Source organism: Neomonachus schauinslandi, chromosome 6, assembly GCF_002201575.2.
Source record: "Neomonachus schauinslandi chromosome 6, ASM220157v2, whole genome shotgun sequence".
Classification (NCBI taxonomy): domain Eukaryota; kingdom Metazoa; phylum Chordata; class Mammalia; order Carnivora; family Phocidae; genus Neomonachus; species Neomonachus schauinslandi.
This window is the reverse complement of record NC_058408.1, coordinates 54,694,591-54,838,769: the sequence shown is the minus strand read 5'-3', so window position 1 is coordinate 54,838,769 and position 144,179 is coordinate 54,694,591. Positions and strand designations below refer to the sequence as shown.

At 40.1% G+C, this 144,179-nt stretch overlaps 2 protein-coding genes and 1 pseudogene across 2 annotated transcripts; 2 read left to right on the top strand and 1 right to left on the bottom strand.

Annotated features, from left to right (window-relative positions):
* The first annotated feature begins 35,871 nt into the window (after positions 1-35,871).
* On the top strand, positions 35,872-125,451 carry PRRC2C (proline rich coiled-coil 2C). The gene is made up of 35 exons (XM_044915955.1): positions 35,872-36,041; positions 54,037-54,198; positions 55,207-55,384; positions 57,033-57,142; positions 58,282-58,407; positions 60,676-60,899; positions 64,605-64,687; positions 65,305-65,438; positions 65,519-65,606; positions 66,874-67,018; positions 69,069-69,122; positions 73,608-74,229; positions 80,461-80,630; positions 81,066-81,315; positions 83,301-83,511; positions 84,723-86,972; positions 88,943-89,151; positions 93,052-93,206; positions 94,266-95,028; positions 95,425-95,510; positions 100,753-100,938; positions 101,088-101,339; positions 102,569-102,661; positions 105,698-105,799; positions 109,218-109,419; positions 112,399-112,605; positions 114,189-114,301; positions 114,691-114,827; positions 117,152-117,383; positions 117,614-117,721; positions 118,769-118,987; positions 119,714-119,817; positions 120,194-120,320; positions 121,246-121,482; positions 123,527-125,451. The coding sequence occupies exons 2-35, from the start codon at positions 54,087-54,089 to the stop codon at positions 123,782-123,784; spliced, it is 8,547 nt and encodes a 2,848-aa protein (XP_044771890.1). The 5' UTR covers positions 35,872-36,041; positions 54,037-54,086; the 3' UTR covers positions 123,785-125,451.
* Positions 72,717-72,806, bottom strand: LOC123325122 (annotated as a pseudogene).
* A 13,931-nt stretch (positions 125,452-139,382) lies between the features above and the next one.
* MYOCOS (myocilin opposite strand) lies at positions 139,383-142,124 on the top strand. Its single transcript, XM_044916192.1, has 2 exons — positions 139,383-139,477; positions 141,983-142,124. The coding sequence occupies exons 1-2, from the start codon at positions 139,383-139,385 to the stop codon at positions 142,122-142,124; spliced, it is 237 nt and encodes a 78-aa protein (XP_044772127.1).
* Positions 142,125-144,179: the final 2,055 nt, after the last annotated feature.

Genomic DNA, 144,179 nt, shown 5'->3' with positions numbered 1-144,179 from the left:
CTGAATGAATAAAAATGTGCTTACAGCCAACAAAATGGATTTTTTTTTTAAGTTTATTTATTTAAAGGGCTCCTGGGTGGCTCAGCCGGTTGGGCATCTGCCTTCAGCTCAGGGTCCTGGGATCAAGCCCTGCATTGGGCTCCCTGCTCAGCAGGGAGTCTGCTTCTCTCTCTCCCTCTGCCTGCCACTCCCCCTGCTTGTGCTCTCTCTCTGTCAAATAAATAAATAAAATCTTTTTTTAAAAAAAGTTTCTTTATTTAAGTAATCTCTACACTTAATGTGGGGCTCAAATTCACAACCCCCAGATCAAGAGTGGCATAGTCTCCCGACTGAGCCAGCCGGGTGCCCCATAAAATGTTTTTCTCCCTCTAGAAAGCTACCTGAGTGTCTCTTTGCTGGCAATAAAATCCTAAACTCTTTTACCTGAGTCACTATATCATTGTTTTATGGCATCTGAACAACAGTTCACTAACAAACAGCCTTAAAGATATTCCCATGACCAAGGTTATCCCTCAAGGTACTCACATTATTCCCTTGATGCAAATCTAAGACATGCACAAGAGGTGAGTTTAGACCAGCCAATAGCTCTTGGAAACCTTTACAAGTTTCTTAATTATAATGTTAAAACCAGGAGCCAACAATTACTCTAACATGGTTTGGGTTACCCCCAGTCCAAAATATGAGCATCAGCAGATGCACAGGGGAAGTGCTGAGCTAAGCTTGGCATTCTTGAAAACAGAGCCAAACAAGGATTTTCCATAGGTACAATCAGCCCAGAAGTTGAATTAGGCCATTTTAACCACATAGTGCAATCTGGAGCCGCTTACACGGAGCTCAGCCCCCTGGCAAGGGAGGCACATTTCTACAAGTACAGAGGGACCTGAGCATCAGCACAACACACCCCTCCCCGAGACCAGCAGGAACAACTGGCTAGCACCAAGTTTACTGCAACTTCAGCTCTAGGGGAGAGAGTATATAGCATTTGTGGTTGGGTTGTTTTTCTTTTTTTTAATTCTTTAATCTTTGTTTTCTTTTTTTTCAGCTGTTTTCTTATTTTTTTCCATTCTTTTTTAATTTGTATTTATATATATATATGTTTGTTTGTTTTTTTAATTTTTCGTTTCCATTCATTGTATTTTATTTTATTTTACTTTATTTTTGTATATATATAAGTTCTTCTTTCTTTCCTATTTTGGGATTTAGTTTCTTTTAACAAGCAGACCAAAATATAGTCAGGACCTCATATTTTGTTTTGTTCTGTTTTGTTTCTGGTTTGATTTTTTTTCTTCTTTTGTTTCTGTTTTCTTCTGGTTTGTTTTTGTTATTTTTTTCTGTTGTTGTTGTTGGTATTGTTGTCTTTTCGCTCTCTTTCTTCTTTTCTTTTCTGGACATAATGACGAGATGGAGAACTTCACCACAAAAGAAAGAACAGGAGGCAGTACTCACTGCCAGGGATTTAATCAATATGGATACAAGTAAGATATCTGAACTAGAATTTAAAACAACAATTATAAAGATACTAACTAGGCTCTAAAAAAGCATAGAAGACACTAGAGACTCCCTTTCTGGAGAAATAAAAGAACTAAAATCTAACCAGGCTGAAATTTAAAATGCTATTACTGAGATGCAGTCAAAAATGGAGACTCTAAAAAAAAAATGGAGGCTCTAAACAGCAAGGATAAAGAAGGCAGAAGAGAGTCAGTGATATAGAAGTCAAAATGATGGAAAATAAGGAAGCTGAAAAGAAGAAAGACAACTACTGGATCACCAAGGGAGATTTCAAGAAATCAGTGATCCCATAAAGCAAAATAATATCCATACAATAGGGGTCTCAGAAGATGAAAGGGGGGCCAGGGCAGAAGGTTTACTTGAACAAATTATTGCTAAGAATTTCCCTAATCTGGGGAAGGAAACAGGCATTCAAATCCAGGAGGCACAGAGAACCTCCCTCAAAATCAATAAAAATAGGTCAGCACCTTGACATATAATAGTGAAACTTGCAAATTTCAGATATAAAGAGAAAATCCTGAAAGCAGCTCAGAACAAGAGGTCTTTAACCTACAAGGATAGAAACATAAGGCTGGCAGCAAATCTGTCCACAGACACCTGGCAGGCCAGAAAGGACTGACATGATATATTCAATGTGCTAAATGGGGAAAATATGCAGCCAAAAATACTTTATCCAGCAAGGCTGTCATTCAGAATAGGAGAGGTAAAGAGTTTCCAGGATAAACAAAAACTAAAGGAATTTCTGAACACTAAACCAGACCTGCAAGAAATATTAAAGGGGATCCTTTAAGCAAAAAGAGAGCCCAAAAGTAACAAAGACCAGAAAGGAACAGAAACAATCTACAGAAACAGTGACTTTACAGGGGCACCTGGGTGGCTCAGTTGGTTAGGCATCTGCCTTCGGCTCAGGTCATGATCCCAGAGTCCTGGGATGGAGCCCCAAGTTGGACGCCCTGCTCGGCGGGAGCCTGCTTCTCCTCTCCCTGCCGCTCCCCCTGCTTGTATTCTCTCTCTCTCTCTGTCAAATAAATAAATAATTTTTTAAAAACTTTAAGAAAAAAACAGTGACTTCACAGATAATACAATGGCACTAAACTTATATCTTTCAATAATTATTCTGAATGTACTTTTTTTAAGATTTCATTTATTTGACAGAGAAAGACACAGCAAGAGAGGGAACACAAGCAGGGGGAGTGGGAGAGTACTCTGAATGTACATTAAAAGTATTATTCACCATGATCAAATGAGATTTATTCCTGGGCTGCAGGGGTGGTTCAATATCTACAAATCAATCAGTGTGATACATCACATTAATAAAAGAAAGGATAAGGATAAGGACCTTATGATCCTGTCAATAGATGTAGAAAAGGCATTTGACAAAATAGAGCATCCTTTCTTGATAAAAACTCTCTGCAGTGTAGGGACAGAAGGAACATACCTCAATATCATAAAAGCCATATACGAAAAAACCAGAGCGAATATCCTCAACAGCAAAAAACCGAGAGCTTTTCCCCTAAGGTCAGGAACACAACAGGCATGTCCATTCTCGCCACTGTTGTTCAAGATAGTACTAGAAGTCCTAGCCTCAGCAACCAGACAACAAAAAGAAATAAAAGGCATCCAAACTGGTAGAAAGAAGTCAAATTTTCATTCTTCACAGACAACATGATACCCTATGTAGAAAACCCAAAAGATTCCAGCAAAAAAATTGTTAGAACTGATACAGGAATTCAGCAAAGTCGCAAGATATTAAATCAATGCACAGAAGTCAATTGCATTTCTATACACAAACAATGAGGCAGAAGAAAGAGAAATCAAGGAATCAATCCCATTTACAATTGCACCAAAACCCATAAGATACCTAGGAATAAACTTAACCAAAAACATAAAGGATCTGTACTCAGAAAACTATAGAACACTTATAAAAGAAATTGAGGAAGATACAAAGAAATGGAAAAACATTCCATGCTCATGGATTGGAAGAAAAAATACTGTTAAAACGTCTGTGCTACCTAGAGCAAACTACACATTCATTGCAATCCCTATCAAAATACCAGTAACATTTTTCACAGAGCTGGAACAAATAATCCTAAAATTTGTATGGAACCAGAAAAGACCCTGAATAGCCAAAGTAATGTTGAAAAAGAAAACCAAAGCAGGAGGCATCACAATTCTGGACTTCAAGCTGTCTTACAAAGCTGCAATCATCCAGACAGTATGGTACTGGCGCAAAAACAGACACATAGATCAATGGAACAGAATAGAGAACCCAGAAATGGAACCTCAGGTCTATGGTCAACTAATCTTTGACAAAGCAGGAAAGAATATCGAATGGAAAAAAGACAGTCTCTTCAACAAATGGTGTTAAGAAAATTGGACAGCCACATGCAAAATAATGAAACTGGACCACTTTCTTACACCATACACAAAAATAACTTCAAAATGGATGAAAGACCTAAATGTGAGATAGGAACATCAAAATCCTAGAAGAGAACACAGGCAGCGACCTCTTTGACCTTGGCCATAGCAACTTCTTGCTAGACACGTCTCCAAAGGCAAGGGAAACAAAAGCAAAAATGAACTTTTGGGACTTCATCAAGATAAAAAGCTTCTGCACAGCAAAGGAAACAGTCAACAAAACTAAAAGGCAACCTATGGAATGGAAGAAGATATTTGCAAATGTCTTATCAGATAAAGGGCAGGTATCCAAAATCTATAAAGACCTTATCAAACTCAACACCCAAAAAAACAAAAAAATCCAGTCAAGAAATGGGCAGAAAGGGGTGCCTGGGTGGCTCAGTCCATTAAGCGTCTACCCTCAGCTCAGGTCATGATCTCAGGGTCTTGGGATCCAGCCCAGTGTTGGGCTCCTTGCTTAGTGGGGAGTCTGCTTCTCCCTCTCCCTCTGCTCTCCCACCACCCCCTGTGTTCTCCCTCTCTCTCTCTCTCTCAAATAAATAAATAAAATCTTTAAAAAAGAAAGAAAAAGAAAGAAAGAAAAAGAGAGGAAGAAAGAGGCAGAAGACATAAACAGACATTTCTCCAAAGAAGACACAAATAACCAAGAAACACATGAAAAAATGCTCAACATCACTCTGCATCAGGGAAATACAAAACAAAACCACAGTAAGATGCCACTTCACAGGGGTCAGAATGGCTAAAATTAACATGGCTAAAATTAACAACTCAGGAAACAACAGATGTTGGCAAGGATAGGAGAGAAAGGGGAACCCTCTTACATTGTTGGTGGGAATGCAAACTGGGGCAGCCACTCTGGAAAATAGTATGGAGGTTCCTCAAAAAGTTAAAAATAGAGATACCCTACAACCCAGCAATTGCACTACTAGGTATTTATCCAAAGGGTACAAACATAGTGATTTGAAGGTGCACATGCACCCAAATGTTTATAGCAGCAATGTCCACAATAGCCAAACTATGGAAAGAGCCCAGATGTCCATTGACAGATGAATAGATAAAGAAGATGTAGTTATGTGCATACAATGGAATATTACTCAGCCATCAAAAAGAATGAAATCTTGCCATTTGCAATGACATGGATGGAACTAGAAGGTATTATGCTAGGTGAAATAAATCAGAGAAAGAAAATGCCATACGATTTCATTCATATGTGGAATTTAAGAAAAAAACAGATGAATATAGACGAAGGGAAGGAAAAATAAAATAAGATGAAAATTGTGAGGGAGGCAAACCGAAAGAGACTCTTAACCATAGCGAAGAAAGTGAGGGTTGCTGGAGGGGAGGTTGGTGCAGGGAAGGGATAATTGGGTGATGGGCATTAAGGAGGGCACTTGATGTAATGAGCACTGGGTATTATATGCAACTGATGAATCACTAAACTCTACCTCTGAATCTAATAAAAATAAATAAACAGATAATAAATTTTTTTAAAGGATCTAGCACAGCATTGATACAAATGTACTTTTTTTAAATGTGAAAACAATTACAAACTTAACAATGAACAAATCACACTGACCAAGAAAAAAAGAAAAGCTATAAAGAAACAGGCGAAAGTGGTGGGCATAGCATAACATATAGAGATGTCAAATAACTAGGTTCTTCACCTGAAACTAATGTAACATTGTGCATCGACCATACTCAAATTTAAAAACTAAAATTAAAGAGGCTCAGTCAGTTCAGTGTCCAACTCTTGGTTTTGGCTCAGGTCATGATCTCATGGGTCATGGGATCGAGCCCCGTGTCAGGCTCCACACTCAGCAGGAGTCTGCTTGAAGATTCTATCCCTCTGTCCCTCCCTCCAACTCTCTTTCTCTCAAATAAATAAAGAAATCTGTAAAATTAAAATTAAAAGAAACATATATAACTAAAATTTTCACCATGAGTTTAAGAAATGTCAATGAAGTAATTGCAACTCTGGAAGACACACTCCAAGCAGAAATACAAGACTTCTGGGAAGAGATGATGAGATAATCTTAGGAGATAAAATGTAAAATGAAAGAAGTACAGGGAAAAAGTAAACCCAAGAGAGATGAGGATGAAAAAGAAGGAAAACACAGGGGAAACAGACCCAGAAGAAAAATACCATAAGAGTCCTAGAGTATAGTCCCGCATCGGGCTACCTGCTCAGCAGGGAGTCTGCTTCTCCCTCTCCTGCTCCCCCCTCTTGTGCTCTCTCTCTCTCTCTCACTCTCTCTCTCTCTCAAATAAATAAATAAAATCTTTAAAAAAAAAAAGAGTCCTAGAGTATAAAAATAAGAAGAGTGAAATAAAGATTTTAAAGGAAAGAGCATTATCTAGAAAACAAGGAGTGTCAACATTCGCATTATTGAAATCCTTGAAGAAGAAAATCAAAATAATGCAATAATAAATAGTGCAAGATATTCAAGAAAACTTTCCTGAAACAAATGAGGACATGAGTGTACATATCGGAATGACTTACTAAGCACCAGAAAAAACTCATCCAAAAAGGCATATCCTAATAAAGTTATTGGACTGAAAAGATTAAATAATTTATATGGGAGAAAAAAGTCAGGATGGCCTCAGATTTCTCCATAGCAAGACTCAATTCAAGAAGACATTGGGGATTTGACTGGATCCAGGTTGTAGCTGGATTTGATAATTCACTGAGTAATCACTTAATTCAACAAACATTTAGAAACCATTCAATAAATGCTTGTCTATGTGGATAATAGATGTATCATCTGACAAGCTATAATTTTCCTGATGATTAAAACCACATAGTATTGGGGCCCCTGGCTGGCTCAGTTGGTAGAGCATGTGACTCTTGATCTTGGAGTTATAAGTTCAAGCCCCACACTGGGTATAGAGATTACTTAAAAATAAAACCTTAAAAACAAAGAAACAAAAATAAAATCCATATGGTATTTAATATTTATGCCCTTGGGGGGGCATCTGGGTGGCTCAGATGGTTAAGCGCCTGACTTTGGCTCAGGTCATGATCCCAGGGTCCTGGGATTGAGTCCTACATCAGGCTCCTTACTCAGCGGGGAGCCTGCTTCTCCCTCTGTCTGCCACTCCCCCTGCTTGTACTCTCCCTCTCTCTCTCTCTCTCTCTGGCAAATAAATAAATAAAATCTTTAAAAACAATTTATATGCCCTTGGGAACTTCAGAAGCTCACAAACTAATGAGAAAATACACATGTAAACAAATTATCACAATACAAGAGTCAAAACTCAAGGCGGAAACAATAGGAAAGGTATGTTCAGGAATGACAAGAATTTCAGGGACAGGTGGAAGACGGACTACCTTAGGGATAGATTATGAAATTTGACATTTAATTATAGGTGACAGTCAATGGAGGAAAGTTAACTTTGGCAGTACCAAGAGGAAAGTGTGTTTGTGTGTGTTCTGTGCTGGGGGTATGATTTTTATTAGACCTCAAATGCATAAGGATGAGTTAATCATACTTGACAGGTCATGCATGGCTTATTATCATTTTTTTGTCTAGACAAAACTTTCTTCTTTATCTCTTTTTATCCTCATATTCTCTCTCAATCCCCTTAACTCCTACTATATGCAATCATTTAACATTTAATGATATTTTCTTTTCTTTTTTTTTTTTAAGATTTTTATTTTACTGGGCGCCTGGGTGGCTCGGATGGTTAAGCGTCTGCCTTCGGCTCAGGTCATGATCCCAGGGTCCTGGGATCGAGTCCCGCATCAGGCTCCCTGCTCCTCGGGAGCCTGCTTCTCCCTCTGTTTCTCTCTCTCTCTCTGTCTATCATGAATAAATAAATAAAATCTTTAAAAAAAAAAGATTTTTATTTTACTTTATTTATTTGAGAGAGAGAGAGAGCATGAGCAGGGGGGAGGAGCAGAGGGAGAGGGAGAACCAGACTCCCTGCTCAGCAGGGAGCCCAATGCTGGGCTCCATCCCAGGACCCTGAGATCATGACCTGAGCCAAAGGCAGACGCTTAACCGACTGAGCCACCCAGGTGCCATAACATTCAATATTTTCATCTTTGTATTTATGTTCCTGTTTGTGTGTGTTCTTACAAAATGTGCATGTCTTTTTTTATTAATTATGGTATAGTTAACATACAGTGTTATTTAGTTTCAGGTGTAAAATATAGTGAGTCAAAAATTCTATACATTATTCAGTGCTCATTGTGATAAGTATGCTCTTAAGCCCCTTCACCTATTTCACCCATCCCCCTACCCACTTCCCCTCTGGTAACCATCGGTCTGTTCTGTATAGTTAAGAATCTGTGTTTTGGGGGCGCCTGGGTGGCTCAGTCGTTAAGCATCTGCCTTCGGCTCAGGTCATGATCCCAGAGTTCTGGGATCGAGCCCCGCATCGGGCTCCCTGCTCAGCGGGAAGCCTGCTTCTCCCTCTCACACTCCCCCCGCTTGTGTTCCCTCTCTTGCTGTGTCTCTCTGTGTCAAATAAATAAAATCTTAAAAAAAAAAAAAAAGAATCTGTGTTTTGGTTTGTCTCTTTTTTCTTTATTTGTTTTGTTTCTTAAATTCCACGTGAGTGAAATCATATAGTATTTGTCTTTCTCTGACTGACTTATTTCACTTAACATACTTTCTAGATCTAGCCATGTTGCAAATGGCAAGATTTCATTTTTTTTTTTTATGGCTGAGTGATATTCCATTGTATGTACATACCACATCTTCTTTATCCATTCATCTATCAATGGACACTTGGGCTGCTTCCATAATTTAACTATTATAAATAATGCTGCAATGAACATAGGGGTGCATACGTCTTTTCAAGTTAACATTTTTGTTTTCTTTGGGTAAATACCCCAATAGCAGAATTACTGAATCACATGGTATTTTTATTTTTAATTTTTTGAGGAACTTCCATACTCTTTTCCACAGTGGCTGTACCAACTGACATTCTCATCAACGGTGTATGAGGGTTCCCTTTTCTCTACATCTTTGACAACACTTGTTATTTCTTGTGTTTTTTATTTTAGCCATTCTGACAGGTGTGAGGTGCTATCTCATTGTGGTTTTGATTTGCATTTTCCTGATGAATGGTGTTGAGCATCTTTTCATGTGTCTTTGGCCATCTGTATGTCTTCTTTAGAGAAATGTCTGTTCATGTCTTCTACCCACATTTTTTTAATTAGAGAGAGAGAGGAGCAGAGGGAGAGGGAGAGAGAATCTTCAGCAGGCTCCACACTCACTGCAGAACCTGACCCAGGGCTCAATCTCACAACCCTGAGATCATGACCTGAGCTGAAATCAAGAGTCGGATGCTTAACTGACTGAGCCACCCAGGCACCCCTCTTCTGCCCATTTTTTTTTAAAGATTTTATTTATTTGACAGAGAGAGAGACAGCAAGAGAGGGAACACAAGCAGGGGGAGTGGGAGAAGGAGAAGCAGGCTTCCTGCAGAGCAGGGAGCCCGATGTGGGGCTCCATCCCAGGACCCCAGGATCATGACCTGAGCCAAAGGCAGATGCTTAACGACTGAGCCACCCAGGAGCCCTCTTCTGCCCATTTTTAATTAGATTATTTGTGGGGTTATTGGCGTTGAGTTGCATAAGTTCTTTATATATTTTGGATACTAACCCTTTATCACATAGAAGTATGTCTGTATTTTTAATTAACATAAATGGTAGTGTGTCACATAACTCATTCTCTTTTACTTCTTTTTTTACTAAACATTATGATTTTAAAATGTATCCATATGGCAATGTGTATATATAATCTGTTTATTGCAATTGCTATATTATACTTATGAGTATACATCCATAACATTTTACTATCCACTCTCCCACTGATGAACACCCAGCTGACACAACTCCTCACTACCATATGACCAAAAAAAAAAAAAAAAAACCATTTCACTAAACATCTCTATGTGTCTCATTACACATCTGTATAACAATTCCTTTGGAATATATACTCAGGAGCAGAATTACTATTCACAGGGCATGCATATACTTAATTTGGTTAAATTGTGCCAGGTTGCCGTCCTAAACAGCTGCACTACTTTATATTTTCACCAGTAATGCAGGAGGGTAACTGAATTCCCTCGCCCCCACCTACACTTTCTAATATGTGCTAGTCTCATTGGTATAAACTGACATCTCATTGCTGTTTTTATCTGCATTTCTTTGATCACCAGTGAGGAGCTTCTCTTTATATGCTTATTAGTTCTTCAGGTTTCCTCCTCTAGAAACTTCTTTGGACCATATTTTTAATCTTTAGTCCATTTTTTCCCCATTGGGTTTGCTGTCTTTTGCAGAAGTATCTTTAAGTATTCTATATATTAACCCTTAGGTTGGTTTACATATTACAAATACCTTTTCTTATTATTTCATCTGTTAACATCATTTACAGAAATACTCAGTTTTGATATAATCACATTTGTCAATTTTTTTTCCTACAGTTGAGGCTTTTGCTTTATTTTGTTTAAGAAGTCCTCCCTGAGGGCGTCTGGGTGGCTCAGTTGCTTGGGCGACTGCCTTCAGCTCAGGTCATGATCCTGGAGTCCCGGGATCGAGTCCCGCATCGGGCTCTCTGCTCAACAGGGAGTCTGCTTCTCCCTCTCCCGCTCCCCCCTCTTGTGCTCTCTCTCTCACTCTCTCTCTCAAATAAATAAATAATAAAAATTTAAAAAAAATCAAATGGCCACTTCTTAAAAAAAAAAATAAGTCCTCCCTGAACCAAAATCACAAAGATATTCTCCTACATGTGTTTAACCCATCCAGAATCCACACTCCCATGTGGTGTTAGGTGGAGATCCAGTTTTAATTTTCTCCATATAGTGAGCCAATTTTCCCCAACTTATCTTTTTAACAGTACATCCTTTTCTCTCCATTGATTTGGGGGCAATTTTTTTTTTTAACTTAACCAGCAGTTTTGCAGAGGAGAAAGCTTGGAAGTAAGGATACCAGGTAAGAGGTAGTGCTATAGTGCAGATAGAAATAAGAACTTGACAGAAGACAGTAGCTGGGGGGAGGGTGGGCAGAGAGGAGTATCAGATTTGAGAGATAATTCTGGGGTTGGGAATGTGGGATGAAAGGGAGAAAGGAGAAACACCGTCAGTTTTGAACCCCACACATTCTGTGGCAAGAGATGCCCCTACTGCGATATGGGCAGGAATATGAACAGGTTTGAAGGGAAAAGAAGTTGCAGAGGTGTTAAGGTTGAGGTGCTTGTAGACATGCTTTGTTTGGCCCTCATATTTTTTAAAAATGTGTGCATAATTAAATAACATCATTTAATAACTGGGAACTTTCATTTAAAAGCCTATATTCAGGGGTGCCTGGGTGGTTCAGTCTGTTGGGCATCTGCCTTTGGCTCAGGTTGTGATCCCAGGATCCTGGGATCTAGCCCTTCATCAGGCTCCCTGCTCAGTGGGGAGTATATTTCTCCCTCTGCTCCTCCCCTGCCTCATGCACTCACTCTCTCTAATGAATAAATAAAATCTTTAAAAATAAATAAGGGGCACCTGGGTGGCTTAGTCAGTTAAGCATCTCCTTCGGCTCGGGTTGTGATCCCAGGGTCCTGGGATGGAGCCCCACATCAGGCTCCTTGCTCTGCAGGAAGCCTGCTTCTCCCTCTGTCCCTGCCTGCCACTCCCCCTGCTTGTGCTCTCTCTCTCTCTCTTTCTGGCAAATAAATAAATAAAATATTTTTTAAAAAATAAATAAAAATCTGTATTCAGCTACTTTCTAAAGATCAGAACCACTGTAATACCAATGGCCTGGCTTCAGCTGGTAGAGCTGATCACCAGCTCCCAACACTTCATGTAGCACAAGCTTCTGAGGGCCCCCACAGTCTGCACTGGACCCTCAATTTTTCTATAGACATTTGGTATTAAGATCCTGCTACTACAGAGTGTTGAGGTGCTAAAAAAGCATAGGTGTGTGCCATCAAACAGACTTGATTTGAATCCTGGCTCAGCGTCTTAACTGATCTAAATCTGTATCTCCGGGGCGCCTGGGTGGCTCAGTCGTTAAGCATCTGCCTTTGGCTCAGGTCGTGATCCCAGGGTCCTGGGATGGAGCCCCGCAGCTCAGGCGGGAAGCCTGCTTCTCCCTCTCCCACTCCCCCTGCTTGTGTTCCTGCTCTTGCTATCTCACCTTATGTCAAATAAATAAATAAAATCTTTAAAAATAACTAAATAAATCTGTATCTCCTTACTGCAAAGTGGGCAGAGTATCTGTCTTATAAGGGTTTCTTAATACAGTTTAAAGAAAGAATGCATGACCCAACAGTAATTATTAGCAAATGATAGCTAGAAAAAAATCAAATTAAAAATTGGAAATGCAATTCCAGAGCTTAGGAGAGAATCAGAGCTCTGAGTCATGGCTTGGTAAGGCAGGGTACATGGTTCTGTCCTAGAATTCATGACTTTCTTGATGACATTCTCCCCTCTTCCACATCCCCATCCCCACTTCCCTAAATCCCTAAAAATTCACACATAGAAAGAGCTCAATACATGTTTGTGGAAGAAAGGGAGGAAGAATGACGGAAGGGGTTGGGGGTAAAAAACAGGCATTTTCTTTCATTTGTCAGACAGAAGAAAAGTGCAAGTTACCAAGTTACCTATGTTTGTTCCTGTAAACTTAGCCTCACCTCCTTGCCAATAAAAAAGTTAACTAAGGGGCGCCTGGGTGGCTCAGTTGGTTAAGCGACTGCCTTCGGCTCAGGTCATGATCCTGGAGTCCCGGGATTGAGTCCCGCATCGGGCTCCCTGCTCAGCAGGGGGTCTGCTTCTCCCTCTGCCCTCTTCCCTCTCGTGCTCTCTGTCTCTCATTCTCTCTCTCAAATAAATAAATAAAATCTTTATAAAAAAAGTTAACTAAGGCATATAGTTGCCGTGTATACTCCCAGTTCCCAAGAAGAGATTGCGAAACGAGATTTGCATTGGCTGCAAAATATATCTCTAAGCCTCCTTCAGTAAAATACTATTTGGACAGTATTTGTTACAGTGGTGCCTGGGTGGCTCAGTCCGTTAAGCATTTGACTCTTGATCTCAGCTCAGGTTTTGATCTCAAGCACTGTGTTGGGCTCCATGCTGGATGTGAAGCCCACTTAAAAAAAAAAAAGTATTTGGGGCGCCTGGGTGGCTCAGTTGTTAAGCATCTGCCTTCGGCTCAGGTCATGATCCCAGGGTCCTGGGATTGAGCTCCACGTCAGACTTCCCGCTCAGCGGGAAGCCTGCTTCGCCCTCTCCCACTCCCCCTGCTTGTGTTCTCTCTCTCTCTGTCAGATAAATAAATAAAATCTTAAAAAAAAGTATTTGTCATATGTAATTAACAATGCCAACAAAAATCAACCAAAGAATACAAAGATATAACAGTTCTGATTTAGTGCAAAAAGCTTCAAAGAAAAGATGGTTTTGTGGGAAGTCATTTATCTTTTTCTGTTATAAATATATATATATATTTATAAATATATATATGTATATTTAACTTCTGAATTCTCCACAGCAACATTCAACTCTGTAAACACATTTTTCTCATGCTTCTGCAAAACACATTTTTTAAATAGACACATTTACTTTAAATTCATTTCTTCAGAACCACCTGGTATTTGCTCTTTTTATGGTATGTCAAAATTGAAATTTTAAGTCTTCCCAGTGTCCTAATAACTGAGTACCAAATCGCACTTGGCTTGTCCTGTTAAGTGTGTTTCTGAAATCACTTACTCCTTATAGCTAAGGAAAATTACCACATTAAGTTTGAAAATGCATTAACTCTCATTTTAAAAAAAACCTAGGCTGAGTTAAATTACCAAAAATGTTTATTAATATGTTATCGTATAGGGGCGCCTGGGTGGCTCAGTCGTTAAGCGTCTGCCTTCAGCTCAGGTCATGATCCCAGGGTCCTGGGATCGAGTCCCTCATCGGGCTCCCTGCTCGGCAGGAAGCCTGCTTCTCCCTCTCCCACTCCCCCTGCTTGTGTTCCTGCTCTCGCTCTCTCTCTCTCTGTCAAAAAAATAAAATCTTTAAAAAAAAAATGTTATCATAGAATATCATAAATTTTAGAAGGGTAGGTTCTTCCATACAACTATTTGCCTAAAAATCCCAGGTTATTCTTGGAAAGAAACCAACACCAGGAGAGAAAGTAAAGGATAGCTGACAGGGAAGGGAATGCCATGAAGAACATCCTATTATCACAAGAAGGAACAGACATCTGGTCCGAAGTCACCTATTATTAAGTGTATATGTATTTAAAGTCTAATTGTTTTATGCCATCTCAATCAAAAGATCATTACAGTTCTTATTCTCAAGAAGCCAGACTCAAAGACACATAAAACTGGAAGGGGATTACTAAAATCATCCAGTTTTGTTTGCTCATTTTCCAATAAGGAAACTGAAGATCAGAAATGTGACTTTCTTCCAGTGACCAGATCATGTGTTCCTTTCAAATCCCTTTGCCTCAAGTAGCAACTGCACCAAGCGTAGGTTATTCATTAAATGGGTGCTAAACTTATTTCTGAACAAAGAATGGGAAGGGCCATTCTCATTGCGTTTACATTCTGGATGTGGTAGTTTTGCCAAAAATAAAAAGATTGCTAAAAGAAAGCAAAACAAAAATAGAATGTAGAGTGTGTTACTGAGAAAAACCTTTTTTGAACTTATTATTGTGGAATTTTTTTTTTAATGCATGGAAAGATCATAATGAACCCCCATATATCTATCACCTGCTTTACACAACTATCAGCATTCTGCCATTCTTTTTAAGTTTTTAATTTTAACTCCAGTTAGTTAACATACAGTATTATTTTCAGGTGTACAGTACACTGATTCAACAACTCCATACAACACCTGGGGCTCATCTCTGCAAGTGCACTCCATAATCCCCATCACCTATTTCACCCATCCTCCACCCACCTCCCCTCTGGTAACCATCAGTTTAGTCTCTATAATTAAGAGTCTATTTCTTGGTTTGTCTTTTTTTTCCCTTTGTTCATTTGTTGTTTCTTAAATTCCACATATGAGTGAAATCATATGGTATTTGTCTTTCTCTGACTGACTTATTTCACTTAGCATTATCCTCTCTAGCTCCATCCATGTCCTTGCAAATGGCAAGATTTCATTTTTTATGGCTGAGTAATAATCCATTATATATTCTATTTTATATAAATATATATATAAAGTTTTATATATATAACTTCTTCTTTATCCATTCATCTATAAATGGATACTTGGGCTTCTTCCCTATCTTGCCTATTGTAAATAATGCTGCTATAGGGCGCCTGGGTGGCTCAGATGGTTGAGCGTCTGCCTTCGGCTCGGGTCATGATCTCGGGGTCCTGGGATCGAGTCCCGCATCGGGCTTCCTGCTCCTTGGGAGCCTGCTTCTCCCTCTGCCTCTCTCTCTCTCTCTCTCTCTGTCTCTCATGAATAAATAAATAAAATCTTTAAAAAAAAAAAAATAAAATAATGCTGCTATAAACATAGGGGTGCATGTATCTCTTTGAATATGTGGTTTTGTATTCTTTGGGTAAATACCCAGTAGTGCAATTGCTAGATTGTAGGGTAGTTCTATTTTTAACTTTTTGAGGAACCTCCATACTGTTTTCCAGTGTGGCTGCACCAATTTGAATTCCCACCAACAGTGCATGAGAGTTCCTTTTTCTCCACATTGTTGTCAACACCTGTTGTTTCTTGTGTTGTTGATTTTAACCATTTTGACAGGTGTGAGGAACATTCTGCCATTCTTTTTTTTCCTTTCTTTGTTTTTAATTTTTATTATGAAATTTTTTAATGATTTAAATTCAACTAATTAACATATAGTGTATCATCAGTTTCAGAGGTAGAATTCAGTGATTCATCAGTCTTATATAATACCTAGTGCTCATTACATCGTGCGCCCTCCTTAATGTCCATCACCCAGTTACCCCATCCCCCCACCCCTCTCCCCTCCAGCAACTCTTAGTTTGTTCCCTATGGTTAAGAGTCTCTTATGGTTTGTCCCCTCTCTGATTTCATCTTGTTTTATTTTTCCCTCCCTTCCCCTATGATCCCGTTTTGTTTTGTTTTGTTAAAGATTTTGTTTATTTATTTGACACAGAGACAGAGAGCTCAAGTAGGCAGAGGCAGAGGGAAAAGCAGGCTCCCCACTGAGCAAGGAGCCCAATGTGGGGCTCCATCCCAGGACCCAGGGATTATGACCCAAGCTGAAGGCAGATGCCCAACTGACTGAGCCACCAAGGTGTCCCTGTTTTCTTTTTTTTTTTAAGATTTTATTTATTTGTCAGAGAGAGATAGAAAGAGCACAAGGGGGACGGGCAGGCAGAGGGAGAAGCAGGCTCTCTGCTGAGCAAGGAGCCCTATGTGGGACTCGATACCAGGACCCTGGGATCATGACCTGAGCCAAAGGCAGACATTCAACCAACCGAGCCACCCAGGCATCCCCCTTGTTTTGTTTCTTAAATTCCACATATGAGGGAGATCATAATTGTATTTCTCTGACTTATTTCTATTAGCATAATACCCTCTAGTTCATCCACGTCGTTGCAAATGGCAAGATTTCACTTTTTTTGATGGCTGAGTAGTGTTCCATTGTGTATATATATATACATCTTCTTTTTTCATTCATCTGTTGATGGACATCTGGGCTCTTTCCATAGTTTGACTATTGTGGACATTGCCGCTATAAACATTGGGGTACAGTTTCTGCCATTCTTATTACCTGTGTATTTCCCCATCTTCTTCTTACTTTGTTTTGTATGGCTGGAATATTTTTAAGGTTTTTTTAAGTAAGCTCCACGCCCAACATGGGGCTTGTTCTAGCAACTGAGCCATCCAGGCACGCCTTGGCTGGAATATTTTTAAAGTGAAACCAAGGCGTTATATCATTTTACCTACACATATTCTATATATATCTCTAAGGGATAAGGATTTTTTTCTGAAGACTTTATTTATTTGAGAGACACAGCAAAAGCAGGCAAGCAACAGAGGGAGAAGGAGAAGCAGTCTCCCCACTGAGCAAGGAGCCCAATTTGGGACTCGATCCCAGGCCCCTGGGATCATGACCCAAGCCGAAGGCAGACATTTAACCAACTGAGCCACCCAGGTGTCCTGAGATGAGGATTTTTAAACAACATAACCATAATAACATTATCACACCCTGTAAAATTAACAATGAATTCTTACAGAGGCTAACATCTAGTCCAAGAGAAATAACTCTGAGAGTATTAACTTATTAAGATCAAATTCTCAAGTGATAGTCTTTCAATAAAGTTGATTCAAAAGAAGAGAACTTCAAAACTTAAGATTCCAATCTCATTTTTTCTTGTATTGCTCTGCAAATACAAATCTGGATACTCAGATTCCAGAAGAGGATAAAAATAGGCTATGAATCAAAACCATTAATCATATCCTGTTATTTTTAGTTATCCATTTCTTCCCGGTATTTTAATTCAACATCAATTTAATTTATTTAATCATACTTCTTTTCAGGGGGAAAAAAAGCATTTTTAGGTCAATTATGGAAAATTTTAAATTTAGAAGATAAATTTCAAGCTAAAGTAGGGTGATTGTCAGAGCCTATGTCCATGACCTTGGATGCAGTGCTTACTTAGTCACTTAGAAAGTCCTATATTAATAGTCTATCTTATGACTCAGTCATCTGCCACACAGAGGTGGTACAAAACACCCTCAAAAGACTTGCTGCTAAAAATGCAAAAATCACACACACAAAATAAATAAATGGCAATTAGGTGACAGGCCACATTACACTCTTAAAAAAATAAAATTCAGCGAGTAAATTCCAAGACCAAATTGGTTTTGCTAAGCAGTTCGAGCATGGGTAGCATCTCACCCAGCAACTAGTGGAGAGCTCCAAAGAGTTGTACGGAAAGAAGGTTTTTATAGGAAAGAAGGTGGGGCAAAACATTATTAGCAAAACAAAAATATCCGTTCAGGCCAGTTCATGTTCCCTTAAGGGGAAGCACAGGGGTCTTATCATGCAGATCACCTCATCTTCCTTTGTTTGGGGGGTGAGGGATGGAGAGGTTACCTCGGTGGTGTTGACTATAAAAATTCCAGGTTGATTGTCTTAAATTCCACCCCTGGAGAGTTTGAAACTGCAATTAAGTCTTGGTTTGCTGTCCTCAGGGCAGGTGACTCCACCTTGGCCCTATGGTTCTCTTCTTAATACCTCCATGCTCAAGGCAGACACTAATAACAGGGATTTTGAGATAGCTTGTAAAATGTTTGGCTCTGAGTAAACTTAGAGTCAAAGCACCAGTGTTTTTCTTCTGTTGGAATGTTTAGAAAGGACCTTCCATACACAACAGGTACTCAGTATTATTTGATTGGTTTTAATGTTGGAACCAAACTTTTCTAATATAACAACTATTAAATTCCCAATATGTAAAATGCAATAGATATGTATTCGGGGTGCCTGGGTGGCGTCTGCCTTCGGCTCAGGTCATGATCCCAGGGTCCTGGGATCGAGCCCTGCATCGGGCTCCCTGCTCCGCAGGAAGCCTGCTTTCCCTCTCCCACTCCCCCTGCTTGTGTTCCCTCTCTCACTGTGTCTTTCTCTGTCAAATAAATAAAATCTTAAAAAAAAAAATAGATAGTATTCATCCACATCCTGGAACTGAGTAGGAGAAATGCTTTTTCTTACAGGTAGGAGAAGTGCTTTTTCTTTTTCCTTTGCTCTGCACTCAGCACATTTTCTGCTGTCCCAAATCTATACACTCCTATTCACGGTTCATGCTGAATTTGTCTTTGTGTGGGTGAAGACATCCAGCACCCCTACTTCAGTCCCATTCCCAACTTTGAGGGGAGCCAGAGGACAGGCCACAGTATGGGTGACTATCGGTACATTTTTGGTAATGGTGGCATTTTCTAGATATTAATAGAGGGGCACTGATCAATATATCTACTGAGTCTTCTGGATAGATAGCCTGCTTGGTAAGGATGTCATCCTTCTTCAGACAATTCTATTTCATCTTTTCCAGGCCTGGAATTTACTAGACCTAAGTAGAGTTTATTTTATCATGTATGCTTCTAATTACCTACCAGCTTGTATATTGGCACATTCTATCAGCCCACATATTCTTCTACCAGCACATCTTCACTCCCAACAATGGTAACATGAATAAAACAATGTCACTTGACCCTTTCCATGAAGACTTCAGCTATATTGCAGGAGGGATGGTATGGGCAAATAAACTCATCTTACCCAGAGCCAAAATCAAACCAACAAAAAAAATTGATGTTGTTGTTAGGAGTTAGTTGGACAGTTATGTTGTCAGGCCAGGGTCCCCATTGAGAAAACATGGAATCAGGACCAGCTAAGACAAAACAGCACTAACATCCTGTTGTGCAGCTTAGACAAGACCATCAGCATGTAAACATTAACCTAACAGGTAGACAGATGCATGATCAAAGCCCTGATTGGCATGCCTTAGCACACCCTGGCTGCTTAAGATAGTTCCGCAAAAGAGCCCCTAGACTTAGAAACTCCAATGGCAACCCTCTCAGGTCCCCTCCCTCCTTGGGAGCTTTGTACTATCACTCAATTTACTTTGCTTTGCTACCCACCACTCTGTCTGGTCTACCTCTTCATTCTTTGAAGCGGCACAACCAAGAACCGTGGGCACTAAAGGAAAAGAAATCCTGAAACACTGTCAGTGAGCTGTCTTGCTCAAGTATAGGCCCGAACAGTTAAAACCAGAAATAGACTAGACTGCTTAACTCATGCTCTAACTAAAACCCATTGTGCTTATTTCTTATCGCACTTTCTTGAGGCATTGATGAAGATGTTTTGCAAGGAAAAGAACATTCCAACCGCCAGACTAGAAAAGCCATGATAGCAATGGAATGTCTAGTAGGCCACACCCCACACATCCCCTTCCCTGACACTGACCCCCACCTATGACCACATGTTCTCTGCCCTGCTCTCTTACACATACCCCCTGGAACCTCTCTCTGTCAAACTCTAGATGTCCATCTTGCCCGCAGTTATTGAGGCTTGAGCCTTGCAACCTCCCCCTGCTGCCGGCACCTGGAATGAATTTCTCCCATTCTCTTTTCCAAACCCTCATCTCTTGAGCTACTGGCTTCCCTTGTGATGAGTTTATCCGAGTTTGTTCAGCAACAGTGTTGGTAAACGCAGCCAGCAGCTATGCTTTCGATTTGTCCAGTCCCCTCAGGATTTTGGGGGATGGAGCAGTTGGTCCCGAAGCATGCCAGGGCTCACCTGTTCATTTCTTTCTTTTTTTTTTTTTTTTAAGATTTTGTTTATTTATTTGACAGAGAGAGACACAGCGAGAGAGGGAACACAAGCAGGGGAAGTGGGAGAGGGAGAAGCAGGTTTCCCGTGGAGCAGGGAGCCCAATGTGGGGCTCGATCCCAGGACCCTGGGATCATGACCTGAGCCAAAGGCAGACGCTCAACCGACTAAGCCACCCAGGCGCCACCATTTTTTTTTTCCACCTGTTCATTTCTTGAGTTAGCAGCTATAATAGATTGGTAACAATGCAACTTGATTAAGTTTTCCTTGTTAACTATGTCCCTCACCCAATCTTCTGTGGGTTTTTTGCTTGTTTGCTTGCTTGCTTTTAAGATTTTATTTATTTGAGAGAGAGCAGAGCAAGAGAGAGAGCACAAGCAGGGTGAGGGGCAGAGGGAGAGGGACAAGCAGACTCCCCGCTGAGCAGGGAGCCCGATGTGAGGCTCAATCCCAAAACCCCAGGATCATGACCTGAGCGGAAGGAAGATGCTTAACCAACTGAGCCACCCAGCACCCCTCACCCAATCTTATTTGTGAATAGAAAGAGTGCCTTCAGTATGTTTGCTTTCCCAGAACTTTCTCATCAGTATAACGTGAAGAGTTTTTTAAAACACGAGTCCCGGGCGCCTGGGTGGCTCAGTTGGTTGGGCAACTGCCTTCGGCTCAGGTCATGATCCTGGAGTCCCGGGATCGAGTCCCGCATCGGGCTCCCTGCTCAGCGAGGAGCCTGCTTCTCCCTCTGACCCTCCCCCCTCTCATGTACTCTCTCTCATTCTCGCTCTCTCAAATAAATAAATAAATCTTTAAAAAAATAAATAAATAAATAAAACACAAGTCCCCAGGAAAATCCCAGATTTTTTTTTTAAGATTTTATTTATTTATTTGACAGAAAGAGAGAGAGCACAAGTAGGCAGAGAGGCAGGCAGAGGGAGAGGGAGAAGCAGGCTCTCCACCAAGCAGGGAGCCTGATGCAGGGCTGGATCCCAGGACCCCGGGATCATGACCTGAGCCGAAGGCAGCCGCTTAACCAACTGAGCCACCCAGGTGCCCCAAAATCCCAGATCTTTATCAGAAACTCCAATAAGTGAGACACAAGAATCTGTTTGGTTTTTTCTAAGTTGGCTCCATGCCCAACATGGGGCTTGAACTCATGACTTTGAAAGCAAGAGTTGCATGTTCTACTGACTGAGCCAGCCAGGCACCCCAAGAATCTGTAATCTTAACAATCCCTCAGGAGTTTTTTCTGTGAAGCCTGCCAGAGGAAGCTGGAAAGGTGGGTGGGGGATCAGACCAAGCCTTCAGGTAAAGATTTTTGTCTTTATTCAAAGGCAATTGCCTTTCCAGCAGTTTCCACCTCCCCATGAGAACATGCCCCACAGGAAGGACCTCCTCCACCCGCCCCGGAAGGGGAAGCACAGGAGGAAGCGCCTGGTGCAGAGCCCCAGCTCCTATTTCTCGGAAATGACTTGGCCAGGTTGCTACAAAGTCACCACCGTCTTCAGCCAAGCACCAACGGTGGTTTTGCATGTGGGCTGCTCCACCGTCCTCAACCAGCCTACAAGAGGAAAAGCAAGGCTATTCCAATAAACAGACTTTGGATACAAAAATAAATGAATGAATGAATAAATAAATAAATAAATAAATAATAAAGGCAACTGAAGCAATTAAAGGCATTTAAGACAAGGAAAAAAACTTGTTAGGATTCAAATTTTAAAAGATTACCCCAAGGGAGGGTAAAGAGAATTTGTTTCCACTTTCTTACTGCTTCTCTACGCATTTCCAACTAGCTTGCACAGCTTTTGTAATTTAAAAAATAATAAAATTAGCGGTGGATATGTTTATTATCTTGGTTGTTGGTAATAGTTTCACAGGTATACACATAGGTCAAAATTTATTTACCTGTACACATTTGTTTTTCCTCAGCCTCCAAACCCTTTACTTCCCCCGACCCCCAGTGGGGGTCTTCAGGGGGGCAGAGCGGGCCCAATAGTGTGGGCGGCAGTCTCTGGTGCGTTCGGGTCCGGGCGTCGGAGCCCTCAGGCAAAGGTGGAGCCGTGCCCGCCCACGCTGACCACGTTGGTGTCTCAGGAGTTGGTGCGGATCCTACCCAGGCTGCAGTGCCCGCGACCGGCCAGGACGCCGCACGGCAGCTGTAGGAGCCGTTCTGCGCACAGATCTTGCCCATGCGGAGCAGAGTGCGGAGCGCGCTTCTCCCTCCAGCCCTGAAGGCCACAAGCTGGCCAGGGACCCACGATGTCCCGGGCCGGCTTGTCAGTGGCCTGCACCAGCTGCCGAGTCACTTCGGAAGGGAGCCCGGCCGGCGCGGAGGTGCTGGGAACATTGGTGTTCATCACCAGCACTAGCAGGCTGGCGGAGGCGCGGAGGCGCGGAGGCGCGGAGGCGTGGGTGCACAGGAACCGACCATGCGCGCGGGCTGCAGCCCCGGAACCTGAGCTAGTGACCGCCGCCGGTGCCACTTCAACCTGTACACTTTAAATATATCCAGCAGAGGGGGGTCTGGGTGGCTCAGTCAGTTAACCATCGCCTTCAGCTCAGGTCGTGATCCCGAGGTCCTCGGATCAGCCCCTGGGGGGTGGTTCCTGCTCAACCGGGAGTCTGCTTCTCCCTCTCTCTCAAAAAACCCCAAAATCTTTAATATAAATCAATCAATCAATCCAGCATATTGTATTATTTTAAAAGTAAGTCACTTTGACCCAGACAAAGGTAAGGATAGGAAAACAAATTAGCAACTACTGAAATAGTTTACTTGCATAACAGATGGGGGTGAATTGAATTATGATGGTTGCAACTGGAATGGAGAAATATAAAGATTTGGTGATTGATTGGATATGGAGGGTTTTTGGGGATAAAGAAGAGAAAAGGATCTAGGGGACTTTCCAGATTTCTGGCTTGAACAAGCTGAGTAGAGCAGGTTGCGTTCCCTGGAGAATAGAAATTAGTAGGCAGAATTTTAACTAGACTGCTTTGCGGATCAATACCAATCGAACAGAGAGAAGGAAGTAGAATTAGACAGACTGAGAAGTTGATCTACATACAGTCCCAAGGAAGTCTCAACATACCCCATGTGGAGTTCTGGAACTGAGATGTCCCTTCAGAATTGTTCCTCCGATAAGATGAAAATGAAAGAGCCAGACGTCTACGCCCTCACACCAATCAGACATCAGAAGGTGGATGCCTCTGGAAGGAGGAGGAACCTTGGGCAAGGCAGCTTTCTTTAGAAGAGGCAATCCCCAAAGAGGGCTCATATCTGAGGGCAGCCAGCACTCCCAGGAGCTGGTAAAATAAGTCATTCTTTTCCGAAGGGAGGTCTGGGCAGCATAGCTCAGGGTCCTCCACAGCTGATAGCCCTCTCCCTGGGACACAGGACACTTATTTCTCAGATTGCTAACACCTTTACAGATTATGAAGGCACCAGCTGCAAATACTATACTAGACTTAATAAAATTCTGAATTTGATGCATACAAAGGGGTTTTAGAGGGCTTGCCTTCTAAAATCACACCGTTGGGAGAATAATTCCCCAATTTCTTAAGATGATAATGATGAGGTTTCTATGGAAATAAAAACAACCTGAGGAAATGGCCTCTGCCTTACCTTCCCTCCTCCATACTGCTGGATTCAAACCCTTCTATGAGTAGTCCTTGGATTACCATTACAGCCTTCTAAAACAGATGCTCCTGGGCCCAGGTAAATCATTCTCTACATTTTGGCTAAATAAATGTTTCAACCATTAGCCTTTTGGATCCCCAGCAACTAGCACACTACCTGCTACACCCTACATGCTGAATTAATCATTGTTGGGGGTGGGGTGCGCCTGGGTGGCTCAATCAGTTAAACAACCAACTCTTGATTTCAGCACAGGTCATGATCTCAGGGTCATGGAGGGTCATAGGATCCAGCCCCATGTCGGGCTCTGCACTTAGCAAGGAATCTGCTTGAGATTTTCTCCTTCTCTCTCTGCTCCCCAACCCACTCACACTCTGTCTCTGTCTCTCTCTCTTTCTCTAAAATAAATAAAATCTTTAACAAAAATAATTATTGGGGGGGGAATGACTAAGGAATAATATACATTAAGCTGTATTTCATGTGTGATGTCAATAAAGACTACAGATTTTACCTACATTACATAACATCCCAGTTTAAACCCATTCAAAGGCTCCTCTTGCCTCTGGGATAAAATCCAAACTCATTACTCTTTGCATACTGGTTTCGGCTTACCTCTGCAAGTTTGCTTTTTTTTTTTTTAAAGATTTTATTTATTTATTTGACAGAGAGACACAGTGAGAGAGAGAGCACAAGCAGGGGGAGAGGGAGAAGCAGGCTTCCCGCTGAGCAGGGAGCCAGATGCGGGGCTCGATCCCAGGACCCCGGGATCACGACCTGAGCTGAAGGCAGATGCTTAACAACTGAGCCACCCAGGCGCCCGCAAGTTTGCTTTTTTGCTCCTACTTCTTTTACTTTCTAAACAGAGCTGCTGAGATACTTTAAAATCCTCAAACATGTCATGTTCCCTTTGGCTTTGGGGGGTCTTTCCATTTGATATTCCCTCTGCCTGGAACATTCTTCACCCTTCCCTATATGTAAGCCAACTGCCCCTCTCGCCCCAAACATTGTCCTACCACATGCTACCATACTTTTCCCACCACAGACACACACTAACTCACTCATAACACACACATACACAAGCATGTAGCTAATTCCTGTAATATGTTTGGGTTCATCTTCCCTGATCACCCTTCTCTGCAAATCTGGGTTGGTTGCTTTTCCTTTGGACTCACCTGGTACGTTTTAATTGCCTTGTCAGAGCATTTACCACCTTTAGTCATAATTGCTTATAATTTTTTTTTTTTACCTTATTCCTCCCATCTCACTTGACTATAAGTTCCCTGAGAACAGGAGTTTAGAATGTCTTGCTCATTTTTATGTCCTCCGTGACTGGCACAATAGCTGATATAAGTTCTTAATGAGTATTTGTTGAAGGAAAAAAGTAAATCAAGCATAGCATACATTAAGTTAAATGTTCCATATTAAAAATAAAAGCAAATAATACAGATTTATAATATATGACATGATGCTTACAAATAGCAAATATGCAATATGAGTAATACATTAAGAATTCCCATTCCATTTATTTTCTGTGATCCACTTGAAAAAGGTGACTCCTCCCTGTCATTAGGTCACTTCTGTGACCTAATGAATTTCTATGCAGAGGCACCTGGCTGGCTCAGTGGGTAGAGCATGTGAGTCTGGATCTCGGGGTTATGAGTTGGTGTAGAGATTACTTAAAAATAAAATCTTAAAATTTCTATGCAATGCTTACTTCTAAGATTTATGCCAATTCTTTAAAGCCAAATTGCTTCTTAGGTGATTTGAGAAAACTTTTTTCTTTTTTCTTTTTTTTAAATATTTTATTTATTTATTTGACAGAGGGAGAGAGAGCAAGCACAAGCAAGGGGAGCAGCAGGCAGAGGGAGAGGGAGAAGCAGGCTCCTTGCAGAGCAGGGAGCCCGGTGTGGGGCTTGACCCCAGGACCCTGGGATCATGACCTGAGCTGAAGGCAGATGCTTACCTGACTGAGCCACCCAGGTGCCCCAGAAAATTTTTTTCTAATACAAGATGATAATAGTTATGATTTGTTAACAGTGCTCTTCTTCCTACTAAAGCCATGAAACCCTCAGCTAGTACCATGATCAGCTTAAAAGTCACACTGCTAGAGAAGATGCAACAGCTGTTCTTCATTAAAGACATTTTTCTCCACTGTTCCTGGAAAAAGCTTACCTTTTGCAAGTTTGGGTGCTGAATAAATAATAATAATAATCTTGAGACCAAAATTTTCTCTTACCCTTTGGCCTTAGGTAAAGCTCAAAATGCCACAGTAATAATTAGGATTTATATTTGCACGGTTCTATGTAAGTTAAATGCTTTCCCATTATCTCATTTCATAACACTCATTAAAATTGGATAAATAATTAATGCATTGCTGAATTGTCAATTCAACTGGAATTTTAAGAACAGTGACTAAGGAATTAACTCACTCTCTAAATCAGTAATCTAGTTTAGTGTTTTAAATTGTATCAGATAGACCAAATTACTAATGATCTATTACTTAATGATTTCAAGCAACAGGATTTCTTGCTTTTGTTATTGCTCTTTTACCAATGGATAGTATTTGTTCATGCTTATTCTTTTTGTTGTTCTTAAAGAATCACTTGAAATCACCTTCTGTCACTGAAAAGAGGGAGATTCCACCAGCACAGGTCATGGGGTACAATGCTCTGTGGACAGAGAAAGAGCCTGGTCTCATCAACAGCATCAGTCACCATACCTCCAGGTCATAGAGCAAGTGATGAAGAGATACAGACCTTGAACGAAAGGTCAGAGAGAGTGTACAGGTAAGTTTTCCAGGCAACCTGGAGACTGCAGAGTGGATGAAGGCATCAAATTTGTTTGAAGTTATACCGCAGTCCAAACAGCAACAAGCTCTATACCAATTGGCATGGTGAGTTCTCAAAGCAAGCCATTTAACATCTTGGAACCTCAGTTTTATAATCCGTATTGCAGTTTGCCATGTAAAATGATGTGTGTGAAGGACTTAGCACCCTGCTGGCCCCCAGTAAGCATTTGATAATTGGCAGCTGGAACAGGATAGAAGGAGTTAATGCAGCAATGACAACCAGGTGAGCACCACAACAATGATGTGTCCAGTTGATCCCAGGGGGCTCTTCGGGACTAACTTCTTAGTTGTCTGCAGCTTGGCTAACCCCGAGGATTAAAAGAATCTTCTGTGGCATCAGACAAGGCTCCTTTCCTGCTAGTGGTCTCTGGCAAGGATATCTTCTCAGGCAGATAACAGGGACCCAAAGCAGAGTTGAATGTGGAAGTAGCTTGGAACCAAGATCCATGCCTCCACTTCCTTGTAGTCAGCAGAGGGCAGCCAACTGTCCTATTCTGCCCCAGACTGAGAGGTCTCCGGGGCCATGGGATCTTCAGTACTAAAACCATGACAGTCTCATGCAAACTGGGATGACTGATCACCCACCCTACCAGCATCTTCTCAAAGTTGGACAAGTGGCCTGGTTACATGTAGCCTAAAAGGTAGCACAATTTTATTAATCATTGCAATGATTAAGACTTTCCAATTAAAAATTTCATATAGGTAACATTGAATATTGAAATGAAGAGAGGTTTATTTCACTGCAATTTACCCAGGCTGCTAAATACTTTGAGAAGCTTTTTCTCAATTCGTTCAATCACTATCCCTTTTCTCTTTTCTTCCTATTAAGACTGTGCCCTATAAGGTTAACAATGGCCCAATCCCTGGAGTATTGTACTATGAATTCCCATGTGAAGCAATCCTCTGAGATGCTCAGCAAATCAAAGAAATTCTGAAATAACTGTTTAATTAAACCCAGCAGAAAGAAGAATGGATAATGCAAAGAAACAAAACCTGAACTAGGCATGGGCTGCTGATACTTTGTAACACATGAAATTCTCTTTTCTATAGGAAGTCTAAAATTACAGAATTACTTACAATAGCCAAGATATGGAAGCAATCTAAGTGTTCACGGATAGATGAATGGATAAAGATGATGGGGGTGGGTGTATGTGTGTGCATGTGTATACATACATATATAAATAATGGAATACTACTTGGCCATAAGAAAGAACAAAACCTTGCCATTCCTGATGACATGGATGGACCTAGAGGGCACTATGCTAAATGAAATAAGGCAGACACAGAAAGACAAATACCACATGTTTCACTTATATGTGGAATCAACAAAACAGACAACCAGAAACAGACTCATAAATAGAAAAAAACTGATGGTAGGGGGATGGGTAAAATACATGAAGGGGATTAAGAGGTATAAACTTCCAGTTATAAAATAAGTAAATCACAGGGATGTAAAGGACAGTATATAGAATATAGAAAATAATATTGTATTAACTTTATATGGTAACAGGGAGTAACTACACTTATCAAGGTGAGCATTTTGTAATGGATATAAATGCCGAATCACTTTGTTGTACACCCGAAACTAATATAATATTGTATGTAAACTATACTTCAGTTAAAAATAAAACAAATACCTAGTCCCAGTGCTAACAAAGAAATGTACTATCAACCTTACTTCTCTTAATTACTATGGAGCAATAAAAGATGAAATAAAAATGAAACTGGGGTGGTTCCATTTATACATTGTATATACAATTGGTCAGGGAGGGGGAAAAAGTGCCTTATACTTTGAGAAATGCTACAGGCAACACTCAGTGTTACAATTTTAGAGGTAATTATTGAGCACTGTATATCCATCAGGAATATGTCAGGTTTCTATTTTCTGGGCTAACAAGTTAAGACATCCCCTATTCAGTACCTTCAATTACCCCCTGGCTAGTTTCCTTTTTAACCTTTTCTGCTCTGCATTCCCTAGACCCATCCTCTTTCCCTTTGGTCTCTAGATTCTTGCCCTTTATCATTACTCACTTCCTGACTCTGGTGAAATTCCAGCCTAAGGCAAAGCCGTGAGCCTGGCAAATCTGTGTTCTACTGTTTTCTCCTATCTCCTATCTCTTCCCTCCCTGCTTCCCCATGCTCCCAAATATCGTTCTCTGTTCATCAACAACACTATACCCTCTTGACTTGGGTCCACTGCTCCAAGAATTTAGTTACTTCGCTTAGCTAAGAAAAATCTGGAGAAATTTTGGGTGGACAGCAAATCCCAGTTAATTCAGATTTCACTAACATAGGACTTGTGATAAACGAGTAACACTTTTAACCAGATTGTACTTTTTATTCCATTATAAGAAAGATTTGCTGAGCCAGTTCATAAGAGACTGATAAGAACAAAGATATTTATTCCACTTTATATAATGTAATATTTTATATGTGACATATAAATGTATGCATGTAATCTCTTACATGTATGTAGTATGTAACCTCTTACAACTTGACAAAAGGTAATTTTTTTGAGGCACTGGCAATATTTTTCTTTATTAGCAAAGTTCAATATCTGTTGAAGTTAAGAAAATTAGATTACATTTTCATACAGTATTTGGGTATTATGATTTTCATTACATCAGGCTTATAATGTTTCACAGTTTTACTAAATATGATTTGCTGGACTATTGGTGAAAAGAGACCAAAATTGTCCTGTGCACATAAACCTTTAAGAAACACTACTACTGGGGCGCCTGGGTGGCTCAGACGGTTAGGCGTCTGCCTTCGGCTCGGGTCATGATCCCGGGGTCCTGGGATCGAGCCCCGCGTCGGGCTCCCTGCTCGGCGGGGAGCCTGCTTCTCCCTCTCCCTCTGCCTGCCACTCCCCCTGCTTGTGCTCTCTCTCTCTCTAATAAAAAATTTAAAAATTTGAAAAAAAGAAAAAAAAAAAAACAAAGAAACACTACTACTGGTGCGCCTGGGTGGCTCAGTCGTTAAGCATCTGCCTTCAGTTCAGGTCATGATCCCGGGGTCCTGGGATCCAGCCCCACATCGGGCTCCCTGCTCCGTGGGAGGCTTGCTTCTCCCCCTCCCACTCCCCCCGCCTTGTGTTCCCTCTCTCGCTGTGTCTCTCTCTATCAAATAAATAAAATCTTAAAAAAAAAAAACCACTACTACTTGATGGACATTGGGGAGGGTAGGTACTATGGTGAGCGCTGTGAATTGTGTAAGACTGATGAATCACAGACCTGTACCCCTGAAACAAATAATACATTGTATGTTAATAAAAAAATTTTTTTTAAAAAGATACACTACTACTAATAAAGCATGATATGGCCATTGATTCTTTTATCTTTTACCTAATATCTCATAAATCTTCAGTGCCCCTAGGTTTATAGAATCAGTCCTAATGAGAAGGGTAGAAACTTAAAGCCAAACAAGGGGCGCCTGGGTGGCTCAGTCAGTTAAGCATCCGACTCTTGATTTTGGATCAGGTCATGGTCTCAGGGTTGTGAAATTGAGCTCCATGTCAGGCTTTGCGCTCAGTGTGGAGCAAGCTTAAGATTCTCTCTCTCCCTCTCCCTTTGCCCCACCCCCACCCCCTCCACTCATGCACATGTGCACTCTCTCTCTCTCAAAACAAAACAGAACAAAAAACCATTAGCAAATAAGACTAGGCAATCACAAAGAAAATAGGTCATATTCTTTGGAGTATCAGTTTGTTTTCAGTAAGAAACAGTTTGCCTGGTTGTATATCACCAACTGGCAATTTGATAATGTAACCCTAAAATTAATTTTTAGAAAAAGCAGAACTGGAAATTGAATGACAAGCTTTCATTCACTATGTCATGAGAACATTTCCATTATGACAAATTTGCCTATGCTGAAGGGGTGTTAGGAGAGGTGCGAATAATACAAAACAAAGTAAATTTTAAAAGAATATTATTTGGCTCTGGACATTGGACCAATACCTAGAGATTTCAGTCTGATTTTCCCCAAGATACTGGAAATAAGGGAAATAAGACTGCTCTCTGAGAGCTAAACTTTAAGATTACACACAATGGATAAGACCAAAGTAAGCAAAGTCACCTTTAAAACACAAACTGGCCTGACCTGACTGTAACTTGATTTTTATTGAAACAATTTTGCTAAGAGGTTTGGGTAGCCATGGAAACGGAGAAAGGCGCATACAGGAGCACTTCAGTGCCCATCCGAGTGCTGTTAAGGAGAAAGCAGCTCAAATCAATAGCATGGCAGGATGTCCCTACTGTATTGGAGATCAATGTAGAAAGTTGCAACCATTGGAAATTGAGTATTTCTATCTTTGGGACAACATCATCCTGTCATGGAGATAGATGAATCAAGAACAACCTATACACATAACCCTACTCATTCCGAAGCTGTGCTCAGCAAGCAGCCTTCAGTAAGTTTGTCTATGTAGTAAATACACTGGCTTTGCAGTCTTGAGTCTTCAGGTATATAAATTGAAAATTAATAAATTAATATTCTGGTTATATATATCATTCTCATGACCTTGGCTAATATAAATTCATCTGATTGCTGGAGCTGTTTTATGTTGCCAAAGAAAGGTACTTCTGAGGCTAAAACATTCTAGGCCAGATCCTAGAGGGTTGGGAAAAATTCACCAAGGTAAGGCTTCCCTGTCCTCTTGGGGACAGTCAGTAGGCTTTCCCCTGGCAATGACCCTATATCAGCCAAGCTTTTCCATTTCAAAAGACCATTGATATCAGGGGGGGGGGGGGGGGAGGTTGGTGTGTGCTTGTGAACTTACCTCTGTTTATTATTTTATTTATTCTAACATTGCTGCAGTGACAATCCTTGACCAGATTGGTGGGAAATACAGCTCAGACCAGGAGAGATGGCAGGGAATCCTTGAATTTAAAATATACCATATGTAATTCATAAAGTGGACCACAAGTTTCCATTCACCACACATCTAGCATATGCTCAAACTCAATATTATCATCATCACAGTCCCTTACTTATAGATACCCTCACTTCCCTACATTATACTTGCCTGGTAAATCCCAGCATGGATGAATGTATCTATCTCCTTCATAGCTGTACCAAAATGCTCTACACTGCTGGAGAAATCATATAAATAAACTGAATGACATATTTTACATCCAACATCACAAACATCAAAAGTGCTCTCAGCAGAGCATGCCAATCCTACTCTGTTCCTCACACTAGGCTTAATTTTTCACTCTCTTACTTTTGAATCTTCCCCTCAAACTCCCACAAGCCAAGCCCCCTCAGCAGATTTCCTTTCTCCCTACTTCACTGAGAAAACAGAAGCCATCAATGGGACTTCCCTTTTGTTTCCAACATCGAATCATCAATACTCCCTACAGCTGCACCCACTTTCCCTTTCAAAGGTAAATCCTCCATCGGTGCCCTGAATCCACACCTTCACACCTTCTCAGGGACCTCCCTTCCTTAGGGTTCCCTCTCTCTTCTACATAATTGTTCCTCACCTCCTTCTGGATTATTCCCATCATCATACAAACATCATCTACTGTCTCCAATATTTAAAAATGTCTCTCTTTACTCCACATTCCTTCCAGCTACCTTGTTTTTCTGTCTTGGCAAAATTCAAGTTCTGGAAATAACTGACTATCCATAATCTCCACTTTCTCAACATCTATTTCCTTTTCAACTCACCATCATATGACTTTCTGACCTCGTTACTCCACCAAACTTCTTGTAAAAGATACTAGTAACCTCCATGTTGCCAAACACAATGGACACTTTTGGCTCCTTCTTCATATGACTTGACCTCTCAGCAGCATTTAACATATCTGAGTGCTCATGCCATCTTGTAATTCTCTCCTCTCTTGCCTTCTGTGACATCATCATCTTCGGGCTTCCCAGTTCTCTGGCTTCTTTGTTCTTTGCTATGTTCTCCACTCCAACCTAACCTTTACATATTGCTGTTGTTAGGACTGGCCATTTTTTTTCTTCTTTTCCTCTCCCTAAATGATCTCATCTGCTTCTACCACTTTAAACACATGTCTATGGAATGTGTGTGTATAAGTCTGAAACCCATATCTATGAGACTCAAATCTCTCTCTCCAACTCTGACTTCTCCTCTGAGCTCTAGACATGCATGTCAACTGCATACTTGATCTAAAGTTAGACATTACATGAACATCTCAAATTTAACATGTCCAAAATTTAATTTTCCCCAATTTTTCTTTTTAATATTGCTCCACCAACCAAATGATTTTCCTTCCCTCTTCCAACACCATAATCTCTATAAACGTTGCTGTCATTCACCCTGTTGCTCAAGCCATAAATCTGTTGTCATTGATTTTCTTCTTCCCCCACATTTAGAAGCCATCATGTCCCACAAGCAAGTGTATTTTAGCTCCAAAATATATGCCAAACCTGTCTACTTCTCTCCATCTCCATGCCTCCATTTTAGTCCAGGCCACTATCATTCTTCACCACTGTAATTACTTCATCACTGCCTAGCAGGGCTGCTGGTTTCCTTTCTTGCCTCCCCACAATCTATTTTTCACACTCTTCACCCCCAGTAATCTTTTTTTTTTTTTTTAAGATTTTATTTATTTATTTGACAGAGAGAGATAGCGAGAGGAGGAACACAAGCAGGGGGAGTGGGAGAGGGAGAAGCAGGCTTCCCGCCAAGCAGGGAGCCCAATGTGGGGCTCGATCCCAGGACCCTGGGATCATGACCTGAGCCGAAGGCAGACGCCTAACGACTGAGCCACCTAGGCGCCCCACTCCCAGTAATGTTAAAATGTAAAACATCAGATCATGTGGTTCCTCATCTTAAAATCTTCCAAAAACTTTTCACTGCACCTAGATGACATTCTGAACTCCCTAATCTCGCTTCTAAGGCCCCTCTGAATCCAGCCCTCATCTTTCCTTCTAGCATCAAGTTGTGTCACTCTCTCTTTTAACTAAGTTCCAGGCATACTCCTCCCCTAGTTCCTACAACATTCCAATCTCTTTCCCAGATTAGGGCATTTGCAACTGCAGTTCACTTGGTCCAGAGCACTTTCCAGCTCTCTTCACATTACTGCTTATTGTTATCATTTAGGTCCCAGTTTAAATGGCCCCTTCTCAGAAAGGTACTCAGTGACCACATTTTCTAAAGTAAATTCCTCCTGCTCTTCTCCCTGGTTATTTTTTATCTTGATATCCTGTTTGTTTCCTTCATTGCACATATCCAAACCTATTATTGGATCTGTATCACTAGACCAAGGTCTTAATTGTTCAGCACCTTTATATTCCCATTACCTAGCACAGACAGAAGGTGCTCAGTACATATTTGGCAAGTAAATAACACAAATTTGAGTAGATATTATTTTTTTATGGAAGAATAATTTTTGTAATTTTAAAAATATTTTAGGGGCACCTGGTTGGCTCAGTCGGTTAAGCATCTGCCTTTGGCTCAGGTCATGATCCCAAGGTCCTGGGATAGAGCCCCCAGTGGAGGCCCCCTGCCAGGGGAGCCTCCCCCAGTGGAGCCGCAGGGAGTGGAGCCCCAGGAAGTGGAGCCCCTAGTAGAACCTGCTTCTCCCTCTCCCTCTGCCTGCTTCTCCCACTCCCCCTGCTTGTGCTCTCTCTCTCCCTCTCTCTGTCAAGTAAATAAATAAATAAAATCTTTAAAAATAAATAAATAAAACCTAAAGAATATGTAATTCTTTATGAAACCTAAACAAATACCACATATAGTTACACACATACAGTATATACACTGTATGTATGCACACATTTATCATTTGTGTGTCATAACAATTTTATGACTCACAAACTTCATTACACCTTAAAAGTGATTTCTGGGGCGCCTGGGTGGCTCAGTTGGTTAAGCGACTGCCTTCGGCTCAGGTCATGATCCTGGAGTCCCTGGGTCGAGTCCCACATCGGGCTCCCTGCTTGGCGGGGAGTCTGCTTCTCCCTCTGACCCTCCCCCCTCTCATGTGCTTGCTCTCTCTCATTCTCTCTCTCTCAAATAAATAAATAAAATCTTTATAAAAAAAAGTGATTTCTGATTATAAAATCAGGAAATTATAGAAGGCATGCATAAAATTTTTTTTTTTTTTTTAAGATTTTATGTATTTGCGAGAGAGAGAATGAGAGACAGAGAACATGAGATGGGGGAGGGTCAGAGAGAAGCAGACTCCCTGCTGAGCAGGGAGCCCGATACGGGACTCCAGGATCACGACCTGAGCCGAAGGCAGTCGCTTAACCAACTGAGCCACCCAGGCGCCCCCATGCATAAAATATTTTTAAAATCTGATTGTCCTAAGAAAACTATTGTTTGTTTGCTTTTTAAGATTTTATTTACTCATTTGACAGAGAGACACAGCGAGAGAGGGAACCCAAGCAGGGGGAGTGGGAGAGGGAGAAGCAGGCCTCCCGCAGAGCAGGGAGCCCCAGGCGCCCTATGTGGGGCTGGAGCCCGATGTGAGGGTGGGATTCCAGGACCATGGGATCGTGACCTGAGCCGAAGGCAGACGCTTAACGACTGAGCCATCCAGGCGCCCCTAAGAAAACTATTGTTAACATTACCATTATTAACATGCAGAGTACATTTTTTTTAGTCTTTTCTATGAATATGCACATATGTGGGTGTTTTTATAGCATAGTTATGGCATAAGCACATTATGGCATAAGCATTTCCCTGATCATTAAGTATTAATCTGAATTTAATGGGTTCAGAATAGTCCATTATGTGGATGTATCATAATGCATTTATCTACCTTAACCAACGGACAGGTTTTGGTATTATGAATATTGTATTCACATTTCTGGAAAATATCAAGATACCGTCAAATAACAAGGTTAAAGATTATGCATAGTGTAATGTTGCTACATAGTGCCAAACTGTTGGTTGAACCAATTCACACACCCGTCCACCACATGCAAGAGTGCTCACTTTCCTGAGGCATATCAACCTACAGTCGCCGTCTCCTCAAAGTTCCTAGAGAGAGCTCAGGCAAAATCTTTACCGGGCAGCGGGAATTTCGACTGCAGGAACTCCCTCCTTCCAGCAGGAGGCACCGTCGGCTGCCGCCGGGGTTGGGCCGCCACGGAGGCTACACGTGATCTGGCCGTCTCTGCGCCGGAGGGCGGTCTTGCGGAGATTTGCCATACGTACGCCGCGGCATGACGTAGTACGTAGGGGCTGGCTAGCCGCCATCTTGCTTCTTTTTCTCGCTCGCTCTCTCCCTCTCGGGAAGCAGCGAAAGTGCTTTGGCGGTTCGTCCATCCACAGCTTCGGCTTTCCCAGTCCGGTGGCTCTTCCAGCCACCCCTACCCCCAAACTCCCCTTCCCCTTCCCTCGATCAGAGCCCGGCGGAGACTCTCGAAGTGCGCAGACACACTCCGCTTGACACTCGCCCTGGCCGGTAAGGAAAGCGAGGGCGTAGGGGCTGTGATCAAAGCGGGCCCCATCGGGGAGGGCTGGCGTGGGGCGGCCTGGGGCGTGGAAGCGCACCCCGACCCTGGCTGGCAGATACTGGGAAGCCGCTTGGAGGCGGCCTTGGGTCTAGCCACCCCCCCCCCTTTTTTTTTTGGTTCCCATGATGTCTGTGTCTGGGGGAAGTCTCGGCCTCCTGATCGGGGAGCGGGAAACCGGAGTCATACCCGCCCCATGTGGTCTCCAGCGGGAGTTCCGGACCCGTCGGTCTCTTTCTCCCACCCAGTCCCAAGCTCAGGCCCTGCGGGGGGGATTACTCGCCTTGCCGGCTGAAGAAGGGAGTTTCCATCCTTGGGATAGGCGGGCGCGCGGTCTTTTTTTCTAATGTGTGGGATGCGTCCCCCAGACAACTCAGGGGCTCATCTAGGGCCTTGGCTGCCTACTTCTTTCCGTATGTAGTGAGGGTGGAATTTGCAGTGAGCAGTGTCTGAGAGAGACCGGGTTAAAGGCCTGGCTCCGTGGGAGGCTCTTGGGGGGAATCTGGACCAACCCTACTTCCGCTAGGGACGTGCTGCCCCAACTCCAGAGGAGGGTTTGGTAGTCATTTCATACCCTAGGCCTCGCCATCCCTTAACCTGCGTAGTGAATCCCACTCTGCAGCTCTCTGTCTTTGAGATAGCGTTAATATTATTCGTGTTACGGTAAAGGCCCCGCTTTAGGACTTGAAGAAAAGGGCATGGGGACCAATGGGAACACTGATAAATTGTTCTTTTGCCCGAGAGGAATGCGTCTGGTTCCTTTAAAGGGATGCATATTTGTTTTGACTTGGTTTGAGGTTTGGTGTGGTTTTTTTTGTTTGTTTGTTTTTGAGGTTTCCAACATGCCTGATGTTTGCTACCCAGACTTCTGCATTGGCCGATCTTCAGCCTAGGTTCATAGATTGATGCCTTGCTAGGGTACTTGGAATTAATTGTACGGTAGGCGGCTGTGCTGTAAGATTTTCATTTGGAATGCACCAGAAGAATCACGATTCTTGATTAAGTGCCTGATAACTTACTCCTTCCTGCAAATAAAAACGATAGAATGATACTTAAGCGCCCACCAAGTCTAACTCCAGCATTTGTTAAAAGTAGATTTAACCTCCTCTGTTGGTGATTAAGATGCTGCTCTGACTGGAGCCATTTTTAGGTGTGTGTCACAGATGCACTGCAGCATCGTTTCTGGCCCACCTCAAATGCATTGATCCCCTAAAAAATTAGGAATAGGTTGAATTTGGATTTTATCTTGAGCATGTAGTCAAATAGTAATTTTCTTCTTTTCAATAATGGACTTGTGAGAATCTAGGCTTTTTACTTTTATATTTTGGTTTGGTGAGCATATATATGTGGCTGTTTTCCCTCCACCATTAGTTGATGTTTTAATTGTACTGAGCATAGTAATAAGCCCTTTACATATATGATCTTTCCTTGAGGGAGGTGTTGTTGTTATCATCATCCCATTTTACAGATGAGGAAATGAAATCTATGATACTAATTTGACCAAGGTCACTGCTGTAGAGATTCAAGCCCAAACTGTCTAAATCCAAAGGATGCTCTGGGCGGTCAAACTGCCTTCCTGTTCCTTGTAATTTTAGGAACTGTAGTAACTAAAGATGCAGCATTGTTAACCTAGTTTTTTCTTTCCTTTGATTTCAGTATAGAAACATTGTTGCTTACAATGGTGAAAGTGTTGCAAGGTGTAAAAAAATAGTTATAACTACTTTGGGGATAGGATAGAAGCTAATTTTTCTGTCTTTTTCTATTTAAAGGCCAGTTGGTTAAAACTCTTAAATGTATAGTAGGGCATACAATTTTTAAATTTTGAGATCTGGCCTCTATTATTGATAAAATATTTCCTCATCTGTAAAATGGAGGTGATGATAATAATAGTACTTCCCTCCAAGGTTTGCTGTAGTATTAATAAAGATAATGTGTGTAAAGGGCTTATTACTGTTCTTAGTACATAGTAAAAGGCCAACTAACAGTGAATTGGCAGAATATTGGTAGAAGAAAGTACTCTCCTAAGCAGTGAGTAATCTGTTTATTCTTAGAGAAGAGTATATATTCTTTGGGAGTTTAGATAGTTTTTCTTTCTTTCTTTTTACACCACACACTAGATTTTGTTTCTTAAAGATTTGTTCATGCTCTACAGTCAGTAACCCTGGGCTCAGTATGTTGAGCACAGCTGAAAATACAGAAGTTCTGACTCATTCCAGCCCATCTCCCCGCTACCCTTACTCCACCCCACCACCTTTATTGGTAAAATGTCTTTGAAGATTATATTATTTTCCCCTCCCTGCAAGTGGTTTCCTCTTGCCCTCCATCCAAACACTGCTTCGGCTTGTAAGCCAGTTGAGTAACTTCTGTTTCAGATGCTGTTTATGCCATATTTGTGTAAGACAAGGATTGATTACTGATAAAATGATATTGATAAAATTGATAAAAACAAATTGGTACAGAACCCTATTCTTACAGTGAAGGAGATCCAAGAGTTGTGTCTCACTGAGTTATGACTAATACACTTTCAGTAAAGTGAGATTTATAACTTATGAAAAGGTAACACAGTGATAGCTTATCTTCATCATTGTTAGCGTTAACTGTTGCTTAGAAGCTTGAGAATTAATGTTAGTTTTCTGAGTCATAACATTTTAAATTTCTCAATAATAAAGCCTTTGATGCATCAGTGAGGACATTTTGTGGTAAAAGAATTCTCTAGAGAGGGTAACTTCAGTACGTTTCCTATTATATATTTTTCCCAATCCCCAGAAAGGCTAAGTATAAACTGATGTTTTTGCCAGTTATATTTGTAGTCATTTTGCTGTAGATTAACAGAATGCCAGTCATGTTTTAGGGCCTGTGTGTGTGCATGTTTGCTGGCAAATCACATGAAACAAGGCCTATTAGTGAATTTCAACAGTGGTCTGGTTGGTAGACAAAAACTTTTATATGGTTAGCATATACCTGAAAACAAGGTAGCAGTTAAGTTATTACTGTTAATGTGATGTAATGTTGTCAGCCCTGTGTGGTGCTGCTAGGTGCTCTACGTTAGAGGAGGATGGGGTGTAGTCAGCATTTGTGGAGCACAGAGTATAAAAAACACTTGGGTATTACGTACATAGCATATTATCTAGTAATTTTCTTCTTACCTGTGTTCCAATACTAGTCTGTTTTCTTTTACTAAATTGTTTCCAGGTCTTCACCACCTTATACAGTGGTTGGCATATACCTAGATTTTATTATTGAATGTATGAGAGTGGGAAACAGAAGAAGAGACCCACAACTAAGATTAAACTGACATATCTTAGTGGAGCAAAGGCATACCTTGTCATCCCCCACCCCCCTTATTTACATATTAGAATAGTATCAGATGCTTTCAAACAGTTTGTGTTTATGTACTATCCATTGTGAGATTTATTTGCAGCAGATTTTCCTTTCTGATTTTTAGATTTATTCAACAAACATTAAAGATTCTTTTAATTTCATAAGGCCTAGTGAATCAGAGGAATATGGCTTTTGGTTCCCACTGCCAAGATGCTTACAGTTTTAAAGATTAATGTTTAAAGTTATCATGTGATGTTTGGATTTATACCAGAAGATAAAAATAAAGACATAAAAGCAGATAAGGGAAGTTTGGGGCGGAAAATCCATAAATGAAAATTGTCCATAGTATAGATCACGTGTCTAGTTGATTACAAGTGAAGGCATGATGGCCAAGAGAGGTCATGAATAATTGCAATTATTAATATTTGTTGAGCACTTTCCATGCCAGGTACTGAGCTAAGAAAGTTTTGTGGATTATCTTTTTCAATCTATACAGTACGCCTGGGTGGTGGATTATTTTATCCCTGTTACACAGCTAGAAAACTGGAATTTAAAGAGGTTTAAGTAATTCTTCTAGACTTACTTAGCTAGTATATGGGATTCGAATCATTGACCCAGAGCCTAACTGTAGTGCTTAAGTTCCACCCTACATGGACTTCCCAGTGGCCAGTATTGCCCAAACTTAGGACAAGTCATGACTTTTTACATCTTCAAATCACCTGTCTTAATATTTTTCTTTAATAACTTACCATCTTTTAATTAAGTGAATTTCAAAGAAAACATACAGAATTATTTGGTGTTATGTTTTTTTTTCCTCAGTGTGTTTCAGAATAAACATAATTTTAAATATGCTTCTATGGACCACTTAAAATCATCTAATATGTCATCAGTAGTCTTTTGTATTTCACGCTTTAGGACATAAATGCTATAAGAAATGAATGCTGGATAGGATCAGGCAACAATTGGAATTGATGAAGGCCAGAAGTGATGGAAGCCTAGAATGGAATAGATTCATCGCAGGCAATGGCAGCATTACAGGAGATGAGCTATAATTTAGAGCCTTAACTACATACTCGGGGCAAAGATTTCCATGATAAACTGCAAAGTGAAGGTATTTGTTTAGACAGAAATTTAGCAGGATATCTTAGACAATCTATGGCAAGAGAAGGAGAGCAACAATGAATAAGTGAAGAAGGAAGTCACTACAGAAATCAGGATGGAAGAGAATAATCTAAAAAATAGGATTATTACAGCTGAATGTAGCAGAGTTCAGAAAGATCTAAGAGAAGTGGCCTTTGGATTTGGCTGAGAGATCCTTGGTGACCCTAAAAGAATTTAAGTAATAAGGGTGGAAGGTTAAGCAGGGAGGAATAAGTAGTGAGACTTCTTGACTTTTAGGTGACTTGAATACTCAGTATGAGCTCTGGACTATGAGTGTAAAAACCTAGGTTTAAACCTTTTATCACCTAAGTTTTGTCCTTTGTGCCTGCTGTTAACTTTGGGGGCAAGTGACATGACTTCTTCAAATTTTAGATGCTTTTTGAAGGTTCTCACTACCCCACTTTGCTTTTATGAAAGACATACATTATTACTTGCTTTTTCTAACTGAAAATTCTGAAGACGATTTTTGTTTTTACGGAAAAAGGCAAAAAGTGGAAATAGCAGTCAGCCATTATAGAGGCAGGGCGCACCCTGAGCAGCAAGAGTGGTGCCACCAAGCTCCTTCCCCTGGAACTACACTCAGCATCTAGTTTGTGTCTGTGCTTTATCATCATCTATTTTGTGAGTTTGTTAGCAAGACGTGTCCTAAGGTGTCAGAAAAGCCTAAGAGGTTATTTCTCGGGTCTGGGAACAACACAAAAAGTTTTCCATATAAATTAATGGTAATTGTTTCTTTGCTGTAGCCATTTCACCTTACAAAAGGTTTCAGAGGAATACTTTGCTTTCTGATAGCAGGGGAAACCTGTTTATTCATCTGTGAAATAAGGAAAATACCCATTTCCCCTATCTCAGAGGATTGTTGCAAAGATCACATTAAATGTTTCCATGTAGGTTTAGAATGTTATATTCTTTGGTATTGACATGAGCCTTGACCATATTTAAAACAGAAAAGAGAACTATGAAAAGTAGAAAGTTAAAGGTGAGGGTGGTTCTCTACGATGTTTGAAGATCCCCTCCAAATATATTTTGAGTTTACAAGATAAGAGATGGATGCACGTGTGGTTGGAGTATGGGTGGCTAGAGAAGTTAATACTTGATCATCCTTTCCTCTTTACTAATGAATAATCTGAAAGTGTAGGGCTGCTGTGTATAATTGTACAGTTTGTGTATTGCACATATGTGTGGGGGTGAAGGAGGCAACAAGGACTGAAACCTACTCCATGCTCTGCTTGCAGAGAGTCCTGTGCTCTGGCTAGGCCTCCCAGGGGTAATTGTGCCTTCATTTCCCCCCTTTTTCCCAATGCATCAGCACCTCACCCAGACGATTATGTGTATCTTCCCGGAAGGGTATGTTTTTTCTATTTGCACAAAGGCCCTGTGGAGGCCAGTGGATGCTCTCAAAGACTCCTAAGGAGATATATTAAGGATAATTTAGAACAAAACCAAAAACAGTTGGGAGACTGGAGAAGTGGTCACCAAGGAACAAAGCTTAGTACTTTTTACTAAAATGGTTTAAGTAGTTGGGCAAGTACACATTGACTTTATCCAGTGTATTTTATTTTAAAGATTTGTTTATTTCAGAGAGGTAGAGTGAGCAAGCATGCACGCATGAGCAGAAGGGGCAGAGCGAGAGAGAATCTCAGGTAGACTCTGGGCTGAGTGAGGAGCCCAACACAGGGCTCCATCTCAGCCACCCTAGAGATTACAACCTGAGCTGAAACCAAGAATCAGAGGCTTAACCAGCTGCGCCACCCAGGCGTCCCTATCCAATGTATTTTAAAGATGAATATTGTAGCTTATTCAGTATTTCTGGTAACTAGGAAGCAGATCATATATGTAGATCTTAAGTAAAGAAGCACAACATAAGAGGTATAGAATTAACTTCTGGAGGTCAGGAAAATGGAACAGATAGAGGAAAAACTATAAGATGTCAAAAAGAATAATGTGGCATTCACCTCATCTAGTAAATGGTAGACACACAGATTTGTTACTTTGCTAGAACAGTAATTTATGGTACAGAAGGTTTGATAACTACATATCTTTTCTGATTGTTAAGGCATTCTGCCCCAGAAACTTAATTCACATGTTTCAGTTTCTAAGAACAGCCTGAGCCCTTCTTCCATTCTGATTAGAATTCCAACAGATTTATTTATATTACACTTTGTTTTTAAAAATGACAATTTTTAATGCTTTTGCTGTAGTGCTATTTGAAGTAGAGGCACTCAACATATGGTGGTATTCTTAGCTTTTCTATTACAGCAGCAAATGTGATCTTAAAAAATATTTGATGTCACCCTAACTTTAGAATTACTGATTATAACAATTGGAGATCGAAATGAACTTAGAAGTTGACCAGTTCAGTCTTACCCAAAGCAAGACCTTTTCATTTTAAATGGAAAATTTAGTTTCAAATTTGATAGACTAAATGTTTTCTGAAGTTAATTCATCAGTTTCCCCATCCTTACCAACTCCAGCTGCCATGAGAAAATACCATAGGGGCACTTGGGTGGCTCAGTTGGTTGAGTGTCTGACTTCGGCTCATGTCATGGGGCTCAGGTCATGAGTGGGCTCCCTGCTCAGCAGGGAGTCTGCTTTTCCCTCTGCCCCTCACCCTGGCTCATTCTCTCTCTCTCTCTCTCAAATAAATCAATAAAATCTTAAGAAAAAAGGAAAATACCATAGACTAGGTGGCTTAAGATGAATTTATCACAGCTCTGGAGGCTGGAAAACCAAGATCAGGGTGCCCACATAATCAGGTTCTGGTGAGGTCTTCCTGGCTTGCACATGGCTGCTTTCTAGCTGTGTGTCTTCATGTGGTTGGGAGAGAGCTGTGGTGTCTTCTCTTTAAAAGAGCACTAATCCCATTATGAGGCCCCATGCTCATTACCTCAGCTAAACCTAATTATCTCCCAAAGGACCTATCTCCAAATACCATCTGTCAAGTTGGGAGTTAGGACTTCAACATATGAATTTTGAGAGGGGAAACAATTCTTACATAGCTACCCCCCCCCTTTTTTTTTTAGTCTTTAGTGCATTGAGTCTTAAGACTTTTTACATTACCATATTTCTACAACAGATGGAATACATTTTTACTGTATTTTGTTACTATAATTTTTTATTCTTGATATTTTATTCTGTATTGTAATACAGTAAGTTTTGAAAATAAAAACTTGAATCTTAGAATCTCTTAGCCTAAAATCACGTATTATTACATTTTAAAGATTTGATGTTTACCTCTTTTATAATGAAAATTAAATTATGATTTTCCTATGATGAGGTTATCTGGGCACTGGCTTTGCCATCAAGTCTGGATTTAATCTTGGCCCTATCTCTTCATGGTTATATGAGTTTGGGGCAAGCTGTTTTTACTTGTCTAAAGTTGTTTCTTCATTGGTAAATTTTGGTGACTTGGGCTTTGAGCTCTTTTTCCCACCTGATATTTTTACATTATAGAGTTCAGATTTTTTTTAAATGGCTTCAAGAGACATCACTACACTAGAGCGTATAAAACTTACATCCCTCTTCATGTTAAAAGTGGGAGACATAAATATGGAAGATTATTCAAGGTTTTAAATCTAGAGGTCAGAGAGGGGTGCCTGGCTGGCTCCAGTCGGAAGAGCATGCAACTCTTGATCTTAGGGGTCATGAGTTCGAGCCCCACGTTGGCTGTAGAGATTACTTAAATAAATAAATTTTTTAAAAATCTAGAGGTCAGGAAAGGTGGTTATGGTGAAGTTGGGGAAGAACGTGTTTGGGAAAGCAGGTGAGCTTTTTGTTTTTAACTTTTTTATTTATTTTTATTTTAAGTAGGCTCCACGCCCAGTGCAGGTCTCAAACTCATGACCCCAAGACCAAGAGTCACATGCACCAGCTAGGCGCCCATTTTAAACTTTTCTTTTGGAATAATCTTAATCTCATAGAAAAATTATAAGAATAGTATGAAAAATTCTTGTATTCCTTCATCCCTATTCCCTGATTGTTAGCAGTTTACCATATTTATCACTCTCTGTGGGTATGTGTACATATGCACACTCAATCACATATACAGTGTGTGCTTGACTTTTAATGTCTGATGTTCTAAACCCCTCTCATCACCTGAAGCCTTAAGTTCAAATCACAAGCTCCTGTGCCTCCAATTTTCTTACTCAGTACATTTTCTCCTGTTTTTATTTTATTTTTTATTTTTTTAAAGATTTTTTTTATTTATTTGAGAGAGCTAGAGTGAGAGAACACAAGCAGGGAGAGAAACAGATAGCGACAGCACGAGTGGGGAGGAGAGGGAGAAGCAGACTCCCCGCTGAGCAGGGAGCTCAATGCAATGTGGGGCTCCATCCCAGGACCCTGAGATCATGACCTGAGCCTAAGGCAGACGCTTAACCGACTGAGCCACCAAGGTGCCCCTCTGTTGTTTTTATTAAATGAACAAAGCAATCCATAGTAAGCTTGACTCAATAAGCATTTAATAATTACTATTGGTGGAGCTTTTATACAATCATATTAAAATTGGCAGTTCCTTCTGCTGTCTTCCTTATTCTCTTCCACCTTCTCCTGCTTTACTCTGTGGCTTAGACTTCCATGAAATGTTATTCTAACCATTTTCCTGGCAGTATCTTCTGCCTTGCTTTTCTTTACACATATATGGCACAGCTCTAATTCCTTATCATTCCAGCTGCTGTGTGCTTCCCACCACTCCCCACTCCTGAATGTGCTGCTGGACATTAATGAGAGTCTTCAAACTGGCCAGCCTTGGGAATACTTTATATCACTGGTTTCCAGCTTCTACTGGGGTGTCAGCACTGATTGTCAATGCCTCGTTTACCTAGTTGTCTGTCTTTCCTGCCAGTTCTTTGCGAACCTTTTCCAACCTTCTCACATTTCCTGTTATCTCCACTCAGTTGATGAGGACAACATGTCTTTTTCATTTGTTCCTAGGAGTGCCTGATAATGTGGTAGGCGCTGGATAAACATTTGTATGAATGAATAGGGGAATCAAACATTTTGAGTTTGTAGTTCTGTCTAGAAATTTAAGTGGAAACATTTTGTACTATAGACAATTAAAAATGTATGTCTAAAGATTGTAGTTTGAAGGAAAGTTTTGGGAATTATCCTTAGTGAAGCAGTGAACAATAGATGAGATGGCCAAGGAAGAAAGCACATAGAGGGAGCTGGTAAAGAGAGATGGCAAAAGCGTGTTAACATTTATGTAGAGGGATAGAAAAAGAGAGCTGTCAGAGAGTCACAGAAACCAGAGAATATGGTTTACACAGAATCTGTTTGCTTTTTATATTCATGTTGATACTTGACTATTACTTATTACTTACTAGAGATTTTTTATTTGTTCAGTAAAACATTTGTTGAGTGCATATAGTATGCTCATCTGGTTGCAGGTTCTTTTTAATGTTAACTATTTAAATCAGTGGGACATTGTATTTCATTTTCCAGAGGAACTAAATTCTCACATAAGGTTAATGAGGAAAGAAAGGTAAACAGAGCTTGGATACTTAGAAGCCCATGGTGGCCAGAAAGATAATTGTCATTTAATTGAATTGAGCAGATTGGCAATTTGTGAAAGTGTGTTCTTTTTTTTCAGAAATGCTAGATTTTAAATATCACTAAAAATAATGTTTTTCATATTGAGTATTTTTAAATACTTTTGTAATGGTGAGAAACCATAGAATCTTATAATTTTTGAGACTGAAGGAATTTTAGAGATCGTAGTTTATCTTGTCTTGATGTGGAAACCTTTTACAGATTTTTAAAAAATTTTTAACCTATGATAGCTGTCCTTCATGAAAACCATCCTTTTGTAACCACTGTTGAGTGTCATCCTTTCATTTTGAAAGGTTGATATTTATATTATGACAAACCGCCGTCTTCCAAATTTCCCTTAGACCTTTTGGAAATTGTTTGTTTTTAAAATACTGGCTTTTTTCCTTCTTGATTTCTTCTTTCATCTTAACATCCCCCCCCCCCAAAAAAAATTGTTACAAGGTAATATATATTCATTGTTCAAATCTGGAAAACGCAGATGCTCATGTTTTGGTATACCAAATTTCAACAAAAAATACTAGTTTCTTACTGTCATTGCTCAGGGTCACAGAAATATGATTACTTTCTCTTCCCTTAAAGGGGGTATATTTATTATTCAATAGGCTCTTTTTGTAGACTGACCCTCAGACCCTAATGATTCAGATTTTTAGGTACATAGTAGGACAGTAATGTAAAAAAATATATATTCTTAATAGCATGCAAATAACAAAAAGCTTTTAAAAAGAAAAGAAAGATTTTATTTATTTATTTGACAGAGAAAGAGAGCACCAGCAGGCAGAGGGAGAAGCAGGCTCCCTGCTGAGCAGAGAGCCCAGTGCGGGGCTCGATCCCAGGACCCTGGGATCATGACCTGAGCGGAAGGCAGATGCTTAACCGACTGAACCACCCAGGCGCCCCAAGCTTTTTTTTTTTTTTTTTTTTTTTTAATATTTTATTTATTTGACAGAGAGAGAGAGAGAGAGAGCACAGCAGGGGGAGCGGGAGAGGGAGAAGCAGGCTCCCTGGATCCCAGCGCCCTGGGATCATAACCTGAGCAGAAGGCAGATGCTTAACTGACTGAGCAACCCATGCACCCCCAAAAAGCTTTTTAAAATTAAAAATGATACAAATAGAGGATAGAGATCCTTTGTTCTTCTGTGACTGTGCCAGTACATTTTTTGAAATCAGAATCTGACAAGTTGAAAAGAAATGCCCCTGTTGAGCTTACTGTTTCAAGGATTTTTAAATTACTAATTGTGTAAGTTGTACCATTTTGTTACTTAAGATGTGGATCTGCAGAATGCAGCCATACCTTTATTCAGCAACTGAGATTTTTTTTTAATTAATTTTCTTCAGTAAATAAACTGGCATTACTCCTTAGCCTAGCCTACTAGACTTCTTCCTACTCTGACTTCCTCTCCTTCCTCTCCCCATGACCTTTACACCTGAACCCTTTTATCCCAGATCATAATTGGGTTTTTCCCCCCCCAGTGCTTCTCAACTGTGGTTATAGTTGCATACCTTGGGGATATTGAGGGTTCAGTTCCAAACCAGTGTAATAAAGCAAATATTTCAATAAAGGGAATGAAATGAAATTTTTTTGGTTTCCCAATGCATATGAAAAGTATGTTTGTGCTATATCGTAGTGTATTAATTGTGCAATAGCATTATGTTTTTAAATATCTTTTGTATATATTTTTTTATTTTTTAAGATTTTACTTAATTATTTTAAAGGAGAGAGAGACAGCATGAGCAGGAGTGGCAGACAGGGAGGGAGAGAGAGAATCTCAAGCAGAGTCCACCCTGAGCTCGGAGCCCAGCATGGGGCTTGATCCCAGGACCCTGAGGTCATGACCTGAGCTGAAACCAAGAGTCAGGTGCTTAACTGCCTGAGCCACCCAGGTGCCCCAGCAATGTATATGCCTTAATTAAAATTTACTTTATTGCTAAGAATGCTAGCCATCATCTTAGCTTTCAGAGTTGTACTCTTTTTGCAGTGTAAGATTCTGCCTCCATGTTGATGGTTACTGACTGGATTATTTTTGCAGCTTCTACATCAGCACTTGCTTTAGCTTGCATTTGTATGTTATAAAGTTGGCTTCTCTCCTTTAACCTCATTAACCAACCTCTTCCAGTTTCAAGTTTCTCTTGAGTTTCCTCACCTCTCTCAGCCTTCATAGAATTGAATAGAGTTAGGGCCTCACTCAGGATTGGGTTTTGGCCTAAGGGAATGTGGCTGTTTGATCTTCTGTTTGATTGGGATCACTGAAACTTTCTCCATATCGGTGGTAAAGGTGTTGCACTTTCATTCTTGTGTCCACTGGAGTAGCACTTTTGATTTTCTTTAAGAACTTTTCTTTCGGGGCGTCTGGGTGGCTCAGTTGTTAAGCGTCTGCCTTTGGCTCAGGTCGTGATCCCTGGGTTCTGGGATTGAGTCCCGCATTAGGCTCCCTGCTCAGCGGGAGGCCTGCTTCTCCCTGTCCTACTCCCCCTGCTTGTGTTCCCTCTCTCACTGTGTCTCTCTCTGTCAAATAAATAAATAAAATCTTTAAAAAAAAAAAAAAGAACTTTCGAATTTACAACTTGGCTAACTTTGGTGCCAGGGGCCTAGCTTTTGACCTATCCCTTTCTCACTGAATTTAATCATTTCTAGCTTTTAATTTAAAGTGAGAGACATGAGAATTTTCCTTTCACTTTAACACTTACAGACCATTGTAGGGTTATTAATTGGCCTAATTTCAATATTGTGTTTCGGGGAACAGCTGGTTGGTGGGTGGTCAGAGCACACCCAACATTTATCAGTTAAGTTCATTGTCTTAGTTTGTGGTGCCCCAAAACAAGGATAATAGTAACCTCAGAGATCACTGATCACAGATCACCATAACAAATATAATAATAATGAAAAAGTTCATAATATGAGAATTACCAAAATGTGATACAGACATGAAGTAAGCAAATGCTGTGGGAAAAATAGTGCTGACAGATTCGCTCATTTGATGCAGGGTTGCCCCAGACCTTCCATTTGTAAAAAACACCGTATCTGCAAAGCACAATAAAATGAGGTAATGCCTATACTTAAGAGACACCCGAGGAGCCAGACCCATTCTGAGAAATTCTGATTTAATTGGTCTGGAACAGGGACTATAGTATCTTTAAAAACCTTCCAGGATAAGTCTGCAGCCTGTTGTTGAGAACTACTGATTGATTTTTCTTCCCTTGTGTCATCTTTTCAGAGAGATCTTTCAGACCTTTACCATTGTATCCAGTCTCTTTCCCCTCTTTGCTGTCCCTTTACCCAGCTGAGTTTTTTTTATTCTTGTATTTTTATTTACTTATTGTTAAAACTTCCATGAAGGCAGGGGCCCCATCTATCTTTCCATGATAGATCTTAACATCTAAGACAGGGTTTGGCAGCTTATTCTCAACACGTTTGTTGTATCTTGTTGAATGAATATTTGTCATTGTAGCAGTGAGGAGGCAATATCAGTCTTATTGTTTCTGTGTAACCTGTAGAGGATTGCTTTGTGAAATTGTATTTCAGAGAATTTACTAAATCCTCCAGCAGGCTTTAAGAGGACATTGGTTTCATTATTTAAGGTTTTAGTATCCAAGGACAAACACACACAAGGTATGTTATCCCTTGGAATCTTATGGATGTGAGTTAGGTTCAGGTTCTTATGCCAGTGCTCAAAAGGAAGAGATGTTACCATACTTGCAAGTACCTTTGATGGTGTAAGGAGCATTAATGACAGTTGTGTTATGCTCAGTGAATATTCACTTAACACACAGTAGTTATATATGCATATATATATGCATCTTTTTGTTACTTTCTCCCATTTTTATTTGCATAAACCACAAGAAGTCAGATGAACGCACACTCATCAACTACTTTTTGTTTACGTATAGTCTTTGTTATTATTCTTCCATATTTTAGTTATGTGTTACACCATTGAGGATAGATTTTTAAATTCTTTTTACTTAATCATATGCATTTTTTCATCTGCTGGTCTTGAAACTAATTTTTTTTCATTTCAAATCATTGCTCTTAAAAACATTTGCAATTTTTTCTTGTTTTCTGTTACAAAAGCAAAGTGCATTTACTGTTTAGATATTGCAGTATGTATAACAAAGAGTCAAAATTCCTTACAATCAGGTGTATAGCTGCTGCTGATAATTTGTGATATGGTTTTGTAGACTTTCATACTTGGCATATATATTTTATTTTTTAATACTTAACATATTATTTGTTTAAAAATCATATATACTTTTTAACTTTATCTTGAGCATCTTTCTGTATAAATCTCTGCTTGTTTTTATAAAGATCTCAAACTAAACATGTTTAAGACAGAACTCTTGCCTCACCTTCTGCCCCATCTTCCCTAAATCTAGTCTTCCCCACCTTACTTCATGTCTTGCTTTTCAAGCTCAAGACCAAAATTGTCCTTGTTTCCTCTCTCCTGGCCTCCTCTACCTAGTCTCCATTTTTCAGCCACAGCTACATCATGTTGTGCCTAGGCTTTTGTAGTCTATGATGTTTCCATGTTCCACCTTTGGCCCCCTACAATCCATTCTCGACATTGTAGCCAGGTTGTTTTTAAAAACCAAAATCATATCTCTGCTCAAAATGAATGCTCAGAATCGCATTGCTTTAAAGATAAAATTTAAAATTCTAATAGTCCTTCTCATCCAACCTTTTCTATGCCTTTCAACTCTCCCTTTCTTACTAACTTCGACTTCACTAGCTTTTATGTTTTTGAACATGATAAGCATGTCAGGACTTGAGGGCCTTTTTTTTTTTTTTTTAAAGATTTTATTTATTTATATGACAGAGACACAGCGTGAGAGGGAACACAAGCAGGGCGAGCAGGAGAGGGAGAAGCAGGCTTCCCACCGAGCAGGGAGCCCCATGCGGGGCTCTATCCCAGGACCCTGGGATCATGACCTGAGCCAAAGGCAGACGCTTAACGACTGAGCCACCCAGGCGCCCCGACTTTAGGGCCTTTGCATTTGCTTTTTCTTCAGCCTTGAAGCTGACTCCTTCCCCATTAGATCCAAATCAGAAGCCTTTCCCTCAGAGAGGCCTTTAGTGATCAACTAATCTAAAATAATTACACTTTATTACTTTCTCATATTGTCCTGTTTAGTTTCATTCGTAGCATATGTCACTATCTGAAATAATCCTATTTACCTATATTTTGAATCTCCACATTAGAAAGTAAGACCCCTGAGAGCAGATTCTAGTGTTCTGTCAAAGAATTCTTTAACCCAAGGTTGCAAAGATTTTCTCCTTTGTTTTCTTTAGAAGTTTTATAATTTAGGTTTTTACATTTTGTCTATGCTCCTTTTTAAAACAAAATTGAGATATGACTAACGTATAGCATTGTGTAAGTTTGAGGTGTACATGTTGATTTCATGCACTTACATATTGCAGAATGATTACTGCTGTAACATTAGCCGATACTCCCATCACATCAGTTATTTTTTGTGTGTAGTGAGAACACTTAAGATCTTGTCTCTTATGATCTTTGATGTATATAATACAGTATTTTGACTGTAATCATAATGCTGTGCATTAGATCTCCAGAACATACACATCTTCTAATTTCAAGTTTGCATCCTTTGCTATGGTCCATCTTGAGTTGTTTTGTATATGGTAGAAGTTAGGAATCAGAATTCATTTTTTTATGTTATATATGCCTAATTGCTTCAGCACCATTTGTTAAGAAAACTGTCCCTTATTCACTGAATTTTCTTCGCATTTGTAAAAATCAGATGCCTGTATATATTTGTATTTCTATATTCTGTTTCATTGATCAGTCTTTTTTTAGGCCAGTACCACACGGTGTTCATGGCTGCCTAACAGATCATGAAATCAGGTGACATTGGTCCTTCATCTTTATTCTTTTTAATTTAATTTTTTTTAAAGATTTTATTTATTTATTTGACAGAGAGAGACATAGCGAGAGAGGGAACACAAGCAGGGGGAGTGGGAGAGGGAGAAGCAGGCTTCCCGCCGAGCGGGGAGCCCGATGTGGGGCTCGATCCCAGGACCCTGCGATCATGACCTGAGCCAAAGGCAGACGCTTAACGACTGAGCCGCCCAGGCGCCCCTTAATTTAATTTTTTAAAGATTTTATTTGACAGAGAAAGAGATAGCAACAGAAATAGTGAGAGAGACCAGGGGGCGGGGAGGAGAGAGAATTAGGCTCCCTCCTGAGCAGGGAGTCTGACTCCGCGCTCCATCCCTGATCCCAAGACCCTGGGATCTTGACCTGAGCCAAAGGCAGACAGTTAACCAACTGAGCCACCCAGGCATCCCGATCTTTATTCTTTTTAAAGTTCTTTTGGTTATTCTAGGTCCTGTCTATTTTTAAATAAATTTTAGAACCAGCTTGAAAATTCTACCGCCCTCTCCCCCAGAAATTCCTTCTGTGATTTTGTTTGGAATTGATTTGAATCTATAGATCAGTTTGGCAAGGAATCACAATCTTACATATTGGGTCTTTTGACCCATGCACAGGACATAGCATCATGTATCTAGGTCTTCTTTAATGTTCTGTGGTTTTTAATATATTAATCTTGCACATTTTTTGTCAGATGTATTCCTAAGGATTTCATATTTTTAATTGCTAGTATAAGTTGTATTTTAAACTAAAAGTGCTCACACTAACTGGCAAAACCTTATAGTGGAATTGGCCTTTCTGATTTCTATAGTCTTATTGTTTATGGCTACAAATTCTTTGTTTTTAAGAATGCATATTCTTTTATAGCAATTCGGTTAGGTACGTTAAGGGATAGTTTGTCCTTGTCTTTTTTTTTTTTTAAGATTTTATTTATTCACAAGAGCACAAGTAGGCAGAGAGGCAGGCAGAGGGAGAGGGAGAAGCAGGCTCTCCACTGAGCAGGGAGCCTGACATGGGGCTTGATCCCAGGACACTGGGATCATGACCCGAGCCGAGGGCAGCTGCTCAACTGACTGAGCCACCCAGGCGCCCCTGTCCTTGTCTTTTGATGGAATTATCATTTGACTCATTTATATTACAATTATGTGTATTTGATTTATATTTTTTCCTGGTGTAGTAGGTACTGTAAAACAAAAACAGGAGTGGCTTATAAGCATATGAAAGCATATACTGCCTGAAAACAGAAGCATATAATTAATGGAAGAATGATGTTAATCATCCTATCATATTTGCATTCCATATGCAGAAACTGATTGATGCCTGTCATCTCAAGCCTATTAAATTGAATAGTATTTGTTAAATAGACAGCCTCCATAGATTTACTGTATTTGACCCATTCATTTCAGTATGGGTTAAAATTCCTTTTTTTTTTTTTTAAGTAGACTCCACAGGCAATGTGGGGCTTGAACACACAATTTTGAGCAGATCAGGAGTAGCATGCTGTACTGACTGAGCCAGCCAGGCGCCTCTAGATTAAAATTCTTATTCTCTACGATACAGTTAAGCAGTTACAAACCATAAGTAACTAATATGTTCACTGAATACAGGGCAGTTTAGTTTGATTCATTTTGTTGTGTGTTGGTTCTTCAAATTTGACAGTATTAAACAAGTATGACATTATTATCTATACAAGTTATTGAAGATGGATTTCATTCCTCACTGTTTTTATTTTTCAGAATTTTTGGGGACATTTGAATTTACTGAGAGTTTGGTTTTTGTTTGTTTTTTTTTTAAGATTTTATTTATTTGAGAGAGAGAGCACGAGCAGGGGGGACGGGTAAAGGGAGAGGGAGAGGCAGACTCTCTACTGAGCAGGGATCCTGACGTGGAACTCAGTCCCAGGACCCTGGGATCATGACCTGAGCCAAAGGCAGACACTTAACCAAAAGAGTCATGCAGGCACCCCTACTGAGAGTTTCTTTAAAGTAAGCTAAAATTTTCCTCATTTTTCTTTCTTATGTGTGTCTTAAAGGTTTGAAGGGGTGTGACAGGAGGTTTTGGACTCGATGAGTTTCCACCGAAATGTCGGAGAAGTCAGGCCAGAGCACAAAAGCAAAGGATGGGAAAAAGTATGCAACACTCAGTTTATTTAATACTTACAAGGGTAAATCTTTAGAAACTCAGAAAACCACAGGTGAGTAAAATCAAGTGGCATATTTTTATGATTTTTATGGTTTTGTTTTATTGCTATGATTGGTACTCGAGCTATTGCTGTTAGGAGCTAGGATAAACCCATTATTTATGCAACCCTATGTACATTGGGCTTTTTATGTGTGTACTCATTTTTCGGGGGATGAATTAAATGTCTTACAGTAGAAAGTTTATAATTTTTTTTAAAGGATTTTATTTATTTGAGAGAGAGAGCTAGCAGGAGCATGAGCAGGGAGGGGCAGAGGAGAGGGAGAAGCAGGCTCCCCGCTGAGCACAGAGCCCGTGGGGCTCCATCTGGGGACTCCAGGATCGTGACCTGAGATGAAGGCATGGAGGCAGATGCTTAACCAACTGAGCCACCCAGGAGCCCTAAAAATTTATAAATGTTTTAAAATATGTCTCTTTTTTCCTGTTTGTTGTCAGCAGAAAATAGAACTATGTGGCTCCAAAGGGAGACTTGGTCAATGAGATTGGTAGGCATAGGAATATACAGTAGTGGGTACTTACTACTGCTTCTAGTTATGGAAGAGAATCCTGGGATGTTTTGTTTTGTTTTTTGATACCTTGGGCCCAGTATTTATAGTGAGAGGTGAAACCTGGACCATGTATGGTATATTAGCAGTGTTCATTATGAATGTAAAGTTAGCGCATTTATTCTCTAATATACTAAATTTTGAGTTTAAAATAGATTTCTTGAAAAGATTACAAAACCACTTATCGCCTGTGTTTTCCTTTCATAGTATATAGGGTATATAGTATATAGGGTTGTTAGAATGTTTAAATCATCTTTTCAATGGCATGATAGTTTAATATAATTTCTATATTGGATTATTGTTGCAGGTGTGTGCCTTAGTTTAAAAATTCTTATTTTAAGATAAAAGAAATAATAGTTCAAGATTCCATTAACACCTGTTGTCTTTCTATATTGTTTTAAGAATAAATTGAGCAATAAAATAGATATTTAAAGAAAGTTGATGTTATTGATCTTTAGTTGCAGCTCGACATGGATTACAGAGTCTTGGAAAAGTTGGTATTTCACGGCGTATGCCTCCACCTGCTAACCTCCCAAGTCTCAAAGCAGAAAACAAAGGCAATGACCCTAATGTGAACATTGTACCTAAAGATGGCACAGGATGGGCATCCAAACAAGAGCAGCATGAAGAAGAAAAGTGAGTCAAAGTCAACTAAAAAATGAAACTATTTCTTTGTAGGGAACTTCTTTTTTTTTAAGATTTTATTTTTAAGTAATCTCCACACCCAGCGTGGGGCTCAAACCCACAACCTCGAGATCAAGAGTTGCATGCTGCCGTGACTGAGCCAGCCAGGCACCCTGTAGGGAACTTCTGTTTGAGTTTGTTCTGTGTGCTAGACGTTGAACTCTGTATGTTAGGTGTCTCAAGCCATTTGAAGTCATTTACATAGTCACCTTTTGATGAATTTTGTGTGTGTGTGTGAGTAGGTTTAGTGGCAGTATTTCCATGTGTCAAGGTAGAACAGATGACGGACTTGCTAATCACAGCTTTTCGTATGTACTGTGTCAGACTCCCTCGAACCCCCACCATATCAGGCATTCACTTTCTAATAGAATTAAGAGTTGATTCTATTAAATAATTTCCATGATGCTAAGAATTTCTGTCTGCCTGGTTCACTGAAACTATACCTGATGCACATTTTAAGTGCTCAAGTAATACTATTTAAATGAATAAAGAATTAGCAAGCAGGCTACAATAGAATTAATAATGTCCCTTTTAATCATTCAGCATATATTTAGCATTCAGTATTTCAGGGATTATGCTAAGCTCTTAATTTCTTGAATGGCCAAGTGAAGTAGTGGTAATTTAGAAAAATAATACAAGTAATTGGGTACTTGATGCTTTTTGCCTGTATCTATTATCAGATTTCTGTACTCCTATTTGGGGAGCTTTATATAGTAAATTTGACTTTACTTGGATAAAACTTGTCAAAGACATTGTTCTCTGTTTCTCAGTTGTTGTAGAATTACTACAAAAGTAGCAAGCCAGTTACAAGGTCTGAGTGTATCAGAAATATATTGCCTCTCTTAAGTCTCTTAACTACTACCTTTTTCATTTTCAAGCATTAACTCATTACAAAGATTGACTAAAACTGTAGATTCTTTAAAACACCTTTTACTCGGGCACCTGGGTGGCTCAGTCATTTTAAGTGTCCAACTCTTGACTTTGGCTCAAATCATGATCTCAGGGTTGTGAGATCAAGCCCTGCATCGGGCTCTGCACTGGGCGTGGAGCCTGCTTAGGATTCTCTCTCTGCCCCTCCCCCCCAACCCCACCCCTCCAAAAAAACAAAACACCTTTTACTCATGGGGAGGTATCAGGCAAGTTGCTGTTACCTCTTTGAGTAACAGTAATAAGTACAGTAGTGAACCTGTTGACTGCCAGATGGAGAGTTTGCTTAGCCTTAGCCCTGGCTAAGTCCACCGGTCCAGACAGTATGTATGCCTATAATGTTATTTCTAATTATATATAAATATTTACTTCTTTAAAATAGAGTTTGGTAGCTATACTCAATAATGAGTTTTTCTTTTTTTCTTTTTTACAAAATGAAAAACCAGTAAAGCTATCTTCTCCTTGGGTTATTAAAAGGAAGAAATGAAAGGGGATGAAAATAGCTATACTTTATTTAAAGGAATGTTGCAGAGGAAAAGCATTTGTGGGAGATGCATCTATGAGTAAATATGTAGCCAAAACAGTTATACACAAATTTACCTTAACTACAATATTCATTTTTATTTTTTTGAACATACCATATCTGAAATAATGGATTCATATTTTTTTTAAGAACACCAGAAGTTCCACCAGCACAGCCAAAACCTGGGGTTGCAGCTCCCCCAGAAGTAGCACCTGCTCCCAAATCTTGGGCCAGTAACAAGCAAGGTGGGCAAGGAGATGGTAAGTGGACATAGGCTGGGGAAACTGGCTAGGTTTGATAGTTACTGAACAGCCATGCAGGAGATAAGGGGTGGATTTTGACAGGGGCAGAGAACGTTGTCAAGGATATACTCAGGTTCTAAAAAAGGGTCTTTCTTTCAACTGTTGGGGTAGTTAAGTTTCAGTGCCGAGACCCATGTATGAGCCAATGATAGGGATTTAAAAAGGAGTCTTTAAGATACTCTCCCACATTGTTTTTATCTTCACCCTACATGACCAGAAAAAACTTTGTACCTTCTGCTTTTTGGGGCATAAAAGTACCCAGATACTGTGTAAATAGCTAGAAGCTATATATTCATCACCATCTGTGTTCCCTAACCTTCTATTTCAAACGTGCTACTCAGGATTTCCATGGTAGAGAAGAGCTGGACAGTAGCCATAAAGCATGGTAACTGTAATACTCTCCCCGCACCCCCCCCCCGCAAGGAATGATGGACTCCCCAGCAAAATTTAAATTTTCCCCTTGCAAAACAGGAAAGATCTATAAAAACATTGTATAGAAAATCTAGGCCCTATCTACACCCTCAAGTTAATAAAATCAGATCTTTTAATTTATAGAGGTATATAAATAAATAGGCAAGTAGGTAGGTAGATGGGTGAATGGGTGACTAGTGAGGTGCAATCAGTATCTCAGTGATAAATTTAGTGAAGGCATTTTAGCATCATTGTGATACTTGCAGTGTTGATTCATGTATTGTTTCAATAATATTATTTGATTCTTAGAGTTATTAGCAAAGAAGTTTGACTTTTTGAAAAATGTAAGGAGTTATTGTAAAAGAAAAACAGGAGTGAAATTCTGCTCATTTTCCTTATCATCTTTAATGAGTCCTGAACAGTGTCTGGCAGATTCCTTTCTTAGATTTTTATCTCCGCATGGCTGTTCATTAACTTTCCAAGGGATTCTAATTCTAAATAAATGTTAAAGTTTTATGGATACGAACAGTGGAATAAATATATATATATAAACATATATATATATATATAAACATATATATATATGGAATAATTTATCAGAGAAAAGCAGAGTCCTCTATCGTGGGAGGGTTTTTTCATTATCTTCAGTATAAAAATTACATTTAATGTTTTAAAAAAATCTGTAGGAATCCAGGTGAATAGTCATTTTCAGCAAGAATTTCCCAGCCTGCAGGCAGCTGGGGATCAGGAAAAAAAAGAAAAAGAAACGAGTGATGACAATTATGGACCTGGACCCAGTTTACGCCCACCAAGTAAGAATACTTTTTATTTCATAGAAATAGTGAATGAAATTGTATTTTATTTTGTAACATAACCTGCCCAATATTATTGTATGTGTGACTTACCTCCTTTGAAAAGACAGAGTAACTGCTGTCATTCCGGTGTGGTTTTCACATGCACAGCATTGGTATAACTTAAGAACATGTTGGAAATGTACATCTTGGGCCTCACACCCAACCCACTAAATTAGAAATCTGCATTTTAACAAGATGCCTGGGTGAGTTCTTTGCACATTAATATTGGTCATTTTTACAGTAGCAAAAATTTTGAACCAACCCCTCTAATATGCAAATATTTATTTGTAAATCATATCCATTTATCTGCTACTCTATTAACATTCAGTGATCCTGTGCTTTCTGAACTCACACCAAAGAGCCAAATAAATTTGGATAGTAAGAAATACTTGTATTATGGACATAAAGGAAAAGCTAAAAATAGAAATATAAAATCCTTGAGATTAAGTGTTTTATTTATTAATTATATTAGTTTCCTATTCTCATTACCAAATATCTGAAAGGATCCTGTATACATGGGAGATTTCTCTTTTCGGTGATGGTTACAAATCTGTATTTCTGATAACCTAATACATTTCATACTGCTTATGGCTCATTTCCTGTCTGGTCTGGGCAAATCATCTTTTGTTATTTTTATTTTTAATGGTTACGTAGTTGATGTATTTGTATTAGAAATAGATTGTCAGCTGTATTTTCTTTATTTTTTTAAGATTTTTTTATTTTTAATTTTAAGTAATTTCTACACTCAACATGGGGCTTGAACTTAAAACCCTGAGATCGGGAGTTCCATGCTGTACCCACTGAGCCAGCCAGGCACCCCTCTATTATTTTCTTGTTCAGTTGATTTTCACCAGTTATCTGTTCCTGCATAACAAATTTGGCAGCTTAAAACAACAGCTGAACTAGACTTAATGATTTCACACAGTATCCAAGGGTCAGGAATCTTTGAGCTGCTTAGCTAGGAGTTGTGGCACAGGAACTCTCTCAGCAACCTTGCAGTATGTCATCTAATGCTGACTTGACGGGGCTACTGTTCCAAGCTCACTCGTGGTAGCTCTTTTATGTGTGGGCTGCTCACAAGATTGCTTCCCCAGATAAAGTAAAGAGTGACAGGACTACTCCCACTCAGGATGGAAGCCCAGTCTTTTATAACTTAACCCCATAGGAGACACATCATCACTGCTGCTTTATTCTGTAGGTGACACAAACCAATCCTGGTACAGGGTGTGAATACCAGGAGATAGATACCCATTTTGGGTCATCTTAGAGGCTACTTTCCAAAGAGATATCCTTGTAAAATCATTTACCTATTTTACTGAGTGTAGTTTTACCAGATAATATAGTCACTAAATTTGCCCCCTTGGGCACATGTAACTAGCCATAGTAGCCTGAAAACAGATGAGGGCATTACTGTCACCACAGGACTCCCAACCCTCTTCCCTCAGGACATCTCCAGGTATAACAGTGACTGTAATCTCTATATCAAATAATGGTAAAGCTCAATAGAAAAGTTGTTTTTTTTTTTTTAAGATTTATTTTTTGTTTATTTGACACAGAGAGACAACAAAAGAGGGAACACAAGCAGGGGGAGGGGGAGAGGGAGAAGCAGGCTTCCCGCGGAGCAGGGAGCCCGACGCAGGGCTCAATCCCAGGACCCTGGGATCACGACCTGAGCCAAAAGCAGAAGCTTAACGATTGAGCCCACCCCTCGATAGAGAAGTTCTAATATTTTCTTCCCCAACCCCAGTCTTTGCTTTTGGTGGTACCCTCTGTGGTACATCTCTGCTTTGGAACCCACTGTTCTTGATAGCCTAAACACTTTGAAAGCAGTAGGACATAGATTAGATTTTCACTACTCCTTCACTGTGTTTTGTTACTCTATTGATTTTTTAAATGTGCCTAGTTTGATTTCACTGTGTTCCATTTTCAGCTTTTTTCTTATGCCCCTCCCCCTTTTTAATTTCAATTCTGAATTCTGTGGTGCTGTTTCTTTGTTTTAATTGAATTTCTTTTTTTTTTTTTTTTTAAGATTTTATTTATTTGACAGAGAGGGAACACAAGCAGGGGGAGTGGGAGAGGGAGAAGCAGGCTTCCCGCCGAGCAGGGAGCCCGATGCGGGGCTCGATCCCAGGACCCCGTGACCATGACCTGAGCTGAAGGCAGACGCTTAACGACTGAGCCACCCAGGCGCCCCTTAATTGAATTTCTTATCTCTCTCCATACCAGATGTTGCTTGTTGGAGAGATGGTGGTAAGTCTGCTGGATCACCTTTGACATCTGACCAAGATGAAAAGCTTTCTGGCCAGGATGAAAGCACAGCTGGAACATCAGAACAAAATGATATCCTCAAAGTGGTGGAAAAGAGGATAGCTTGTGGTCCTCCACAGGCTAAACTGAATGGACAGCAGCCAGCTCTTGCTTCCCAGTACAGAGCTATGATGCCTCCTTATGTAAGTATTGTTAAAGAGGCAAGTTGTTAAATAAGAGGTTTTTGCTCTGGGTTCCATGGAGAGAATTAGAATGGGGAAAAGTTTAGGTCTTTATTTGCATTAACATCTAACTAAAAATTAGCATTTTCCTTGATTATGGATGCAGGAAATAAATCACAGAAGTATCAGGAGTACCCTAGTTTTTATCATTAATAGGGATCATATTTATTTTCATTTCCTATCATATTGTGGATATGGCAAAATATACTCAGTAATACTTCGAAGTAGTTATTAGACCCATGGGTAGCCCCACTTGTTATTTAATGAAAGCACATACATTACCATATCATAAATTTGTTTTTTAAATATTGTGTTAACAAAATTTTAGCATAATTGTTTTCTTTTGTAGTACTCTGTTTTAGATTATGGATTTTAAATGATTTTTTTTTTTTAAGATTTTATTTATTTATTTGACAGAGACACAGCGAGAGAGGGAACACAAGCAGGGGGAGTGGGAGAGGGAGAAGCAGGCTTCCCGCCAAGCAGGGAGCCCGATGCGGGGCTCGATCCCAGGACCCTGTGATCATGACCTGAGCCGAAGGCAGACGCTTAACGACTGAGCCACCCAGGCGCCCCTAGATTATGGATTTAAAACATTTCTATGAGAAGAGATTTCATAGGATTGACCAGACTGCCAAGGGGGGTTGTTCATGGCACAAAAAAAGTTAATATGTGCTTTAGCTCTAAAGTTTTTATTGGTAAACATACCTTTTACATTCTTTTTAATTTCTCATTATGGAATATTTTGAACATATGCAAAAACAGAAAAATAGTACAGTGAACCACCCCCCTTTCTTCCATATCTACCACCCATCTTCAGTAGTTATCAACTTGGGGTCAGTCTTGGTTCAGCTATTTCCCACCACCTCCAATTACTGAAGCAACATCCTAGATACATCATTTCATCCATATATATTTTAGGTTGTATTTTAAAACATAAAAACTAGGAGAAAAATCCACCATGGCATTATCATACCTAAAAGGAAAGTTTTGGTTTTTTATCTAAAAAAACACTTTTTTTTAAAGATTTATTTATTTATGGGTTGGACAGAGAGAGGAGGAGGGGGAGTCTTAAGCAGACTCTGCCCCGAGTGCAGAGCCTGACATGGGCTCGATCTCATGACCCTGAGATCACAACCTGAGCGAAACCAAGAGTCAGACGTGCAACGGACTGTGCCACCCAGGCGCCCCTAAAAAGAGTTTTTAAAAACATCACGTCAGTATCCTGATTTCTCTGGTTATCTCATGATTAGGATCCAGATAACATCTATTTGAGATTGATATTTTTTTAGGAATCCTGTTGCCTTTGGTTACTTCTTGCCCTCCATCTCTCTCGCTCTCTCTTTTGGGGGGGGGGGGCTTGTTATTTATTTGTTATCCTGTGGAGTTTTTCATAGTCTGGAGTTTGCTGATTCTATTTTTGTAGTTTTATTTAATATATATTTGTGACCCATATATTTATATAAATTAATAGGTAGATTTGGTGCCCTCAAACGTTTGTTTGCTCTCAGCCTCCTGTGAAATGATATGGTAAACTACATGTAAATAAATTAACATTTTTCAGGAGACCATTAATCTCAAAGAGAGTAAGGGTCTGGTTCTTATATATATATATATATATTTATATTTAAGATTTTATTTATTTATTTGACAGAGAGAGACACAGCAAGAGAGGGAACACAAGCAGGGGGAGTGGGAGAGGGAGAAGCAGGCTTCCCGCCGAGCAGGGAGCCCCATGTGGGGCTTGATCCCAGAACCCTGGGATCATGACCTGAGCCGAAGGTAGACGCTTACCGACTAAGCCACCCAGGCGCCCCTCTTATATGTTTTTATTATGACTTAATTCCTAAGTATTCAGGCTCTAAATATCCATATTTTTTCATATTTTCTATTTCTTTGTATTATTTAATTATTCTAGGGGAGAGGAGGGAAATAAATGATTAAAAATATATATATTTTTTTAATTTGGGAGCATGATAAAAATCAGTCTTATATGCTAACCTGTAAATTATTTACACCAAACTACTTGTCTCCTAATAGTTTCCAAATTGTTCTTCCAAAGACCCCTGAATTTTCAGGCCTGGGGGTTGGGATGGTAGAAGGGAAAGTTTTAAAAGGGGAGACCAAGCAGGCTTTTTCCCAGTTTCATCAATCATTTTATAGTTCCACTAACTAACAAAAACAGAAATGTTTTTAAAACCGTCAGTATATATTGAGAATTTAAAGATTGTTTCTACACTTATTTTTGTGGCAAATTCCTAAATTTTAAGCATTTAATACATCAAATTAATCTCTATGCCTGACTAATCAGCAGAAGAGGGATCTAATGAAACTTTACCTATGAACATTTGCCTCCAACTGTGTTTTTGCTAACTTTCAGTACAGGATGATGTAACCAAATATTCTCAGCATTCGCCAGACTAAAAGCTTCTCCATCTGAGCTTCAGCTACTGCTTAACTTAAAATTAACTTGCTCTGACCCTACTTAGAAATGCATCTTTAGATGGAATGATCATATAAACATAGCCTTTCTTCAAGTACAGAGTAATTTCTTTACCTAACAGGTTTGTTGTTTTTAAAGAAAAGCTAATCTATTTCAGGATATAAATTAAGTGTTTAAGGTAATACAGTCTTTCTTTCTTGCCTGCCTTCCTTCCCTTCTCACTCCTTCCTACCCTCTCTCTTTTTTCTCCCTCTTTCCTTCTTTTTCTTTCTTTTCTTTTCTTTTTTCCTTCTTGTATTTTGGCCTGGTTATAAGCAAATAGCTATAAGCACATCTTTTGACATCTGTTCCCTTCTCTCGGCGGTGTTGTCTTCATACCCTATCTTTAACTTCTCCTAAACTTCACTTCTCAAATCCGAGTTCCCATAGAGAGCAACATCCTTGTACCTCAGTTTATGATAATGATCTGTATATTAGCTTGAATCAGAATCCACCTATTTCCAACCCCTGGGAAATCTCCCATACCCACTATCTTCCTCACTCCCCTGGATTATGGACCATACTTTTATCTAAACTGAATTTCTCGGGGCACCTGAGTGGTTCAGTCGTTACGCGTCTGCCTTCGGCTCAGGTCATGATCCCAGGGTCCTGGGATTGAGCCCTGCATCTGGCTCCCTGCTCGGCGGGAAGCCTGCTTCTCCCACTCCCCGTTTGTGTTCCCTGTCTTGCTTTCTCACTCTCTGTCAAATAAATAAACTAGAATCTTTAAAATAAACTGAATTTCTTTTTACCAACAAATCTGCCTTCAATTAATCTGCATTATGATGAAGTGTCACATTATTTCCTTTCAGGTATTTGAACTTAGGGTTTTGCAGGTCTCTGGGGTGCATGCATGTTGTCTTTTTAGGTTTTTCATGTTGGTACATAATCATGTGGTTTTGTTAATGGGATAGCAGAAGTTCTTCCTAGGATGTGTCCTAGTTATTATCCGTATTTGTAAAGTCTTGCTAGACGCATTAGTCTTAACAGATGGCTTGTTATTGAGGGTGAATGATGATTTATACCAGCTGATACAACTAATTATTCATAGAATGGTTTATTATAATCTTTCTTTCTATAAATTACTTCAGGTTTAGTTAGGGTGATCTTATATATATATATATATATATATATATATATATAACTTGGTTGCAAAATTTATCAATTTTGTTTTCTTCATTCAGATGTTTCAGCAGTATCCGAGGATGGCTTATCCTCCTCTTCATGGTCCCATGAGGTTTCCACCTTCTTTATCTGAAACAAACAAGTAAGACTATTAAATGATAAAAGTTGCCAAGGCACGAAGGCACATATGCTCATTAAGATTTTCTGGAGGTTGAATGGATTGTAATGATTGATTCATTATTTTGACCTCAAAGTACAGTTGCCATGAACAAATAATTGACTTTTATAAGATAGAACAATACTTTATTCTTCTAAAACTTTAAATTGACGTAAGATTCTGAAAACTGAAAATCATGGCATGACAGTTGTTTATCCCTTCTTCCTTCCATGATGTCAATGATTAATGACTCTCCATTTTCTTTTCTTTTTTTTTGCTTAATGTGAGACTCGAGCATTCTCCTCAATGATTTTTCTTAACATTCTTGATATTAGTAGTAGTCTTAGCCATATTATTCTTTAACATACTTGTTTTATTTTAAATTTTTGGCAATTAAACCCATTTTCTGATACTAAATACTTGTAACAGAATTATATATTGTCCTGAACTTATGTATTAACATTAGAATTTCTTCATACATGTCAGGTGCAAAATATTTTGTACATCATTGAAATGAACTAAATTCCAATCTTTTAATATTTATGTAATTTAGAATCATTAAAACTTTGTATCTTTTCCCCTCATAACCTCTTGTTCATTAGAAGCCTTCGAGGAAGGGGTCCACCTCCTTCATGGGCCTCTGAGCCTGAACGCCCCTCCATCCTTAGTGCTTCAGAACTAAAGGAGCTTGATAAATTTGATAACCTAGATGCTGAAGCTGATGAAGGTTGGGCAGGTAAGAGGCAAAATTAATTAAGTGTTTCTAGTTTTTAGATGTTTTTAAACAGTCAGTCTGAATTTTCCTTAATTTACTAGGTGCTCAGATGGAAGTAGATTATACAGAACAGCTGAATTTCAGTGATGATGATGAGCAAGGAAGTAGTAGTCCTAAAGAAAACAGCAGGTAAGCTATTGGAACAACTTCCACGAGTAATACTATGAATTCATTGATATAACATTATCCATTTATGCAGAGAGGTTTCATTAATAGTCATTTGTTACTTTTTTTATAGAATTTCTACATTCTACTCCCAAGAACTTACTGAGTGGGAAGTTGATTAATAAGGCAAATTTTAAAGTACAGCTAGTCAAGGAATTAAAGTTTGATGCTTCTAAAGAAAATACATATTTTAAAAAAAATGTTTAGATCCTGGCCATCTAATTGGTGATTTTTTTTTTTAAAAGATCTTCTTTATCGGAGAGAGACACAGCGAGAGAGGGAACACAAGCAGGGGGAGCGGGAGAGGGAGAAGCAGGCTTCCCGCTGAGCAGGAAGCCTGATGCAGGGCTCAATTCCAGGACCCTGGGATCATGACCTGTGCTGAAGGCAGACGCTTAATGACTGAGCCACCCAGGCGCCCCTAATTGGTGGTATTTTGAAAGACAGTATCAGGGACTATTTCAAACTTGTTACTTGCTTGAACTGATTAATATTTACAAAATTGGAGAAAAATCACTTGAATTACTATAGCTGCTTTTTTAAACTTCAGCAAGCAGCATTAAAGTTTGAAAAATGGGAGCTTTTCATCTCTAATACAGGGACATCAGAGTCAGGAATATATGGGTTATATACCATAAAAATTGGGCTCTTAAAATACAAGGAGCTTACATGCACATGCAATTAGTTGCTAGAAGTTTTGGTAGAATTGGTAGAGTTTTCTAGCCATGGCATTGTAGTTTACTGCTGTTTCGTGATCAGTTATGAGATGCCTGGCACTTGTGATTTTAAAAAATACTATAGTTTGACTTCTGTTTTTTCATTAAGTCAGAATAAATTAGAATACAGGTATTAATTATAATATTACTTGGTTGCATTTAGATGAGACTTTTTGGGTGGGGGTCAATCAAAATGGTTGGGATATATTCCTTTGTGAAGTTGTATGTCAAGTGTGAGTGTCCATATTTGACAACTACTCTACTGCACTTTATGCCTTGTGATGATAACTTAGCCAAACCTAGGTCCTAACACATTATAGACATATGGCATATATTTACTGAATGAATGAATGAATGAAAGCACCACTAGGTCACAAGACCATCTCATTCCTTGATATATTCCCACTCCGCCCACTAAAACCATATAGAAATAATCTTTATAGACAAAATGCTTTTACTTATGGTGTAGTCTGTCCACTTTACTTTCTTATTTCACCTGGATTTTGATTGCTTAGTGAGGATCAAGGTTCAAAAGCTTCTGAAAACACTGAAAACCGAAAAGAAGCAGATGAAGCTTGCAACACGAAGTCAACTTCTCAGATACCTGCCCAGCCATCAGTATCAAAAGGTCCCTATGGGAAGGGACCTCCATTTAATCAGGTTTGTTGGACTTAAGGAGATCATTGTCATTACCTGTACTTTGGTTGAATTAATCTTGTAATCATAAAATTGAAAGAAGAATTAGGAAAAGGAAACTGTATCTTTTGTCTTGAATAGTTGTACATCTAAACCATAATTTTATTGCATTATTAACAGGAGCTGTCGATACAGTAGCTAAAATTAATAAGTAGAAACTAAAGTTTCACCTTTTTTCTGCTTGTAACTGTTTGGTCCTATTAAAGTGGAGGTTTAAACTTTTTCCAAACATTGCTAAGTGCTTTATGGTTTACTGAGTTCTTCGTAAATTCTAGTCAGTATTCATATGTGAAATAGTACGCTCAGTAGGGAAATCATACATAAGGAGTAGAGAAATCTATTAAGTGTGAGTCATTTTGAAGAACATTGTTAAAGGAAATAATGTAGGTAAACAGATACACTTGATCCTACTTCAAGAAACTGCATTGCAAGCTGGGAATTAAAAAGGGCTGTCATCCAGAGAGTCCACTTGACTCATAGTGTACGCAGCATGTATTTGTTGAATTCATACAAAACAGATGGAGGAACTGGTTCCTTCAAGGAGATAAAAGGTAGGTAGCTAACAGTCTCTGTAAAATGAAAAGACATCAAATATCATTTGCGAGACAGTGTGATAAATGGTGTGACAGAGCGCACACAATGAGTTCTTAGAGCATTCTCTGGAAAAGGTTTTGCAAAAGACTTGGTACTTGAAGTGGGAATTAGCCAGTAAACAAGGGAAGAGAGAAATTTCAAGCAGTGGGAACATGTTCAGAGTAGAGAAGCACAAGAAAGCATGGCACAGGGGCGCCTGGGTGGCTCAGATGGTTGAGCGTCTGCCTTCGGCTCAGGTCATGATCCCAGGGTCCTGGGATCGAGTCCCGCATCGGGCTCCCTGCTCCTTGGGAGCCTGCTTCTCCCTCTGCCTCTCTCTCTGTCTCTCTCTCTCTGTCTCTCATGAATAAATAAATAAAATCTTTAAAAAAAAAAAAAAAGAAAGCATGGCACATTCTAGAGGTCTCCAGTAGTTTGATATAGGAGAGGAGTTAAGAGAGCTGCATAACAACCAGTTGTTAAATGTATGATATACAAGGAAGTTTGAATTTTATTCTTACGGCATTGGTTAGTCATTGGAGAATAAATTTGTGAACTCTGAAAAAGGATTTTTCAAGTTTTTTTATTTTTATTTTTATTTTTATTTATTTTATTTATTTATTTTTTAAAGATTTTTATTTGACAGAGAGATAGTGAGAGCAGGAACACAAGCAGGGGGAGTGGGAGAGGGAGAAGCAGGCTTCCTGCCGAGCAGGGAGCCCCATGTGGGACTCGATCCCAGGACCCTGGGTTCATGACCTGAGCTGAAGGCAGACGCTTAACGACTGAGCCACCCAGGTGCCCAAGTTTTTTTTTTTTTTAAATAAAATTCATGTTTTATGTGACTTAAATTTACTGGCTTAACATGGGGAGTGATAATCCTTTCCCATGAAAGAATAGAGGAATATCATATACCATATCTTAATGTCTTGATTTGTGTGTGTGTGTGTGTGTGTGTGTGTGTGTGTGACATTGTATTAGCAAGTGAATAGTGTTGTTAAGTGTAGCAAGTGAGTATGTATTGTATTTGATTCCAATAAGTTTTAGATGTTTCATTTCTTTAGGTAAATGTCATACATTTAGTTTGCCATTAGGAAAAAATGCAGAAAAAGAATAGGGCTTATGCAAATAAAATTTCAAAATTAAAGGCATACTTCTCCACTGCCAAATTACCTGTGGTAGAATTTCAGAATTTATACACTAAAATTCTACTTTTTGCAAAGTCCATTTGAGATTCTAATCTTATTAAAATGACAGAGTGATTTTATAGAATATAATGTTATGCAGTGAGTGGTGTACTTTTATTAAAAAAGAGAAAAGGATGAAGATGGTTTATTGTTTGCAATCTTGTAGTGCCACTGAAAAAAATTTATGTTCAGAAATATTTCCAGTAGATATCTTTTATCTGGTTATTTTGTAATAGTCCTTATCTTTATTATAGGAACGTGGACCATCTTCACACCTGCCACCACCTCCAAAATTGCTTGCACAGCAGGTAAATCTTAAATGCTTCTTTGTGGTCTGTATGTATTACTTGATTTTATTTCTTTAATGGAAAGATTTCTGTATGTTTCTTATAACTTTTATGAAACAACTAGGGATATTACCTTGTTAGTTCTTTGCATATCTTTCTCTTTTTTCTGCTCCTCTTCATTCTCAGTTGATAGGCATGCTCCTAATTTCACTAAGAAAATGAGAAGCAACTGTTTTTCCCATTTCAGTGCCCTTATTCTGACTTCTTCCTATCCTTGCTGCTAAAGGCAACCCTTCTTACTGTTCCCTTGCTCCCATCTTCTGTCACTTATCGGTAATATTATCTCCCATCTTAAACTTTTTAAAAAATCAACGCTTCTTTAACTCTCACTACCCTCCATCCCCCTATAGTTTCCACCCTATTTCTCTGTTCTCCTTCATGGCAAAATTGTTTTAGTGAGCTATTTGCACTTACTGTCTTCACCTTCTCTCTCATTAACCCTTTACAGTTACACAAACATCACCACTATGCCTTTGAAACTATTATTATGAAGGTCAGTAATGGTTTCCATCTTGCCAAATTCAGTTCTGTTGTCTTCATTTTACTTAATTTCAGTAGCGGTTGACATAGCTAATCTTTCCATCCTTCCTAAAAGACTTATTTTTTTACTTTTAAGACATCACACTTATTGTGTTCTCTTTCTTCAATTTGTGTTTTTTGTGGGCCTTTATGGGGGGGGGGAGCGCGCGCGCACACACACACACAGGAAGGGGGAGGGGCAGAGAGAGAGGGAACAAGAGAATCCCGAGCAGACTCCCCACTGAATGTGGAGCCCGACACGGGACTTGATCCCACAGCCCTGAGATCATGACCTGAGCCGAAATCAAGAGTCAGACACTTAACTGACTAAGCCACCCAGGTGCCCCTGGGTGTTGGAGGGTTAAGGGTTGTGTTCTTATTCCTTTTTCTGACTGTATCCTTTTCCTGGAAGATCTCATAAATGTGCTTATGGTACTTAAATATATATTATCTTTAGCCCTTAAAGTTCTACCCTAGCGGGCGCCTGGGTGCCTCAGTTGGTTAAGCGACTGCCTTCGGCTCAGGTCATGATCCTGGAGTCCCTGGGTCAAGTCCCGCATCGGGCTCCCTGCTCGGCGGGGAGTCTGCTTCTCCCTCTGACCCTCCCCCCTCTCATGTGCTCTCTCTCATTCTCTCTCTCTCTCAAATAAATAAAATCTTTAAAAAAAAAAAAAAGTTCTACCCTAGCTTCAAAAGTCATGTATTTAGTGATCATAAGCATCTCCACTTGGATTTCTGATAGATATGTCCAAACCATAACAATATCCCCCCCCCCATACACATGTGACACACGTGGCCCTGCTGCTTCCCTTGTCTTCCCGTCTTATGTAATGGCATTATCATTTACCCATTTGCTCAGGGTAAAACCTAGAAGTCACTCATAACTCTTCCCTCTTTTTTATCATACATCCACCCTAATCTATCAGCAAATTATGTCACCCCTACCTTCGGAATATATTCCAATACCGAGTAATTGCCTACCACCCGTTATATTTCACTTCAACTATCACAGTAGGTTCCTAATAGGTCTTATTTCCCACTCTTCCTCCGCTTACCTGCCACCTCCATCCTAAATTCTCCTATAGTAGATCAGTCTTGTCCTATTCAGGTCCTTCCAGTGGTCTTTAAGGTCTCTGTCTACTCTCCTCATTTTATCTAGTTTTCTCTTTGTTCTTGCCACACAAGCTTTATTGCCGCAAATAAAACATTTTATTTGCTGTTTCCTCTAACTAGAGGAATATTTTCCAGAGATCCTTCTTCTAATCAAATTCTTTGCTCAGGTGTTACCACTTTAGAGGCCTTCCCTAATTGCCCTACTGTGACGGGCATACACACCACAACCATCACCACCATCTCCACCAGTCGTTTTCCTTTTAACTACTGAATGCTCTTTATGGTATTTTTATATACATACGGGCTAAAACTAAACATGTGGAGGAAAAAATCTTTAAACTTGGGTCAACAAAGATGGTCTTGGATAATTCACAAAAGGCATGAATTAGAAAAAAAAATTTGTCAGTTGGAGTTTTAAAAACATCTCTGAGGCAATGAAAAAATATGTACACAAAAAATATTACTAATCTGACCAGAACATGTACCAGAATATATATATATTATTTTTTTTAAGAAAGAATTTATTTATTTATTTTTAAAGATTTTATTTATTTATTTGTCAGAGAGAGAGCACAAGCAGGGGGAGCGGCAGGCAGAGGGAGAAGCAAGACTCCCTGCTGAGCAAGGAGCCCCATGCGGGGCTCGATCCCAGGACCCTGGTATCATCACCTGGGCCGAAGGCAGACACTTAACTGACCCACCCAGGCGTCCCTGGAATACATTTTTTAAAAGAAGTACAAACAGGGGTGCTTGGGTGGCTCAGTCGGTTAAGCGTCTGCCTTCGGCTCAGGTTGTGATCCCCAAAGTCCTGGGATTGAGTCTCGCCTTGGGCCTGCTCTGCCTTTCTCTTTGTTCTCATGAATGAATAAATAAAATCTTAGAGGAAAAAAAAACAAACAAACAAAAGACCCTTATAACTAATAATAAGACAAATAGTCCAACAAAATGATTTGAACATTCACTTCACAGAATGAGATACATAAATGGCCAGTAAGCACAAGAAAAGATGTTCAGTATCTTAAACACCAGGGAAATGCAAGTTCAAACCACAGTGAGATTTTGTTACACATCCAAAATTTAAAGGGCTGGTGACACCAAATATGGTGGGGGTATAAAGCAGCTAGCACCCTCATAAATTACTGGTGGGGCTGTAAAACCTTGTAACCACTTTGGAAAACAGTTTGGCAGTGTCTTAATAAAGTGAAAAATACACTTACCAGATGACTCGGCAGTTCCACTCCTAAGTATTTAACCAAGAGAAATGAAAACACATGCATTTACACAAAGACTTAGGCCTGAGTGTCCATAACTGTTTATTCATGGTTAAAAAACTAGCAGCAGTCCACGTGTCCATCCACAAGTGAAACGATGTGCCTATGATGGAATACTACTGTGCAGCAATAGAATGGAACAAATGACGGATGGCCACCTCCAAACTATTATCCTGAGCACGAGAAGCCAGATACAAAAGAAAATATAACTTGATGTATCCATATATATGAAACTAGGAAAGGTAAAACTACTCTCTATTGCCAGAAGCAGACCAGTGGTGGTTAGGGGTGCTGGCAGATAAAGTGGTTTGCCAAGACAGCACCATTAGTAAATGGTAGAGTCTGCATCACATATATGTATTTTTTATATTTAGTCCGGTGTTTTCATCATACCATTATTTTCTCATTTGTAAGGATTCTGACTGGTTTTATGGCTTTTTTTTTTTTTTTAAAGATTTTATTTATTTATTTGACAGAGAGAGAGACAGCGAGAGGGAATACAAGCAGGGGGAGTGGGAGAAGGAGAAGCAGGCTTCCCGCAGAGCAGGGAGCCCAATGCGGGGCTCGATCCCGTGACCCTGGGATCATGACCTGAGCCGAAGGCAGATGCTTAACGACTGAGCCACCCAGGCGCCCTGGTTATATGGCTTTTGAGATTTCTTCACCCTACTAGCTATTAAATTAGCAATAATCGCGCCTCGGATAAACCTCATTGGCTACGATACTGCCACTGCGCAAAGCTTCTACTAGCTATTAAAATCAGTATTTTTAAAAGTTCTTTTTAGTTCCTTAACATTTCAGCCCTTCAGGTGCTCTCTTTATTCTGCTTGTTTTGCATAGTTGCTGGCAGTGATTGTAGTTGTTTTAGAACATAGCAATTAAAAAGTAGGTCATTAAAACTCAGTCTCTCAAGTGATATCCCACATTCCACTGTGGGTTCTAAGCATGCATTTCTGGATCTTCCAGTTCACAGCTCGAGAACTCTGTCTATACAGGCTGATTTCTAGGAATTTCTCCTCCTTGGAAGTGTCGGCAGTAGTAGTGTCTCCAACTTCTTCACTTAGCAGCTCTGGCTGGCTGTTTTTTCCCTGTAACTGCACCTTTGTCTTCTCAGGGCTCACATGACACTGTTCTGCATCTTTATGGACTTTTCTCCCTCTTTAGGCATTCCATCTCTGAGAGTTGCAGCTCCAAAAAGCACTCACATTCTAAATTTCCTTCATGTCTAAATTTAGATTTTGAAATTCATGTTGTGACAGCTTCTAATTTCATTCAACAAATTTCTGTATGTGTGGTAATGTCTGCCACAATAAATAGGTACATGGCCTAGATTAATTGTTCTGGTCTTAGTTTGGGGAATTATCTAAATTTAGTATTTTCCCCATGTTGGTACTTGTTTGTATTTTAATATGTATGTTTTATCAGAAACATTTGTGACATTTTTGGGAGTTTTTCCTTCCCTCTTCATGTCTATGATTTGGCTAAGATCAAGTGTGGAAATAGATTTGTCATATTCACCTGATAATTTATCATAATGTTTCAGCATCCTCCTCCAGACCGGCAGGCAGTACCTGGAAGACCAGGCCCTTTCCCCACAAAGCAGCAAGTACCAGATGAAGATGAAATATGGAAGCAAAGAAGAAGACAGCAGTCAGAACTTTCTGCAGCAGTGGAACGCGCTCGGAAACGGCGTGAAGAGGAAGAGCGAAGAATGGAAGAACAAAGAAAGGCAGCATGTGCAGAGAAACTGAAACGATTGGATGAAAAGCTTGGCATTGTGGACAAACAACCCTCTCCAGAGGAGGTTAGAGAAAGGGAGCGAGAAAAAGAACGGGAGCGTGAGAAAGAACTTGAAAGAGAACAAGAACGGGAGCGAGAGAAGGAGAGGGAAAAAGAAAGGGAGAGGCAACAGGAGAAGGAGAAAGAACTGGAGAGAGAGCAGGAAAAACAGAGAGAACTGGAAAAGGAAAGAAAGCAAGAAAAAGAGAAAGAACTAGAACGACAGCAGGAAAAGGAAAAAGAACTGCAAAAGATGAAGGAACAGGAAAAGGAATGTGAGTTGGAGAAGAAAGAAACGGAAAAAGTGGAGGAAAAAATTGAACACAAAGAACCTACTTTAGAGCCTATGGTAGAAAAACCAGAAAGTGAAACCAACTGTAATAAAGGTATGAGAGTCTTGTTTGTTCTTATTTAAGAGGCTTCATAGTACTTCTGGTGTGGATGTTTGTGTATTTTTAATATATGTATGTATGTAATCCAGATAAAAATGATTGAGGTGGTTTGTTTTTAAAGATTGATTTTATTTATTTAGAGAGAGAGCGTGGGTGCGCACATTTGTTAGCAGGGGGAGGGGCAGAGGGCGAGAGAATCTCAAGCAGAGCCCAACTCAGTGCTGGATCCCAGGACCCTGAGATCGTGACCTGAGCCAAACTCAGGAGTCAGATGCTTAACCAGCTGAGCTACCCAGGCATTCCAATTGAGTTTTTTTTTAAATAGAAGCTGAATTTTATTGGATACTTTAATACGCTTTTTTCTGTAATTTTTTTATTACGGTGAAATATATGTAACATAAAATTTAGCATCTTAACCATTTTTAGTATACAGTTTAATGGTATTAAATACATTTATAATGTTGTGCAATTACCACCACCATCCATCTCCAGAACTCTTTCCATCTTGTAAAACTGAAACTCTACCTATTAAACAATAGTTCCCTATTCTCCCCTCTCCTCAGCCCCTGGCAACCACTGTTCTAATTCTGTCTCTGATTTTGACTGTTCTCAGTGCCTCATACAGTATTTGTCTTTTTGTGACTGGCTTATTTCACTTAGTATATTATCTTCCAAGATTCTTCCATATTGTAGCATATTGCAGAATTTTCTTCCTTTTTAAGGCTAATAATCTATATCTGAAACCACATTTTGCTTATCTTTATCTGTTCATGGGCACTTGGATTGATTCCATATTTTACCTATTTTGAATAATGCTGCTGTGAATGTGAGTGTACAAATATTCATTTCTTTTGATCACATACTCAGAAATGGAATGGCTGCATCATATGGTAATTCTATTTTTGATTTTTTTGAGGAACCACCATACTGTTTTTCACAGCAGCTGTACCATTTTACATTCCCATGAACAATGCACAAGGGTTCTAATTTCTCCACATCCTCACCAACATCTGTTATTTTCTGAGGGTTTTTTTGATAGTAGGCTTCCTAATAAGTGTGAGGTGGTATCTCACTGTAGTTTTGATGTGCGCTTTGCCAATGATTAATGATGTTGAGTATTATCTTTTCATGTGTTTATTGGCCATTTGTGAATCTTTGGAGAAATGCCCAAGACCTTTGTCCGTTTTTTAATCAGATTGTTGTTGAGTTTTAGGAGTTGGCTGTACATTCTAGATGTTAATCCCTTACCAGATATATGATCTGCCTCTCTTTAGATAGGTTGCCTTTTCACTCAGGATATTCTTTTCATGCACAAAACTTTAAAATTTTCATGAAATCCATCTATTTTTTGTTGCTTCTGCCTTTGGTGTCATGGCCAAATCTAATATAATGAAGCTTTTGTTCTGTTTTCTTTTAAGAGTTTTATAGGTTTATGTCTTACATTTACATCTTTGACCTATTTTGAGTTAAGTTTTGTACATTGTGTTAGGTAAGGGTCCAGCTTCATTCTTTTGCACGTGGATATTCAGTTTTCCCAATATCATTGTTGGAAAGACTGTTCTTTCCCCCATTGAATGATCTTAGCAGCCTCTTCTGAAATCATTCAACCATGTATGTGATGGTTTATTTTGGGGTCTTGATTCTATTCCATTGCCCTGTCTGACTTTATGTTAGTGTCTTACTGTTTTTATTACTGCAGCTTTGTTGTATGCTTTTAAATCCGGATATGTGAGTCCTCCATCTTTGTTACTTTTTTTCATGATGGTTTTGGCTATTCTGGGTCCCCCTGCGAGTACATGTGAATTTTAGGATGTGTATTTCTATTTCTGTAAAGAACACCATTGAGATTTTGCTAGGGATTGCATAACTATAGGTTGCTTTTGGTAGTATTAATGTTATCAGTATTAAGTCTTGCAGTCGGTGAGCATGGGATGTGTTTCCATTTATTTATGTCTTCTTTAATTTATTTCAGCAATATTTTGTAGTTTTCATTGTAGAAGGCTTTCACCTCCTTGGTTAATTCTTAAGCATTTTAGGGGTACCTGGCTGGTTCAGTCGGGGGAGTGTGCAGCTCTTGATTTTATGAGTTCAAGTCACATGTTGGGTGTAGAGATTACTTAAATAAAAACCTAAAAAAAATTCTTAAGCATTTTGTTCTTTCTGATGCTGTTGTAAATGGAATTGTTTTCATAATTTCCTTTTCAGATCATTCATTATTAGTATACTAGAGATGCAGGTAATGTGAGCCGATGATATGATCTTATGTGTAGAAAACCCTAAATCTCAAGGGACCCAGAATAGCTAAAACCATCTTGAAATAAAGTAACAAAGCTGGAGGACTCACACATCTGGATTTAAAAACTTACTAGAAAGTTTATGTTTGTAGGAATTTCTTCATTTCATCTTGCTTATCCTATTTGTTGGTATATAGTTATTCATAATACTCTCATAATCCTTTTTATTTCTGTAGAATTGGTAGTAATGTCCCAATTTCTATTCTGATTTTAGTACTGTGAGTCTTCTCTCTTTTTTTCTTAGTTGACCTGCCTAGTTAAAGGTTTGTCAATTTTGTTGATCTTTTCAAAGAATCCCCTTTTTTTTATTTATTTATTTGACAGAGAGACACAGTGAGAGAGGGAACACAAGCAAGGGCAGAGGGAGAGGGAGAAGCAGGCTTCCCGCCGAGCAGGGATCCCGATGCGGGGCTTGATCCCAGGACTCTGGGATCATGACCCAAGCTGAAGGCAGACTCCTAACAACTGAACCACCCAGGCGCCCTCAAAGAATCCCCTTTTAGCTGCATTAATTTTTTTCTATTTTTCTATTCTCTATTTTGTGGATATCTGTGTTGATCTTTATTACCTTTCTTCTGGTAACCTTGGGTTTACTTTGCTCTTATTCTTTTCCCTTACATTGTAACACACACACAAAAAAATTTATAGTTATAAATTTGCCCCCTTTGCACCACTTTTGCTGCATCCTATAAATTTTGGTATGTTATGTTTTTGTTTTCATTGTTCTCAAGTATTTTCTAATTTCCCTTGCCATTTATTCTTTGATACCCTAGTTGATTAAGAGTATTTAATGTCCATGGATTTGTGAATTTTCCTGTTTCACTTCTCTTTTTGATTTTTAACTTCATCCCACTGTGGTCAGAGAAAATACTTCATATGAGATTTATCGTTTTAAATCAATTGACTGTTGATATTGTGACCTAACATACAGTCTTGGAAAATGTCCTACGTGCATATTAGAAGAATGTGATGGCTATTGTTGGATAGAGTGTTCTGTAGGTCTGTTAGATCTAGTTGGTTTATTGTATTTAGTCCTTTGTTTCCTCACTTAGCTTCTGTCTGCCTATTCTATCCATTATTCAGAGTAAGGTATTGAAGTGTCCAACTATAAATGTACAACAGTCTGTCCCTTCAACTCTCTCAGTATTTTGCTTTATATATTTTGATGGTCTGTTATTTGACACATATATTAAATATGTGTAAGTACTTATAATGGCTATATCTTGCTGCATTGAACCTTTTATTAGTATATAATGTCCTTTGTCTTGTAAAACTTTCAATTCAAAGCCAGTCTTGTCTGGTATTAGCATAGCCACCTTGCTCTCTCGGTTACTATTGCTATGGAATATCTGTGTTCATCTTTTCATTTTCAGTCTGTTTGTGTCTCTGCATCTTAAGTAAGTTTCTTAGAGATAACATATAGTTGGATCATGTGTTTCCAGTTAAATCCATTTAAAGTAAGTATTGATTAGAAGGGACTTATTTCTCACATTTTGGTATTTGGTTTTTATATGCTTTATATCCGTTTTTGCCCCTCATTTCCTGCATTACTGTCTTTTGTGTTTAGTTGATTTTTTTTGTATTGGAACATTTAAATTCCTTTCTTATTTCCTTTTGCTATATTCTGTAGCTACCTTCTTTGTTTTTACCATGGGGATTATATAAACATACAAAAGTTTTAACACTAAATTTATACCAGTTTAACTTTAATAATATACAAAGATTCATTCCTTTTCCTTTTCCTTTATCACTTCCATTTGTATTCCTTTTGGTTGTTGTCACAGAATTACATCTTTAACTTTGTATCCCCAGAAACAAACTAATAATTATTTTAAATGCATTAGTTTCTTTTTTTAAAATTCTTTATTATTTTAGATTTTATCTATTTGAGAGAGAATGAGAGAGAGAGAGCACGAGAGGGGGAGGGTCAGAGGGAGAAGCAGACTGCCCGCTGAGCAGGGAGCCCTACACCGGATTTGATCCCGGGACTCCAGGATCATGACCTGAGCCGAAGGCAATCACCTAACCAACTGAGCCACCTAGGTGCCCAGTGCAGTAGTTTCTTAAATTATGTGGAAAACAGTGTGGAGTTACAAGCCAAAATATAATGTTGTTAGCTTTTAGACTAATTGCTTTATGTAAAAAAAAAAGTATTCATTTCATAAATCACATGGACAAACAGAGTTACGCATACTACTGCCTTTTATAATTGCCCATGTATTTGCCTTTATTGAGATCGTTATTTTGTCACGCAGTTTTGATTTACTGTGTGCTCACCTTTCATTTTACCCTACAGGACTCCCTTGAGCATTTGTTGGAGGGCAGGTCTAGTGGTAATGAACTCTTTCATAGCTTTTATCTGGGAATATTTCAATTTCTCCCTCATTTTTGAAGAACAGTTTTGCAAGATATAGGATTCTTGGTTGATAGTTTTTTTTTTTTCTTTTAATACTTTGAGATGCCTTCTAGCCTCCAATGTTTCTGATGAGAAATCTGATAGTTTTATTAAGAATCCCCTGTATGTGACTGACTTCTTGAAACTCCTTAGTGCTATCCTGCTGCTTTCAAGATTCACTCTTTGTCTTTTTAAAGTTTGATTATAATGTATCTCAATTTGGGACTCTTAGAATTGGGAGAGCTTCTTAGAAGTTATATTCATGCTTTCATCAAATTTGAGACGTTTTTGGCCAATATTTCTTCACATATTCTCTCTGCCCCTTTGTCTCTCTCCTGCTTCTAGACTCCTTCTCAGTGTGTATGTTTGGTCTGTTGATCTTGTCCTGTAGGTGCCTTAAGCTCTGTTTATTTTTTGTTCTGTTCCTCAGACATAATAATTTCCATTGTCCTATCTTCAAGTTTGCGAATTCTTTCTTCTGCTTGCTCCAGTGTGGGTTTAAATGTGAGAGGGATGGGGTGTGTGCCTGGGTGGCTCAGTTGGTTAGGTGTCCAACTCTTGGTTTCAGCTCAGGTCATGATCTCATGGCTCTGTGCTCAGCAGGGAATCTCCGTGAGGATTCTCTCCCTCTGCCCCACCTGCCAGTCTTGTGCGTGTGTGCATGCTGTCTATCATAAATAAATAAATCTTTTAAAAAAAATGTGAGGGGGGGTGCATAGCTGGTACTGTGCTAAGAGATCAGTTGACTGATATTAACCACAGTTCATCATCCACGGGAGGCCTGCTTCTCCCTCTCCCACTCCCTCTGCTTGTGTTCCCTCTCTAGCTGTGTCTCTCTGTCAAATAAATAAATAAAATCTTTAAGATGAAAAGAATTTATAAGAAGCTTGGCTTGGTAATTGTGACAAATGACATTTTCTAGAACAAATATGGCTGTGGTTTTCTTCAGGATGAAAAATTGTTAGTTAGTAAATAAGTATATAGTTCTTTTTGGTATCATTCTTGATACTCTTTACATAGAATAATTTATATGTTTGACGATAGCTGATGATCACTGTTGTCAGACTTTGATTCATTAGTTTTCTTTATAGATAGTAGTCTGTTGATCAAAAAGCAAACTATTAATGTTATATTTTACGTTTAGGCCATTTGTGTTTTCACATAAGTCCTAGTGAACCACAGATAAATACTGACGGGATTAATAGTTATTGAAACAATGGGAAATAGGGTAGTATTTGAAGTGTTTTATTATCATAAAGTATCAAATACAAATTTTTGCTTGGTAAAGTATTTGGACCTGTGATCTCTAGCTTAAGAACCTGGCTTTGAGGAAATCTAAGGTTTTGTTACTTTAATATTAACCTCATTGATGGCTACCAGTATTAGAGTACAGAAGAGTTTTTTGGAGTGTTATGGATACTTTCTTCCTCATTAACCTTATTTATATATCAATCTAATAATTTCCTGCCAGTGCACACATCATGTATTTGATAAGTGTCATCAATGAATCACTATTTTTCACCCTTTCTTTGACAGAGGATGATGCAGTTTTCACCAGACAAGACAGCAGTCGCAGTGAAAAAGAGACCACTCAAGTGGCACATGAAACAGAGCCAGAATCGGGGGCTCAGCCTCGGCCTGCTGTATTATCTGGTTATTTTAAACAGTTTCAGAAGTCTTTACCACCTCGATTTCAGCGACAGCAGGTAACAGTAAAACATTTTATCATGTATGTGTGATCGACAAGGTTTCTTGTTCAGTCTTCTGAGAAGTAGTTTGACATGAAACCTAAAATACACAAAGCACAAAAATTTTCCCTGAAATTCTTTTCCTTTTTAATTAAAGGGTGTTGATAATGGGTTTTACCATAAACTTCTCTGTCATTTTTTCCCCTCTGCCTCATTTGTAGACACCGTCTTCCTTTCTAGGGTATTATTTCTGCAGTATAATTAATGAGTGAGTAATTTCTTAAGGCGAAATGTCATGACTTATTTTTTGTTCTTTTCACTTACCATCTCTCACTGTTCAATATCTTTTGAATTCTTTTCCCTGAAGGATTCAAAAAAGCCTGTTCTTATATGAGTGATGCTAATTTATCACGTGGAACAAAAAGCTCAGGGTGTGGGGTCCTGCTTTTCCAGGAGCAGATGAAGCAGCAGCAGTGGCAGCAGCAGCAGCAGCAAGGCGTGCTTCCACAGACGGTGCCGTCGCAGCCGTCCGGCAGTGCTGTCCCTCCTCCACCGCACAGACCTCTCTACCAGCCCATGCAGCCTCACCCTCAGCACTTGGCTTCTATGGGTTTTGATCCAAGGTGGCTCATGATGCAGTCGTACATGGATCCCCGAATGATGTCCGGTAGACCTGCTATGGATATTCCACCCATTCATCCTGGTGAGTTGGAACTGATGTTGTGTCATGGCTCACTGCAGTTGTGCAACCACCTGCCTCCCATTTTCACTCTGAATTCCTTTAAGATGTATCATCTAGTAAGAACTTACGTAGGGTGCCTAGATAATTTTTTTTAAGATTTTATTTATTTATTTGAGAGAGAGAGAGAGTGTGTGTGCACAAGTGGGGAGCAGGGTTAGAGGGGGAGGGAGAAAGACAAGCAGACTCCCCACTCAGTGGGCAGCCCAACGCAGGGCTCCATCTTAGGACCCTGAGATCATGACCTGAGCTGAAGTTGGATGCTTAACTGACTGAGCCACCCAGGTGCCCCTAGATTTTTTATTTTTAAAGATTTTATTTATTTTAGACAGCGAGTGAGCACACATGAATGGGAGGGGCAGAGGGAGAGGTAGACAGCATCTCAAGCAGGTTTCTCAGCACAGAGTCTGACATGGGGCTCAGTCTCACGACCCTGAGATCAAGACCAAGAGTCAGACGCTTAACCGACTGTGCCACCCAGGCACCCCAGGGTGCCTAGATGATTTTTATTTAAAAGATTTATCTATTCGAGAGAGAGAGTGCACACGCAGGCTTGGGGAGGGACAGAGGGTGAGGGAGAGAGAATCTCAAGCAGACTCCCCACTGAGCAGGGGGCCCGATTCGGGGCTCAGTCTCACAATCCTGAAATCATGACCTGAGGCGAAATTAAGGGTCAGACACTTAATTGACTGAGCCACCTAGGTGCCCCCAGAGTGCGTAGATTTTTAATCCAAAAAATTCTGTAACTTTCAGCACAGAGTAGTTAAATGCCAAACACTGTATCATACATGTAACAATACCAAAACACTAGTTTTTTTCTGTTTTGTAAATATTTAAAATTTTTAGTCTGAAAATATTTTCTGTTATCTGCTAAATAGTTTTCATTTTTTTAAGTGTTTAAGCATTTAAATTTTGTCCATGTATTCTATATTCCAGCTTTTCAATTTTCTCTGCCAATACTTGGCATTTTCACATAGGTTAGCTGAAAACAATTGAATTAGCAGTGTTGTATGGAATCACAATAAATCCAGATAATTCATTAACAAAGTGGTATAGAGGAAAATTTAGGGGTGTTAAAAATATCAAGAATCATGTCTTAATTTTAAAATTTATACTGCAGTTTTTAAATTTAAGAGGCATAATTAATAGCATAGATCAACTAAACTACATTAATGGAATTATCTGTAGGAAATATTTTCTCTGGAAATCTATCACTATTGGTGTAATCCTCATTATGTTTTTAACATGCATAGAGGCATCATACATGTTACTGATTTTTATAGGCATTGTATTTTTTTTCCTTTAAAAATAGGCTGCTGGGGTGCCTGGGTGGCTCAGTCGTTAAGCGTCTGCCTTGGGCTCAGGTCATGATCCCAGGGTCCTTTGATCGAGCCCCACATCGGGCTCCCTGTGGAGCAGGGAGCTTGCTTTTCCCTCTCCCACTCCCCCTGCTTGTGTTCCCTCTCTCGCTGTGTCTCTCTCAAATAAATGAATAAAATCTTAAAAAAATAAAAATTAAAAAAAAAATAGGCTGCTGTTGTGGTGTGCTTTGTTTGCTTCCTTAATTCTTAAATCTATTTTTTTTTTTAAGATTTTATTTATTTGAGAGAGAGAGCACAAGCAGGGAGAGGGGAAGAGGGAGAAGCAGGCTCCCTGCTGAGCATGGAGCTTGATGTGGGGCTTGATCTGGGATCATGACTAGAGCCAAAGGCAGACGCTTAACTGACTGAGCCACCCAGGCGCCTCCTCTTAAATCTATTTAATAGCAACAGTAAAAATTGTATTCACAGAAAAACTTGTATAAATTTCATTGATCATTTCTTGAGTTCCTCACTTGGCAAAAAGTATTTCTTTAGCTCAAGTGTAGGATTCCAAATAGTAATTAATAACCCAGATTCTTTATGTGTATCATGATTGTTTTTCCCATCTTTTTCTGACCTTTTGTATAGGAATGATTCCTCCTAAGCCATTAATGAGAAGAGAACAGATGGAAGGATCACCAAACAGTTCTGAGTCATTTGAGCATATAGCACGATCTACAAGAGATCACGCGATTTCCCTCTCTGAACCTCGTGTAATGTGGGGGTCAGATCCCTATCCCCATACAGAGCCTCAGCAGGCCACTACTCCCAAGGCAACAGAAGAACCTGAGGATGCAAGGTAATTATAAAAATTATGAATACAAATTGAATATTGTGGTAAAATGAAAACTATAGTGTCCCTGAAGATCATTCTGATTTAGGACTGAGTGACAAATCTGATTTCCTTCCATTTAGTTTATGTCATTTCATTTTTGGATATGCTTTCTTTTTATCTCATTCCTGTATTGATAGAGCATTTTGTCACCTAGTTCTGTACACTGAATTAAATACTGAAATTCAGTGTTATATGTAAAATTGGCAGGCTTCTACTATTTGACATGTAGTCTAGCTTAAAGCATTGATATAATTTTTCCACTAATGAAAAATGGTAGACATTTGATTATCAGTACCTCGTGGAAGTCTTCTAATGCCAAGATAAAGGCAAATACTAATTTACAGAGATAATTCGAAGTCGTAGAAAATTGGTGATCTGTAGTAATTTATAACCATAAACTTAGAACTTCTACCCTTTTTAAGGAGTGTATTTTGTAATCCTGATTCATCGGGGAAGATAGAACTACTCTAGTGTACCCTTCGATTATGGGTGGGAATTATTAGTCTTGATGGATTAAAAATTCACATCAGCATGGCCTAAACTTCCTTTTATCTTAAGGAATGAATTTCATTTGTTTGTAATTGTAGGGAAAAAAACAACGTGGCATCTACTGTCAACGAAATTTTGAGTGTTCAGTACAGTATTGTTAACTACAAGCATGGTGTTTTACAATACATTTCTAGAAATTTTTCATCTTGTATAACTGAAAGTTTATACCCATTGAGTAGCAAATAATTTCCCCATTCCTGCTAGTCCCTGGCAATCACCATTCTACTTTATGCTTGGATGAGTTCGATTACATTATACATATAAGTGGATTCCTACAGTATTTGTCCTGTGATTATTCATTTCACGTAGTATAATGTTCTCATCCATCTGGTAGCATATAACAGTATTTTCTTCTTTTTAATGTCTAAAAGGACATTCTTTTTATGTATATACCACATTTTCTTCATCCATCTGTCAGTGGACACTGAGGGTTGTTTCCACCTCTCAGCTGTTATGAATATTGCTGCACTAAACTTTTTAAGGAGACATAAAGATTAGGATCCTTTTTAAATGGTTTTTATGATTAGGATCCATTTGTGGTTTATAATTAAAGGGATTATTTTGCTGTACACTTGTGAGAAAGAGTTTGTCTTGGTAGTTATGCTTCTGAATTCTCATTTTTTTAGGCCTGAAGCCCCAGTGGATCAGGAACAGATTACTGCTGCTTATCCTGTAGAACACAGTCAATTAGAGGTTCATCCAAAAGCAGACTTTGTCAGAGAATCAAGTGAGACAGAAGTACAAAAGTTTTTAAGCAGATCTGTGGAAGACATTAGACCTCACCATACTGACACAAACAATCAGTCTGCTTGTTTTGATGTACCTGATCAAAAAACTGTATCCACTCCTCAAGAAGAGCGGATGTCAGCTGGAGAAAGTCAGCCTGCCCGGAAAAGAAGTGTTTCCCATGGATCTAACCATACTCAAAAATCAGAGGAGCAAAGAAATGACCCATCTGCAGGCATTCCTAAAGTAACCAGCAGATGCATTGATTCAAAGGAACCAGTAGAAAGGACAGAGGAAAAACCAAAGAAGGATGGCTTTATACGATCTTCTGAGGGACCAAAACCTGAAAAACTGTATAAATCTAAATCGGAAACTCGTTGGGGCCCAAGGCCATGCTCCAACAGAAGAGAAGAAGGTAATGATAGGCCTGTGAGAAGATCAGGTCCCATTAAAAAACCTATACTTAGGGATATGAAAGAGGAGCGAGAGCAGCGGAAGGAGAAGGAAGGGGAAAAGGGAGAAAAGGTCACCGAAAAAGTTGTAAAACCTGAAAAGACAGAAAAGAAGGATCCTCTTGCTCCAGTCCCACCACCTGCAGCACCAGTTCAGCCACAGTCAGTCCCACCACCACCTCAACCAGAACTGGAGAAATTACCTTCAACGGAAACTTCAACTGTGGTTCAAAAGCCACCTCAAGATGCTGAGAAGCCCTTGGAACCTGTAAGTAGTGTTGAGGTAGAGCCTATGGCTAAAACTGTAAACCAGCAAACTGTCACAGTACCAGCAGTGAAAGAAGAAAAACAACCTGAGAAACTCAGTAGCAAAGATCTTGTTTTAGAGAGGCCTCGACCAGATTCAAGACCAGCAGTTAAAAAAGAATCCACTTTACCCCCTCGGACCTATTGGAAAGAAGCTAGAGAGAGAGATTGGTTTCCAGATCAAGGATACAGAGGTCGAGGCCGGGGTGAATACTATTCCAGAGGCCGAAGCTATAGAGGTTCTTATGGAGGGCGTGGCCGGGGTGGGAGAGGGCACACTCGAGACTATCCTCAATATAGAGACAATAAGCCACGGACAGAGCATGTGTCCTCAGGACCTCTTCGACAGCGAGAAGAAAGTGAAACACGAAGTGAGAGCTCTGATTTTGAAGTTGTTCCCAAAAGAAGACGTCAGCGAGGTTCAGAGACTGACACAGACAGTGAAATTCATGAAAGTGCAAGTGATAAGGATAGTTTAAGCAAAGGTAAACTTCCCAAAAGAGAGGAACGGTCTGAAAACAAAAAACCTATAAAGCCTCAGTCTTCTTTCAAGCCTGAAAATCACATCCGAATAGATAATAGACCTCTAGAAAAACCTTATGTGAGGGATGATGATAAATCTAAACCAGGCTTCCTTCCTAAAGGAGAGCCTACACGGCGAGGCAGAGGGGGAACATTCAGACGTGGTGGAAGGGATCCTGGAGGCCGACCATCGCGCCCTTCCACCTTACGAAGACCTGCCTATAGGGACAATCAGTGGAACCCAAGGCAAGCAGAAGCTCCTAAGCCAGACGATGGAGAGCCACCAAGAAGACATGAGCAGTTTATTCCTATACCAGCAGATAAACGACCTCCAAAATTTGAGCGAAAATTTGACCCAGCTAGAGAGAGGCCCCGACGACAACGTCCTACCCGACCACCGAGGCAAGATAAGCCTCCTCGATTTAGACGTCTCAGAGAGAGGGAGGCTGCTTCCAAAACCAATGAGGTGGCAGTGCCCACAAATGGCACCGTTAATAATGTGGTTCAAGAACCAGTTAACCCTTCTGGGGATATTTCTGGGAATAAGACGCCAGACTTATCTAATCAGAACTCTTCAGATCAGGCAAATGAAGAATGGGAAACAGCTTCTGAAAGCAGTGATTTCAACGAGAGACGTGAGAGAGATGAAAAAAAAAGTGCTGATTTGAATGCACAAGCGGTTACAAAGGCCGGAGAGAATGTTTTACCTCCAAAGAGGGAAATAGCAAAGAGAAGTTTTTCTAGCCAGAGGCCTGGCGTAGATCGCCAGAATCGGCGTGGCAACAGTGGTCCACCCAAATCCGGAAGGAATTTCTCGGGTCCTAGAAATGAAAGGAGAAGTGGTCCACCATCAAAAAGTGGGAAGCGAGGGTGAGTACTTTATTTTCAATATAATTGCATTCGTACCTGGAAGTTGAACTGAGCAAAGGAGCCAGTCTAGATAGGGGACCCAGACATTGTTTTCCCCTAAATTTTTTTGTCTGTTCTCAAAGTTAAGGGTGCTTGAACAAGAGAGGTTAATGGGTCTCAGGAGTCTTTGCCTCCTAAATTACATTTTTCTAGAAATGTGTATCTGTACATCTAGGGAGGGACCTGTACAGTGTCACAGTGTCTTCCTTTTGGTAAGTCTTTTTTTGAAAGTCATCTTATTAATGATGAGCAGCCCTCCTTTCTTTTTTGGTTTCTCTTTGCAAAACTCTGGTGCTCATAGGTGTCCTCTGGGACTTAAATGAATACGTTTTAACCATATGCTTTATCACTCTGTACTGGTTGCTAGGAAGTGAATGTTGAACCTTAAGAATAAATTATATCTTCCTCGGGAGTTGCAAACTACAGGAAATGATCCAGCTGGGTAGAGGCCCAGAACTGCCACCAAGGCCACCAGTAACATAAATACCGTTGGATTTATTTTAAAACAATTTTTCGAAACTGTGCTAAGTTTGGTCTGTTCTTTTAAATATTAAAATGTTGTTTATGGTAAATTATTAATTCCTTTATATTAGGAAAAATTACAGTAGCAGTATGCCTAGTTTTGTTCATTCATTCTTTCATTCATTTATTTGCCTAGTTTTTAATAGGTTCTGGTACTTACTGCCGCTTCCTCACCAGTAAAATGGGGAGAAAATAATCGTACTTCTAAAAACTGGTGAAGATTATGGATATATTTGTGAACTACATAACATATCTGGTATATAGTAAACAGCTATTATTATGATGTGCCCCGGTTTTTGATCAAATTCCCGGGTTTGCAGCCTGAGCTGATAATTTATTCGGATAATATATTAATCTGCATTGGTTAGTTACAGTGTACTTAGCATTTCAGGTTACCACACCCATCAACAAAAATATTTTTCCTTTCTGATAACTTAGAAAAAAATTTAGGGAAATAATGTGACCAGTTGTGTTTCCTTAGTACCTTGTTAACCCAGAATTTGAACCTCTCTTCCAAAGGCCAAAAGAATGAGGATAACATGTGTGGTTACAATGTAGTTATTGACTGTAACTGAACTATTAGAGTTTTGAGTAGTAACACTCAAGGGAAATCTTGATCTGGTTTTTATGTAATGTAGATCTCAACAACTTAGCAAGACTTGTGCCATGTAGATGACAACTTTGAACCTGCAGAAATAGCAATTATTGGTTGTAATTAAAATGAGTCTTTTGAAAGAGTCCCATTTAGAAGAAATGATTTTATTCTTTAAATGTTTGAGCTCATGCTTTGTGTCAAGCACTTGGTAAGCTTTTATCTCAAGTGATACTATTGGCTAAGATGAAAATGAATTTGTAAACGCATTTTCCATGGTATATTTTCATAAATTAAAAAAATCCAAGAATAAAATTTGATAGGAAACAAAAACTCTGGAAATACATTGGGTGTGAAGTGAATTATTTCCATATTAAAAGTGGTTTTTTGTATGTTTACATTTATGTATCTGATTGATACACATAGTGTAAACAGAATGCTTTTTAAATTTTACATATGCTGCTCTGTTGTGGAAAAGATCCAGTAACAAATACTTTGGACTAGCTTGGATCACAGGAATTTTCTGCTCTAAACCATGTTGATTAGCTTATTTATACCATGATAGACAGACACAGTAAGAACCTCCAGGGCACAATTGGAATCTTGGAATTTAATTCCTGGAAAGAAAGTCCACCTCCTTTATTGGGAAACTCAATTTTAGTGAAGTTATACTCAACAGAAGTCCCTAAAGCTTATTGGTTTTAGAGTCTTCTATCCCACTGCTATTTCTTCTTAGATTAAACTTTAGAAATTGCCAGTAATTTTTCTTTGGTTCCGTTATGTGGAGGTAGTAGTAACTTGAATTACTGTTTTGTAGGCCATTTGATGACCAGTCTGCAGGCACAGCTGTTGTTGATCCTGTCAATGGCAGCTCTGCACACCACCAGGAAGGAACACCTAATGGTACAGGACAAAAGAACACCAAAGATTCCACAGGGAAAAAAAGAGAAGACCCCAAATCAGGCCCTAAAAAACCCAAAGAAAAAGTAGATGCACTATCACAGTTCGATCTCAACAATTATGCAAGTATGTCTTATATTCCTTTTATGTATATATTATGTTACATTTGAGTCGATATTTTAATAAGTCATTAAAAAGGGAAGGAATTGGACCTGCAAGGTTTAGATAGAGGCTGATTATGAATCACTAACTGATACAATGAACTAAAATAACACCAACTTTTAGCCCAGCCCTGAATGCTTGATAAAGTTCTTGTTAAAGATAATCTACAGGGTTTCACTATTCTTCATAAAATGGGAGAAAATTAACTACTCCGTAACCTTGCCAAACAGGTGTAGGAAAGCATAGAAGACTAAATGAGGATGCTTAGGTATATCTGTATGTATGCTTTATCTTCTATGAAAGAAATGTTAACCTTAGACTTACACCTTTGATAAAATTGGTATCTAAGATATGGTAAATAGAGCATAATAGAGTGGGAGACAGTGTTGCTCTGGATAAATACTTTCAGAAAGCCATGAAGTAATAGGATATGAAATGTTAAGGATAACACATGCGATAAGAAAATATTTGTTGAAGAAGTTAATAAGGAATATCTATGAGAAGGCACTTACACATGTAAAAATGCACTGTTTGCCATTCATTCAGATAGACTTAAGCTGGAAATACTGTGTAAAATTGAGATTTACTAAGGCCAGATCATATTAATGGGAAAGTTAGGTTAGGTACTACTATTCCAGTATTAAAAAATAAAGATGAGAATTTTCATCTTGTTAATGGTTATTTAAATATACAAAACTTGATTTGGGCCCAGGACCTTGCCATTATTATTTCTAGACCAGTCGTTCTCAGCATGTTGTCCCCAGACCATCAGTATCACCTAGAAATTTGTAAGAAATTCAGAATCTTGGCCCCTACCTCAGACCTACTGAATCAGAAACCCTTGGAGCAGTCTGTGTTTTAACAAAATTGTCCAGGTGATTCTGATGCACACAAATAGTTGAGAACTATTGTTCTGGAATACCATTTTAGGATTCACATGGGAAAGAAATAATCTTAGCTTAATTGCATGTTTAAGAATTTTTAATTAGATTATGTAGAGCAGTGGTTCTCAACAAGAGTGATTTTGTACCCCAGGGAACATTGGGCAATCTCTGGAGACAGTTTTGATTGTCACAACGTGGGGCTGGGTGCTACTGACGTATGTAGGTATAGGCCAGGGATGCTGCTAAACATCCTAGAGTGCACAGGATGGGCACCTCAAAATGCTGATAGTGCTGAAATTGGAAAGCCCTGATTTAGAGAACAGAGTAGACCCATAGGAAGCTTGGATGCCAGCCTTAATGGTGGTCCATAAAGAAAGGAGAGTCTAAACCCCGCATTCCTAAAATAGCAAATGAAGATTACAAAAAGTCCACAAAACATGGCAGATTTGTCTTTCCAAATAACAGTTTACCAGTTTTCTTTCTTCAAAAGAACTTTTGGGATAGAAAATTCCCAAAGTATTACATTATTGGATTAAGACATAAAAAGGTAAGAATCCATTACAATTCTGAGTTGACAATGGAAACCGAGCTATACATTTTAAAAACTCATTAAGAGTTATTTATCTTTAAGTTGTTTTCCTAATACTCGTTAAGTAATTTCTCTTTAGCCCAAAATGTTACAAAGCACCAGGTTAAGAACAGGGTATTGAAAACGAACAAAGTATCATTCAAATTTCTATAAATGTTGCATGTAGTTGGGTAAACTAACTTCAAAACATTCTAAAGAAGCTCTTTGGCAAACAAATTGGAATAATGGGTGATGGATGGCATGGCTATGAAGAAAAGCTTTATACACACACACTTTTTAGTCAAAGTGGAAGACTGAGATGAACTTAGAAATATGAAGAGGTTTCTTTACCACTGTGAAGTAATGGAGTACATGGCATCCCCTGAAATGTTTGACCTTTCATTGAAATGAGCATTGCTCCTTAAGACATGCAGAACTATCATAGATAAATCAGAACCGATCAGGCTTTTGTTAGAAAAACAATAACACGGACACCTGGCTAGCTCAGTTGGTGGAGCGTGCAACTCTTGGAGTTTTTAGTTTGAGCTTCACATTGGGTGTAGAGGTCAATTAAATAAGTATTTTTTAAAAAGAAAAAAACAGAATAACAGTAATAGGTTTTTAAAGAGTGGAAGCCGGGGGTGCCTGGGTGGCTCAGTCAGTTAAGCATCTGACTCTTGATTTTGGCTCAGATCATGATCTCAGGGTCCTGAGATTAAACCTCTCATGGGGCTCCGTACAGCACAGTGTCTCTCTCCCTCTCCCTCCCCCTGCTCGCACACACACGTGCTCTCTCTCTCTCTCATAAATAAATAAAATCTTTTTTAAAAAGGAGTGGAAGCCAGTTTTAGTATTTATGATTTGTTTTCCTGTCATTGTTTACATAAATGCACATTTTTAGCTATTCAAAGAGAATTGTTTTCAGGTGGATTCCCTATGAACCACTCCCTAATAATACTCTCTTGCCATCCCTCACAAGTTATCACCATCCTGAGTTATATGTATATGTATCATTCCCAAGCAAATAACTATTTTTATTGTGTGTCCCCCCATTAAAACATACATTATTTGCAAAATTAAAATAATTTATCTGAATTGCCTCACTCTTCTCTTATATTTATTTTGGAAACATTATACCTGCAACCACAAGTCGCATTGCCTGAACTATTTTAGTTCTGCTTTTAAATATTAAATTTAAGGGATCTAGATTTCTTACACTCACATTGGGATGTATGATTTTAAGAAGATAGCCTGAGTAATTGTTAGTTGGACAGTGAGTTGAAGATACATCTTGAGTTATTCATCAGCTAGGTTATTATGACATATGTACATCTATGCCACTTTATGTTCACATAGAACTTTCATATATATTTCTTTTTTTTTTTTTAACAACTACATATTATAGACAAATGATCTACATAGAATAGTCATTTAGAGTCATAAGACAGGCTTGGCTATTCACCAGCTCACCTTTAGCATATCGGCTTCTCAGAGTTTATTTCATCCTTAAAAAGGGGAAACAATAGTAATATCCACCTCTTAGAATGGTTAGATGCAAATGAAGTAAAGTTCTGTGTAGATCTTTATAGCACAATACAGATCTGAGGCTGGGAAAGTAGAGGTTAAGGAATTTGACTAAGATAGTAGGATGATACTGAGTGGTGTTTTGTTTTGTTTTTTGATACTGTTTTACAAGACATCACTGCTATATTAATGAAGAAAAAAAAGATGTATATCATTCAGAGCACTTCAAAAAGTCAAAAGACGGGCGCCTGGGTGGCTCAGTTGGTTAAGCGACTGCCTTCAGCTCAGGTCATGATCCCAGGGTCCTGGGATCGAGTCCCGCATCAGGCTCCCTGCTCTGCGGGAAGCCTGCTTCTCCCTCTCCCACTCCCCCTGCTTGTGTTCCCTCTCTCGCTGTGTCTCTCTCTGTCAAATAAATAAATAAAATCTTTAAAAAAAAAAGTCAAAAGACTTTAAGCTTGTTTATGAAATCTTTTTATATGTCTATACGTTCTTTTCAAATCTTACTAATAAATGGCCATTGTGTGGTATGGGAATTGGGTTATACTGTGAGTTATAAGAACTAGATTTTTGTCTTTTCTTTTTTTTTCTTTTTTTAATCATTACTGGACTAAACATTTCTTTTTTTTAAGATTTTATTTACTTATTTGAGAGAGAGAATGAGAGACAGAGAGCACGAGAGGGAAGAGGGTCAGAGGGAGAAGCAGACCCCCAGCCGAGCAGGGAGCCCGATGCGGGACTCGATCCCAGGACTCCAGGATCATGACCCGAGCCGAAGGCAGTCGCTTAACCAACTGAGCCACCCAGGCGCCCCTGGACTAAACATTTCTATTTACCTTTTCAATTGAAAAAATATATATCATTTTAAATCTTTTCCCATACCCATAGGTGTTGTTATAATTGACGACCATCCTGAAGTAACAGTAGTTGAAGACCCCCAGTCAAATTTGAATGATGACGGTTTTACTGAGGTGGTTTCCAAAAAACAACAAAAACGTTTACAGGATGAAGAACGTCGAAAGAAGGAAGAACAAATCATACAGGTTTTAGTTTGTTGCTAGTTATTTGTTGCCCAAATGTATTAACAAGTGGTTAAGATTTCTATCTATAATGTCAAGGCTGCATTCAAGTGTTCAGAATGACTTGATTTTCACAATTTTAAACATTTTACCCAGAATTGAGGTAAATTTTAAATAGAACATAGTCACTGTAGTAGCTCACTGTGTGCCTGAGAGTAGACCATCTTTACTTTAAATCAAGAAGATTTCATGTTTCAGTACTGGTCATCTTATTTATCCCATCTTACTTCATGGCAGAGGTAGAGTTAATTTTAAGTTATCTTGGAAATCTAATGAATACAACCTCCATGATCTAATAAATTGCAGATTCTTCACCTATAAAGGTTTTGATTATAATCTAAATTAGTTCATTTAAACACACAAAATGAATCAGGATTAGTTATTCCATTTAAATCAACCCAAACACCCATTTTGCTAAATGCGGACACAGGATAAAAATAAGTAAGACACATTGATCATAGTGATAACAAGCTTGAATGGAGAAGCCTCAAAACAAAGAAACACTGTAAAAATCTTACGTGAGGGGTAATATTAAGTTCAATCGAATATAGACCTTGGGACTAGATATTTTTAGAAGTCATTCATTGATTCATTTGTCTATTCATTTATTTTGGAAGGTAAAAATAGTGCTTAAATCCTGTATAGCATAACACCCCAGCAACACCCACAGATTAATGTTTCTGTGGTAAACATGAGTGAAGTTGGTAAAGAGCTTTTTGGGTCAGATTTTGCTGCCAAATGAATTCACTGAAAAATTCCTTAATTTTTTGAATTTTAGAATTATGGAAGAGTGATTGTGGAACCATTTATCAAGAACGTATAATACATATAGTCTTTTTTCCCCCTTAGCATCTTTGCTTTTCTTAATTTAAAATCTCCTTAGCAGCCTTGATGTTTTTGCTCTATTGAGTGCCTATTTTGAAAAGTAAAGGAGCTAAATTAGTAGATCTTGTCAGAGACTGTGTTCATGAACTGTACTTTCAGTTACATTATTGACAAAAATGGTTCCTACCAATTTTTTAGGTCTGGAACAAAAAGAATGCAAATGAGAAAGGAAGAAGTCAGACTTCTAAGCTTCCTCCACGGTTTGCCAAAAAACAGGCTACAGGGACCCAGCAAGCACAGGCTCCAGCTCCAGCTCCAGCCTCGGTTCCAGGTCCAGCCTCAACCCCAGCCCCAGTTCCAGCCTCAGCCCCAGCTCCAGTCCTAACCTCAGCCTCAGCTCCACTCCCAGCCTCAGCCTCAGCTCCAGTTCCACCCTCCACCTCAGCTGCAGCCTCAGTCTCTTCGTCTTCAGCTCCAGCTCCAACCCCCATCCTTGCCTCAGCTTCATCCCCAGGCTCTGTCCCCATCCTTGCCTCAGCCTCAATTCCCATCCTTGCTTCAGCCCTAGCCCCAGCTTCAGCTTCAACTCCAGCCCCAGCCACCTCAGCCCCAGTAGCCCCCGCCTCAGCCCCAGCTGCCCCAGCCCCAGCCACTACCCTAGTCCCTGCTCCGGCTTCAGCCCCAGCACTAGTCCCAGTCCCCGCTCCAGCCCCCAGTGCACCATCCCAGACTCAGGGACAGACTCATAAACCAGTCCAGAGTCCGCTACAAACTACAACACAGTCTTCAAAACAGCCACCACCTTCAATTAGACTACCTTCAGCTCAGACACCTAATGGCACAGATTATGTAGCCACAGGAAAGTCCATCCAGACCTCACAGTCACATGGCACACTTACAGCTGAACTATGGGATAACAAGGTGGCCCCACCGCCTGTGCTGAATGACATTTCAAAGAAATGTAAGTTCAACAGAGAAGTGAAGGATGGGGTCTGGCATGAGAATGTTGGGGTTTGTTTTGAATTTTATTTGTATACTCTGTATGTTTTTTCCTAACCACTTCCTTTTTCTTAGTAAGAAGCAGTAATAGTAATTTTTTTCTTAGCTTCCTTTCTTAAAACCTCTGTTTCTTGTGTTATGATTTTAATGGCATATTTTATGGGCACGATTTTGTGTTGATTAAAAAAATACACAATGTTTGGGGGGGAGCTTATATTTATTTTGGTATGCTGAAATCTCTACCTGTATTGTGAAAATCTTTGTTTTATTGTCTAGCTGCCATTAAAAGAAAAGATAATTAGGGATCATTATCCTCTGAGTTTTAATGGTTGCATTTCCCATGACTTCTTCTTTTCAGTAGGTCCCATTAGTCCACCACAGCCACCTTCAGTCAGTGCGTGGAATAAGCCCCTAACATCGTTTGGATCAGCTACTTCATCAGAGGTAGGAATAGACTTAATAATGGCCTTAGCAGGGTTAGTGTAGCAGTTTCCTTAACATAGTTTCCCAAACTTGAGTGTGCATCACAGTCACTTTGGGCGGCTTATTAAAATAGATTGCTGAGACTCGTGCCCAGAGTTTCTGTCTCATTAGGTCTGATTGAGGGCAGAGTACATTTCTAACAAGTTCCCAAGTGACACTGCTGCTGGATCTCTACATTTATAGGCTGCTTCTCACCTTTAGACATAATAAGGTTAACATTTTTTAAATCAAGTCTCAATAAAAGTGCTTATGATACAGAGAATATAAGTGCAGTTACTAGTTTTTCGACTTTATACCATGTTTTTAGCCTAAATAATTAGGCAATATAATTACTTAGAAGCAGAGTTTATAGGAAGTTCAACATAATTTCTCAATGTGCAGTATTGGTAAATGACAACTTAAGTCAGCAGTTTTTCACTTACTCATTGAACAAAAATTTCTTGAGTGTGATATACCAGGCAGTTTTCTAACCCATGGGCTTACAAAACAGGGAGAGAGTGTGATACAAATGGACAAAAAGCCCTGCAGTCAGGGGGCTTCCATTGTAAATGGTGGGGGGGGGGGGGACCACTAATACATACCAGATAGTATGTGGTGGATAGATAGTGGACCAGTAATATATACCAGATGTATGTTAAATGGTGATCAGTGCTAAGGAGAAAAGCAAAGTAGGGAAGGTGCGTAAGAAATTTCTCAAGGGATCTGGAGACAATTTAAAAGAGGTTGGCCAAGATGTGCCCCTTAGGTGACGTTTGAGTTAAAGACTTAGCGGTGATAAGAGAGCATGCTATTGAAATTTCTGAGGAAAACTGAATTCTTGGTTCAGAAAAGAGCAAATACAAAAGCCCCAAGAGAGGGGCATGGCTGGTGTGTTTGAGGAAGATCAGGGAGGTCTGCATGGCTGTAGTGAAGTTAAGGGATGGAGAGAGAACAGATGAAGCTAGAAAGATAACAGAGGACAGACCCTACTGGGCCTTGGGGAGATGTAAGGAGACGATAGATAGTGTTGAGCAAAAGAATAACAGGACCTGACTTTTTCTCAGAAGATTATTTTGAGTAGTTAAGACTAGTCTGTGGAGGGCAGAGAGTAGAAGTTAGGATGCTGTCATAATAATCAAATGATGGTAACTTAGACCAGAGAAATGGCATTAATGGGCGCCTGGGTGGCTCAGATGGTTAAGCGTCTGCCTTCGGCTCAGGTCATGATCTCAGGGTCCTGGGATCGAGTCCCACATCGGGTTCCCTGCTCGTGCAGAGCCTGCTTCTCCCTCTCCCTCTGCCACTCCCTCTGCTTGTGCTCTTCTATCTCTCTGTCAAATAAATAAATAAAATCTTTAAAAAAAAAAAAAAGAAATGGCATTAATGATGATAAAGAATGGTTGGTTTCTACTTGAAGATTTGAAGATAGAGCTGACAAATACTGAAGGATTAAACATAGTATGTGAGAAAGAATGAGATTTACCTCCAAAGTTTTTGACTTGAGCAACAAGAGGAATAGAGTTGCCTCAATTGTGATTGGAAGCTATAACATGGGATCCGCATTGGGGGAAAATATAGAGTTTGGTTTGGGGCATGTTAGATTTAGGGTGTCTGTTACACATCTAAGTGGAGCTGTTGGGTAGGTTGTGAGGTGGAAGAGTCTGTAGTTCACAGGAGATAATCTAGTTTGGAGACTTGAATTTCACAGCCATTAATTAGATGGTGCTTAAAATGAATGAGTTGAATGAGACCACCAAGGGAGAATGAGTTCTGAGAGTGGTTAGAAAAGAGAAGAGAATCAGAAGCTAAGTCCTAAGGCTTTCCCTCTCGGGATGTGGGGGATGGAAAAGTGTCCTCAAATCTCAGTGAAAGGTGAGTTGAAAGGAGGAGGGATAAATTAAGTGTGTCCGATGCTGCTGGGTGGTCAAATAAGTTAGGCCTGAGAATTGGAGCTAATGACATGGTGGTCACTGGTGATTTTGACAAGAACAGTGTCATTGGGGCAGTAGGTACAAAAGCTTGGTTAGAGTGAATTTAAGAGAAGGTGGGAGGAAAGGTGCATTTAGAGAACTTAGAGTAAGTTTTGCTCTAAAGGGGGAGCAGAGACGTGACAATAGATAATAAAGGTACAATTTTTTAAAAATTTAAAGACTTCTTTATAGAAGTCTTTCTGCTGCCCCAACACGCACTGCAGCTTTTTGACTTAGGTCTGGAGAAGATTTCTCATCTGTTTTAAAAGTTCTACAGAGGGTGCCTGGGTGGCTCAGTCGTTAAGCATCTGCCTTCAGCTCAGGTCATGATCCCAGGGTCCTGGGATCGAGCCCCATATCGGGCTCCCTGCTTGGCAGGAAGCCTGCTTCTCCCTCACCACTCCCCCTGCTTGTGTTCCCTCTCTCGCTGTCTCACTCTGTCAAATAAATAAATAAAATCTTTAAAAAAAAAAAAAAGTTCTACAGAGATCTCAAGTGAAATATGGAATCACTGCATTCAGTAGTTAGGATCCTCGATTTAATCATTTTTCTTCTGTGTGTGGGTGTTGACATTAGGATTAATCATAGCATTTCTTACATAGGTATTTCATGCTAATATGAAGGACAAAGTGGAAAGTTTGTTTCTTTTGTTTTGGGTGGGTGCACTGGATTTAATGAGTTTATTAGAATGTCTGGTCCCAGTTTTTAAATTGACATTCAGTACAGGAATAATGATTTCTCAGCACTCTGAGCTGCAAGATTTCTCTTGCGCACGTTCTACTACAGGTTTGCAATACTGAAAGAATGCTTACATCTGCCTTCAGCCAGTTGGAAGAGGAAAATACTTTGGTAGTATCTCATTTTTTTCACACACATCTTTCTTCATCCTCTTTGTGTTCTTTATGTTTTCTGGATAAAACGTGATTTTTTTGGTGGACGTTCATTGCACATGATTTTGGAATATTGCCTCATAGTGAACTTTTGAGCTAGCAAAGTTACATTTCACTTTTAATTTATTTCAAAGGATGGAAAGTATTCCTTAATGGGACTTCCTGAATTACTCTAGTGAAGTACAGTTCTTAATGATTATTTTGTTCAATGCTATGAATGTTAGATACACTGAGTAGTCTCACAAAGATTGATAATACGATCTAAGCTCTATTATCCTTCCTTGTATTATATGTATTTTGTACATATTTTTTGTTTCAAAGGATATGATATTCTTCCTAAAACTAACATTCTCTAATAGTTCTCTTAACTGTCCATTTATTTTTTAATTTCATTGAACTATTTATAACTTATTAATTGTTTCTGTACATAGTCAATAGATTTCACTGATTAATTACTGTACTGTTTCACTTTTCTAATACTAACTACATTTATACTGAACTAACCATAGAATTTCAGCATTGACTAAAGCAAATAGAGATTTTTATTCTCAGTTACATCAATAATGTTTGCCTGTAGGGCGCCTGGGTGGCTCAGTTGGTTAAGCGACTGCCTTCGGCTCAGGTCATGATCCCAGGGTCCTGGGATCGAGTCCCACATCGGGCTCCCTGCTCTGCGGGAAGCCTGCTTCTCCCTCTCCCACTCCCCCTGCTTGTGTTCCCTCTCTCGCTGTGTCTCTCTCTGCCAAATAAATAAATAAAATCTTTAAAAAAAAAAATGTTTGCCTGTATTTGAAAGAGAATGTTCAGATATTAAAAATAAATCTGGGGGCGCCTGGGTGGCTCAGTCGTTAAGTGTCTGCCTTCGGCTCAGGTCATGATCCCAGGGTCCTGGGATCGAGCCTTGCATCAGGCTCCCTGCTCCACGGGAGGCCTGCGTCTCCTTCTCCCATTCCTCCTGCATGTGTTCCCTCTCTCACTGTGTCCCTCTCTGTCAAATGAATAAATAAAATCTTAAAAAAATAAAAATAAATAAATCTGAATGACATGCCCTGTTCATAATGTTGACATTGTTACACTGATAAATGTAACAGTAACCTTACACAGTAATTGATACAGAGTTCAGGGATGCTGAAACTGATATGAAGTAATGATTTAATTATAAGACCAAAGGCTGAAGTTGAACTTTGTCCCAAGTTTTGTCTATTTATTTCTGGAAATGTTAAGTAATTGTTATACACATCTCTGGCTTATAAAACCGTGTGTTGTCTAGCTTTCTACTTGTTCGTCTTCTACTACTGCTCCTACTACTGCTCCTAATACCTGCCATGTTCCAGCCTCACTAGCCTTTTTTTTTTTTTTTTTTTTTTAATTCTTAACCTTTACACTAGGTGTTTGCTCTGCCAGAAACACTTCCCGGTGATTTTGTCTTTTACATTGAGTTTCAGTGTGACCTCCTCAGGACCTTTTTCTGTCTGCCAGTCTAAAGTGGCTTAACCATATTTTGATTTTTGCATATCCCCCATCTGATTTTCTAGTTGTTCATTTTCTCCATTCACTCTAATGCAACTTCTGTAAGTTAGATTCTTAGAGTCTCTCTGGATCAGTGCCTAGCACAAAGAAGATTCCACATAAATTAACAGTTTAATTGGATTCTAAGGTGTGTGCACTTTATTACCAATCACAGAGTATTTTCATGGACATTGTTTCATTTTATTTTCAAGCATACTTTTTAAAAGTGGGTGACACTGGTGTTGCTATCTTTCTTCTTTCCCTCATTCATTCATCTGTTTATTTGTTGCTGGTGCTATCTTTGTGTGTTTGTTGCTTTTACATTTGTTTTAAAGGAGCACATAATTTGAGGCTATGATTTGCTCACAGTAAAACTCATGACACTTAAAGCCAGGACTTTAAAAACTTTTGTCTTGGGGGCCTTGGTGGCTCAGTCAGTTGAGCGTCTGATTATTGATTTCGGCTCAGGTCGTGATCTCAGGGTCCTGGGATCAAGCTCCTCTCTGCGCTCCATGCTCAGCTCAGTCAGCGTCTCTCCTTCTCCCTCTCCCTTGGCTGCTCCTCGCATTCTTATTTTCATGCACGCGTGGTCTGTCTCTCTCAAATAAATAAATCTTTAAAAATAAACAAATAAATAAAAACTTAAGTCTTAGTTTTCATTTTATTCCTTTTTAATACAGATCGGTAGTGGCTAAAGGAAAGTTTCTCAAAACATGATCAATGTCAGTTAATACATAGATCACTTCAGACTTCCTTCTGTTGTACTTTTGAAATATGTGCTACTACATACATCATTCAGTCATATTTGACCTCTGTTTGCTTGGATAAGCAAGTTTTAAAATATTCTCTTCCTAGGGAACAAAGAATGGTCAAGAAAGTGGAGTTGAAATTGGAATTGACACAATCCAGTTTGGTGCTCCAGCTTCAAATGGGAATGAAAATGAAATTGTGCCTGTACTTTCGGAAAAAACTGACAAGATACCTGAACCTAAAGAACAACGGCAGAAGCAGCCACGGGCAGGCCCTATCAAAGCCCAGAAGGTAAATTATAATTCATATTCCAGATAGACCTGTATGAAAGCCACTAACACTTTAATGGGAGAACCTAGTAATGGTTGTGAAATCGAATTTAGTTTTCAGTGAATGTCTTTGATCATGATACCTTTTTGTCATAAACATTGAATTTTTAGCTTCCAGATTTGAGTCCAGTAGAAAATAAAGAACATAAACCAGGTCCTATTGGAAAAGAACGTTCATTAAAAAATAGAAAAGTAAAAGATGCCCAACAGGTGGAGCCAGAAGGACAAGAGAAACCAAGCCCCGCTACAGTCAGAAGTACAGATCCTGTAACAACAAAGGAAACCAAAGCAGTTGCGGAAATATCTACTGAAATAGGAGCGATGATTTCAGTGTCGTCCACAGAATACGGCGCTAACGTGAAGGTAGGCAACATGCGGTGGTGATGCAAACCATGTCGAAAATGAGTGGGGAAAACAGCAGCAATACTTGTTTTTTCTGTTCTTCTTTTTCTTCTTTTATTTTGGCTTGAGGCATATAATTCCGTAAACCATCTGGGTTACTATTTCTACAGGGAATATTTTATTTCATCGTATCCATTTGTGATCTAAAGAAATTCCTTACAGTAAGTTATTTCTTTATGTGGAAATCTCTTAATTCTAGACTGTTGAGTAGTTTGAAGTGAAAAATGAGTACATAAGATTAGAATGCTTTTTGCTGGGTTTACAGGCTTTGAAAGGATTGCTCTAGATTTTTATTTTGTTAATGGAGTTACAGTGGTGCCTTATCTTGCCCACTAGTAAGATTTTGAAGTAAGGAACTAAGTCAAATTTTTAGTAACTCCAGTATAGGCAGTTTTCTTCCAGGGTTGGAATAGATCATTGTTTCATTGGTTGAGCACTAGAGGAAATAACTAACTTGAATTTAGGGACCACGTTGAATGAAAGGTGCATATCTTTAAAAGTAATCATTAAGGCAAGATGCAAAGAAACACTGAGTGACTTATATGGACTCACATTTGTGGGAATAGCAAAATTTATATCTGCCACTTTGTGTGTTCACTCTGGTACATATCGGGAAGAAAGGTAAGTGGGAACTTTCATGTTATTTGTATATTTTTCTCTTTTAATTGCTATACAATCAATATATGTAAATAAAAAACTCTTATGATCCACCTCTACCATATTTAAAGAAGAGATTCATGATGATAAACAAGTTTATCCTAAAAACTAATTGCAACAACTAAGATCTTGACATAATCAGTAATTGAAAGTAAGCTATAGATTATGAGAACCACACAGAGTTCTTTTAGTAACCCACAGAAATAAATAGTACTGTCGGCAACTTCCTAGTATTGTGCATGCATTTAAATTATTAACAATTTTTAAATTGAATTATAGTTGACATATAATATAGCAATACATTTTTTGAAAATGTACAGGACCTGGCAATAGTTGAAATGTTACCACTTCCGTGGTGAGTCCACGTTTGTTTTATCACAGTATTGGTCTTTAAGATTTGAGTGACTTGAGTCTTAAGATCTGCTCTCCTCTCCTGCTTTCCTCCAAAACAACTTTACAACTGTTAGGTTGCCATTAGAAAGTGAGTTATTAATTTAGTTTACAATGTATTTTTTTCTATTACTCCTCCACAGGAATCTGTAACAGATTATACTACACCTTCTTCTTCTCTGCCTAACACTGTGGCTACTAATAATGCAAAGATGGAGGATACTTTGGTTAATAATGTAAGTAATCAACCTCAAATGTGGAAAGTGTGGTTAGGAACCTGACTATTGTTATCTAATACATAGTGTGTGACCAGTGTTTAATTCTTGTCTGGGAAAGGATAATAGTGAATTTGCATTTTGGAGCACTAATAATTAGCAAAAATAGTCAAAACTTAGGCTCAGTTTCATAAGTACTAATCCTGTTAACCTGGTTTCGGTAAGAATTTTTGTTCTTCCCTTCTACATTCTGCAAGTTCAGTAATTTATTTGGTTGGTAATTTTGTTCTTAAATGAAACCTTTTTACTTACAGTGCAGTGAAAGCTCACTCAAAACAAAAAGACTATCAGGGTGTTACCAAGAATTCAGGGGTTTCTTTTTAAACTTAAAAAAAAAATTTTTTTTTTTTTTTTTGCTGTACCTTAGCAACAATCCTGTAGTGAAATTTGAGCTATAATGTATATGTAAGTACTTCAAAAACTCTTAAATGCTGTGTTAAAAAGTGGTAGTAAGTCATGTAAATTTTTAGGCTGTAGTTTTCCAGAACAGCTATGTTATAATTCAGGATTACGTTAAGGCAGTACGGTTCATCATTTTGCCTAGTTCATTGACTGACAGGCAAAAAAATTGTAAACCCAGACAAGTTAGCTAACCCCCTGTAGAAAAGCATTTTAGAAGTCAAATGCATGACCCTTGTTTTGGAGGGCAGGTGTGGTAGAAATTTGGTCAGCTGCTCTCTTTTTTAAATATAGCTCTCTATAATGAGCAAAGCTCATTCTTTTCAAATCTCCTTCACAGATTAAGGTTTCTCACAAAGGGCTTTAACTCTGGCATTTTAAGAATAAAAATTGTATGCCTTACAGTATTTTTCCTATGCTGTCTATTCTTCTTTCTAGCATCAAATATAGAATTGTAGAGAGGCAAGATGCATTAGGGATCATTTAATCCAACTTCGATAGTCGGGCTGTAGAGCTTGAGGAAAAGAGAAAGAAGCGACTGTGTCACACATTTTCTCTTTGTGGCAGGAGAGCTTTGTAGGAGCCAATTAATATGATTTCTCCAGCTTTCCGATGTAGTAGAACTTCACTTGATGTGCCAGATCCTTTTCCCCTGGCCTTTTGGAGGAAGTCTTAAATTTATTTAACTTCCTGTAGGAAGTAATGGGAAATTTGGGAAGGACAGAAAGACTCCCTGTCAGTGTCACTATGTCGATTACCAAATAATAATGTCTCAATAAAATTTAATTTTACTTAAATTGTGCCTTTTCTCATTTAAAAAATATAGAGAATTTCTTAGATGTCACTTTTTCAAGAAAGCATATGATGCTTTCTGCCAAATCACCCTCTAAAAATGCGATTTCTGAAATACGAGTAAGGAAGGAAAGATTATTCTCAGAACACTTAAATGTCACTGGAAATATCCATATTGAGTGTTTTAATGGTTTCTGTGTGATCTAATTAAAATGTAATATGACTAGTGCATGCAGGACAACTGAAGGGGAGAGACCCAGTCTTGTATCTAAGCAAATAGTCTACATTTGATTTTTAGCTGTGTTATCCAGAGCATGTTTGAAAACAGAAACATTGATTTTGGGTCAGGGAGCATTACAAATGGTCATCAGTTTGGAATGATTTCACAGTATTGCGTTTTCTGCCGAGTGTGGTGGTGATTCTGAACTTGTCTAATGTGTTAAAAACAACTGTCCTGCATGGGAAAAATTTTAGGACCTTTTGAAATGTTCCTTTCTCCTTAGTGTGGTTGAGGGTTCCATTTTATGCATAGAACTTTTATCTTTTGAAAAAATTATTCTTGATAAGACTTACTCCCTTTATCAAAGCTTAATCTACTTTTTAAGGATTTTTTAGCTGGTTATTTATTGCTTAGTGTTACCTAATATGACAGTCATTTTGAATCTTGAGTGTCTTAAAGATTTAAATGCAGGTGGTATTTTTGATTATTCCTAGCACAGCTATTTTAAAGATTTATATTTAAAGTCATCTCCATTAAGTAGTGCATAGTATTATCAATCTCTGTTAGATACTCCATAGTACCACAAAGTGATTATCTTAAAACCTCCAAGTATCTCAGTCATTTTATCTGAATAAATGAACCATTAAAATCAGTCATACAGTAGTACCTAATAAAATTTCAAGATTCACAGACTTAAAGGAAAAAAGAGATATGGTTAGTGAGTTTCTAATATCTTCACATTTCTAAAAATATTTGCCATAGTCATGTTATAACTATAGCGAAGCAATTTGTTTAATGTAAGAGGGTGGTGGTGATATTCCGTACTTTCCTCCCGGTTTTACTTTTATTCTTGAGTCTAGTTATAAGAATATTGACTATAGGGGCGCCTGGGTGGCTCAGTCATTAAGCGTCTGCCTTAGGTTCGGGTCATGATCCCAGGGTGCTGGGATCGAGCCCCGAGTCAGGCTCCCTGCTCTGCAGGAAGCCTGCTTCTCCTTCTCCCACTCCCCCTGCTTGTGTTCCCTCTCTCACAGTGTCTCTCTCTGTCAAATAAATAAATAAAATCTTAAAAAAAAAGAATGTTGACTATATTGCAGGAAAGAGGTTAATTTCTTAATATTTACAGTATCATTTTAAATGCTTTTCATAGAATCTGTGGATCCCTTAAAGGTGGAAATTAAGAGCTTTGCTACACAGTGTATGGTCCACTGACCAGCAGCATCACTGCATTTGAAGTGCAGAATTTCAGGCCTTACCCCAGACCAACTGACTAGAATCTGCACTTTAATAACATCCCCAGGTGACTGTTGTACACATGAAAATACATGAGGCACTGCCTTCAAGTATATACCTTATATTTGGGACAGATTCTTTTTCTGTAATTATGTGCATTAAAAAAGCAGATAGTATTTCTCTAAGATGTCCAGAATTATCAATTAATGCAGACACAATGTATCTCTAAATAATCAAATACTCCTTTTGGCTCTGATGAAAAATAAATACCCTAAGAAGAGTACATTAGCATTATCTGTAATGGGACTTTTGTAGCAGACTTAGATTATGATATGTGTTGCCTACCTTTTCAGGTGCCCTTGCCCAACACCCTCCCCCTCCCTAAGAGGGAGACTATACAACAGAGCTCCAGCCTAACTTCAGCTCCTCCCACTACTTTCAGCCTCACCTTCAAGGTATGTACAACATCCTTCTCTAAAGATCCTTGATGATGCATGCTAGGGTACATAAGTTAAAAATACTCTTTTGCTATTTTTATTCATTTTGTATGGTAAGCGACAATACTAAGCTGAGGAAATAGAGTTATGTCAAATTATACCTTAAAATTTTATTAACTTCTAATACCACTTTAAAGGGAGGCCTATTATGCTTGTGAATTTTGTCTTTAAAACACAGGAAAGCATTTATATTTCATGTTTATACTGAATTCCTCTTAGAGACCTTGATTTTTTGAGTATATTAGTTGTGTATAAAACCAACTGGCTTGGTGTGTTGCATGTTTTTTTGGCTTTGTTTTGTTTTTTTATATCCTACGTTCCCGTAATGGTAAGACTGCTAATTTTCTGTCTTTCCTATAAACTGTGTGAAGTGAATGAATGCACTGTAACAATTAGAATATTTTATGAAGAGGTAATTGATTAATACAGTGATTTTGATTTGATTTTTGTTGGATAATTTTTTAATAAGAGGGCAAAGGAGATTATAGACTTTTTTAATATCAAAAAATAAGCCTTTATTTTTTTTTATCTCCTATTGTGTTTATAATACTGAGCTATGTTACTAATGCTTTTTGTACAGTTATTTGAGAGAATTTTAAGTCAGTTGTTCATCTCCAGATTAGTCAGTGGTTAAAAAAGGGACATGAAATTAAGTGAAGATGTTTTTAAAGTGCATGTATTTATCCCATTTTTGGTGTTCGGTTTTATAATCTGGGCAAGTATTTAACCTCTGTAGCAGGACTTCCTAATGCTGCTGTATTGGTTGACAGGGAATCTTTGATGGTCTTCATGAGAGGGGGAACCATGTTGGCCAGTGTTCATTTCTAGAAGTTTAAGAGTAAAATTTTATGAGACAACCACTTCTGCTTTATGTCAGCCCCCATCGTTGCCCAGTCCTTACTCTTTACTGCCAGTTCCTGCTCAGCCTTTATAGTTTTCCCACTGGAATGACTATCTCAGTCTGTTTCTGTGTCTTTTGTGTGGTTTGACTACATGCTAGTCAAGGCTAGTCTAGTTTCACATAAGCAAATATAAGATCATAAATTATTCTTTAGGCCAGTTGTTAATTCTTCAGAGAACTCATTCAACCTTGCCTTTCACTTAAAGTTTTTAATATTCCAAGAAGAAATAATGTAAATTAAATTTCATTAGCTTAACACTTTCTTTGGTTTCTTTACTTCTACTACTTCTGACATTTCTATTTGGGTAACGTATAAAGTATAGAAGTGTTTTATTACATGGATTTTATTGACAGCATATTTGTCAAGGGGAGAATTAGTATAATTAAATAATTGTACTTGTTTCCTTGAATTTCCAAAAATAAAATCTAAATCTCCTTGTTGTTGAAGAAATGAAATGAAGCCACATGTGTGTGGCCCGTATATTATACAAGTTTGATTAGCTATAATTTATGTGTTCCAGCAAGACAAAACTAGTATAAAAGGCATTATGTGCTCTATAAAACTGCTCTAAACCATAAAATCTCAGTACAAATTACATTTTGTCTAACTTCCTAATTTTTTAAATTATTTATTTATTTTTACTTCTCAAGACTTTTGTTTTAAAATAAAACACATTTGAAACTATCAAGGTGATTGTGAGAAGACTCAAGCAAAGTGTCCCATGTTTTGGTATTACAGTGATGATATTAGTCATCTAAGAAGAAGTTAAATTATTAAGTAACATGTGTTTTAACAAGAAAACAGGGAAGATATGTAACGATTTATCATTCTTACAATTAAAATAAGGTTAAAAATTTTAAAGTTGGTACTTCAAGGGCCGACAGCTTCCTAACTATGGTATTAATAATTGTTACTTGATTTTTTGGTAGCTGAATTTTATAGATTACCTTGTGGAGTTTTTTGTTTGTTTGTTTTTTCCTCAGCCCAGTATTTGACTAATAGTAAAAACTTCACAATCTATGTATCCGTTTCCTTCCTGTTGAGGACCTACATCTGTGCCCTCAGTTTAGGATCCACTAGCCACGTGTCGTTATTAAGCACTTGAATGCGGCTAATCCAACTTGTAGTATGTGCTGTAAGTGTAAAATAAAATACATTGGATCTGAAATGTTAATATTTAAAAAGTTAAACGGGGCGCCTGGGTGGCTCAGTCGTTAAGCGTCTGCCTTCAGCTCAGGTCATGATCCCAGGGTCCTGGGATCGAGCCCCATATCGGGCTCCTTGCTCGGCGGGGAGTCTGCTTCTCCCTCTCCCTCTGCCTGCTGTTCTGCCTACCTGTGCTCTCTCTCTCTCTCTCTGTCAAATAAATAAATAAAATCTTTAAAAAAAATAAAATAAAATAAAAAGTTAAAACATGTCAATTTTTGTGTTGATTATAGGTTTTAATTATATTGTAGATACACTGGGTTGAATAAAATATGTCATCAAAATTAGTATTCTTTATTTTTTTAAATGTGGCTATTAGAAAATTTAAAATTATACATATGACTTGCATTTATATGTTGAATAGCACTGGTCTAGACAGATAAAATAAGATGTGTTTCTACATTTTTGAAAAAGATTCTATTAATTTTAGAAAGAGGGGCACACAGGCAGGGTGAGGAGCAGAGGGAGAGGGAGAATTTCCAACGCAGAGCCCGACTGAGGGCTCAGTCCCCCCCCCAGCCCTGAGATCATGACTTGAGCCAAAAACTAGAGTTGGATGCTTAACTGACTGAGTTACCCAGGCACCCCAATCTGTTTCTACATTTTAAGAAACTAGGAGACTACAGCTAAAACCTATAGCCACAAATACAAATGGCAGCAGTCAGTATCTGAAATGCTTGATGAGGTCTAGATGTAAAACAAGACATATTTTTACTGCACCCAAGCCTAAAACCTATCTGGTTGGTTACTTTGCCTTTTAAGACACTGAACATAAAACAGTCAAACAAAAGGTACCTGTCATCTGCCATTGAGAACCCGCTGCCTTACAGAGAAAGAATGGAAGGAATGGGTATTTATGGAGGGCCTTTAGTGCCTTTCTGACTGGAATCAGAGCCTTAGGTCAGTCCTAAAGGGTCATGGTATTTCTGTTTCCTTATTCACCAGTGGGATAGGGACTCATTTACATGGTACAGAAGCGTGACTTCATATTTTGCTGACTTCTTTGCCAAAGCTGTCAACAAGCTCTCTTTAGAGACATAATTACAGCCCACTGTCTCCCAATTAGAGTAAAGAAAGATAAAGGGGAAAGTGAAAGGTTTGAAAGCCTTAGGGGTCTTAAATCTTTCATTTTTGCAGTTTTTTGAAAGATTATATTTGGGATTTAAAAATATACACACACGTATGTTTGCGTATATATATTCTGTGTTAGCATAGTGTTTTTTGTTTTTTGCTTTTTTTGCTTTTAAAAAATGTCCATTGTATTGTAGATGGAGTCTGCACGCAAGGCCTGGGAGAATTCTCCAACTGTAAGGGAGAAGGGATCTCCAGTAACTTCCACAGCACCTCCAATTGCAAGTGGAGTCAGCAGTAGTGCCGGTGGACCAAGCACTGCCAATTACAGTTCATTCTCAAGTGCATCCATGCCTCAGATTCCTGTTGCTTCAGTCACTCCCACAACATCACTATCAGGTAGAAGGTTTTTGTACCTTTCCTTTAAATGTCTTAATTATTTAAAATTTCTTATGATCTTTTCCTGTTTACTATCCCCCCAAATTTATTATTTATAAAATCTGTAAGACTGTACAAGATCTAATTATCAGCTATTTTGTAAACTCTTCTTGCCATTCTTACACCCTCCCCTCTCTTAGCCCCTCTTCCAATTTTAGTTTGACAGTCATTGAGGGTTTACTAAAACACTTTGCTTGCTGGACCTTCTGCCCGCCCCCATGCCCTCCGTGTCATGCTCCCCTGCCCCCATTATAGGCATTAATAAGTAATTGGTGAAAAGGTGTTTATCTTGTTCCCCTACATTTTTCTATAAAATTCATCTTTTGATTTTTATTTTTTAACTCATATACAGCTAATTAGTCCAACTCAGAAATAATACAGAATCACACAGGTGGTAAATTTTTGTGGTTTGTATCTAATTTGAAGGAGCCGTTGGCCTGAATCTTTTGGGATGACGTATATTTTCTGGTGAAGAGTTAGGGGTAGAGAATTTCCAGTTTGTTATTTGAGTAGGTGATATATATTGGGTTTTTTGGCCCAGCGGGGAGAGGGGGTTGTTTTGCTTGTTTTATAAGGAGAGTCCATCAACATCCCAAGTTAGAAAGTGCTTTTCTTCCTTAAATTTTTCACTAGCACGTAATCCTTTCATTAAACTGTATTTCATTTGGGGGCTTTACAGTTGAATAATTTCTGAAATGCTTGACTCCAGGAAAGTACACCCTTTTACCATACGTATAACCATGTTTCTTCTGTTGAAAACAGAAATTTCCTTTCAGGCTTTCCTGGTATTATCTAATGTTTCCAAAGCAGCAAAAGCTGCTTTCCAAAAGATATAAGATATATCCAGCACGGAATTTACTTTCTTTGACTGGTTCTCATTTAGCGATGCTCTCCTGGTTTTTTTTTTGGGGGGGGGGGGTTTGTTTTGTTTCGTTTTGTTTTTATTCACTATTCTGGCATTCTGTACTGAAAGAATTGGTCTTTGGGATGTACTACAGTTATTTTGATGTTATATGGAATCAAAAGTATGTATTAAGACAAACAGATTCAAATCAAAGAGCATGTTCTATTTCTCTTCCCTAAAGTCTTTAAGACCATTTAATGCATTCCCTACCATCCATTTGTAAGACATCTTCATTATGCTTACTAGCTGGAACCCCAGTCATTTGGGTGGGTAGGGGTTGGGGCTATAAAGCAACCAGGAATACAGTATGGTGGAGAGATTAGGAAATAAAGGGACTGGGAGGGTTCCCTTCCCGTCACAGTTGACCCTTAACGCAGGGGATAGAGGCCCTGACACTTGCCGACCAACACATGCAGTCAGAAACCCAAATATCACTCCCCCCAAATTAACTACTAAGAGCCTACTATTGACTGGAAGCCTTACTGATAACATAAATAGCCAATTAACATACAACTGTTTTCTTACAATAAAGTAAGCTAGAGAAAGGAGAATGTTATTAAAATTAGAAGGTACATTTACAGTACTGTACTGTATTTAATTGAAAAAAAGTCTGCGTATAAGTGGACCCACACACAGTTTAAACCTGCATTGTTCCAGGGTCAAGTGTACTCCTTTCTTCCAGGTCTGGTTTCCCCACACTCTCCTCAATTAGGATAAATTTTTATATTTCTTGCCCAGTCATCCTACTGGTAGAGACTCAAGTGGAAGAACAAAGGTACCTTGATCTTGGGTCCTCTCTTAGATCAAACATCATTTGAAGTCTGAAAATAATGATGACTGCACTCACTTTTTAATCAGATACCAATATTGTCATTCACTCCAGTATTACAGTCATCAACACTCACTGATCAACAGAACTAATTGACCCTTCAAGATCTTAAGTTTTATAATTCTACTTACTTATTAATAGTTTATTTTCTTTTTAAGGTATTATTATATACCTGTTTTTTTTGCTGGTATATATACAAGGAGAGTCAGGACTAAGTATAACCTTAAGTTTATATGGCTGTTAAGGAGCAGTTGTGATCTGTAAAGGCCCCTTTCACCTTAATGATTATTAAGGTGTTGCACTTAGGTGTTCTTATGTTTATGCCTGACCTTAGTAAATGTTTAAATATTTATTCATAAATGAGGGGCGCCTGGGTGGCTCAGCTGTTGAGCATCTGCCTTCGGCTTGGGTCATGATCCCAGAGTCCTGGGACCGAGCCCCGCATCACTCTCTGCTCTGTGGGAAGTCTGCTTCTTTCTCTCCTACTCCCCCTGCTTCTGTTCTCTCTCTTGCTGTCTCTCTCTGTCAAATAAATAAATAAAATCTTTAAATAAATATGTATTCATTTATTTATTTATTCATTCATAAATGAATGAAGGTCTTAAGATTACCTATAAGGTATTTGCCTGTAAGGTATTTTGCTGGAAAGAAGAAAAATCAGACCTTTTGTTCACATGACTTTTTAGGAGCAGTTGTGATCTCTCCAGGTGCATTTACATTTTCTTTTTAAGTTTATTTATTAATCTACATCCAATGTGGGTCTTGAACTTTTGACCCTGAGATCAAGAGTGGGTGCTGTTCCAACGGAGCCAGCCAGGCACCCCTACATTCTTAGTTATTCCTAAGGTGCAGCATTTTGTCCTTCTGTGTTGTTGTATTTATGCCTGTTCATAAATGAATGAAGCTCTTGACCATCCTTTTCTTTGTGATGATTAAAAAACTATTAGCTTGAGGCTAAACTAACAATCTTATAGGCTCTTGGCCACCTTATTTTGTTTTATCTTTTAACTTTCTTCTCTTTGCATTTATCTATTGTACTATATTTCTCCAGATTTTATAGTCTTGTTTATATTTGGTGATTGTTACTTAAGCATGTGCAGGGCATAAACATGAATTTTCCAGTTTCCAGCTGGCACTTGAGTTGTTTTTACAGTGAACCACTGTGGCACTTTACGAAATTCTGCCTTTTCCCCTCTCCCACATATAGGAGCTGGTACATACACTACCTCTTCTTTGAGTACGAAATCTACAAGCACATCAGATCCTCCTAACATTTGTAAAGTGAAACCCCAGCAGTTACAGACGAGCAGCCTGCCGTCGGCGGGTCATTTCTCACAGTTAAGCTGCGTGCCTTCCCTTATTGCCCAGCAGCAGCAGCAGAGCCCACAGGTCTATGTGTCCCAATCGGCAGCAGGTAAGAGCTTTGGGGGAGGGGGGGACGGGCACGTAAGGGAGTCAGAAGAATTGTTTACAGGCGTACTTTTGTTCGCTCAAGTTTAAGTATTTGATCTGCTTTGCAGATTTGTTTCATCATAGAATTTAATGTTCTGTCTCTTTGATAAGTATTCTGGGGGGGGGTCTTGGCAGTTCTTTCTTACACGTATGTTATATATATATTAGATTCGTGTCTAATAATTTGCAGAATAACTTACACATTTCATGTTATTCCAGTCAAGTTATAAAACTTTATTACCCGAAACTTGACAAATCAATAATAAAATTCATAGGGAAGAATAAACCTAAGATTAGCAAAGAAGAAAAAAATTATATGTTGGATATTGGGGTAATTTACCCTACTAAATATCACAATGTTAATCTTAGTTAAATAGTAAGTAAATATTTGAAAAATATTCTAATTCACTAATGATTTAAATTCAAAATAAAAGAACAATGAGGCTATTTCTTGCCTTTCTGTGTGGGAAATATTAGAAAGATTGATAATACCCAGTTTCTATAAGGGTCAAAGGTATTATTAATAATTTCTTAAAGTGCATTACTGGTTGGTATATAAATTGACATAATTCTTTTAGAAAAGTATTGGAATATTTTACATGTACATACTTAACTGTAGTAACAATTTTCATAGGAATCTTATATAGATAAACTTAGCTATTAATGAGAGACATATATATGAGAGTGTTCATTCATTGCAGTATTTTTTATAATGGTGACAAAAATAATATGGGAAGTTCTCCAAAACATACTATTATATAAAAAGAGCAGATCACAAAATAATTTATATAATACATAGAAATCTGTTAAGAATATAAACCAGATTCTTTCAGTTATTAAATACCAGTTCCTTTGAAATATTTTATTAAATTCTAGTAACTAGATATAAAATTAGAATAGTTTTGCTGGTAAACCAGTAGGTTCATTTTCACTTTGAGTAGATCATGTCCAATTTCACTAGTTAATACCCCACTGGCAGTGTATGAGTGTCTATTTTTCCATACCCTCACAAGTACAGTTGACCCTTGAACAATGCAAGGGTTAGGGGTGCCGACACCCTACACAGTCAGAAATCCACATACAACTTTTCACTCCTCCAGATTTAACTACAAATATCCTGCCTTTGACCAGAAGCCTTACTGATAACATAAACAGTTCATTAACACATATTTTGTATGTTATCTGTATTATACCCTGCATTCTTACAATAAAGTAAGCTAGAGAAAAGAAAATGTTGCTAAGAAAATCATAAGGAGAAAATTACGTTTACAATACTGCACTGAATTATTTGAAAAAAAAAATACGCAGTTCAAACCCATGTTCAGGGGTCAGCTGTACTAGAATTTTGTTTTAATTTGTATATACTGTCTGCTAGAAGTTTTCTGTCTTTTCACATTTCTAGTTTTTCCTTGGCTGTATTAGTTTTCAGTGGGCTCACTTAATTTGAAATCTGCTACAAAACTTGGTTTTTAGTTACTATTTGGAAAATTCTGAAGCTTAGACACTTAAAACTGCTTGTTTTTCCTGATGGTCTGGTCTATATAGCTCAAATCCCTGCTTTCTATATGGACACAAGTCATTTATTCAATACCCAACATGCACGCTTGGCTCCACCATCCTTGGCTCAACAACAAGGCTTCCAACCAGGTCTCTCTCAGGTAAATACCACAGACTTCTTCCATCATGTATTTGTTTCTTGGCATGCTAATGGTGTAATAGATATCTTAGGCTACAAATAAAGGCTCTTAGAAGTTAAAATCTTCTATCGACAACATGGGACAGTCCATGATTACCTTGATATGTACTGGCAAAATTTTCAAACTTTCCCAAATTTTCCAAAGCTTAATGGCTAACAGTGTAGAGTAAATAATGTATTGAAAGGAAAATTTAGATGCTTCCATTTGGTTTTGTTTTAAAAGGGAGCTGATATATATCTATACCTATATATAGATATATATCTTGAATTCTTTTCATATCTCAGATTTTTATTTTCCCAAATATCGTGATTTGTGTATGTGGTGTTCATGTGTTTTTTATTGCATTGCAGCCAACTTCGGTTCAGCAGATCCCAATCCCCATTTATGCGCCGCTACAAGGACAGCACCAAGCCCAGCTGAGTCTGGGTGCTGGGCCTGCTGCGTCCCAGGCTCAAGAGTTATTCACTTCTTCACTTCAGCCATATAGGTACGTGCTTTTGTAACTGCTGAGCCATCTTGCCATATCCCTACTGCTCCTTCTTTTCCCCCAGAAGCTAGGATGACCCTTTTACAAAATGCCTTTAAATGATTAAGCATGTTGATTGTAGGCCCTGAAACTTAACTTCTGGTGGTTTCAGTCAAGACTTTATTGAACAAAGTGAGACCTTAAATATTCTTGAAGACAAGGATAACAACAATCCCAGAACAATTGGAAATCAGAAGAAATAGTTGTTAAGGGACCTAAAAGGCCGCATGCCACCTTGCCATAGCAGCTGTAAATCCGCGCCTGACTTGGGGTGTGCGTGGGGCCTTGGCAGAGAATAGCATATAGGAGGCAGGAGCGGGGGTGGAGAGCGCCAGGCAGGGAACAAAGGCAGTGGGGATAGTGATGACAAGTAGAGAAGAAACTGTGGTTTTTGAAAGAGTCACTGTAAGTTAGCTTTGTGATTAAGGAAATCTTTTAATTGGTATTAGCTACTTGCAACATTGTTGGAAAGTTTGGGGCTACTTTCCAGCTGTGCAAAAAAAAAAGAGCTCGGTGATTAATTAGTAATGTCTTCCATAGCCATGGGAGGTGGAGTAGCAGTGCACTGACATTTTGTATTTGTAATCCCCATTTTAATGATTGCCTTGGAAGATCTACTTCTTAAGACCGGGCCTGTTCCATAGAAAAATAATGTAAGCTGTATATGTAGTTGTGACTAATGACAAGTGTATTGGAAGGCACAGGTTTAGACTTTGAAAGCAATTGTTTGTATCCCTGCCATGTCATTCTGCTGTTCTTGCTCTCAACCTCATCAGCATAGTGTTTATTAATACAGAATCCCTGAATTAACTTCTGCCAGGACGGGGTAGTTGTGGGGTTTGTCTTTTCTTTTCTTTTTTAGATTATTTTAGAGAGAGAGCATGCCGGGGGAGGGGCAGAGGAGAAAGAGTCCACACTGAGCGCAGAGCCTGATTGATGCAGGGCTCTGTATCTCAGAACACCAAGATCACAACCTGAGCTGAATCCAAGAGTTGGACGCTTAATCGACTGCGCCACCCAGGCACCCCAGGACTGGGTAGTTTATAACAGTATGCTTATGTTTTCCCAATTTATATTCGACACATAGGCATAAAGACTGCTTGTGACCCTATTCTAGCACTCCTGCTTAATGGCTTTTGTTTCTGCCACAAAAGTCAATTTTAACAAAGCATAATGATGTTATTTATTGATAATATTATCTTTAATCCAGTACTTTGATATAGTTACTTAACTCTTTATCTTAGCATTTTTAAAAGTATAGCTTGAAGGCCCCCATTCCAGAGGTAAGAGGGTAGTCTGAAGTTAGATTCCAGCATTGTAGTTTTTTAAAAAACCATTTAAATATGCCACAGTATTAACTATAGTCACCATGCTGTACATTACATCCCCATGACTTATTTTATAACTAGCAGTTTATACCCTTTGACCATAATACTGTGTTGTGATTTGAAAGTTGCTGAGGGGCACCTGGGTGGTTTAGTCAGTTAAGCATCTGACTCTTAATCTCAGCTCTGGTCATGAACACAGGGTGGTGAGATCGAGCCCTGCATTAGACTCCGCCCTCAGCAGAGTCTGCTTGCGATTCTTTCCCTCTCCCTTTCCCCTTCTCCCCACTCACTTGAGCTCTTTCTCTCTCAAATAAAATCTTTTTTTAAACACACAAACACACACACGTGTATGTATAAATGGAGTAATGAAATACAAATAATAAAAGTCAGCTATTGGTGCTGTAAATATGAACAAAATGTTAATACCAAAGAGAAAAACAGGGGCGCCTGGGTGGCTCAGTTGGTTAAGCGACTGCCTTCGGCTCAGGTCATGATCCTGGAGTCCCTGGATCGAGTCCCGCATCGGGCTCCCTGCTCGGCAGGGAGTCTGCTTCTCCCTCTGACCCTCCCCCCTCTCATGTGCTCTCTCTCATTCTCTCTCTCTCAAATAAATAAATAAAATCTTTTAAAAATAAATAAATAAATAAACAAAGAGAAAAACAGATTTGGTTCTGAGCTTGCTAGTGAACATATGAAAAAGAGAATTATTCTTGTTGTTCAAGAGGAGAAAATCTTGTTAGTTCCTCAGGAAGAGCAAGCCTTTCCCTAGAACTTTGTTGTGTATGGAGCTCTAAATCATGAAACAAGTACCTTAGACACAGTCTGTATTCTCTTTCTCTTTTCTTAACTGTGCTTATTAGAGTACTTGGTCATTTGGGATACTCATTCCTGGGATTTCCAGATTCCAAAATAGAATGGACTACTAACACAAGTCTTTTCTCTTTAATGCCTGTGTAGATCTCAGCCAGCCTTTATGCAAAGCAGTCTGTCCCAGCCATCTGTGGTTCTTTCTGGTACCGCCATCCACAACTTTCCAGCTGTCCAACACCAGGAACTTGCAAAGGCACAGTCAGGTCTTGCCTTTCAACAAACTTCAAATACGCAGCCTATTCCTATATTGTATGAACATCAGCTGGGTCAGGCATCAGGACTGGGAGGTTCCCAACTAATTGATACACATCTCCTCCAGGTAAGACAGGAGCACAGAGGCTAGAATCATTCACTATCATCGTCTTCCTGTGCAGCAGATTATTTAAGAAAACAGTTTTTAAAGAAAAAATGTTAAAAGACATAGTGAAAAAATGAAGGTCTTTTTATCTAATACTAAAATTCTTAGAGATTGTTTTGAAGCCACACCCTTTATGTCTGAATTGGAAATTTTTCCATGTTAATGCTGTTTTCTTACACAATTTTTTCTAGGCTAGAGCAAATCTTACCCAGGCTTCAAATCTTTATTCTGGACAAGTACAACAGCCTGGTCAGACAAATTTTTATAACACTGCCCAGTCACCAAGTGCTCTCCAGCAGGTAAACTATGGCATGGTAAATTTCCTCAATTTTCTTCATTATTATTATTATTATTATTATTACATTTACTGCGTTTGTTGTTGCTTGGCAGTTTAAATAGAACCAAGATGGGGAGATGGGACAGTGGTTTTCAGACTTTTCTCTGAGGTGTCCTAGGAATTCCATGGGGTCCACTGGTGGTGGAACCTGCTCAGTCCCACAACACCTCTCTCCTCAGCCCCACTCCAGTCATTTCTGCTTTTTGGCTCTTTGTTTTAAATTGGTTTCCATGTAATCATTTATTTTAACAAAGGATTCCATGAATATAAAAGTTCAAAAACCATTGTCCAGGATATACAGTTACATGTAAGCATGAGAAGTGCTTTACCCATCTATGCTGGGGGGAAGGAGGACTCTAAAGACCATCACACTGGTTAATATAATACTTAGAACACTGTGGCAGAGTATGACAGAGTGTAAATGACAGACATGCACAATCTAGCAATGTCATCAATCTACTGTTTAAAAGTTTGTGGAGGACTGAAGGAGAGAGGCAAACCATTAGTCATTTTCTTATAACTAATTTTGATGGCTATTTTAGGGGTGAAAATTCATAAATGTATTTATTACCTTATTGACATTCAAATTAAATACTGTTTGTATGAAAACTGAAAGGTTATTTTTCTTCTCGTCAAAGCTCATTTTAGTCAGACCCGAAAACAGTATAGAAATGTCTGTTTGGGAAATTGCAACAACACTATTTCTTAAATTGTATCCCATGACTTCATTGTATTATGTGTTTATTAGACACATACCATGGATTCATTCAAAGATCTTCATAATGATATATAGTGTCTGTACTACTAATCTGTTTTATTGTTGCACCTTTAATAAAAGAATGGAGGTAGTTACTAAGCAAAAGATAATATGTGAAATATATTAATAGATCAAAGTATTCTGTTTAAACTGTTACTCAAAAGGTTTTGAAGAGTTGTATAGATAGTTATAGGGATATACAGATGACAGGGATAAATAAATTGCCGCAATTTCTTTTTGCTTATTTTCTAGGTTACAGTACCTTTACCAGCATCCCAGCTTTCATTACCTAATTTTGGATCTACAGGGCAGCCTTTAATTGCTCTGCCTCAGACTCTTCAGCCCCCATTACAGCATACCACTCCACAAGCCCAGGCCCAGAGCCTGAGTCGTCCTGCGCAAGTAAGCCAGCCTTTCAGAGGATTAATCCCTGCTGGAACACAGCATAGCATGATTGCAACCACAGGAAAAGTAAGTGAGGAGAAATTTGCACAGTTTCTTTGAGAATTTAAGGCTATATGTTTAGATATATGCATCTGTATATCTATTTTAAAAAAAAATGCATCAGTTTTTACCACCCTCTAGTAAATCTGAAACCCTGATATGCTTTTTTTTTTTTAAGATTTTTTTTTTTTTTTTTTAAGTAATCTCTACACCCAGTGTGGGGCTTGAACTTAAAACCCCAGGATCAAGAGTTGCACACTCCACCAACTGAGCCAGCCAGGCACCGCAAGCCCCAGTGTACTTTTTTTTTTTTTTACTTTTTAAATCTACTAATGTGTTTGACTTCCTCTGGTTTTTACCTGATAACGAAGAATTCACAAATTTTGTGGAAGAATTGGGTTTACACAATCTCTTAAGACTTTTCACCCACAAATATGGCCTTGATAATTCCATGTTATTTGAAACTTAATTACAGGATTTTTGTACTAAGATTCTTTGCCTTGGGGCGCCTGGGTGGCTCAATTGTTAAGCATCTGCCTTCGGCTCAGGTCATGATCCCAGGGTGCTGGGATTGAGCCCCACATCGGGCTCCCTACTCAGTGGGAAGCCTGCTTCTCCCTCCCCCACTCCCCCTGCTTGTGTTCCCTCTCTTGCTGTGTCTCTCTCTCTGTCAAATAAATAAATAAGTAAGATTCTTTGCCTCTTTAGCTTATGGAATTCCAGAAATGCTAAGTCTTTTCTGTTTTTTCTCAGATGTCTGAAATGGAACTGAAAGCCTTTGGAAGTGGCATTGATATAAAACCAGGCACACCTCCAATCAGTGGTAGAAGCACCACACCAACATCTAGTCCCTTCCGGTAAAATGGGCATTTGAATTTCCAAATAACTAAACATAATTTGTTTGTTAAATACTTACTATGTCACCAGGCCTGTGGTAAGCACAAGACATTCTGATAGTTTTATCTAAAATGTGAAGCTATTAAATTAAGAATGTGTATGTTATACCATATTTTTAAGAATTTTTTTTTTAAATACAGGGCAAATCTAGCTAGTATTCTTTCTCACCTCTGCCCCTCCAGTGTCTCTCCACTACCATAATGTTTGGTAACTCACCTTGGTAAATTTTCATCAGCTACCACATATGAAGAATCTACCAAGAGCAATGTCTCTAAAAATCTAACAGCATTATTTATTTGGCACTACTGTACTGACCAGTGATGGCTTTTTTCCAAGGGCTACTTCCACAAGTCCGAACAGCCAGTCCAGCAAAATGAACAGCATTGTCTATCAGAAGCAGTTCCAGTCAGCCCCTGCCACTGTGAGAATGACACAACCATTTCCTACACAGTTTGCACCCCAGGTGGGCAGATATGAGTGAGAAATGAGTATTATTTACTTGGAAATGATTGCTAATCTGGCTAATTATCTGATTTCATAATCTTGCCATCTAACTAGTTTAGAAACATAGTTTTTAATGAGAAACAGTTTCTTATTTAACAGTACATTTATGACATTCATATATATTCTCCGCAATTTTTAGTGAGATTAAGGTAGTAACCATATAGTTCTAAAGCAGACAAGAGAAATAATCAAGAATCCCCACACAGCTCTGGTCATTTCAGTCCTGTTTCTTTTATCTTTTTTGAAGAAGTGGGCTTTTCAGAGAAGGGTCCCAGTGCTTAAAGTTTTCTAGGTTTAAAGCTTTTTTTGTTGTGTCGTCGTCGTCGTCGTTGTTGGTTTTTTTGTTTTTTGTTTTTTAAGAGAACTATGTGTAGTTGAGTTAAAATTTCCAAAAGATGTTCTAATATATGTGTAAAAATATTGGCTTCTCTTCCCTTCGCTGATCGAATGGAAAGACTAACTAAAATTGATCATAACTCTCACAAATAAGAATTGGTTCCTGAGAAAACACGTGTTTGTTGAATTGATGTTATTTTTATTTATCTTCAGATTATGTTTGGTATAAGTGTGTGCCTTTTCTGCAATTATATCTTTTTAAAAAGATTATCCTAATTAATAGCTTTTCTACCTCCCCTTCAGAATTTGTAGCTGAAATGTTAGAACCAACTACAGTGCCATAGCATGCTTTGCCTAATTTTTCTGTTAGATTCTCCAAGCATGGCCTATTTGTTCTTGGTCCCTGTAATAGAATGGCACAGATCCCTACACTTCCTTTCACTTGGCAGAATGGGCACAGATTTACTCTGAGATAAGCCAACCTGGTCTAGTTGGCAAAATTTTTTTTTTAACAGTTCAATGTTGTATGTTTTGTTTTTTTCACTCAGATTCTCTCTCAGCCTAACCTGGTCCCTCCATTGGTAAGAGCCCCACATACTAACACCTTCCCAGCGCCTGTTCAGAGGCCGCCAATGGCACTGGCCAGTCAGATGCCTCCTCCGCTGACCACAGGCCTCATGAGCCATGCTCGTTTGCCACATGTAGCCAGGGGTCCTTGTGGATCACTATCTGGAGTCAGAGGTAATCAGGCCCAGGCTGCGTTGAAGGCTGAACAAGACATGAAGGTTAGTACAGTGTTAACAGCCAACAGAGCAAGAATCTGTCTCTGAACCATGTCTTAAGATGCCTCTGGACCCATAACCACAAACCCAGGCATTCATTGTCTTAGCTGATTTAACCAAGCTAACTACTTTTATTCATTCCTTTTTTCATTATTATTATTATTTCTTTTTTGTTTCCCCTATTCCCCCCACTTTTTTCTTTTTTTTAAATTTTTTAATTTTTTTTTTTTTAGTTTTTTTGGTTTTCTTTTTTTTGCAACTATAGTTAGCAAACAAGTTAACATTTTAAACTCTGGCAAAATGAATTGCTTATAAAATGAATATTTGAGGGAGATCTGAGTTTAGCTGCTACATTTCTTGGAAGAGCAAAAAAGTAATTTGGATTATTATAGCCTTCCCCATTTTCTTCCTTGTTTTTTCCTTTGTTTTCTTTTTTATCTCTCCCCCCTCCCTAGACTTAAGATATAAATCATGGTTATGTGAAAATTCAGAGTGGGTAAGAAGAGATTTTACCTATCTTGATTTTCCTTCCTTCGTGAGTCCTGCAAGTACAGTTTTTTTCTCAAACTGTTTCCATACTTTTTTTTTTTTTTTTTTTTTTGCCTGCCACTGAGTTGGCTGTATTCCACAACAGATCATGCAGTTGTAGATGAAGAACTGAAAAAAGCACTTTGGGATCCTTCATAATAAAAGGCACTGATAAACGTGAGGTTTGCTGATGGAGAAGAGTGCCTTTAGGAGTCTGTGTGGGGACAGTTTTTATAGCATAAACCTTACCTGTCTGCCTGTACGGCCAGCTGAATCCAGTGATTCTGTATTTACTTCAACTTGCCTTTAGAGGTCTTAGTAATTTTGCCTATTTTGTCACTATGTATATGTGTATATACGCGCACATTCACGCTAGAACAAAGAAAAGCTTGCTGCCTTTAAACAAGGCAGTATGCATAGTAATGCTTTACTCTGGAAACAATGTTTATGATCATCCTACTAGAAAATTTGGTTGACTAGCTAGTTTCTTTCTACATTGCTATCCCTCATTTCTCATTCTGAGTAATCAAATTTAAAGACTACTCTGCAGTGAAACTCTTAAGTGTGATCTACTTTTATTAAGGCTGTGTGCCTAGGATTTCCATCTGTTCATAACTATTAAAAAATGTGTAGGAATCTTTGGAAACTATTTGGCCATGGTTTTCCAGTTGTTCTGTCTCCTTGGAACTTGATTTGCATACCTTCCCATGTTGGAAATGACATTAGAGCTTATAATGGGGTTGGGGAGGGTAAAAATTTCTTGAAATTGCTTTAGATCTTTATATAGTATAGGTTTCCTGTAGAACATGAAGGGCTCCTTGTTATATGCGAGAGGTACAGAAACTTAAGTTTTAATTGTGTACGTTACAGTGGTATAATTTACAGATTGACGTAAGTATATTCTTTGGGGCACATAGTCAATAAAAGTAGGAAATTATTTTACCAGCTCAGAATGTGGTAGGAGCTATCAGAACTTAGTGATCAAGTGAAGTTGTAGTTACTAATTTCTGATGCTCTTCCCCTGCAGAAGAGAGCTGTGGGAAGAGGACTCAGCCACAAGACATTTGGTCCTAGGTGTTGGTAATGCCACAATATAAGTGCTTCCTTTTCGTTTTATTGTAGACCACATATTGATAACTAGAAGTTTTAAGTGTTACATATATGTCTTCAAATTTGCAAGCAGTCTCCCTAAATAGAATTTGATATCAGTAAGTTTTGTTCCGGAAAAGTTACAGACCAACAGCAATTTCTGTCTTATTATTTTATAAGAGGGCAAACTTTGAAAATGTGGTGGGAGGTGGTCCTGTTGTTTTCAAATGTTTAAAAAAAATCATATGGAATATTTGCCAAGATAGGAAGAAATCTGTCCATTAAAAGCTGAAAGATCATTGAGGTACTTTTGGTTTGGGCCAAACATGTGGGGCAAACGGATTTGTGGTTGGTGAAGAGTAAACGGAGATGGACGGACAGGCTTTGCTAATGCTGCAATGTTCTCAGTCGTCGTTTCTCATTTTTTAAGGCAAAGCAGAGAGCAGAGGTTCTTCAGTCCACGCAGCGGTTCTTCTCTGAACAACAACAGAGCAAACAGATAGGAGGCAAAGCCCCGAAAGTGGACAGTGATTCAAGTAAACCTCCTGAAACACTGACTGACCCTCCTGGTGTCTGTCAGGAAAAAGTAGAAGAAAAGCCACCCCCCGCACCCACCATAGCCACGAAACCTGTTAGAACTGGACCAATCAAACCTCAGGCGATCAAAACGGAAGAAACAAAATCTTAAAAGGCTGTGGTTTATTGCAGGGGGTTGGGGGAGGGGAGAGGGGCACGAGGGAGAATGAGGTCGGATAATGCCAGCAGCCAAAGGGGTAAAATGGTCTGTGACGTTATCTTGTCCAGAGCTGGGAGGTGCGCAGGGGACACAGGAGCAGTTTACACTGACACACAGCCGCTGCACCAGTAAAATGAGGCTTCGCCAGCTGGCACCTACTGTACAATGCGCACTCTGTTGATGGCCGTGCATCTTCAGTCAGATTTTGTATACAAATATGTGCACACATTCCTTGAGTGCATATCATTTAGAGCTGAAATCCTTATGGTAGATGAAACACCAGAAATATGAGGAAAATAACCCCGCCGAGGAATAGCTGAGCCTGAACAGTGGTGATTCCAGCTAATACATCAGGTGTGGTTTCTTTGCTCCCTTACGTTCTTTGGATGTGATTGTAGCATTTGTGGGCTTGGTGGTCAAGAACTGAAGATAACTGGTGCTGGATAGAGGAGCCTTATTTTTTATTATGGCAGCTTGCTATTTTTGTAACATTGTGATTGAGTTGAACACAATCAAAGTACAGTCACTGACCTCCCCTTTTTCCTGGATAAGTGAGCAGGTGATGAAACATGCTGTCCACATCCTTGGACATGTCCAAATGGGCAGGGTTTGGCTACTACTTCTGTTTGAAATGATGCTGTGTTTTGGTTGTGGCCCGAAGCTTTGAAGTGCTACTTGGCATCTCCTTTCTTCCACGGAGTTGTCATGTCTTCAAACATGACAGATTGGGTAAAATACTAGTTAGATTGAGTCTGGCTTGCCTCCACTCGTCATCTTTGTATGAATCCAATGGGGTTTTGTTTGTTTTCAACGGTTTTTAACTGACGTTCATCAAGAGCAGTGAATACCTAAAACTATGCCCTTAATGGAGGAAATTCTGTCGAAGAAGGTGCATTTCTTTACCAGAGCTGTGTCATACCATCCTTTGGGCCCTCTGCTGGAAAAGTAGAATCAAGTCTCAAATAATGCCTTTTTAATTGTATCCTCTAGTATTATAGATGTAGGACAGTACTGTATCATACCTCTGTGAATGTAAAATATCTTGTACCTGCTTTATGATACGTAATAGTGACCGTGCTTTATCAGAGCTGTTTTTAATGATGTTATTCTAGAATGTTTTCTTTCCAGATGATGATTGAGAAGCTAATAAAAAAATGGTGCCAGGTACCACAACAGTAACAGAACTTTGCTGTTTTCTGGGGTTTTGTTTTTTTACCTCCCCCCCCCTTTTTTTATTAATGGAGTGTGCTGGATGTCTCTATAATTTTGTTCAGATGACTGCAGAACCTGGAAAAGCTGTTGCTGCTATTGATGCATAACATACTGCTATTGGTCTTTTTATATAAATAAATATATATATATATATATACATACATATACATATATATATAAATAATTTGAATTTTTGGAAACTTTAGCTGTGCTGTCAACTTTGGAAAAAGTATCCCAGTTGTACCGTGTTGGGTTGGCATTGTACAGAAATTAACAGCCATATTGGTCTAGAAATGTTAAACATAATTTTTTCCATTTGTACAGGGGTAACGCACTGTATTAAATATGTAAGGTCTTATCTACATGGGTTTGATTACAGAAACTAATAAAGTATTCTCTAAATAATGCATCTTGGAACTTCTAATCCATTCCTAAAATCTGAAGCAAAAAGGTCTGTCATGTACCAAAAATAGTGATCAAGAGTACATTATGCTCTAAGGAAAAGATTATCATCCAAAGACTCGACTCTGACTTTTAAGAACTATAAAGTTTATTCAGTCAAAGTAAATGTTGTCATGGAGGATAATAGGGCCTCTGTTCTCAGGGTAGCCATACTCTTTTTGAGAGCAAGTCTGTTAAGGAGGAGGAGAGAAGTCTTTCTGGATAATGCCAAGTGCTGAAAGTAGAAAATAGTTTCATCGTTCTTCAGGGCAGAAATTGAAGGGCCCAAAGGAGATCTCAGTACTTAAATTTTGTATTTTTTGTATTTTTCCTAGCATATTCATAGATTATCACCTACATAAGCAGCCTGTAAGGGATTTGCTTTATTGTTTACTCATTTTGTAACGTGAAGTGCTGAGGGATTTTAATTGCCTAAAATCCCATATCCAGAACCCAAGGCTTCCAGACCCAGCTTTAGGAAAACTAGTAATTCAGTCGCTGATGACCTGTGTACCTTCCTTACCCACGGATGCTAGGATTCTTAAACATTTAGAGCACTCAGGTACTGTTAAGCCATACCTAGATGGCCAGGCTTTTCAGTTTTAAGGTTTTTTTCCTCAAAATAGGCTCTACATTGGTGTGGTGGATAAGGCTAGGATCACAGACCTGTACCAGAAGAGCTGTAGTCACCACTTCACATATTTGCCTTCTTGCTAAGTCACTTCTGTTGCCTCTGTTTTTCATATTCTAATCCTTAAGTTCAGTCCTTCTAAACGTTAGGACTTTAGGGCAACCAACTACATAGTTTGCACTCTGCATTTGCAAGCAACCATGTATGTGCTGTTCAGTGGGTTGTGTTAACTCGAAACCATGAACACCTTAGGCCCTTTGCTAGGTAGGATCATACAGTGGGTCTCCCACCACCACCACCCCTTAAAAAAAAAGCATCCAATGAAAGTAAGGTATTTATGTCAATGCTTCTCCACAGTTTGGTCCTACAGTTCTTACCTCTGGCTTTTCTGGCATGCAACTAGATAACCCAAAAGATGTTGCAGTTAGTTGGCGGCAGTAGCTTTAGTCAACTAACTCTTTGAACATTTCTCTGCCCCTTGAACTGTTCTGGTAAGAGAGAAGATGGTGCTTTTGTCCTTAGTTAATAAATTGTACTTTATGATGGAAGAATAATTGGGGGAAGCAGGCTGGGGAATGAGGATAATTTGAAAAGGCATTTAATTTGCTTATTTTCACAATACAAATTACAGAAGTAAAGTTCCAACATACTCTTGGCTGGAGGCAAGATGTAGAAGAAGATAGAATCAGAATATGCCCTAGCGGAAAAAACCTGAGAGGCCCATCAGGACTTCAGTGTGTCCGGTGCACCTGCCTGCAGGTGCCCAGCTGATCTCACAGCTCATTGGCATCTTCGTATTTCCACGTGCCCTTTCCAATCTCTTTTCTACCTGTAATCTACAGTTAGCCACAGTTGACCTGTTTGTGGAAAACATCTCAATTTGATTGTATTTTTAGGTGATTAATAAATTTCAGCCATAAGATATCTTTGTATGAAATGAGCTAGAAAAGAACTGGACAGTGATGTCTTAACGTCACACTGGCCATCTTGGCATTTGCACGTTGCTGAAGGGAATCATTTGCTCAGCCCTTTTCCTCCTCCTGTGTGCTGGTCTTCATTCACACCCTCAGGTGTAGGCCTGAGCCTGCTGTTGGTGCCCAAAGTTACGGTGCTCTATATGGTTTTCCTGAAATAATCCAGAAGACAGTGGCAACATATTTCAGGCCAAGAGTGCTATTGATTTTCAGCCTTTCTTGGGGTATGATGGGTTGGCAGGTCATGTTCACCCCACCACAGAAATGAAGCTTCTGTGACCTGGTGTCACGTGGATTCTTAAGCGGAAGCCCTCAGATCTGGGGCGCCTGGCTGGCTCAGTCGATAGAGCATGTGAGTCTTGATCTCAGAGTTGTGAGTTCAAGCCCCACATTGGGTGTAGAAATTACTTAAAAATAAAACTCTGAAAAATAAAAGAAGCCCTGACTCAGATCTTTCTGGACTGGGAAATAGAAAATTATGAATGCCTTAATTCCTTGATTTTAGGTGTACGTTGATTTTCCATTCAATCTTTTGATGAAGTCTATGCCATTTTCCTTGAGATGCCTGCTAGAGTCTTCTACGTAGGGTAAATACAGAGTTCCTTTGAATTTTTACAGATACTTTCCCTCAGTTTTCCAATTTTCCCCCACACCTAATTTGACAATAATTTTTTAGAGTGAAATTGGTAGAAATCAAATAACAGACTTAACAGCCTACTAGCTGTGGGCATCAGTATGAAATCTAGCAAGTGGTTAAAGTTTGCTTAAGACTTGCTGACGTACTCCATATTCCAATGTAAGAATTATTTTTAAAAACACATTTCCCTCAACAGAGGAATAAGATACCATAGAAGAAGAAAATTTTACCTGAACTGGGGGGTTTAAGCAAGAGATGAGACTCTGGTAACATTAGGCAGGGGGTCAAGCATCAGTTACGTATCAGTTGCTAGGAACGCAGAAGTCTGTTTCTTAGCTCAACATAGTCTGGTGGAGGAGGCAGAGATGCAGGCGGTGGCCTGAGGTCAGTCAGACTTCCATCACTAATACCCTGACCTGTTTTCTGGATGCCTTGAGCCATCTTCCCTTTCCCCTCCATCTGTCTATGTTGCTGACGTTTCTAAATATGATTAAGGTCTTTTTTTTTTTTAAGATTTTATTTATTTGACAGAGACGGAACACAAGCAGGGAGAATGGGAGAGGGAGAAGCAGGCTTCCCACGGAGCAGGGAGCCGGATGCGGGGGCTTGATCCCAGGACCCTGGGATCATGACCTGAGCTGAAGGCAGACGCTTAACGACTGAGCCATCCAGGCGCCCCTGATTAAGATCTAAAGGCCTTTAGACAGTGCTTATCTGGCTTGTTTCTCACCATTTCTTGACACACCAGCTAATAAGTAGTGGGATTGTAAAGTTTCATCTTCTAGGTTTCTGAGCAAAAAAAAAGTCAACATCGTTAATGTAAAGGGAGCCCCCAAATGCATTAGTGTTCAGTGGAGAATTAGAGCAGGGAAATTTCATTAAGCAGGCCTATGCTTCCAGATGAGTCAGTCTCAGGTCCAGGGATCATGTAGAGGAGCAGAAAGGAGGGACAGATGGATTCTGGCCCTCCAGATTTAGATTTGCCAAGAGGGAAAGTGTTCGATGTCCGTTAAGTTCATGCCGTTCTGTGTGGAAGGATACCTGGGGTACTGACTTAGGGCCGTGGTTTTCAAGCTGGAAGTATACACACTTCAACTGAGGCAGTTTTCAATATTTGTTTGACTAAGGGATTCAATGGCTTGTACAAAATATAAGTATTAACATAAAGAATGTTAATCAGTGCCAAGGGGGAGCTGTCATCAAACTGTTCAGTATGAGAAGCTGAAAAGAGTATCACACCAAGAGTAAAGGTATGCTCCCCACAGAAGCTGCTAGGGCTACCCACGATGGGGGGGGCGGGTTGACTGGGTATCGGATTTCTATAATCTGGGATAGAAAAGGATGTTACAAATTTTCCTCTTGAATAGCTAAGTTACCAGACTTTATATCCAGCTTAAAGGCTCACAGGGAAAAATGGAGTAACTCGTCAACTTTACCCACCTTGTCGCTCACGCACCACCCCCGCCACCGTAGCCGAATCAGGGCCGTTCAGGTACTTGAATTTTTTAACCTTGGTCCCAAAGGTACTTTGGGATGTAATCAGGAAGCACAGAGTGGCCAGGTAGGCCTCCCACGTGAGGCAGCCCCATTCTTACCCATGGGGAAAGTACTTGGTACTTTTTATTCCAGAAGCATTGGTGCAGCACCTGACAGGTGGTAGGCATCATCCTCACTAGGTCCCCAAAAAGCATGATTCCACCATCCTGAGGAACTCTTGTTTAGAGAGCCAGAGAGAGTGAAAAGATGGGAGTGGTACCTCCTTCCCTGGTGGTTTAGGTGTCGACGGGACAGCCTGGCCATTAGCACCAGACTATGCCCCTAACTCCTTGGGTTCCCATCCATTCCTCGAATACAAAGGCTTTTCGCAAGTAGGCTTTGACCAGAGGTCACAGGAAAAAAGCATTGGTAACAAAGGGTAATATCTCTGGTCCCACATGTCCCAAACTAGCTTCTTAGTCCTCCTGCCACATCTGCATAAAAATAGCAAACGTTCAGAAGGTGCCAGTGTGCCCAGCACTGTTTGAATCGACATGGAGCAACTGAGTCCTCCCAACATCCTTGTAGGAGGTATTTTCAGTCTCACTTGGGCATTAGAAGAATGAGGCATAGGGGCACCTGGGTGACTCAGTCAGTTAAGGGTCTGCCTTCGGCTCAGGTCATGGTCCCGGGGTCCTGGGATCGAGCCCCGCATCGGGCTCCCTGCTCATCGGGGAGTCTGCTTCTCCCTCTGACCCTCCCCTCACTCGCTTTCTTTCTCTTTCACTCGAATAAAAATCTTAGAAGAAGAAGAAGAAGAATGAGGCATAGATAACTTGTACAACGACACACAGTAAGGGAGCCAGGATCTGGTCCAGGCAGTCTGACCGTCAAAGCTTGTGGCAGAGGCTGTGAGCAGCACTGGACTCGAAGTTACTAAGAAAAGTCACAACTCTCTGTCTCGGTTTGCCCAGCTCTAAAATGGAAATGATTCTGTCTTCCTCATAGGAAGTGAAGTAAGTGAAATAAGATAGGTTTAAATAGAATGCCGGGTGTTTGGTTGCAAAAAAAAAAGTGAGAACTTTATTGCCTTGTTAAACCTATGTAGCTTAATCTAGTGCCTATGCTCTTCAGAAAGCTAGAATTTCCTAGAGCCAAATAGCTTCTGTAAACATGGGTAAGGTCAGGGTTTCTCTTTCCCACTTCAGATTATACGGAGGGAATCCTTGGTTCCTCGGACGTATCCACGGGGAGAGAAGCCACACTGGTGGAGAGGACTTTAAACTCCCTCTCCACTTGCATCTGACGTACCCTGGTCCCACATAGGATTGCACCCCCCAAAAAGTGGTTCTCTACCAAAAAGAAACCGTTGAAGGTCATTGACATCTTTTCCAATTCAATGGTTTGAACTCTCTTCCCATTCGAAGGCGCCTGCACAGGCCCGAGCTCAGCCCTGGATGGTCTCTGCCGTTCCAAAGCCACGTTTCTCATAGTTCTTGATACCTACGGGTTGTGCCCATGGCTTAGGGGCAGCACAGCACCCAAACGGGTAACTGTTGGCTTGTTCAGCTGCTACCATGTTTTAGGTGCCGTAGGGGTTTATTGGGGCCTGCCCCTGGGGTCACCATTTGCGAGGGAGTGAAAAGGGGGATTGGGCAGCAGGAGGAATTAAACGGAGATGCTGTTGCAACAAAGGCTGTGGAGATCTGTGAGATGCTCCGGAAACAGGACATTCTTTCTGTGTCCTTGAGACAAGAGGGCCAGGCTTATACCTTCACGTTGTCTGATTATTGCCCTGAGCTGGGGAGAAGGGAGCGCGTCATTTGTGGGGGGAGGGGGGGAGGGGGGGCGGCATTCTCTTCAGCTGAGGGCAATTCTGGGCAAGGGACTTAGCTTGAGCCCACACTGTCAGTAGCTGGGGATTGGAGCGCCTCCGTCCAGGAGAGAGAGGGTCACAGCATCAGTGTGGGCCAGCCTCTCACCGTTCACACATACCGGTTCCAGACAAGCAGCGCTGGGAAGAGCTTCAGACTCTGGCTGGTTTCTTCCTGGAAGAAGGTTAGTGTGCAAAACATAGACCCTGCCGTTGCAGCTGGTCTCTAGGCCAAGAGACATCTTCTCTCCTCATTCTAGATTACTCTGTCACCTCGCACCTCTGCTAGTCAGGATGGCTTAACCAGGTCCTAATCACTGAGGGAGGCTGAGCCCGTGTCCACCAGGTCTTTCTACAACAGGCCAGCTACGTGTGTCTGAGAGTCAGGCATATTCTTCCCTGGTCCAATGTCCTCATAACTAGAGTCCAGTATCTCTGCCAAACAGTAGTTTCCCTCCTTACTTGTTCCTTGCCAAGTGACCCCAAAGGAACTGTAAGCTTTATAATGGGTATGTTCCTGGGGCACCTGGGGGACTGAGTCGGTTGTCTGACTCTTGATTTCTGGTCAGGTCATGGTCTCAGGGTCATGAGATCAAGCCCTGCGTCAGGCTCCACACTCAGCACGAAGTCTGCCTGAGATGCTCTCTCTCTCCCTCTCCCCCTTGCTCCTGCTCTCTAAATAAATAAATAAATCTTAAAAAAAAAAAAAAAACTTTAATGGGTATGTTCCTGTGTCGCTAATGGATGTATTCCTCTTCTCAGAGCAAGAATTTCTAAACCCACAGGGCCCAGAGTTGCAGGGATGAAAAACCCAAATTCTCCAAGTGGGTCCTTGGGAGTGATGGTAAACTCAACTCCACCCTTGGTCTCTAAAAGGGCAATCCATCCATGCTGTTACCCAATGCTGTGTAACAAATTATCCCAAAACTTAGTAGCTCAAATGACAAATACTGTCTCTGTTTCTGTGGGTCAGGAATGCAGGTGCAGGTCAGCTAGGTACCTCTGGCTCGAGGTCTTTTGTGAGTGCCGTAAAGCTCTTGACAGGCTGCAGCCTCATTTTAGGGCTCATGGTGAGACCATCCCCTTCCAAGATCACTCTTGGTTGTTGGTAGGCATCCGTCCCCTCATCACCGGGCCTCCCCACGGGGCGGCCTCACGTTACGGCCACTGGCTTCGATCAGTCCAACCGGCAGTGAGGAAGCACCCAAGACAGAAATCACATTCTTCTGTAACTTTGTCGTGGAAGAAACAGCTATCACTTCTGCCATATTCTCTTTCTTAGGAGCCAGTCAATAAGTGCACACTCAGGGGCGGAGATGACACAAGGTCGTGAATGGCAGGAGGCCAGATCATCAGGGAGTCCTAGAAGCTTCCTGCCACATCCTCTTCACAGAGTATTCTCTCCAACCTGGCTCCTCCGCAGGCTGGCAGCTTCTAGGGGGTCCCGGGTGAGACAGACCCAGCACGCTCCCTGGTTACATGCCCGCTGCACATCTCTTCTGATGTCATGTAGCTTCTTTGGTCCCAAGACACGCAGGATACCACCAGGGTGGAAACACACTCCCTAAGCTTTCCGCCAATACCAGCTGAGGTCCAGGCAGAAAAGGCAAAGCCATATTCAGAATGTGTATATTCCAGTCACCCACGTGTGGGATGGTTTTCCAGTCATGTTATTTCCAAGCTCCTGACCAACCAGCCACGCCTCTTACCGTTTATATTCTCATTTGGGGCCACTTCTTCCCCCCCCCCCCCGGACCAGATGTGTTGCCCAAAAGCGCCTGTTGGGACCATTTCCCCTCATCGCTGTCATCTGGGGCCACCCTGGCTGCAGAGAAACAGCTATGCAATCGGGGCTCGGACCCACCTACCAAAACGACAGAACCAACCCGAGTTTTTCTCCTTCTCTCTAAACTGACCGTCAGGGACCCTTCACACACACGGAGGGGCAGCTTAGGGAGAGGTTCCAGTGTGATGTTCGTGGAAGCTGTGGGGCCCTGGGCCACCTGCTTGTCCCTCGGGCCCTATGTCGGCACAGTTCTGGGTGTGTCACAGCTCAGGACTTTGAAGGGCTGACAGAACCGCTCAAGCCAGGCAGCTCTGGCCATGTTGTCACTTCATATCCCAAGGCCAGGGGCTCAGCTTCTCCCAGGAACCTTGTATAAAACTCCACTGTAGACGGTCTTGCTTTGTAATTCTGCTGCTGGAGCTCGGCGCACAGCAAGCAGCTCGTTTCCCCACCAATACCTTTAATACCATCAGTCCTTCTAGTTAGGGTTGCCCATGTGGCTGTGAGCCCACTTGCCCCGCTGGTTGCACCTGCTCCAGAACCTGCTCAGAGCTGGGACACTAACGCGTCGCTCAGTCTGTAGGTTGAGAATATTCCTAAGTCCGGAATATGCTGCTTCAGAATCCAAAGAGGCCTCCCGGTCATTGTGCTCCACTAAGAAGAGTGGCAAGAGGTGGGAGGCACAGTATTCTGTCCTTTAATTTGGAGGGAATGCAGCAGCATGCCCCAGACCTCTGGATCCCTAAAAACTTCACTGATGGGGTCGGTCCACATCAATCTGCTCTAACAAACATTCCTTTGGACATGGCGGCCGCCATTATGTGGGGCTACAACTCTGCTGAGTCTGCCGTGGTCTTCAGTGGGGTTTTTGTAGAGGCCAGAGGGGCAAATGAAATAGGGACGTTCAAGGAACCCCTACCCCCGAACCCTTCAGGTTTCTAAGGAAAGCATCAGTCAGGGCTGTTCCCACCTTGCCACAAGGTATTTACTCTGGTGGCTGGGAGGAGGTGACTTAGCATTTCCCACGGTGACGGCTCTTCCCTCAGGCCCCATGTTAGAACACTGCCAGCCTGCAAGTGTGTCCATTCCAATCGCATACTCAAAACATATGGATGGAATGCCTGGGCAAGTCGTGGGCCCCGTGGACTCCCTGAGTCAGACCTGGACCAGGACTCTCTCTTGCCCCCAGCTCTAACAGAGGGACCATGCTGACACTTCCAATATCAGCATCAAGCTGAATCCTGTGTCCAGAGTTCTTCAAAGTGTGTGTCCCCAGTGTATGGCTCCTTGAGTAAATGACCCTGGGTCCCTCTTGGCAGTCATTACCATGGTTTTACAGGGTCTCTCCTCCCCCTGATTTCTTTTAGTCGGTGGGGTTCCAGGTCCAGAAACTGAACAAAGAGATGGTGACTTTTTATTGAGGTGGCTGCCATTGATCATTGCTTGTAGAAGTATCCACCATTGATTTGCTTGTAGAAACCGAGCGATACTTGTTGACTGTTCACCATTCCTGGGAAGGCTGTGTTCTATTAACCACCTCTATAGTTCTGTGGGGATCAAACCACCCAGCTGCTGCTCAGATTTTGCTGCTCACTATGGTAATTTTATCCACCTGTTTCTTTTTTTTTTTTAAGATTTTATTTATTTATTTGAAAGAGAATGAGAGAGAGAGAGAGAGAGAGAGCACATGAGAGGGGGGAGGGTCAGAGGGAGAAGCAGACTCCCCGCCGAGCAGGGAGCCCGAGGCGGGACTCGATCCCGGGACTCCAGGATCATGACCTGAGCCGAAGGCAGTCGCTTAACCAACTGAGCCACCCAGGCGCCCCTATCCACCTGTTTCTGAGCATGGCACATAACTAGCTGACCTCTTATTTGATTACCTATTTTGCTCGCTGCTCTGTGAGGCCAATTCCAATCATCGCATCTCACACTGTCAGCCCTGGCCTCCAGAGGACAGCCACCCCTGAGCTTCCCAATGATGCTGGAACCCTTTTGTACAGTACTTACTTTGTGCCTTTGGTAAAGTGAGTATACTTCAGGCTCACCCACAGAGCATACTCCACTGGTGAGTTTTCTGCCCTTATACAGTATATCCAGTCTAGAATGCCCATGTCTCTAATCCTTTTGTTCCCTTCTTCCATCTGTTTTAGAATTTCTACTTTATTTAATACTCCCAACTTCCCAGAGCCATCATGGGAGCAGGCAAAGATGACTTCTAGGTTTGAGGCTCAAGCAGCCGAAAGGATGGGGCTGCCATTAAAAGAAATGGGGAAGACAAATGGTGGAACACATTTGAAGGAGTTGATTAGAGTTCAATCTTGGACATGTCACACGTAAATGGCTATTAGTTAAATGGAGATGCCAAGTAGGCAGTTAATGTATTAGTCTGGAGTCCAGGGGACAGATCTGGATCGTAGAAACAGACGAATGTTGGGCACCTGGGTGGCTCAGTCGTTAAGTGGCTGCCTTCGGCTCAGGTCATGATCCCAGGGTCCTGGGATCGAGTCCCACATCGGGCTCCCTGCTCAGCGGGGAGCCTGCTTCTCCCTCTCCCACTCCCCCTGCTTGTGTTCCTGCTCTCGCTGTCTCTGTCTCTGTCAAAAAAATAAATAAAATCTTAAAAAAAAAACAAAACAGACAGATGTCCTCATCCTATGGATGGTACTTAAATGATGCAACTAAATGAGATTAACAGGGAAATGGGCATAGAGAACAGAAGAGATTCAAGGACTGAGCCTAGGATGCTCTAATGGTAAGAGTCTAGGAGAAGAAACAAGCAAAAGGAACTGAGGGTGTAACCAGTGAGCTTGGAGCAGGGGAAGCATGGTGTCCTGGAAAGTCAAGGATAGAAAATGTCTCAAGAAGGAGGACGGGATCTATGGTTTCCAATGCCACTGGAGTGGGTTTGATGGAGCATGAAGGAAAGGAATTGGAGACAGCGGATATAGACAACTCTTTTCCAAGAGATTTTTGCTTATTTGTTTTGTGGTGGGAAACAGTGGGTTCAAGAGGGGATTTTAAGATGGGAGAAATAACATGTCTGTATACTGGTGGGAACGGAGAGGGAAAGTTGATGTTCAGGAGGGGAGCACTGCTGAGCAGAGACCTTGAGTGGGTGAGAGAGGATCGGGTCTGGTGCCCAAGTGCAAGGGTAGCTTCGGAAAAAGGTTCAGAGGGCCAACAACTCACCTGTAGGTGCGGGAGAGGAGGCAAAGAATATGGGGAGATGTGCTTTGCGGGTTCTTACCACTGCTTCAGTTTTCCATGCTGAATGAGGATTGGGAAGAAGTGTTTGAGGTTTGAGATGAGAGGTTCCTAGGCCTGGATGAGCTCCCACTTGAAGTTTGCTGTCACGACTCTAAAGTGAGACTAGTCACCAGGCTGTTTCTCTCTAGCCACCCACAGCTGCAGGGGGTGAGTGGGCCTCGGGTCGGCACTCAGCCAAGCAAGTGCGAAGATTTAGGAGTGGGCCAGGGAGCTGAGCACCCAGTGGGGACTCAGATGTCACGTTAGTCAGTGCTGCTTCTCCTACGATCTACAGACATCCTACCCTGGGTTTGTAAGGTTCGCGGCAATCATGACTGAGTCACAGTCACGGTAGAGGGCTGGAGCAATATGCTTCTGTTTTCGTAGGGATGGCGAAGGAATGGAGTCCCTAGACTTTCCAGGTCACGTCTTCCCGTGAGGCCCAGTACAGTCCCCCATCCTGTTCTTCCAAGTGGATTCGCATCCATCTTCTGCCACGTGGAGAGCTACCAAGAGAGCCTAGCAGAAGGTTCGTTGCCCCAGTTTCGAATTAATAATCATGTTGGTAGTTGTATATTTGTTGTTTCTAGAGAATATATGTTCTCATTTTATCTTACCCACCCACGTGTTTTGTGAGTGGACCAACCTGGTTGTTAAGTTTATAAACTTTGACGCCAGGCTTTGCAAGCAGCAAACCCCTTCCAATAGGGTTCTGTCGTGGTCAGTGTGAAGAAAGACCCTCTTCCTGCCAAACTGCTTCTTACCCATCTGGACTGGAAACTTCGAGTTTGGGTGTCGGGATTCAGAAACGTGTCTTAGATAAGTGTGGACCATCATAAAGGATACTGAGTGTAGGAGGCAGAGACGGGGTTTGTATTGTGTAAATTGCTTTAGATGTATCTGACCCACCTCAGACTTCCCGCGCGTTCCTATGTAAAGCTGAAATATTGTTCCCCAAAGCCGCTGTGTCAAAACAGCAACAAACAAACACAAAACAGACCGTGTTAAGAAATCGGTATGGTGGGCACCTGGGTGGCTCAGATGGTTAATTAAGCGTCTGCCTTCGGCTCAGGTCATGATCCCAGGGTCCTGGGATCGAGTTCCACATCGGGCTCTCTGCTCCTTGGGAGCCTGCTTCTCCCTCTGCCTCTCTCTCTCTGTCTCTCATGAATAAATAAATAAAATCTTAAAAAAAAAAAAAAGAAACCGGTATGGTCACTGTGTCCGTTCTGGAGTCGGTGTGCAATAATTGCTTCTGCCATATTCAAACACCGTGCACACATTTGTTTACACTTTGAAAACCCTACACAGTTTAGAGACGTGGGTAGTCATATGGCCGAAGGAAACAGATGGGAACACAGTGCTGTCGCAGATTCTGACTCAGGGTAAATCATTGCTGAGCTCCCACTAGGATCTCAATGCTCTGCCAGGCCCTGGGATAGGAGGGAAGGGGAAAAGTGGAGCTCCCGCTTTCAAAAAGTATGTTTGTGAGGAAAAGGCTTACATTCCTGGCATTATATGAGGGGCAATCTATGTATACGCACAGATTCATATTCATCCTGGAGCTAAATATATTTATTCATTTATATATATTCTGGGGCAGATATTTAAACATTTTAAAATGGAAAAAAAAAAAGGTAAAAATGAGGGATTTTTGCAAATATTTTCTCACCCGTCACTACTGCCCTAGGAGAAAGAGTGTAAGTTACTTCCCTTTTACAGGTAAGAAAACCGAGGCTCACAGACATTAAATCACTTACCCAGGATCACTCAGCTCAAAAGCGAGAGTCTTGAAATCAGTGCCTTCCGTTCCAAAGCCGAAGCACCTGCCCTCTCCGCAGACGTGCTGTGAATCATCAGGAAGTCGGGAGCAAGGACGGTGCTGGGAGGAGGGGTGCCCGGGAATTCTTTGCTTTTGGAACCGTGGCCATTAGATGTCACACTTACCAGCGTCTAAGGCGGGGGCTTCCTCGTCGCCCTTCCCGGCTCTGCACTCAAGACCCATCTTCTCCCCACATCTGTGGGGATTCCTCATCGAGGTCACGTCTGCGGGGAAAATTTGTGTCAGCTGCGACCTTCCAAGGGGCAAATCAATCCCATTAACGCCAGCTCCCGAGAGAGCCTGACGCCACGGGGATAAAAGAAGAAGCGGGAGCTGACGGTGGTGGCATTTTTGGTCTTTTCCTCCTCTGAGGAGGTGGCATAGCTGACATGTGGATCCAGAGTCTATAACGGGGGCATTTCTTTCCGAGACCATGAGCTCAAGTGTGGAAGGGGCCCCAAACTGAGCTGAGCGGGGATCGAAAGGTAAATCCGTCGGGCATCCTCCTAAGAACAAACTTTTCCAGCCAGAAGATCAGGCTGGGGAGCTCAGGCGCTCGTCATTCGTGCCACAGGGTCACCTCGAGAGCGTGCTGGGGGTCCAGGGTCGGAGACGCCTCACCTCTTCCTTAGCGATGTCCGGTCACCAGGGCCGAACTGGAGGGTCGCTTGGCTCCGCAGTGGAGTCTTTGAAGCCAGGCAGGCCTAGGTTCAGATTCCAGCTCTGGGCCCCTGGGGAAGCTACCCCATTCCTCCATGGCTCAGTTTCCCCGTTCCTTCAGTGGGGGTCCCAGAGTCTCCTTTGCACAGTTACTGTGGTTCTCCAAGAAGATAACGGAAAAGGGCACCCCAGGGTAGCCGACCCTGACTGGGTGGCTGCGATAACCTTTGTTGTCAGCATCAAGCCCCCAGTGTCTCCCACGTGCACATCTGTCAGCCCCAGCTTGGCGCATGGCCCTTTCCTGTTCATTTTTTTTTAATTAATTTATTTTTATTATTATTACGTTCAATTAGCCAGCATATAGTTTCCTGCTCTTTAGAAGGTAAGCCCTCTGGGAAGAAAGCCCCTAACGTGTCAGAGATGCCAAATGGCCCTGGGGCGGGGAGGGCTCCATGGGAGGAGCACCTGTTAGGGGGGAAGCAGTACGGGACAGGGCCCAGCTGTGCGACGTGGGGAGAGAGCCGGCACCTCTCTGGGCCTCCATGTCCTGAGCTTTTACCCTGGGGGGGTCAGGGTAACTGCCCTTGATTTTGAAGAAATCTGTCTTTTGACCGGTGGGCCGGGGGAGTGTGGGGTGGGACTGGGGCTGTAGGGAGGCCCCACTGAGAACGGGACAGCGGACATGCTGTGCTGGACCCACGTCTGCCCCCTGAAGTCCGTTTACTGGTGCTTGTATTTTAGATTCATAGTTGCCGTGAACCCAAATTCCTTGAGTCCTCTGAGTGCAAGCCTATGGCTCAGAAGAGCCCCACGGTCAATGGCAATAACCTGCCCTACGGAGACCTGGCCTCCGAGGTGACCAGGCGCAGAGTCACCATGGCCACCAGGTACTTGAGAGCTCTCTGGCCCACTTAGGGCGCGGGGTGGGGGGATGGAGCGGCTGATCCCCACCAGATGCCTGAAACTGCAGGAAACACTGGTCTGCATAAACATGCTCACACGTGTTCGTCTGTTGCTTCAAGGCAGATTTTATGGGTGAAAAACCTCTTTGTCACCCATCTTGGGAAATAGATTCATGTGGTCTTCCAACAGACAATGAGAAGGGTGCTGGGATGAATTTCAGATCAGTGGCTCTTCATCGGGGGGTGGGGATCGCTTTGGTCATTGGACAGAAGTGGTGATGCACCCTCCCGGTATAAAAATGCATGACTTTGCAAAGTTTGGGGACAGCCTGGACTCTCATTCCCAACTAGGCTGTAAGCTCCCTGCAGGCAGGGATTTCCCTCCCCCTCAACCCTGCAGCCCTGGAGCCCAGTACGGGGGCTCTTTGGAAGAGATGCCCGTAGCCGGTCTGGTACTGAGGAGAAGCTTTGCAGCCGCTCTGAACCCCCACTGCCTGACACCCTCTCTTGATGGTAGGGTTAGTGGATAAAATATAGGGGGCCTGGTGCAATTTGAATTTTAAATAACAATAAAAACGTTTTTTGGCCTAAGGATGTCTGCGCAATATTTGCGATATGCTTAGAGTAAAAAATCAGTTGTTTATCTGAAATTCAAATTTCACCGGGCACCTTGTGTTTTGATTTGCTAACTCTGACGAGCCCATGATGGCCCCTGTGGAGTGCCCCGTCCTCTCTCTGGTCTAGATCCCCAGATCTAGTCGGGTGCCCAAGACCTCTGCTATATAAAGGTGCAGAAAGAAAAGATTAGGACTCCCAATTTCTATGAAAACCGAGCTCTACTGAAATTGATGTCCAGTTAGCTGCAGCTCACTTGCTGTGTGTCAGGTGGTCAGGGGTCAAGTCCGAGGCTTTCCTGTGGGGGGATGGGAGCTACAAGCTGGAGGAAGCGAGGGGGGGGGGCTTCTTCACTCCACTCACAGCAAATGCCAATATGTTGTAATTTACTTCTTGCGTTGGTTAAGTGGATTTAAAAGTTATGTTATCTAGTCTCAATGAATGGAACCCTCAAAAGAGACAGGAAGCCTAACGAAATTTCTGCCAAGAAACCTGGCTTGAAATCATTCTAATAATGCCAAGTGTGAGTAAGCAACAAAAATTGGCAGAGCTGACACTTTTCGTTTGAGTTCTTTGTCAGGTACAGTATGAACGTAAGAATAATGACTTTATTAAAACTGATATGTAGTTGGCCAAAAAATAAAAATTGACTTGAAATATGGACCTCCATCCAGTATTACTCACAATGCTTCTTGACCTTAGAGTTTGGGGGAATGTACGACATTGGCGAATTGATAACATACCTTAGGCACAATGTCTTATCTAGATACGGGATGTTGCAAACTTTCACGGACAGGAGTACATGGCAGATTTGACACCCCTGGTTGATCTCGTGAGAGTGGGCCTTGTCTCTGGGGGGTCATGGTCACTCTGCAGCAGCATCTGCTGAAGAAGGAAGAGATTCCACAACTCTGAAGCCTCCCCTAACCCCCCTCCCCAGCACCTCCTATCCTTTCAGCAAAATTAGGGGTCAGCTCTGACTGGGAGATGCAGTGGTGAACTCGTGGTCAGGAGATCGGAGCCTGGATTCCTTTTACTAGCCACGTGACCAGGGGAAATCCCCTTCTATCTCCTCCTCAGCTGAGAAGCTTATCATCAGGTGTGGCTGTGAATCTGCAGGTCTGAAGTTTCTAGCTCCACGTTCCTGACTCTTTAAGCGCTTGACAGGCCAGTCCTCTCCTCTTGAAGATGGGGTTAGCCCAGTCCTGAGGAGGATGGGAACACCCTGGCAGACCCCAGAGAAGGGTAGGATAGCCTGCAGCCTTGTGGGGGCGCAGGGGTAAGTTAGGCAGAAAGGAGAGGCAAAGTGAACTTAAGGCTGAACTGGCCAGGGGTGCCTGCATGGCTCTGTCGGTTGAACGACTGACTCCTAGTTTCGGCTCAGGTCATGATCTCCGGGTCATGAGGTCAAGCCCCGCATTGGGCTCTGTGCTCAGTGGGGAGTCTGCTTCGGATTCTCCCTCTCTTCGTCCTCTGCCCTTCCAAACCCCAAATAAGTAAATAAAATATTAAAAAAAAAAAAAAAAAAGGCTGACCAAAGAATAGCTGAAATGCAAACGAAACCTTGAGAGAGAGAGAGAGCCTGCGCTCAGCTGAAATTACAGGGTGCAGACTGGTAGGGCTGGACCCACGGGGCCAGGGGAGGAGACAGCTGAGCTCTGAGAAGAGCTGACAATTGAAGCATGAACAGAGTCCGTCTCCATTTTGCCAGCTGATAGCTCTGTAAGCCTGGGTGGAGGAGTCAGGAAGGATGTCCTTCAACGTGTTGAGTGGTTCTCTTTAGGTGCTGGGATCTGAGGGTTTCTTTTTTCTTTTTTTTTTTTTTAAAGAATTCTATGTGTATTTAAAAAGCATTCACTGTGCCTTTCCTCCCAGAGAAGAGAGATTTACCAAGAAAACTGATGAAGCCAGGGAGATACCCTCCACTCTGGATTTGGAGCAAGTCCCTGCTAGCGTGGCCGGCCCTGCAGAACCCCCTGCACCTCCTCCTTCACCCGTGGAGGACTACAGAGTCTAAGGGGGCTTTTACAGCACTCCGGCGAAGTTGGGGGTGTCTTTGAAGACTGTCTTGGAACATCTTTGTTCTTTCTTTCCTATTTTTCTTCTCTCATGATCACTGCTGAGTGGTGTTTATGCCTCGCTAATGCACTTAGAGCAGTCTTTGGTTTTTCAAGTCAAGTCTCTGAAATACGTCCACATTTGATCTTTAATTTGTGTCATTCTATAGAACATAGGCAATTGTATTTGAATTAAAAAAAAGATGAGGCTTCAATGTTTGTTATTAAATCTGGATGAGTCAAAAGTGCAGGAATCTGTGACTTTAAAGATCTGAGCTCCAGAGAACCATGAGATATTTGGGTTTTCAGAACTCAGCCTGGGACACTACAGTTTTACGGGTTTGTGCACTAGTTTAACTGAGCTGCATCCTATCTGCTGGTGCCAGGCTGATTGTGGTTCACATGCATGGACAGTATTTCCAAGGTGTGCTTCTAGGAGATTTAAATGAATTTCAAACTCTGTAGCAGAAGAAACCCAACCTGAAAGGCAGCCAAGTGCAGAGTGAGAGAGAAGTCTATTGCTCAGATCCCATGTGCAAGACTCTGCACCCATCCCAAAGCACTTCTAAGGATTTCTGAGGCTCTTCTGAGCAGTTTGAAAGCATCAAAAATGTGATCATTAGGCTCAGGTCATGATCTCAGGGTCCTGGGATCGAGCCCTGCATCAGGCTCACTGCTCAGCAGGGAGTCTGCTTCTCCTGCTCTCCCTGCTTGTGAGCTCTCTCTGTCAAATAAAATAAAATCTTTAAAAATAAAATTCTTTAAAAAAAATGTGATCATTCAAATCCACATATGGGAAATATCCTGAATGCTAGCTTTTATTTCATCCACTTCATAAGGTCCTTATGGGTGTCCTCTCTCCAAACCTGCCCTCAAAAATGTACTCTGGTCCCCCTATCTGACTGTGCCTTTGATCAGGTCAGCTTCATGCAGCAGCACGGGGCAGGGGTGAGGGGAACATGCGTGGAGTGCCTGTCTTCGTCAGCTGGGTGCTCCATATACTCATGACCACCTCCTCCATCCAATGATGAAACAAACCTACACTGCTCAGTAAGAGCCACTAGCCACATGTGGCTACTTACATTTAAATTCAGTAAAATTAAATAAACTTCAGTTCCTCAGTTGCAGTGGCCACATTTCAAATAGGAGCTTATTGGGCTAGTGGCCACCGTAACGGATGTTGCAGACAGAGAACATGACTAACATTATAGAAAGTTCTATGAGACAATGCTGGAACAGAGAGGTTAAGTGACTTGTCTAAGGTCAAACAGCCAGTTAAGAATAGAATCCAGGAGGGCAAAAGTGAGAAAGACTAACCCTTGTGGTATTTTATTTCCAGTTCTTTTTTTTTTTTTAAGATTTTAAGTAATCTCTACACCTCCCAATATGGGGCTTGAACTCACATGATCCTGGGGTCCTGGGATCAAGTCCCGCATCAGGCTCCTTGCTCAGCAGGGAGTCTGCTTCTCCCTCTGCCACTCCCCCTGCTTGTGCTCTTTCTCTCTCCAATAAATAAAATCTTTAAGAAAAAAAATAAGTTCACCCAGCAAGTCTTAAATACTAGCCGACCAAGCCTGTCCTTACTGAATACTGAAAGGACTCTACGTTATCCAAATAGAACGTTGTGTGTGTGTATCCGATGAGTCTGCTAATGTGCCAGCTTTATTAAATCACGTGACACAAAGGAACACCCTGAACGATCCGACCTCCAGCTTGTAAATCAGCAATTCAGATCAGAGGCTCTTGTAGAAAAACGTGTCACTGCTTTTGGGAATCATCGTCCGAATCAGTGATTTCTCTTGCGTGTGCCCGAGCTGTGGCTGGGGAATCTGCTCCAGTGTCCTGCGGCAGCGCGCCCGTGAAACCCCTGCTGACCGCTCAGGGCCCGCCACGGAAGAGGGGGGCTGGTGAGACGGTAAGAACGGTCACGAGGGGTGGGGGCTGGGGAAGCTCATCCACAAGAGGTGACCGCGGGTTGCCTGGGAGCTCGACCTGGTGCAGTCAGAGGCTCCTCC

Coding starts and splice junctions, on each gene's coding strand:
- MYOCOS (XM_044916192.1), top strand. CDS start 139,383: ATGGCTCAGAAGAGCCCCACGGTCAATGGCAATAACCTGCCCTACGGA. Junction 139,478..141,982: donor AGAGTCACCATGGCCACCAG/GTACTTGAGAGC, acceptor CTTTCCTCCCAG/AGAAGAGAGATTTACCAAGA.
- PRRC2C (XM_044915955.1), top strand. CDS start 54,087: ATGTCGGAGAAGTCAGGCCAGAGCACAAAAGCAAAGGATGGGAAAAAG. Junction 101,340..102,568: donor AATACGGCGCTAACGTGAAG/GTAGGCAACATG, acceptor ACTCCTCCACAG/GAATCTGTAACAGATTATAC. Junction 114,302..114,690: donor TCCAACCAGGTCTCTCTCAG/GTAAATACCACA, acceptor ATTGCATTGCAG/CCAACTTCGGTTCAGCAGAT.